This window comes from Leiobunum rupestre, chromosome 11, assembly GCF_980474605.1.
Source record: "Leiobunum rupestre chromosome 11, qqLeiRupe1.1.hap1, whole genome shotgun sequence".
NCBI lineage: Eukaryota > Metazoa > Arthropoda > Arachnida > Opiliones > Sclerosomatidae > Leiobunum > Leiobunum rupestre.
Window position 1 is genome coordinate 14,729,012 of NC_143394.1, and position 143,089 is coordinate 14,872,100.

Here is a 143,089-nt window from a genome sequence, read left to right on the forward strand (position 1 = left end):
TATTTAATACACCTAAGCTAGGTATAATTGAGACGAAATCGGTACACAAGAACCAACATATGAGGTAAGTTAGGCTACGCTAAAATAAACAAATTGCTTTAGACAATGCTCGCAGCCTTACATCATAAGACCTTTTTTAATATTGCTTAAACAGTTTTTAAGGGGAATTTAACCCTTAAGGGGGAAGACTACAACGGCCATTGCTTACTTTCGCGCTATTTCAAGCTGAACTCTTTTAATCCTGTATTTTAACTTATAAAATTAATATTTAAGTGTAGAACAGCCTCTTATTTAGTGCTTTAAATAATTTTGACCATTTTAAATTTAAAAATAATTAAGTTATTACGTTTTAATTCGGACCCCCGGAGCTAAACAAGTTGGGCAAGCGCCCAAACTACCCTTTAGTTAGGACCTTATATCTCGTTAACTATGAAAATATGATAATGATTCAAATTGTCTTAAATGTAAAATAAATATTCATTTTTTTTGGAAATTTTTAATATTTTAATTATCAAAATTATTTTAAACACTAGAGGAAGGTTCAGCCTAATAAGAAAAAAATAATTCAATTATGTAATTCGGCTGTCCCATGGCAAAACCTTTTAACCAACACGATCATAATTTTGAGATATTTGACTTTTTCAAAAGCTAAGTTAAAAGATTTTAACGTGGTTTTTAATGCGAAAATTGTAAAATCCAAAACCATTTTTTAAGTCATAAATAGTTAAAAATTTATGACTTTTACCTGAAACTTTTACAGTACTTTTGTGCATGCCTTAGTAATACTGATGCATAAAAATCTAATTTTTCCAAAATTTGTTGGTTAGAAGGTTTTGCCATGGGGCAGCCGAATTGTTAAAACAGAAACATTCAGCTGTATTCTTCCCCCTTAAGAAATTAAAAGTAATTACAAATTTTTCGAATTACTCGTACTAATAGGTCTTTGAGAATTAAATAAAGACGCGAAACTCGAAACAAATAGATCTTCGAGTCAAAACGTCAGATTCATTCGCAAATTTTAATATTACTTAAAATTTGTCTATGGTTTAGCTATTTCTCTTTAGGAACCTTTCTACCTTTAAGCAGTTTTTGCATGGCCATCCATAAGTGATTCTTATTAACTATAAATAGTGTACCCTGGTTTAGCAAAATGTCTAAATTGAATTAAAATTCTATTGAAACTGTAATCGTTCTATAAAGCTGCTTAACAGATTTTAAAGAGCGTTTTTTCGTCAACGTCTAAAGTAGTCGTTCAAACTTGCTTAAACTCTCCATTAACCTAATTATAACGTCGCGGAGAAGATTAATAAAGAAATAATTCTTTCTGAGATATTCTAATTAGACGTGAACGAAAATCTATACAAAGGGAGATGGCTTCCATTCCTAAAATTCTTCGGGGCAATCATTTTTCCCGGGAAGCCACGCCAAAAGGAAGCCAAAAACCTCTATTGAAAAGAGTCAAAAACGCTTCTAAGTAGGCCTAAATGGTCACAGGCGTGACCGTGACAAAGAGGAGTCAGTTAGATTCGTTGGTTATATCGTGGGAGTGATGCGCTGCAATTCGCCTTCACAAATGGATGCGATTTTTCGAGTTGAAGCTTTATCCCTGACAAATTGGCAAAAGAGCCTATCAAAACGTACCGCTTTAACTGACGGAAATAATAAAAAAAACGTATTACTCCGGCAACAAAACGAAAGAACCTCGACTTTTACTACGTTATCGAAATTTCGATTTTAAAAATAATACTTTGATACGACTAGACAGGATGGGCCGTTGTTTTCTCTATTACAAATATACTTCTATTAATGATTATTTAATTCATATTAATATTATTTGAAAATTACTCTGGGTCGAGATGGGTACGCTTTTGGGCTTTTACGCGCTAACTACCTTACACTCTTACACTATTGCTAGTTTGACTTAGGAGAACTCTGTAATAACTTAAAGTAATGTGTCTGATTTATTTGAAAGCTAAATATTTTGGATAGATTTCAATTTCAATTTCAATTTCAATTTATTTATTTATTTACCATAATTTTAGTATACATTGGTGTTCGAGGGGCGACTTATAGCCCGCGTAAGTACGTATTTACAAAAAAAATGAAAAGATAAAATTATACATTAATATATTAATTTTAAGAATTTAAAACATAGAAAATAACAATTAAAACTAGAAAAATTAAACAAGAATTTACTTATAATAAGTAGTTTTCTAAAACTAAAGTTTTAAGAACTTTTTAGTGGATTGTAGCGATTTAATTTTTCATAAATACCGTTATAAAGATTCACGCCGTAGTAGAAAATTGAGTTAATTTTTTTTTACATTTTGCTTTGTGGCAGTTTTAATAAATTTTGGGATCTGGTGACAGTTACTCTATCATCAAAAGTAAATAAATTGTCGGATACTATATTGGTATTTTTATGCATAAATAAAAGACACGCGTAATTATAAATTTGACAAATATTCAGTACTTTACTTTTTATGTAGAGTGATTTGGTAGCAGCCTTCCAGTCTACACTAAATATATTTCTAATTGTACGTATTTGAACAAGTTGTTTCGATTGATGGCTATCTTGAGCTCTGCGTTTCTGTGACTGATTTAAGTAGGGCTCGGCGTTCGGATAAGAAATATTCCGTTCATTTCTTTTATATCCATATCCGAAAATTATCCGAAAAAAAAACTTATATGTTGCATATTTAATTGTATAATAGTCGCGTATAATATCCATAAATCGAATTTTTTATGATTAATTGAAATTTTGGAGGTTAATTTATCCGTTTCCCCGAACTCTAGATTTAAGATAAACAGCGAGTATGCTGTAGAGATGTGAGCCGGTAAATTTACCGGTAATGGTAAAATTACGGTAAATTTACCAATTACTTTCATAAAGCAAAAAAAATATTTTGTTAAACTTCAAATAAAAGAAGAAACAATTACATTTTACACTGGACCAGAAAACCAAATAATTTTCCTGTTAAAGACTCCGAATTCCCGGCACTGTGATTTTACGTTCCATACATTTAAATGTATTTCTAAGGGGTTATCTAGGAGGTTTCTGTAAGTTTAATTAAGTAAAATTAAAATATTATTTTAATAATTATTGTGACATCAAACCATTATTTTGATTAAATAAAAAGTTAATGGTAAATTTACCGGTAATTTTACAGGTAAATTTACCGTTTTTATTTTTCCCGGTAAATTCACATCACTAGTATGCTGTAAAGTGTTAAAGTAATAACTTTTATGGTAAAATGTCTACCAAAATGTTATTTGTATGAGTTATCGACAAATTTGGTTGACTAAACTATTCTTTATACAACAGAAACACCTACCCCGCTAAGGTATACTCCCTTTAACTATAAAAATGTTCCCCATTTGGGAAGATTTAAATACATTTCCCAAAAATTACGTCATAAAAACCTTTTTTTAAATCGCGCAGAATAGCAACAAATTTGGACTTCAAAGTTTAACATCGCTTGTCAATCTTGTTTCTCCTCGAGTGGATCCCGCAAAATCCACTCGAGAAAAAGAAGCCTCGGGATTACGTAAAAAGTGGCGTATAAAAATATTCTCTCCACCCCGCAATAAAAGTTTTTGATTCAACCCTTTTTACCCTTACCGTCGGAGATTCGGGTAGCTATGTATACGGTTTTGTACACATCAAATAAGCTTTCTTTTCTTCAAGTGTTATATCCAGCCATCGTACAAGAAGAAGAAGACGATATAGAAAATTCCTCGTTCTTAAGTCTATTTATAAGAAACTACGGAGTAAAAAAAGTGAAGCAGGACCCGCGATGGTGGATAAAGGAAGCGCGTAGAAGAGAAAAAAATGTTTGCTTTGGTGAAGAATACAAAAACCTTGGGCGGAAAAACAAGTTATGGTTACTCGTTTCTGTCCGAAAAAAAGTCGAAGATCCATACAGGCACACAAACTACGTATAAAGGACTGGGGGGGGAGGAAAGAATTGGCTAAGAAATAATATATATGACTACCGGTGCGACCCCCCGCCCGCACTTCGCGACATTTTGGCGTCTATTCCACTTTTGATGGGCCCATATTCAGAAAGTTGAGAGAATTTTTGCCGTTTGGTGTTGCGTCCCACCAGATCGATACCAATAGGTCTTCGTTCTCGGAAAAGATACCCACCCTCTGCCCATCTCCCTTTATACCCAGTTTTCTCTCTGTCGTGGGTTATAATGTTATTGGTGTCATAAGTTAGTAAATGTGACAAAAAATATGTTTGGCCAGCGAACCGTGCGTCGTTATATCGATATGTATTTTTGGTCGTTGTGTTCACCCTTTTTCGGTGGATTTTCGCCGACAACTTGTTTATATTTCTTTAAAGAAACGTCAATATAATTCAATTAGGGCGCTACCGCATTTTTTCTCTCTCTCTCGCTAGAAGGCGCTGTCTAATTTATATTTATTTGGAAAGTATGAAGTATTTTTTGGGGTCCCGAGTGGTTCTGCTCTGCCCCTTTTTCGCCGTGTTATGAAGATTTATACTCCTTCTCGTTGTAGTTTCGCTTCCCCTTTTTGTGTTGGGATCAGTCTCAGGGTTGCCTCTACGGAGGTAGAGTAATGTTGGTCTACTTCCACGTTGTTTTTCTTAAGTCTGCCCAAAGGCTTTCCGGGGAAAATAATGAGGAATGAGCTCGTTTGACCACTTCACTGACCCGAGTTCATTATGGTCAACCAGCGTTTGGACAGTGCGCTTTTTATTTCGATATTTTTTTGTTTCGAGATCCGTAATAGAAACATTATTTTTTTAAAGGCTATCAACTGTTTGCTCTTATTTGCAATTATACAATCTTAGCTTAGGCTGGTAAAAATACACTATAGATTGAGCATCGGTTGGTAAAAATATACTATAGATTCAGCATCGGTTGGTAAAAATATTCTAAAGATTCAGCATCGGTTGCTAAAGGTATACTATGGATTCAGCATCGGTTGGTGAAAATATACAAGAGCTTCATAATCGATTGGTAAAAATATGCTATAGATTCAGCATCGGTTGGTAAAAATATACTATAGATTCAGCATCGGTTTCTTAAGTATATACTATAGATTCAGCATTGGTTGGAAAAATGTACCATAGATTCACAATCGGTTAATTAAAATATATTAAAGATTCAGCATCGGTTGGTAAAAATATTCTAAAAATTCAACGCTGTTTGGTAAAAATATACAAGAGATTCAGCATCGGTTGGTAAAAATATACTATAGATTCAGCATTGGTTGGTAAAAATATTGTATAGATTCCGCATCGGTCGGTAAAAATATACAAGAGATTCAGCATCGGTTGGTAAAAATATACTATAGATTCAGCATCGGTTGGTAAAAATATACAAGAGATTCAACATCGGTTGGTAACAATATACTATATATTCAACACCGTTTGGTAAGAATAAACAAGATATTCAACATCGGTTGGGAAAAATATACTAGAGATTCAACATCGGTTGGTAACCATATACAATAGATTCAACATCGGTTGGTAAAAATATTCAATAAATTCAACACCGTTTGGTAAGAATAAACAAGATATTCAACATCGGTTGGGAAAAATATACTAGAGATTGAGCATCGGATGGTAAAAATTTACTATAGATTCAGCATTAGTTGGTAAAAATATACTATAGATTCAGAATCGGTTGATATTCTTGAGATTCAGTCTTGGTTGTTAAAAATATTCTTGAGATTCAGTCTTGGTTGTTAAAAATATTCTTGAGATTCAGTAAAGATTGTGAAAAATATTCTTGAGATTCAGTCTAGATTGTTAAAAATATTCTTGAGATTCAGCCTAGATTGTGAAAAATATTCTTGAGATTCAGTCTAGGTTGTGAAAAATATTCTTGAGATTCAGTCTGGGTTGTTAAAAATATTCTTGAGATTCAGTCTAGATTGTTAAAAATATTCTTGAGATTCAGCCTAGGTTGTGAAAAATATTCTTGAGATTCAGTCTAGGTTGTGAAAAATATTCTTGAGATTCAGTCTGGGTTGTTAAAAATATTCTTGAGATTCAGTCTAGATTGTTAAAAATATTCTTGAGATTCAGTCTAGATTGTTAAAAATATTCTTGAGATTCAGTCTAGATTGTTAAAAATATTCTTGAGATTCAGTCTAGGTTGTTAAAAATATACTAGATACTCAAGCTATTGAAAGTTCCTGTCATTGCAGACTATATTTAGACACCTCACCTAATTAACATTCTAGCTGACAAAAGTTTCTGGAATCGCTCGAGCTTTGCTAATTATTAGTTCAGAAACGAATCTAAAGATGGCGCCACGTATTCGGCTGTCGTGAGATACATACGATTACAATGTGAGATGAGCTATTAGCGGCCCCACTATAGGTCTTAGGAACTTTCCTGTTATACGCAAAACTAAAACAAAATCAATTTCTATTTTTATTTTTTAATATTTAAATATTTTATCTGAATATTTAACCAAAATATGTGTCTACATTGATAACCCTTTAAGCTAACGTAACCCTGTCAGAATGCAGTGTAATATTGGTAACGGCATAAGTAAGTTAATAACAATAAGTATGTCAATTAGAGAAAATGATCACCAAACTGATTTTCAGAGAAATTGCTCAATCAAGGTTTAATTATTAGCCCCGCACCCCCTAGTGTCTAAATATGCCAGAAGATGTATAAATTATTACCAAGGACGGTGATATTCTACTCATTTTGCCTTTAAGTTCAAGGTTCGGTCAGCATTAAAACAATACGAATTGTCATACTTATCAGTATTACATTACTTATGGTACCAGTCCGATATGGTTAAATTTACCTTAAGACTGACCTATTTAGGCAAATAATTGTGACATTAAAGGAAGTGGTGACTTGGGTGTAGTACCTCGATGACTCGAGAGATGTCGCTGAGGAGAGCCAGATCGAGCTAGAACTCAGTCGTTGAAATTTTTTGGAATTAAAACGTAACTAACGATAGCTCGTTGAAAATATTTTATTTCAGCATTTTCCACATTGTTTCAATATCATTCGACATGATCATCAGTTAAAATATAATATTAATTTCACTTTTTAAAGGATGAAAAATTGGTGAATAAGTAGATAAGTCCATAATGAAAAGGGATAATAAAGCTAAACCCTAAACAAATTTGAAGAAATTTAAAAACTTACTAATAGCTCGTACCGATAGGTCTTCGAGCGGATGAAAACGCGAAACTCGGACCAAATAGATCTTCGAGTGAATAATAAAATAAAATAAAATAAAATAAAATAAAATAAAATAAAATAAAATAAAATAAAATAAAATAAAATAAAATAAAATAAAATAAAATAAAATAAAATAAAATAAAATAAAATAAAATAAAATAAAATAAAATAAAATAAAATAAAATAAAATAAAATAAAATAAAATAAAATAAAATAAAATAAAATAAAATAAAATAAAATAAAATAAAATAAAATAAATAGTTATTAACTTAATTAATTAACTTAATTAATTAAAGGGAATATAACCTACAATATTATGGATTACATCCGCAACAAACCGCTGAGCAGCGCAAAAAATGTCAAAAGTCACAATAGGGAGCGGCAAATATTGGAAGCTTTTAGGGGCGACAGAAATACTAGATATTATATTCCCTTTAATGGATAGGGTTAGCCCATATGTATTAATATTAATTCTTTTATCTTTTAAATTTGACATCCGCGTCTCAGAATTATATCGTACGAATAGATTTTTTTGACTTCAGACCATCTCAGACGATAACGGATACGTTTTGTAGGTTTGTTTGACACAACGCGCGAGAATAAAAAAGGGAACATTTTCAAACATGGAATTTCTCAGAAGGCTCTTGACGTGTCGCAGTTGGCGCGATACAGCTGTCTACTGTAGCTAGTGGTTTCTCGGATCCGCGTGTCATTATTTAATTATTTTCTAGCGTTTTCGTTTGGCTTACAATGTACGAATATATTATATTATCCGATTGTCAAGGCTCGGTGCAAAGCATGATTAAATTCGGTGAATCCGTTGGGCCTTTGTGATTTCATACGTAGCGATCTCCCTGCAGCGACAATTATTTTAAAGAAGGCTTTTTCAGCGTTAACGATTTGGATCATCTGGTATTGTATTGGCTTCGTCATAAGTTAATGATACCTCTAAGTAGACAAATGGCTATGCTGCCTATTGCGGATATGCTTGTCCAAATTGACCTATGTCTCTCCGTACTGCGTATCAAAGTAGCCTTAACATAGACTTGGAACTGCCGAAGCTGACGTTTCTTTAATCCCGTTTGGTGCAAGGCTAGCTTGAACTTCCCCAAAAGAGATAAATTTCGGTATTCCCTTAGAAAATTCGTTCCCCCCGCAGAGGACAAAGAACATTTTTTTGCTACACTCTTTTTAGAAACGTTTACTGGGCGCCGCCATCATCGTACAGACAACCATCGAGCAAGCCCTCTACCACAGAAATTCCTTCCCCCCAAAACCGGTTTTTTCATCACCCTCCCCGTAGACTGTAAGGTAATGGCGGTCGATTGGGGAGGCGGGTTTAAGAGTCTATAGTTTCATTCTCGACCGCACAGCGGCGCTGGGTCCGAGATATTTTTAAAAACTTTCATTTTCGCGGGAATCGGAGAGACAAGATTTGACATCACATTTTCTGGACAAAGATTCCACCTTGAAAGGGCTTATTTGTCTACTTAGAGGTATCATTAACTTATGGCTTCGTTTATGCTCTCCGTTTTTCGCTACTACGACAAAAAATTCGGAAAAAGGACCGGAATTTTTCATGGTCGTCATAGAAATTAATCCTAAATTTAATTGAAGAGAAGCTTTCTTATCAACGGACTCAAATGTCGAAATATTTGTCATCGTCTTAGGCATTGTAAATAATAAAACATCATTATTTTTAGTGCAGTCCTTTGTTGGTTCTTTTTCACTTAACTTAAAGTAAATGTTAACCAATTTGAACAAAATTTTCAACGTAAATAAATCTACCAAAGAACTACGAGCTAACGGAGCGCAAATTTTAAATTATCATGAAACAAAATCAAGTTGATGAGATTTTGCGCGTTAACCGGCGAAGAAAATTAATAGACATTCTTAAAAAACGCGTCTTCTACTACGAAATACTTCAGTATAATGATATTTAATAATAGGGTGTAGTTGAGTCTATGAAACAACTAAAAGGCAAAGCAAGGTCGGGGGGTATCGTTAAGATGAAAACTACGGTAATTATTGTTACGGTAACCATTAATTAGCGTTTACACCAAGATTCCAAATCTAAAGCATCTCGTCTACGCCTTGTTCGTAGACTCTCTCATTGTGAGCTATTCTTAAATTTGGCATGTGTAATAAGATTATTATATTCCGAATTTTTTCCAATACCTGCCCAACAAAAGCGTTTGTACGGCCAACATGTTACGGACCAAGCTTTTCCAAATATGGCCTTATTTCCGTATCCAAAGATTAACAAGACGTTCAATATACTAACACGTACCTTTTTTGTCTTGAAAAAATAGCTTTTGGCCCAAAATGTTGAAACGAAAACAGGGCCCCCAGAGGTCCTATAATACCTATAAAATCCTATATTTTCAAAAATGTCCTATAACATCCTATGATTTTAACAAAATCCCAAAAAAGTCCTATAAAATCCTATAATTTTGATATCTTGCCCATTTCAAATCCCGCCACTCAGTTAAATTGCTAGATTTAGCTGTAAGACAAATTCCTATACCAAGTCATTCTAGTCTATACTTTTCTTATTGTTAACATTGTTAGCTACTAGTATATTTTTGTGATAAAATTTATTTATTTCTTCAAATATAGATTTTGTTTTTAAATACTTAAAGTTAGTAAATTAAATAGCATATATAGTATATATTAAACTTATTATTTACCATGGTGAATATTAGTAGAAATTATGTTTAATTCAGAGAAAACGGCATGGTATTAGAAGATAAAACTTATTTTATACAAGACGTTTCGAGCCGAGGCTCTTCTTCAGTCGTTCGTTAGTTTTAAAACTAACGAACGACTGAAGAAGAGCCTCGGCTCGAAACGTCTTGTATAAAATAAGTTTTATCTTCTAATACCATGCCGTTTTCTCTGAATTAAGCATATATAGTCCTATAAAATCCTATAATTTTGTAAAAATAGTCCTGTAAAGTCCTATATTTTTAGAAATATAATCCTATTTTTCCTATAAAAAATTTGAAGATTTGAGTGGGGGGGCCCTGTGAAAAATAACACCAGGTGTTTGGGTTTGAATTTTCGCCGCCATCTTAGGGGCTGCCGCCAGCGCCCCTAACCCCGTATGAGCGATTTGCGAACTCTCCTAACTTTTAAAATCGCGCAATTTAGGCTTAGGCCTTGTATAACTGAAACGCGCCACGCGTGCAAAACATATTTTTTCCGTCTTCAGCAGCGCGCGCTTTTACGTTGTTTTTCTGTCTCACCGACTTTTCACCAGGTGTCGCGGCGGACGCGCGCTTTTCAATTTCCCGAAATTTCTTTATTTTATTAAAAATTAACCACTCAATATTTTTTGATGCGGTTTTCGCCATAATTTTAGTTTTTAATGGGCTATAGGGCTATCTAACTGGTTAAAGCTTGACCGTTCCCCTTTAAAGGCTCTGTTTGCGAGCTGACTGAGTGAAACATGTTTTGCTGCGAATAAGACTTTAAACGATTAACTTTTAAGCACACTTTCGACTAGATATATTCTAAAGCATTTCGTATCATAAAAAAACACCATTTATTATATACATTTAAACTTCAGCAATTCGTGGCTGTACTTGGTAGAGGTTCGCCGACGTAAATTACAGCCCATAAAATGTAATGACAAGCGAGCCAACGAGATTAAAGGTCGAGGTATCGTTGTCGACGAAAGCTTCAAAATGCTCAAACAAAGTAATGGATTCCTTCTGCAAGTGTCCTCCCATTTAGCTCTAATGAGAATAATATGAGAGAGTCGCGTTTTACTGGAACGAGCGCCCTCTATAACTTTTTCGTTTTACTCTTTTGTCGCCGGTGGAAATCAATGTCTAATTATCCTTTAGCCGGAGTCGCTCTTCGGGTGCCGACGGACCGCTGACGGGGCTTCGAACACGCGATTGTCGTTTCAACGCCGCCAATCAAGGCGGAAAATGCGAAAAAGTGTGTATCATAAACTCGGGAGCGAATCAACCTTTTTCCGCCGTAAAAATATCAGCTCAAAAAAAGAACCGAAAATTCCGAGAATGAAAAATTTAGCTTTCGGTGTTGATTCAAAGCAATAAGGTTCTAACTCCAAAAAAATGGCTTTTGTAAAGAAGTCGTGATTGAAGTTCTAAATTGATTAAACAATACTTCTTGGTTTAGAAATTAATCTTTACATAAAGGTAGATAAAAAAAACTAATTTTGGTAAAACACGAAAATTAGGTGGAAAATTCAAAAAATTTATATTTCCGGCTATTTTCCCACTTAATAAGATGTCAGACACTGTTAAACTAGTGGCGATCATTTCCTTATGTTATAAAACAATGTATACTGATTGTGTTATACTTAAGAATATCGTTGGTTCGGTGGAAAAAACTAGAGGTCGGCGGAACAAATAAATTAACCGCCAAAATTTCAATTAATCATTAAAATTAGTATTATTTGATTTATACGAATAAATTATACGATTAAACAACTATTTAACATGCAAAATTAATCATTTTTTTCGAATATTTCTCAATAATTCTCGGTTATGGATACATATAAACAATCGTATAATTTCATATTCAAACGCCGACCTCTAGAAAAAACACAACTTGGGAAACTGACAAGTTGCTCAAGCTAAAATAAACTTTCAGTTTTTGTCGATTGCACATTTTTACCTAAGAGCAACAAACACAAGGAGAACGCAACTAGCCTTCAACCACGCTAAGGCAGTGTTGTGTACAAATTTCGTTGGACGAGCCTTTAAGCTGTTTTTACGGAAAGTGGGAAGACAATTTCCAAATTTTCCCCTTCCAACGGCAGCAGGCGCTAAAACGTCTAGCCAAAGAAAATTGTACACAAGAAAATGCACGACTTTTGACGGGTTGGGTTCTGCTTGTGTGGGGTGTTGTGTTTTTTGCTACTATATTTTTAATTGTTTTAATTTAACCATTTTGATCTTTTGACAAAAGAAAGATTTTAAAATAAAATTCTTAATAATTTTTCAAAATGTGAAAATTTAGACATAGTACATTTTCACAATGAGGCTCCTACGTACAAATACAAGAAACCGCAAACGGGTAGAAAAGGGGGGATACCCCGGCTGCAGTTAGTCGTACGTGAGTTCGAATCATTAATAAAAAATCCCTTAAAACGCTCAATTATTCGAGAAGCCGGCGGCGTTCTCGGTGCAGCGGAGCACGCGATGTGATCGGAGCTGAAGTTTGAACACGCCTCCTTCTTCAGCCAGTGGGTGCCGAAATGGTCGTGGCTTGACCCCGCTGTAATCGAACCGACCTACAGGAACCCCGGCTCACTTGTCATTAGGATACACAGAATTGTTCCTTTCGTCTAACAAGGTTGTACCGCGGACGAAATACCTTTCCACGATACATCGAAAATTAGGCCTATTTACCAATTATTCCGAGTACGATTTCAGTTCCTATCACAATTTTATCGATTAAAAACCGATAATTATATTTTAAACAATATCACGATAACTGAATACGATATTTCAATCGATATCACGTTAATTAACTGAATACGATATTTCAACTGATATCACGATAATAAACTGAATACGATATTTCAACTGATATCACGATAATAAACTGAATACGATATTTCAACTAATATCATGATAATAAACTGATTACGATATTTCAACCGATATCACGATAATAAACTGAATACGATATTTCAACCGATATCACGATAATGAACTGAATACGATATTTCAACTGATATCACGATAATAAACTGAATACGATATTTCAACTGATATCACGATAATGAACTGAATACGATATTTCAACTGATATCACGATAATAAACTGAATACGATATTTCAACTGATATCACGATAATAAACTGAATACGATATTTCAACTGATATCACGATAATAAACGGAATACGATATTTCAACTGATATCACGATAATGAACTGAATACGATATTTCAACTGATATCACGATAATAAACTGAATACGATATTTCAACTGATATCACGATAATAAACTGAATACGATATTTCAACTGATATCACGATAATAAACTGAATACGATATTTCAACTAATATCATGATAATAAACTGATTACGATATTTCAACCGATATCACGATAATAAACTGAATACGATATTTCAACCGATATCACGATAATGAACTGAATACGATATTTCAACTGATATCACGATAATAAACTGAATACGATATTTCAACCGATATCACGATAATGAACTGAATACGATATTTCAACTGATATCACGATAATAAACTGAATACGATATTTCAACTGATATCACGAAAATAAACGGAATACGATATTCCAACCGATATCACGATAATTAACTGAATACGATATTTCAACCGATATTACGATAATAAACTGAATACGATATTTCAACCGATATTACGATTATAATCCGAATATGATATTTTAACCGATATCACGATTATAATCCGAATATGATATTCCAACCGATATCACGGTAATAAACTGAATATGATATTTCAACTGATATCTATTGGATAGCTTTTAAAGAATATCACGGTAATAAACTAATAACGTTATTTCAAGCCACAAAACGATAGCGATTTTTCAAACAATGATCATGATTTTACCGATATTTAAGAGAAAACGATAGTTGAGCCGAAAGTACGGTTTTATCTATTATAAAACGGTATTATGGTTTTTTCTTTAATAAACTAAAAGAAATTTAAACAAAAACGTCGTTATATTTCACAATTTAAATAATTTTTAAGAAAATTTTAGTTTTTGTTTTATTGTCTTTTAAACACGAACTTAAAACTACAATAACTTTCTATTAAATCTATGATTAATTAACTGTTAACGACAATACCAGCGATCTCCCCATTTTACCGATTAGAAAGCAATAACGATAGTTTCATCTATAGTACGAATTTATCGATATTTAAAATCGTACCACCACCACCAGATTGCGTTCGAGAAACAGGTCGACCAACAACTACATCAAATTTCCAGTCTATGGCTCTTATGTAGTGTTTTTACGACAAAGTTCAATCATAAATGAAAATTAGGAAGGTATTTTATGAGGCAACGCTATTTCGGTTAAAATGACCTCGACGTGAATTATACGCTTAAAGGAATTTAACGATGCTTCAAAATCGTTAAAGTATATTGTGAAATCACGTATTTTTTTAAATAGAAGAATTCAGAGATGCCTTTATTTATGCTAGATGGCGCTAGTTTAAACCTTATGGCGGGAAGCTAATAAATACTTACAGATTTATTACGAAAACCGCTCATTACACTTTTCAAGCGATTTTGTAAGTGAAAATTATAAAAAAATAACAAACAGTTATATTTATTATTTTTCCGGTTTTTAGGTAATACTAAGCTTATCAGGTTCTTACTGTTGGCGCCATCTAGTTAGACTTCGTGTATCTAAAAATTCCGTTACCATTGTGAAAGTAGCTTCTCCCTTGTCAAATGTTCCGAATAATTCTGAAGAAAAAACTCGATATTTAATTAATGGCTTTAAAAGTCCCTTGATGACTTAGGCCTAAGGTGGTGCCTTATATTAATCAAACGTTGCATACTAGTTGTTGGCGTCATCTATGAACATCTCGGATATTTAAAAATCGGCTTCTAATGGCTTTACTAATTTGAAAGTACTTTTTGTCTTATCAAATGTGCTTCTATACTGAGATAATTCAGATTTTAAGGAATGAACATTTAGAAAATATTTGTTGCTTAGATAGAAAACGACGACCACAGCCCACGATGGTTTCGATTTCATAACATTTACACCGCGTTAAAATAGTAAAACGGCTCGTGTCAAAGCCGAAAAAGTTATAAGTCGTCCTGGCTGTCATTTGCAACTCGGAAACAGAGAGACGGCCGGTGTTACGTGTTTCCCTTTTCGCTTCCGTGGGACTGTTCCCAGAAGAATCGAACTGGCAAATGGGCTCATTACTACTCCAGCCACGGTACAAGTACCACGCGCTACTTTGAAGAGTAATTTCTATCGCCTTTGGATAAATGTTTTGTTCGAAGCAAATTTTTGTGGATAACGAGATCACTTAATCGGTGACCTCTAGCGGCTGCTGTTTGAGGGGGGGGGGTGGTAAGAGGAAATAGGGGGTAAAGGAAAAAGGGGGAAAGGGGGAAGTAAGAGGGTCCTTTTGTTTAGCCTCTATTCCATGGCCTGTAGATGCTACGAGTTCGAAGCTATAGTCCAACCGGGCGTTTAGCCCGTTAGCGTTCCAACTGCACCGCGTTCTTCCTCTGTTGCTTTCGAATTGATTCGCTAGGCTCCCGCGGTCTCTATCTCTCTCTCAATGGGCTTGAGTTATTGACCTTCGGAACGCGTAACAGATTTGCAGGTTCGGCGAGTGGATCTGCCTTTGTTTAAGAGAATGTGGGCTAACGATTCTATCGGCTTTAAGTAATGGCAATTACATGGTGAACTAGTGGGAAAACAATCGCGATTGATCGTATCTTCTGATCCTCTTTCTCCGCTCGTTCCGAATTTAATCCGGGTATTCTCTTTTGTGTCGCGGGTACAATTAGTCGACTCGAATAAGCGTTTAAAAGTTTTCCCCAAATTGTTGTTTTGATTGTTAAAATAGGCTAATTTAGGTCGGGCTAGATTCAACGCGAAAAAGACCCAGCTAGTTTAATTGGAGCTGGCCTTTGTAAATCCATTAAAGTTTATTAACGAGACGAAATAGAGTTGAAACGCGTACAAAAAATTATCCTTCAAAGATCACGTATTTAATACGTGAAGAACAGATACGTTTCAGACCACTCAATGATTTTATTAAGATTATTTATTTGTATTACAAACACCACGACCTAATTAAAGTTATTTAAAAATAATCAGTTTCTTTTAATTATTAGCCATTGTTTAATACGCAAGTTAATAGAGTGGTTCAGCAAAGCAAGTTTGAACGGCAACGTCTAAAATACCTAGACATTCGTAAATAAAAATTCTAAACGTGACTACAATTCCAAATTTTCCAATTGAATTAAGATACATCTTTTTAACATTTTGGTAAGTCAGGGTACACGACGAAAGGAAAAACGTATTTGAACAATACTAAAACGCACCTTATGTTTAGCGGTGAGCATTGTCTAAAACCTAATTATATTTTCGTATACCATGGTCTATCGAAAATATCTCACCTTGTAAACTCGTACCGATTTCGACTTTAATAAACAAGGCTTAGTAACATTTCAATTTAGATCATTTTGACGCTTTTCAACAGACGTGCAGCTGCTTTCTCGATTTGTAGAGTTGGAGATTTCATAAAGTTCTTTTAATTTGTCAGTTATGGAGAAAGTTGATGATGATACACTGACATGGTTACAAGAATCATACTTATGGTTATTACTTAACTTAAGGCCTACCAATCCGTGCTATCTTCCCAGAGACCCCAAAAGAGTCGAAGGCCGGGAGGCTTATGTTGTTAAACGTCTGCGAACGTGATAAATCGATTACAGACATTGGTAAGAACAGTCTGAATTATTTTTAATATTTCACTCTATTCAAATTTATTTGATAATGCATTATACATGTTATAAAACGAATTATTTATTACTATAACTTTAAACACATTATCTCTCATATAAAATAAAATTATAGTAATTAAGAAAATTCGGCTAATACTATAAGCTTCGTGCGTAGTTGAAACTTTGGCCAGAAGTATCGCCGCCTACCGACTGAGTTTTAAATCGAATGTGTGAAAGCTGTCTGCTCATTCAAAATGATATCGATATAAAAACTGAACGTTTCAATTTTTTTTGCGATTGTGACGGGTGGGACAATACAGTCCGCTCGTCCATTTGATTAATCAGGTGCGAGATATGTGTTACGGCCACGCCAACGGGAACGGGGGATACTTAGGGATAGGGTTGGGACACCCGTGGCGGAAGTATGACAACCACCCGTTGGGGGATTAGTGGTCGTCCTCACACGGCCTTCCACAAACTCTGCCTCCCGGACGCCTGGGATTACAGGAGTGAGCCACTACTCCCGGCGAACGTTTCAATTAAAGAACATACATATTCAAAAGTAGTCTGCTATTTCTTCACACATTTAGTTGACATGTATTAAAGTAGATGGCGCTATCTTTTCTAATCTCGAAGCCTATGTATGAATCTTAAATAGAACATTCCCACACAAATAATCGACCAAATACGCCGAGTGTCAGGTCGGAATTCGACCTAGAAACGTATCATTGGCAAAGTAAAAGGTGTCGTCTTTGGTTTGTCCAACTAGAATCACCGCGCATCAATCCGATCGCGACGGCATCAGCCAAATGATTTCGCGTCGCGCTTGACAAAAGGCGCTTTGAAAGGTCAAATGAACGACCTCCCGGCTCTCCGCGATCACTCTCCATAACCCGTCAACTTTGTCGTTCCTCTGGATTTGCTCATCGATTGTCTCCTGACGTTTCTATCCGTCACCAATCCTCCAGGACAATGAGAGGACACGGTCTGCCAGTGAACCGTATAGACGCTCTAAAAGATATTTTAATTACCGTCGCTCGGCGCTCCGTCCAGAATTGGCCCGGAAGGACTGAGCGAAACGCGAAAGAGGGATACTTTCCGTTCCGGACGAATAGCGCCAGGGGTAAAATTACCTCCGAAAAATTGACGCGGGAACAGAGGGGGGTTCGCTTTTAGCCGGGGGAAAATGTCGCGCGAAGCAGATTTGCCGCGGAATCGAACACCTTTTGTGGCGTCCCGAACAAAGACTGCTCCCAGGGGCAGTATGCCGCCTTCTTTAGAATCTCCTAAGAACAAGCTTGCTTTTCCTCTTTCCGCTTTAAAAAGAGGAAGTTGAAAACTGAGATGGGGCCGCTGATGCTGCCTTTTTCACAAAGCCGCTCAAAGACGTCGAGCTATTTCTAAGAATTAAACTAATTTCATATCATGGAAACCGACAATTTTTTATATTATACCTTATATAAAAATTTATTCATTTATAAAATAAACTACATTAGTTAGTCTGTCCTCGGTCGCGGGGGTGGGATGGGCTTCCTTATTAGGACGTTGGTCACGCGCTGTCGCTCAAATAGATGTTTCTATAAAATAAAATGAATAAAAAGTATAAATCTAGAATATGTTGTTCCTACGTCACAAAACACGGCTTTATTAGTATATTCTTCGCACGCGCGCTAGAAAACCCTATATTCCTCTGGCGACTTGTAAAAGTAAGAGGCAACAAACAAAAGGAGAACATAGATAGCCTTTAAACACGCTAACACGGAGTTGTGTACAAATTTCATTGGATAAATATTTACGCTGATACGCTGAACGTTTTTTTTTACAATTTCCGAATTTTCCCCTTCCGACGGCAGCAGGCGCTAAAGCGTCTAGCCAATTAAAAATGTACACAAGAAAATCCACGACTTTTGACGGGTTGCGTTCTCCTTGTGTGGGGTGTTGTGTTTGTTGCTCCTAGCTAACAGTAACTCATAAAACTGCCTAAACGCCCTATTTTATGTCTCGCCTCGGCGTGTGGTTGCAAATTGTGTTAAGAAAAAAACATTTTCATTTTTTAACGGCAGGCGAAGTTAAATACGGCGCCGTCTGTGTTTCTTCTATTATATACGGAAGAACAATAAAATTTAATCCAAATTGTTAAAAATTAAATTCATAATTATTAGTTTATCTGTTTTAAAATATGTTATTTGACATATTTTCACTTACCATTTTCATATAATATTTTTCTATAAAATAAAATAATAAGGGAGTTTTAATAACCGCACCGCCATCTATCGGCTGGTCATAACAAATGGAAGCTTAAGCTGACGTCATAGGTCACCGAGGCCACACTGAGATATGAGGTCAAAGTACCATCCTCGTCTGCTTTTTCGTGTAACTGCGCCTATGTCATATATTATTAAAACTCGCTTATTTCTTAAGCCTATGCCTTTCATCGTCTGCAGCCCGAGTTTTCAAACTAAACTAAACTAAACTAAACTGTTTATAAACCATTATACCATATAGGAAATAAAGAGATTCAACTCAGCCTTTAAGATATAGAAATAAGTTTTTGAAAAGATATGATATAGACCTGCTTTACTATTTTATTTTATTTCCTATCAACTAGTTGGCGGGAAATTGGAAGAGCAGATAACAAAAATACTAGCGCAAATATTCATAATACATTTTAGTTGTTTCAACAATAAATAAATCATAACACAGTTTTTAAAATATGGTTTGTAAATACGTTAATATCCCTGCAGTGCGGTTTTAAATTTCACATCACAAGGCTAAGTAGGTCACCGTGGTCACGAGGTCTTGATTACGGGTCCCGCAATTTGGCGATAAATTATCGCCCAATGGAATCTGTGACGAGTTTGCAAAAGGTACATTTGTTTAATTTTATTGACATCACTTTGATCAACTTTTTTCACCATTGTGTACCGAAATGAGGACCAACAAATTAAGACTGATTCTGCATGCGGTGTTCAATTTTTAAAAATAAAGTTTATTTCCAATAATAATATCAATAATTATAAAATCAATATTAGATTTACTGATATCAGGAGTTTCCTAGTTAAGCCAGAGTTCCTACACAATACTGACGAGCCTAAAACGGGCGAACGGGTCTACTGTTGGAATCTCTATCAGAAATTGGGACTTTTGATATAACTATCTTAACTTTGGATTTCAACGGAAGCCCTAGCGTATAGCGACCGCGATGCAATAATTGATGAAATATTCCACTAAACATTGCAATGAACTACTCACAAATAGGGTACCCTGGATGTATCTATTATACAAAGATGAGTATTTGTTTATATATATACTAGTTTGTATATGTAAATATATATATATGGCCGCTGTAGGAATACTACAGTTTTCAACCTAGGTCGACCACATTTGGTATACTATCTCATGGTACCCTAACTGTGGTTTTCGATGGTTACGGTAGGAAAAACAACTTTATTTAATTGATTTAATTTAATAATTAGGTAAATCCGTAATATACAAGATACTACACTTTGGTCATAGCCAAAAGACCAAGTTTTCATAATTCTTTAATTGAATTAATTTAATAATTAGGTATATCCGCTATATAAGCAAAATTTGTTATTATCCATGGTTAAAATTGTAATTATGGTAATTTAAAATAGAAGAATTACACATGGTGGCATTTAAAAAAATTAAAAAACTATATTAAGGTTGTTTTCAAATCAAATGAGCCTCAAGCTCAAAAGCTCCTATGATTTTAAAACAACCTTAATAAAGGTTTTTATTTTTTTAAATTCTTCAATTATAAATTACCATAATATCCGCTATATGCAAGATACTTTACTTTGATGTTATCCAAAAGACCGAGTATCTCAATTCGGAGTTTCGTTACTGGCGGTTTTCCTTGGTTATACAAATAGGCATATTTCCCCGGGAAATACCGGATACCCCAGCTAGTATTTAATAAACCGTTTGTCGGCGTTTGCCTAGTTTATAGAATATAAAGAATGTAATTGTTTATACCAAGGAAAAATGACTTTGTTGAAACATGTCTTAGCGTTTAAAATCACTTTCAGTTCTCCGGTTAACGCCATCAAGAACGTTTGCATTCGAATTTTAACAAATTGCATACTTTTCCCTAACTCCGGGTACACGACGAATTAAAAACGTCATTTGAATAATGCTAAAACCGGCGTTATTCTTTTAAATAAATTTTAATTAAACTTTACTCAAATAATGAAAGTGTTATATTTCTAAATGTTATTAAAAAACATAAGTTGTCACATGAATGAATTCATTTCAACCATGAATATCGAACTGCATTAGGTAGTCTGACCTCAGTCGCTAGGATGGGAGGGGCTTAGCTATCATGACGTCGGTCACGCACCACCGCTCAAAAATTGCATTGAAAAGCAACGTTTTGAAACTTGACTAAATTTCAGTGCCAAGGCTTAGCGTTAAATTTTTTTCTAAAATTTTAATACACATCTTTTTGATAGAACGAAAATAGGGAAGAATATGAATAACAAATTCCTTTATTTATGAATATCAATTGATTTTGTAGCAGTAGAGGTATTTTTCTAAGAATCAATAGTCATTTTCTTCACCGGTTAAATCGCGCAATCCCGGAAACGTTTTATGGATCGAGTAAATGACAAATGTCTGTCTCCTGATTGGCTCAAGTGATTACGTAAAACGCAGAAAGGTACCGCCCATGCTAGCCCCAGAAGGTATAGAAAGGGTAATGTTATAGTTCGATATTCATGGTTGTCATAACTCGGTCTCGATTTGTTAAGTTGGTAAATTTTAATTATCAGTATTTTAATACAGATAATATGACGTCGTCTTGAAGTTGCTAAATATAAGACTCAGGGAAAGTAAAACGTCGAAAATGCTCAAGCGACTCCCGACGTTGTTGTTCAAACTTCTGGTGTGCTCTGCTTAACCTCTCTATGGATAGGAAACTTCTAAACGCCAAATTGCACGTATTCAATTTTACTATGAAACAAGTTTGAGCCAACACATTTTTTTTAGATTCCCACGCTTCTAGCTCAGCGTTTCATCTGACCAGCGAATTTAAAGGAGAGGTAAAACACGGATATAATCTTTAGTTGAAAGGCCCGCTTTCACGCTCCCTTTCTCCAATTTACTCCGGCGCCTAAAAGAGAGAAAAATGTCTTGTAAAAGGTTGAATTCGCGCCCCTCCCCTTTAATCCCTCCCCTGAAATATTTTGCGTCGGCTTTCTGGCTGGCTAATGCTTTCGCGATTGGGTCTGACAAACAGGGCTTCTCAATCCGCGGACGGCGAGTTTTAAGGGAAATAAATGTATTACGAATGAAAGCGTTCTCTCTCCGCGCCGCTTCCAAAAGAGACGAATGCCGAAAGCTTCCCGAATATTTGTATCTCTAGCTATCGCGCGCATTTAAATATAAGAGAGTTTTAGCTGGTATTGCGCGGAACGGGGGTGTTTGCCAAAAGAGGGACAATCGCCCCACAGAGTGTTCGGAGAGAACGCTCAAAGCTCCCCTCGAAAGAGAGAGACGGAGGTGGGGAGGGCTTGAATATGCTTGTAAAAATCGATCCGATTATTAAGGCGAGGTCTGCTCGGGGGAGATTTGTACCCCCTCTCTTTGGAAACAGCCCCCGGCCCCCCCTCGGTTCACCCCCTTGGGCAGAATCCTTTTCAGCTCCGAGTTTCGGTCGTCAGTTTCTTCCGAACCATTCGCGAAGAGACAGACGCGCCGAAGTCCGGGTATCCCGGGTCAATTTCTAGTTTGGACACCGTGACAGTTCCCTTCTCTCTCTCTGTTGGGTATCGTCGCGACCCTCGCCGCACTGCTTAAGTCCTTCTCTATACGTCTCTCTTCCAAATAGTAATTGGAAGGTAAACTCTCGCTTTCTCGCTTTCGCAAGAACGGGATCCGCTCCGTCGGATTAGTCAGAGATGATTAAAGGGATTCCCCCGGCTATTCTGCTATCTTTGGCGACTTTCATCACATGCCCCGTTGAATGCCAAGATTCTCTCTACAGAGAAGGTAAGTCCGTTTTACCTATTACTTTTTCCCGCTCTTTCACCGTACCTTGTTTACTGAAATATAAACGCGGGACGTTTTATGAAAAGTTACTCGGTGAACAGGGTACTCGCTTGAGTTTTCCATTCGCCCCTCTCGGCTACTTTCTCGGCAAATTCGACTTGTAAGAATTCCGCACTAATTAGAGAAATTCGCGCTCGGAGCCCACTCGTCTTCCGCGCTCACTCTTAGAAGTTTCTAACGCGTTTCTTTGAGTCGCTCTCTTGAAGTAGGAAATTTCCGCCGGGTTACTTTCCCTACTTCGCCTCGATTTTCTCATTTATCTCGCGACGGCGAGCGCACTTTTTTGCATTTAAATTAACGCGCAGAAATTTCGGCTTCTACTTCTTTTTTGAAAAGAAACTAATTAAAGTTTACCTAATGATGTTCGAACCGATTCGGGCCCCAAATAAGAAGTCTTTTTGTTCTTTTCAAACTTTCAATTTGCCGTTTGAAGAAAAAGTCAATCTTATTAAGTAAATTTGCTACGATCATGTGTTACGTAATTTGACTTATTTCAGTTTAAATAGATTGTTTCGTATTTTTTCTTGGTTAGTGGTTTGAATCTATGACGATCTAATTTACCCAATTTAGAGACCTTTTGTGGTGGTTTAGCTCAAACTCTCTTGGTTTTACTTCAAAGAATTTATTTTTGTTTGTTCTAGTGTTGTAAGTCGGAAACTTTTCCGGAAAACGACCGAGGCCTTTATTCCGGAAACTTTTCCGTATTTTTCCGAAAAAAAATAAAAAAAGTTTTCATTCCATGATTAGTCTAATATATTGTTTGCAAATTTAAATAAAGCGGCATTTTCGCCTAATTTGTTCGAATCTGAAAGTAAAACTAAACCTCTAGACTAGTTTAAACTTATTAACAATGTAACACTATTAATGTTTTGTAGTATGTTTACTAATATAAGACATTTTATATCGATAAAAAGTTAAAAACATTAAAACCCTTAAAAATAATTTATGTTTCAATTTTTTATTTTTCCGCATTTTATTTTTTCCGAAAATTAACAACAATAGTTTGTTCTATTTTTATCGTTGTAGAGATTAATTTTTAAATTCTTGGTTTCTTAATCGAGTAATAAAATAAAAAAATTCCAGTATTCATAATTTCTGAAATTTAACTTTGTCTTATGTAAAAATATTTTGGTTTCAATCGTTGGTGAAATTTGAGTAAAGATAAAGTAAATAACCTAATTTGGATATGACCTATATTTGGTCTACTAACGCCTGTAGAAGTGTTCTAACCGCAATACACCGTTGTCCAGAGTGAAGCAAACATTTGGTCTCTCGCCTTTTCACGGTCACCTTGCCCCGCTACGATAGTAATTTCGTTCGCTTCGTTCTTAACGATAATGTTCAGGGCTATTTTGGCCTACTAACAAAATTTAATCCATTAACTCTTATCATTTAAATAATTTAAATTGAACATTATTATATTTATGGGTAATCCGAGAGCAAATGACTGTAAAAGGCACTACTCTAACCCGTAATAATCCACCCCACATCGGAATAAAGAAGAAACATATCTTTATAATGAAAATCATTTTTATCCTTTAAAACAAGGGAGACGACTTTCCCGGGTTCTAAATCGGTCTCCTTACATATTCCATATTGTTTTCGATTTTTTCTACTACGACATTAATATTACTTTGTACAGCCTTTTTCTATTCCAAAAAAAAACCTAAAATCGTCAGGAAGAGAAATAGGGGGTCACGAAAGATTTTTTTATCTCTTTCTGTCGGGTTGCGCCGAGGGTCGCCGATTAGACTATCTCATTTCGCTTTTTCAAAAATCACTAGGTTTGCCAAATCAATAAAGTCCATTGCGTATCGCTCCATGTATATTCGCCCTTTGTAAAAATCAGTCGAACGGAATATTAAAAATTGAGCCCCGTTCACACTGGAACTTTGAAGACAACAAGATAAAGTTCGGTAAAGCTTGGACTTTTTATGACATTTTCTAAGACAAATTACTACCTTTTTATTCGCTTGACTTGAAAATAGGGTCGGTATTATCGACCAATTCATTACAGATAATTTGAAACGAAAAACCTTGGAATTCTGTTACATAGGACCTAAACTTTAAAATATTCCAGACAGTGATATTAAAAACTCCACGAATATAAATATATTTAATAGAAAATTTGTACTTCGGATATAATCAACTTTATGAATTCTTAAATTAAAATTTTTTTTTAATTTTGTACAACTTATGTTCATTGCGTTTCATTATACATAACCGTACGTTTCTAGGGAAAAATTATAAATAAATTAATATTAACCCCTTCCCGGCACGAGCAATCTACTCATGTGGATTGAAAGGCATGTACTAAATAAATTATTTTTCATTTGTATGTAACAAAAGACATCACTAAACTAATAATAATAATAATAATAATAATAATAATAATAATAATAATTATAATAATAATAATAATAATAACAATATTAATATAACACAGATGAATTTTTCTACTTCGAGACTATAGCCAGCCTATTTTTAGCGTTTTCCCAATTCATCTCATGCTCGAAGAGTAAGCTTAGACGCGAATGAAGTACACACCAGTGGCGTTTTCATCCCTCTCGTGCAGGGAGTAAATTTGATTAGGATGCACTTGGATAGTTCTTCTCCCTAACTATAAATAAAGCATTCTTGATATAACTTATAAATTATAAATTATTCTTTTATTGATCATTATTTTACCGAACATTTTTTCAACGTTATCACTCTCGACAGCTTCGACGTGATTGCAGTATATTTTGGTTTGGGCATAGTTTGACAGGTTTCACTAATAGGATTGCTTATCGTTATTAAGTTACTAATGATAAATTGCGCTGTTGTCAGAAACCATTTCACTAATAAAAATTAAAATATATAAAAGTATTATTTATTTTAATAATTAGTAATGGTAAATAAATAATTGTAAAATATTTTGGGATCATTAGAAGATAGTGCAATCTATTGCCATGACACTCAAAAATTTAATAAAAAAAAAGATAATTTATTTTTATAATTACTAAGGTTTAATAAATAATTGTAAATTATTTTGGTAGCATTAGAAGATAGTAAAATTATTTTTGACGGGAAATGGTAAATCAAAAACTTGGATGGGAGGAAGAATAGTAAATTTGGGCAAAAATCAGTTCTGGAGTCTCGAAATCCGTGTAAAAACCATACGAAAATCGTACTTTATAATCTCACTTTGAAATTAAAAATCCCTTACACAAAATTAGCAAATGTCCAATACCTCGGGTGTATCATATAATTTAACATTTCTATCACCAGTATTAACAGAGGTTTGGGCTAAGGGCGTTAGTTACGTTTATCACAAGCTAAAGAAGATTTTTAGAATATACTGGCTCCAAATTTCTTTGAAAAAAATCGTTAGTTCGAACAGGGCTAAAAAGTGAGAAATAAAATCTGATCTTTAAAAGAAATCTTAAGAAACGGCGTAAACGTCGGGGCATCGATCTGCTTAATTCGGATTCATCAGCTATTCGGCCTCGTTTTCTTTCTCCTTCGCGTTCCCCGCCGAATTCATCAATCAACAGAACAAATTCGCTCGCCCGTCGCCGGGTGGTGCAGCCGGGCCCGCGACGCGCAAATTTTGGCCGCCGGAATGAAAGAACGTTGCGAATGAAAAAAAAAATTTTAACATGGAAAAAAATCGGCTGGGCACTAATAGCGGTGCGATTCGTATATCGTCAGAGTGACCCAAATACCTGTTTCAAAGTTTGATCGAAAGTGTGTCGGTGTCTAATATCCACTGTGAGAAGTTAAAATTTATAGTGGTCATTTGCTTTTTCATTAAGGCTACAAAAATACTTCTGGGATAGTTAATTTTTTTCTTGATATTGTCGTGTTAAAATACCTGATGGTCTAAAAGTTGGGGCTATTAACCAAGTGAGATACAAGACAAAAATGCTCTCATGTGCAGCATTTCGTCTGCACTATAGTATTTTCGCTGGAAATTGCAGACGAAATTTGAGCTGTAGTTTTGTCCAAACAGCGAAGGTCATCATTGTGTACTTTGCTTCATTCAAAAATGAAAAAATAAAAAGATTTAAAGTGCTGCCGATGCCCGTGTTATAAAGATACACCAGGAAGAGATAAAATAATATCCTTTAATCTTAGCAAGTTGTTCAAAATAATTTAACACATTTCGTAGTTTGATCCTTAATTTTGTATTTAGAGGCCCCTTATTAGATAATAATCAGCTAATAAGGCACCACCTTACGAGGGGCAGGTCACTTCCTTGATTAACGACGCACCCCTCAAAAGATTAAATTATATCGCGATTAGTATGATTAAATCGTACCTTAGTTTTGATTTTAATGATAAATTCTCTATTCGACCGATTATATTGATTAAATCGTGATTAAAATGATTAAATCTAATTAAAAAGATTAGATCATGATTAGAATAATTAAATCTCGTTTAAATGATTAAATCCTGATTAAAAAGATTAGATCATGATTAGAATGATTAAATCTCGTTTAAATCGTGATTAGATTTTCTAATCTTGATTAGATTTTTTAATCTTGATTACCCTGATTTAATCACGATTACCCTGATTTAATCATTTTACTATGATTAAGACGCACCCAAAATGGAAGTGACCTGCCCCTCGTCCTCTTAGGCGAAAATCCTCGAGCGACTTATTATGCCTTAAACAGGTGGCCGGGATCTTTTGGGAGCCCCTTACTTTTAGTTTTGTGGCCACTTCTGTAACTCAAGTAGGCAGATACTGTATAAACCGATATAACCAGGGGCGTGCCCACGTTTTAAGGAGAGCGGGCGCAAAAACTCTATTATAAGCGCATACCTTGTTAAAAAGGCTACGTCCGAAAAAATGCCTAACAGGTTGACTAAACATGCGACACCCTTGTGTTTTGTAAGAGTCCGTCCGTGGTAAATACGTATACTGTGTGAAATATAACTCTAAGGAAACCCTGCCCTGGGAAAACGTAGCCCCCGTGATTGGCACGCCCCTGGATCATCATATTACCTTAGCTTGTAAGACCCTACATTAGATCCCTGTCAATACACCAACGCCATTTTTACATTTCTAACCGAATAACTATTATGCAGACGACTGTTTCTAGTGTTCCGGAGATTTTTAAATTGAATGGCTTAGCGATGAAACTAGGGATGGCACCACATTCGCGTCTTCCACGCGTTAGTCGCCTTGACAGTGTGGGATCGGTTAAAGTGGACTTCTACCAAAACGTATCGCACTATCTCTAAAGCTTGTTTTCCACTGGCGCGCGCATCGATGCGTTTCTCAGCTTTGAACCGTTCAAACGTTTTTACGCGCGTAAAGAAAATAACATTATGACGCGCGCTAGTGGAAAACAAGCTTAAGACACATTTAAATACTTTTATCGCACCTTATATAATTATCGCGAAAGCTCACGTATCACCGTAGTCCTAGATGGCGCCACATATGGACCCGCGGGTAATTAGGCCTCGGTGCGAATGAAGAAGCCGTCAAAAGAATTTGATGTTATTAAAAAGAGCAGCGCCATTGGAGAGGAACGGAGAACGCGAGAACTAGATTTTAGTAGGATATTTCCTCTCCGCAAACTGTCAAATAAACGATGCTCTTTTGCATATTCATGACTTTTAAAGTCGCTTCCAGCCATCTTCTAATTTATTCATTCTTAATACAATGAATCGCGTTCTCGCGAGTCTAGATGGCGCTGTATGCCGGGACTAACTCATTACAGCTGCCGGTTGCGCTTCGCGTGTTCGGTTCGAATTCGAAACCGATTTATTAGTTTCGCTGCCGTTGCACCAGATATTTATTATTAATTAAAGAGCACCCTATAGCTCCTGGGTTTAATTACACAAAGCTATCGTTATCTCTCTCTCTCTTTCTATTTGCTTTTGGGGAACTCGCGACTATCTAGTGTATCGTTTGAGCCACAACCGAACGGAACTAAATAAGTAATTGCGACCGAAATAATTGAGCTTTGGTTTTTTTGTCTCTGTAGAAAAGTTATCAAACAATGTTCATTTTCAGCGTACTTTTACGTCTTTGAAGGGAGCAGATTGCGATAAAGTAGAGCACCAATTATATTACTAATTAATCTGAACGTTTTCAAGAAATATCCATGCGATGCTAAAGCGGCAGTTAGAATTTGTAGCAACTTCAACTTAAATAAAGGGCTTAATTTGAAGTTGAATATTATACTACTCAAATAGCGAGCGATCAAAGTAAATATTTACGGAATTAAAGTTTCAATGGTAGAGATGTTTGAGTTCGACCAAACGTGTTTTGTATGTTAACAATAGTGGTAGTCTCTGAAGTTATTTAATGACGTAAGTAGTTATTCTGAAAAAAATGGTGTTTGCCGGAATGTCCATCCAAACGTTCGAGTGTATAATCGTATCGTACGCAACGCGACAGCAACGGACGATATCAAATTCAACGATTTATAATGGAACTGCTATCCAGTGGCGTAACTAAGGACCCGCAGAAACCGCAACCGTGGGGGGACATGACATTTTCACCGAATAGTGGGCCCTTTCGTTTTAAGTATTGATTTTTAATTTACTTAAATTTTTAAATAATTTAAAAAAATTTGCTTTAACTATTGGTAAAAATGTAGAAATCTGGCACATAACTCCAATATTTTCCGTGAACTTGTAAAAATGGGGTAATTAAAAAAATGATTTTTTATAAAGGGCCCTTTTGATATCCTGCGGGGGAGTCCAAAATTCGTCGTTACGCCACTGCCGCTATCCATCACTTCCACTACTTTACTTTCAGTTAAATGAAGCGAGAAACCCTACTCTTTAATTTAAACCTCGAACGAGATTGACTTTAATTACATTGACAAACGAACTTCGGCTGTCAGTGAAAGGCGCCCGTTCAATTAATTTCGGCCAGGTATGTTATATAATAGATCCGAGCGCAAAATTCATTTAAATTCTTGAAAAGTAATTAATTAAATTGCCAAGTCCCCATTTTATAGGAAGTGGGGTGGGGAACTTTAAATCCCCGAGGCAAAATACTGTTAACTGTTATATATCAAACCTGAGATTGCAGGCGCGGTGTATAGGTGGCTGAGAATGGAGAGCCCAAAGTTTTGCCAAAGGTTTTCCGTCGTTTTTTATTTTTGGCTTCCTTTGGGGGCATCTTGGAAAAAGAATAATTGAAAGGGAAAAGTTTAGTAATGGAAAACGGATCCGTCGGGTCACTAATTTGCCCTATTTCCAGCCAGGCAAAGTGTTGTAAATGAGCCTCTTCTCGCGCCTCGAATAGCGGGGAAGAAGCGACGAGCCCGGAGCTCACCCGCTCTGGCCCGATCTTGCCCGCTCCGGCCCGATTTGGCCTTTTATCTTTTTTTTTCGTAACTCGCTATACTCTTAGTGGATGTCGCCCTGAGGGAATCCGTGGAGGCTATGCTATCTGCGGAACTAGATATCCCAGAGCCCTAATCCATGGCTCGCTTTTTTTGGCTTATACGAGAGCTACTTCCCCATTATAACGAATAGGCCTAATAATATTAATTCTTCTTGCCGGCTTTCCGGACATGAAATTCCGGTTTTTTACGTTCGCGCTGCTACACCTCAATTCCGTTACCTAGTCTAAGAGAGCTGGTTCCATTTGACTTTAGTTTCGACCTTATTACGCGCTTTTGTACGGCTATTCGTCTCTTTTTTGTATACCCCAAAGTCGCCTCTTTTCGCTTTTTGTTAATAAGACTTGAATCCTTCCACGATATAAATGCGAGAGCACGTACACCCTTTTCTAACTAACGAGCTAAAAATTTCCTCCGTGTAGTTAAAACGATGCTACACTTATTCTACAAAAGCTTTTTCTTTATTTGAGGATGATCGTTTCAATAGAGACTTCTCCGAAATGAAATATTTTTGAAAAAAATTGGATTAGCTTTGTTGATGGTTTAGGTTTCTAGAGCTATTATTTTACCTATGCGTGACCTAAGGATACATCAGGCTTAAGAAGGTAGCATTTGAAATAACTTAAGTACAGAAATTTAATCAAGGCATTCTTTATAAGATTTCGGAGGGTTTTCTGGAATTATAAAAACAATTTTAAGTTTAGATGAGCGTGACATTTGGGTGCGCGTCTTTCCGGCGAACGCGATATTTGGGTGCGCGTCTTTCCAGCGAACGCGACATTTGGGTGCGCGTCTTTCCGGGGAACGCGACATTTGGGTTCACGTCTTTCCGGTGAACGTGACATTTGGGTGCGCGTCTTTCCGGCGAACGCGATATTTGGGTGCGCGTCTTTCCAGCGAACGCGACATTTGGGGTGCGCGTCTTTCCGGCGAACGCAGTATTTGGGTGCGCGTCTTTCCAGCGAACGCGACATTTGGGGTGCACGTCTTTCCGGCGAACGCAGTATTTGGGTGCGCGTCTTTCCAGCGAACGCGACATTTGGGGTGCGCGTCTTTCCGGCGAACGCAGTATTTGGGTGCGCGTCTTTCCAGCGAACGCACTATTTGGGTTCGCGTCTCTCCGGCGAACGCGATATTTGGGTGCGCGTCTTTCCGGCGAACGCGATATTTGGGTGCGAGTCTTTCCGGCGAACGCGACAATTGGGTTCGCGTCTCTCTGGCAAACGTGACATTTGGGTTCGCGTCTCTCCGGGGAACGCGACATTTGGGTGCGCGTTTTTCCGGTGAACGCGACATTTGGGTTCGGGTCTTTCCGGCTAACGCGACATTTTGGGTTCACGTCTTTCCGGCGAACGCGACATTTGGGTTCGCGTCTTTCCGGTGAACGTGACATTTGGGTTGCGTCTCTCCGGCGAACGCGACATTTGGGTTCACGTCTTTCCAGCGAACGCGACATTTGGGTGCGCGTCTTTCCGGCGAACGCGACATTTGTTTGCGAGTCTTTCCGGTGAACGCGACATTTGGGTACGAGTCTTTCCGGCGAACGCGACATTTGGGTGCGAGTCTTTCCGGTGAACGCGCGGCATTTGGGTGCGCGTCTCTCCGGTGAACGCGACATTTGGGTTCACGTCTTTCCGGCGAACACGACATTTGGATTCACGTCTTTCCGGTGAACGCGACATTTGAGTGCGCGTCTCTCCGGCGAACGCGACATTTGGGTTCACGTCTTTCCGGCGAACGCGACATTTGGATTCACGTCTTTCCGGCGAACGCGACATTTGGGTGCGCGTCTTTCCGGTGAACGTGACATTTGGGTTCGCGTCTCTCCGGCGAACGCGACATTTGGGTGCGCATCTTTCCGGCGAACGAGACATTTGGGTGCTCGTCTTTCCAGCGAACGCGACATTTGGGTGCGCGTCTTTCCGGCGAACGCGATATTTGGGTGCGAGTCTTTCCGGCGAACGCGACATTTGGGTGCACGTCATTCCGGCGAACGAGACATTTGGGTGCTCGTCTTTCCAGCGAACGCGACATTTGGGTGCGAGTCTTTCCGGCGAACGCGACATTTGGGTGCGAGTCTTTCCGGTGAACGCGACATTTGGGTTCACGTCTTTCCAGCGAACGCGACATTTGGGTGCGCGTCTCTCCGGCGAACGCGACATTTGGGTGCGCGTCATTCCGGCGAACGAGACATTTGGGTGCTCGTCTTTCCAGCGAACGCGACATTTGGGTGCGCGTCTCTCCGGCGAACGCGACATTTGGGTGCGAGTCTTTCCGGTGAACGCGACATTTGGGTTCACGTCTCTCCGGCGAACGCGACATTTGGGTGCGCGTCTTTCCGGCGAACGAGACATTTGGGTGCTCGTCTTTCCAGCGAACGCGACATTTGGGTGCGCGTCTTTCCGGTGAACGTGACATTTGGGTTCGCGTCTCTCCGGCGAACGCGACATTTGGGTGCGCGTCTTTCCGGCGAACGAGACATTTGGGTGCTCGTCTTTCCAGCGAACGCGACATTTGGGTGCGAGTCTTTCCGGCGAACGCGACATTTGGGTGCGAGTCTTTCCGGTGAACGCGACATTTGGGTTCACGTCTGTCCAGCGAACGCGACATTTGGGTGCGCGTCTCTCCGGCGAACGCGACATTTGGGTGCGCGTCATTCCGGCGAACGAGACATTTGGGTGCTCGTCTTTCCAGCGAACGCGACATTTGGGTGCGAGTCTTTCCGGCGAACGCGACATTTGGGTGCGAGTCTTTCCGGTGAACGCGACATTTGGGTTCACGTCTTTCCAGCGAACGCGACATTTGGGTGCGCGTCTCTCCGGCGAACGCGACATTTGGGTGCGAGTCTTTCCGGTGAACGCGACATTTGGGTTCACGTCTCTCCGGCGAACGCGACATTTGGGTGCGCGTCTTTCCGGCGAACGAGACATTTGGGTGCTCGTCTTTCCAGCGAACGCGACATTTGGGTGCGCGTCTTTCCGGTGAACGTGACATTTGGGTTCGCGTCTCTCCGGCGAACGCAGTATTTGGGTGCGCGTCTTTCCAGCGAACGCAGTATTTGGGTTCGCGTCTCTCCGGCGAACGCGATATTTGGGTGCGCGTCTTTCCGGCGAACGCGACATTTGGGTACGCGTCTTTCCGGCGAACGCGACAATTGGGTTCGCGTCTCTCTGGCAAACGTGACATTTGGGTTCGCGTCTCTCCGGGGAACGCGACATTTGGGTGCGCGTTTTTCCGGTGAACGCGACATTTGGGTTCGGGTCTTTCCGGCTAACGCGACATTTTGGGTTCACGTCTTTCCGGCGAACGCGACATTTGGGTTCGCGTCTTTCCGGTGAACGTGACATTTGGGTTGCGTCTCTCCGGCGAACGCGACATTTGGGTTCACGTCTTTCCAGCGAACGCGACATTTGGGTGCGCGTCTTTCCGGCGAACGCGACATTTGTTTGCGAGTCTTTCCGGTGAACGCGACATTTGGGTACGAGTCTTTCCGGCGAACGCGACATTTGGGTGCGAGTCTTTCCGGTGAACGCGCGGCATTTGGGTGCGCGTCTCTCCGGTGAACGCGACATTTGGGTTCACGTCTTTCCGGCGAACACGACATTTGGATTCACGTCTTTCCGGTGAACGCGACATTTGAGTGCGCGTCTCTCCGGCGAACGCGACATTTGGGTTCACGTCTTTCCGGCGAACGCGACATTTGGATTCACGTCTTTCCGGCGAACGCGACATTTGGGTGCGCGTCTTTCCGGTGAACGTGACATTTGGGTTCGCGTCTCTCCGGCGAACGCGACATTTGGGTGCGCATCTTTCCGGCGAACGAGACATTTGGGTGCTCGTCTTTCCAGCGAACGCGACATTTGGGTGCGCGTCTTTCCGGCGAATGCGATATTTGGGTGCGAGTCTTTCCGGCGAACGCGACATTTGGGTGCACGTCATTCCGGCGAACGAGACATTTGGGTGCTCGTCTTTCCAGCGAACGCGACATTTGGGTGCGAGTCTTTCCGGCGAACGCGACATTTGGGTGCGAGTCTTTCCGGTGAACGCGACATTTGGGTTCACGTCTTTCCAGCGAACGCGACATTTGGGTGCGCGTCTCTCCGGCGAACGCGACATTTGGGTGCGCGTCATTCCGGCGAACGAGACATTTGGGTGCTCGTCTTTCCAGCGAACGCGACATTTGGGTGCGCGTCTCTCCGGCGAACGCGACATTTGGGTGCGAGTCTTTCCGGTGAACGCGACATTTGGGTTCACGTCTCTCCGGCGAACGCGACATTTGGGTGCGCGTCTTTCCGGCGAACGAGACATTTGGGTGCTCGTCTTTCCAGCGAACGCGACATTTGGGTGCGCGTCTTTCCGGTGAACGTGACATTTGGGTTCGCGTCTCTCCGGCGAACGCGACATTTGGGTGCGCGTCTTTCCGGCGAACGAGACATTTGGGTGCTCGTCTTTCCAGCGAACGCGACATTTGGGTGCGAGTCTTTCCGGCGAACGCGACATTTGGGTGCGAGTCTTTCCGGTGAACGCGACATTTGGGTTCACGTCTGTCCAGCGAACGCGACATTTGGGTGCGCGTCTCTCCGGCGAACGCGACATTTGGGTGCGCGTCATTCCGGCGAACGAGACATTTGGGTGCTCGTCTTTCCAGCGAACGCGACATTTGGGTGCGAGTCTTTCCGGCGAACGCGACATTTGGGTGCGAGTCTTTCCGGTGAACGCGACATTTGGGTTCACGTCTTTCCAGCGAACGCGACATTTGGGTGCGCGTCTCTCCGGCGAACGCGACATTTGGGTGCGAGTCTTTCCGGTGAACGCGACATTTGGGTTCACGTCTCTCCGGCGAACGCGACATTTGGGTGCGCGTCTTTCCGGCGAACGAGACATTTGGGTGCTCGTCTTTCCAGCGAACGCGACATTTGGGTGCGCGTCTTTCCGGTGAACGTGACATTTGGGTTCGCGTCTCTCCGGCGAACGCGACATTTGGGTGCGCGTCTTTCCGGCGAACGAGACATTTGGGTGCTCGTCTTTCCAGCGAACGCGACATTTGGGTGCGAGTCTTTCCGGCGAACGCGACATTTGGGTGCGAGTCTTTCCGGTGAACGCGACATTTGGGTGCGCGTCTCTCCGGCGAACGCGACATTTGGGTGCGCGTCATTCCGGCGAACGAGACATTTGGGTGCTCGTCTTTCCAGCGAACGCGACATTTGGGTGCGCGTCTCTCCGGCGAACGCGACATTTGGGTGCGAGTCTTTTCGGTGAACGCGACATTTGGGTTCACGTCTTTCCGGTGAACGCGACATTTGGGTGCGAGTCTTTCCGGCGAACGCGACAATTGGGTTCGCGTCTCTCTGGCAAACGTGACATTTGGGTTCGCGTCTCTCCGGCGAACGCGACATTTGGGTTCACGTCTTTCCAGCGAACGTGACATTTGGGTTCGCGTCTCTCCGGCGAACGCGACATTTGGGTGCGCGTCATTCCGGCGAACGAGACATTTGGGTGCGCGTCTCTCCGGCGAACGCGACATTTGGGTTCGAGTCTTTCCGGTGAACGCGACATTTGGGTTCACGTCTTTTCGGTGAACGCGACATTTGGGTGCGCGTCATTCCGGCGAACGAGACATTTGGGTGCTCGTCTTTCCAGCGAACGCGACATTTGGGTGCGCGTCTCTCCGGCGAACGCGACATTTGGGTGCGAGTCTTTCCGGTGAACGCGACATTTGGGTTCACGTCTTTCCGGTGAACGCGACATTTGGGTGCGAGTCTTTCCGGCGAACGCGACAATTGGGTGCGCGTCTCTCCGGCGAACGCGACATTTGGGTGCGAGTCTTTCCGGTGAACGCGACATTTGGGTGCGCGTCTCTCCGGCGAACGCGACATTTGGGTGCGCGTCATTCCGGCGAACGAGACATTTGGGTGCTCGTCTTTCCAGCGAACGCGACATTTGGGTGCGCGTCTCTCCGGCGAACGCGACATTTGGGTGCGAGTCTTTCCGGTGAACGCGACATTTGGGTTCACGTCTTTCCGGTGAACGCGACATTTGGGTGCGAGTCTTTCCGGCGAACGCGACAATTGGGTTCGCGTCTCTCTGGCAAACGTGACATTTGGGTTCGCGTCTCTCCGGCGAACGCGACATTTGGGTTCACGTCTTTCCAGCGAACGTGACATTTGGGTTCGCGTCTCTCCGGCGAACGCGACATTTGGGTGCGCGTCATTCCGGCGAACGAGACATTTGGGTGCGCGTCTCTCCGGCGAACGCGACATTTGGGTGCGAGTCTTTCCGGTGAACGCGACATTTGGGTTCACGTCTTTTCGGTGAACGCGACATTTGGGTGCGCGTCATTCCGGCGAACGAGACATTTGGGTGCTCGTCTTTCCAGCGAACGCGACATTTGGGTGCGCGTCTCTCCGGCGAACGCGACATTTGGGTGCGAGTCTTTCCGGTGAACGCGACATTTGGGTTCACGTCTTTCCGGTGAACGCGACATTTGGGTGCGAGTCTTTCCGGCGAACGCGACAATTGTGTGCGCGTCTCTCCAGCGAACGCGACATTTGGGTTCGTGTCTTTCAATGTATTTCAATGTAGCCCGAAAAGTTTTTAACCTATAAATCATGATCTCCAATTAGATTCTCACCCAATTGTCGCATACACCATTCTGCCTACACAGAATCATCAACCACCGTGGACCCAAAATTTAGTTCGACAAATCAGACAATACCGGGTTTTTAAAAATAAAGAGCGGTTACCAGATTTAATGTTTAAAGAGATATCATTGCTTTATAATTCGATAGAGATTAGATTCGGTACCTGATAGAAATATGTTGACTTAACAAGTTTCGATTGTACAATACAGAATGTATAATACATCTGCTTGTACATACCTTTAATAGTATTAATATTTCAAGGTTTGTATACACAGAGCCGTACCTAGACCAAATGGCGCCCTGGGCAAAACATGAAAATGGCACCCTCAGAGCCTTAGGTAGAAATATTTTACGGAAAACTAATACTCAGTGAAAAATATTTAATTTAAAATAACATTTATTTTTACATATGATATTTATTTTTACAATTTTAAATTTTAATTTTTCTGGCTTTTGCCGCAAACTTGTCGATAACCATACGTCACCGTTAAAACAAAACCACGTATCTTTTCGGTGGCATTTTTGAGAAAAATGGATTTTTAATTTTGCAGGGACTTGTGAAATCGCGTGTTAGGTTTTTACACGCGAGTTAATTTTATTGTTAAATAATTTCATTTCAATATTGAATTTATGAGGATTTTAATTTAAAAATATTTTGCTAAAGGGGAATTTTTAGAGATACGTGGTCTCGCGTCATGTAGTGAGATAGAAGCTGACAATAAGCAAGATACGTGCTTTTGCGCGAAATGCGTTGTGAATATCAAAGATACGTTTAAATGTTTTCTCGATTGAAAAAAAGAAATTCAATTGCAACCTATTAATGTTTTTAATGTTATAGATGTAAATTGGGGTGTAGAATCTGAATATGTCAATTTTTACAAAACCAAGTATCTCAAGTTACGTGGTTTTGTTTTAACGATGACGCATATCGAAATTAGTTTTTTTTTGACATTTCGTATTCTATCGCTAAAATTGAGAGATTTGTAAAAAAATCGAATATATATTTGTCAGCGAGTGTTCCAATATGGTATTTAATCAATCTAAAGAATTTGCGCTTTCAAGATTGTCCATTAAAGAACTAAATTGATATTTCAAACTTTCAATTTCTGCTGATATTTCTATTAGATCTTTGTCACCTGGATATTTTTCGCCTAATTTGACTGCTCGTTTATTTAAATCTTCAACTGGAAAGGTACAGCCCCGATCAAACGTTTCTTGCCGTATTCTCTCGGCAGAAATTTTGTTTCTATTTTTGGTAGACAGCCGAATGAGGGCTTTTATGAACGAAAACCCTCACGAAAATAATATAGGTGACAATTGATGCCCTACCACAATTAGGGCGCGAGCAAAGCCGGAAATAGCCAAACCCCTCCAAAATGACGTCATGGAAAAATAAATAAAATATCTCGTTAGAATATTCGGAAACCAAATCTGGTTTCTTTTTTTAAATCGGATTCGTGGTTGTAAAGAAATAGTAATGACGGAAAACATTAAAATTAACCCTAATTTAATTTTTAAGTGAAACAAAGCAAGCGTGAAAGTAGTATTTAAAATAATATCGCTTGAGATATTTTTTGCTTCACGATATTTTATGAAAACTATAGGAGTTACCAGTCCAGTTTTTCTTTTAATCAAAAGGTTTAATAGCGTAGAGTAGCATATATTAATATGAAAGAGCTCTACTTGGTCGTTATGGAGATATGACGCGAAATTACGTAACCAACTTGTTGGTTTTATCGGTTTTTCCCTGATGAATAATTAACAAATAATAATTACCTAATTATTAATTAATTTATGAATAAATAATAAGTTAGTTTCACAATATTTGCATTATTCAAGTTTCAATTTGATCAATTTTCGTCAGATTTAGTAATACTTAAATATTTTTACAGTTATATTATTATTATGTAGTTAATTTCACATTTTTTCGTTATTCAAGCTTTGATTTTATCATTTTCTTTGTTTTATTAAGCTAGTTTAGGTATAAAACCATTTTAAATGTTGAATCTGGCACCATCTATGAAAGCTATACGAGTCTTAGTATAGTCTAACATTTCAATAAGCCTTTTTTTGAGTTTCGTGAGTTCTACTGTATCCCAAAAATTACTTTTGTAAAACCTTTTTCGGTGAATTGACGGCAGTGTAGCCGCCGGACGAAGGAAAGCAAAATTCATATTTGGACAATTCTAATACAGATAAATTTATGTTTAATTATTTTCGAGTTTTAGTGAAATATTTTCAATTTATTTTTAATAAAATTTAAAAAATTTCAAAATGTAATAAAAATAAAAATCTTCAATTTTGCACCCCTACAATTTTTTTGCACCCTGGGCCGCTGCCCCGCTCCCCCTACCCAATCGACGGTGCTGTGTATACATACACTTTTATAAATCTCAATTTATCGAGATTTAGTTCTATAAAACTCTTTAGTTTTGGTTATTTTTTAGGATAACCTTTTTTGGAATTTTTTATAGAAAATTAAATTTTTGAGATTTTGGTTTTACAAAATCTCATTTAAGATTTTTTTTTTAAATTGGAGCTATTAATTTACGTAATTTTTCAAAAATTATAAATCATTTTCTGAAATATCTCAGGCAACAAAGTTATAAATAAAACCATAAGATAAATGTTAGAATCGAGAGATTAAAGCCGTTCTGGAAAAATGTAGAAATGGTGAATCTCGTACGCACCAAAACGACTTCTCCGAGCTAAACAGTGGTTAACAGCAACTCGCATTTTACGTTCAATGATCTGTCTCCGGGAACACGCGAATGGAATCGAACCAAAAGTAATTAAGTAATCGTAATTGATACGCCTTAATCGAAATTCGTCGAAACGAGGTTCGAGTAAACGGCGACCACGCTCAAAAATTATTAGCGAAATTATCCGTATAAATCTCTTATTCGACGGGACTTTAACGCGAGTCGGGGATTGCAAATGGTCAACGTATCCTTTCTTCAGGTCATTACCCGGATATTCAGATTGGCCTCGCAGATTTCCTAATTCCAGCGGAATTAGTCCTAAGCGCGAACCCCTCTTTCCCTCCGTATTTTGTCCTCCAAGGTATCAATTATAGGCCATTGGAAACGGCATATTTTATCGAGCCAGGAAGTAAGGTGGCGAAACCCGGCCCTTCCCCATCGGAGAGCCGCTGGATTTAAGCGTCCACCTTTATACTTCGTGGCCCGCGTGCCGATTTCAAAAATGGTTTTCACGATCTCGCGAACAGGAAAGAGCCGTCATTAGCCCCCCGTTTCCGATTTCATAGTAGAAAACTTGGAACCGATTACGCGGAATTTGACGCGCGCTCGCCGCTTCGTTTACGTTCGAGAACGAAATTAGATTAACCCATCGAGGCGACCGAACCGCGGCTAGAGTGAGAGTGTCCGCGCGAACCTGGATAATTACATTTTTCTGACGACGCGAATTTGACGCGCGAGGCCCGAAAAAAGAGAGACCTAGCATCTTCTAACGCGGCATCATTATAAACGACTTGATGCTATACAATCTAATCTCGCTTCTTCTAGGGCCCTCTATGACTACACTACCGCCCTCTGTTATCTTTCTTCCGTACCTACGTGAAAATGTATTTAATAAAATAGGAGTTCTTTATTTTTCCCTACTTTGTTGGGACCTCCAAATCGTTCCTTTTGGGCGTACTAAGCTTTGGTCTAGACGAAAGTTGGCGTCTTTTCCGCGTGTCCCGCCTTACTACTTTTAGTCTTTTTCTGGATTATCGTGATTATCGAGCAGTTACAGAAGTATCAAAGGTTAAAAAAATTGTTAAATGGGTGAAGCAAACGATTTAATGATGCTTATTGGATAAAATCTACGTAGATGATGGCCAAACGATAGACGTCATTTGTGTAAATGACATCCATTGGTTGATTGTTGTAATAGCTGATTTATTTTATTTTGGCGCCTTTTTTTTACGTTTTTGATTCAATTAAAATATTTCTAGATTTCCTTCTTTAGATTGATTTTTCTGAAAATAACGGAGTAAGTTTTTAAAGTGTTGGTTGCACGAAAAATCGATAGTAATAAAAACGAATGAATGCGGGCTTGTTATGAAGCCTAGGACGTTCTCTTTCCAAAAATGTCATTGTCAAAACAAATTTCCAAGCCTAAGTGTATTAAATTTGAGTCCGATTTCCACCATTTCGACTTCTTTTTATAATAATTCAAAGACCACTTAACTGGTTTTGATGAAATTTTCTGTACTTGCTATAAAGTGTTTGCTCTTTCTAATGATTCATTAATTAGCCATAGCTAAAATTTCGTGCAACCAACACTTTAATTATAGTTTTGGGCAAAATTATATTATTACATTTTATAATTCAAATTTTTTTATTATGAAAAATTCCTTACGCTCCATTACAAGGAATGTAGATTTTCTTATACATTTCGAAATATTAAATTGAAACATCATATTAAATTATACTTTTTATGCGGAAATTGCGACCGTTTTTATTTTAAGATTAAAATTGCGTTATTTAAATCGCGTTGAATTGCCGTTTCAGCCAAAACGACTTTAAAACGTTAGGAAATTCACGTAAATATTCCGGCAAATATTCCCCAAACGTGGGACGAAATTTGATTTTTGTCGTTCGAGATTTTCGAGTTTAATCGCGAATATATTCGGTCTCTCTATTTTAATAAACCTTCGCGAGTCCCACGGTATTCGGTTGATACACTAAAACGCGATATTGCGTTGGCAGGTTTAACATACGCGAGCGTGGGCGCTCGGAATATTTAAAAATGTACTTGAAAGACCGTTTTGCGTTTTTTTCTTGCTCTTTCGAACGGCCGACGTTTCATTGTTTCTTTTTTTCGGGCCTGGCTTCTTTGACTCTATTAAAGAGATCCGTATGAGAATGGACTCCATTCGGAGCGCCACCGGAAGCTTCGAAATTGAAGCGAATTTGCATGAAATGAGAGAATGAAAGCTGTCGGTCATAGTGGTGGCCGCGGGGACCGACGCTCATGCATTATGGAAAAGCCCCTATTTTGAAACGCGAGAAACTCTTACATTGAAAACATTAACCGCGTCTCAATCTCCAGTTTTGCCGGATGAAATGATTCCACGCGGCGATTCAATCGTACCTTCTTATAGATTCAACTGAGACTCGTTTAGAGACGAAAATTGCATAAACTGTAGATTAACGTATAAAGAAGGTTTTTAAAGGTTACCTTTATTGCTTCTATTTACGTAAAGCTTTAGTTTAGGCGGTATTTCTTCCGAGTTGGCTATTAAAGGCGCCTAACCTTATGGATCTAATGGTATACGTTAAAATATGATTTTGTAATTCAACTCTTCATGTCTAAAGGAGCCAATATTTTCAGCTAAACTTTTTTTGTGAGCACATTTTTCGACTTGAGGACGCGAAAAAAATATAATTTTCGTTAACACGCTCCAAATATTTATTTATTATTCAGAATTTTATTCCGGTGGTGTTTCAACTGTGCACCCCCTTTTAAAACAATAAGCTAATTTAAATTTCCACAGGCCATCCTCGAGACGTAAATTTAATGTAACATTACCCCGATCTATTTTGGGGAGTACTTGAGCCCCCAAATCCCCCTCAAATAGACCTAAGAAACTGTCATTATACCAACTGAAATTTGTTCAATAAATTTATTTGTTAAAAATTAAAGGCGAAATATTATCGTTAGTTCAATGGAAATTAGTTAAGTTAACTAAATTTGATTGTCAAAAATTAAAATAGTAAAATTATCGTTGGCCCTATTATCGCTAAAAATGATTGTTAGCCTAATTTAAATTATATAAAGCCACTATATTGCGTTTAAAACTAGCTATTTAAATATTTTTTGTACAAAGTAGTTCACACGAGCCTTATAAAACATTGTTTATTAGTCAGAATGGCATGCTTGTATTTGCTATAAACGACAACGAAGTGGTACTAAGGTTGTAGTATTGTCCAATCACTTTTGTCCTCTTCGTGTACCCTGGTTTATCCAAAATATAGCAAGAAAATACTTTATCCGTCAGAGCTACTAGCTGGACATAAGGATATTTTTTTTAGTAGTCAGCCTGACTAGTGAGCCTCCTATATTAATTTATTTTAGTATTCACTGACTAGGGGTGGGGGTAAAAATTGGGATATAAAAACAAGAAGTACAGCCAACATCTTGCTTTACCCGTCAGAATTAAAATAGGAATTTATTAACACAATTTAAAACAAAAATGGGATTGATGAATGATGAATTTATGATAACGAGGTATTCGCCATTTTTTATGAATATTTAGTCAAATTAACTAGTGAGCCCCAGATTTCGATTAATTTTAGTAATCAAGAGCATTTAATTTATTAGACAAATGTCGTAACTAGTGCCTTATGTCCAACCATGCTTACTTCCCTAACCAGCGTCGTCGAACCGGGTTTACAACGAGTGTATTCTCAACTCATTTTGATCACACGATGGCTGAAGTTCGTAAATAACAAGTAAACTATTGGGTTTAGTTAATTAAAAATTGCTTTAGTTAGTTAGCGATCAGTGTAGATTCTCTAAATTTTAATTTCCCTAGTTCAGCTCGCCTGTTTGGCATGTCTCTGCCATACTGTTATTATTGAATTGTCTATTTCCAACTGACAATTAACTTAAGACGTACGAAACACCAATGGGCAGAGTCTCAGCGTACGTTTAAAGAAAAACGGCAAAAAAATGCCTATATACACGTAATCAAGGTTAATCTAATAGAGCGAGTGAATTTATCGGTTCGTTGCACCTTAGACGAGAGTTTCTCTCGCGCGCCATCTATCGACAAGCGGGCGAGTAGAAATCCCAGGGCGCGCGACTGAGCCGGACGCTTAGAAGGCACCACGTCTGTTTCGGGGTCCAGGGGGAGACAGACCCTACTCGCGCTCTTCATTTACGCGATAGTGAACCTATAGCCCTCCTCGGAGATGCTACCAAGTACAGGGTGCTGCGCTGTATCTGGCGTCAACCCATACGTTACCGTAACGATCTAGGTACTTCACTCAAGGGTCGGGCCTGACAGGCACGCCGTAAAGCAACCATATTCAATTTTCATGTTAATAATTATTTCAAATTTACACAACAATAATTTTTGAAAATTTTAATTTTAATAATTTTTCGAATTTTCTGATCGTATAATTTTAACTCCGACTTTTTTGCTAAAAATACGAATATTATCAATTTTCAAAAATTAACCCCTGGAATTTTTCAAAAAAGTTTAGTCAGATATATTTTATACAAAAAAAGGACATTGGTATTTTTGCTCACAATTTTTTTTCAATTGCACTGATATATTTTTACAAAACATTCATACCAATAACATTTTCCAAATTTACAGTTTGATAAATTTAGGAATCATGCACTAATTTTTTGTTAAAATTTTCAATCCGATCATGTTTGAAAAATTTCCAATCTGATCATTTTTCTAAAAATTTCAGTTAGATATATTTTTTTAATTTTCAGTCAGATATTTTTTTTAATTTTCAGTCAGATATTTTTTTTAATTTTCAGTCAGATATTTTTTTTAATTTTCAGTCAGATATTTTTTTTAATTTTCAGTCAGATATTTTTTTTAATTTTCAGTCAGATATTTTTTTTAATTTTCAGTCAGATATTTTTTTTAATTTTCAGTCAGATATTTTTTTAATTTTCAGTCAGATTTTTTTTTAATTTTCAGTCAGATATTTTTTTTAATTTTCAGTCAGATATTTTTTTTAATTTTCAGTCAGATATTTTTTTAATTTTCAGTCAGATATTTTTTTTAATTTTCAGTCAGATATTTTTTTAAATTTTCAGTCAGATATTTTTTTTAATTTTCAGTCAGATATTTTTTTAATTTTCAGTCAGATATTTTTTTAATTTTCAGTCAGATATTTTTTTTAATTTTCAGTCAGATATTTTTTTTAATTTTCAGTCAGATATTTTTTTTAATTTTCAGTCAGATATTTTTTTTAATTTTCAGTCAGATATTTTTTTAATTTTCAGTCAGATATTTTTTTTAATTTTCAGTCAGATATTTTTTTTAATTTTCAGTCAGATATTTTTTTTAATTTTCAGTCAGATATTTTTTTTAATTTTCAGTCAGATATTTTTTTCATTTTCAGTCAGATATTTTTTTCATTTTCAGTCAGATATTTTTTTAAATTTTCAGTCAGATATTTTTTTTAATTTTCAGTCAGATATTTTTTTTAATTTTCAGTCAGATATTTTTTTAATTTTCAGTCAGATATTTTTTTTAATTTTCAGTCAGATATTTTTTTTAATTTTCAGTCAGATATTTTTTTTAATTTTCAGTCAGATATTTTTTTTAATTTTCAGTCAGATATTTTTTTAATTTTCAGTCAGATATTTTTTTTAATTTTCAGTTAGATATTTTTTTTAATTTTCAGTCAGATATTTTTTTTAATTTTCAGTCAGATATTTTTTATAATTTTCAGTCAGATATTTTTTTAATTTTCAGTCAGTTAATTTTTTCCAAAAATTTTAATTTTAATAATAAGAAAAGTGAGCGATAAGAAAGTTGGAAATTCTTGGGATTTTTTTTTGAAATTTCGGCGTCTGATAATTTTCAATTTACAACCCCCAGAAACGTTATAGTAAATACGGACTGATCCAAGAGATGGCAGCACCCTGTGTAGGAAGGCGGGATAAAAACTTTTGTGGGTTTGCGCGATAACTCTTAGAAGAGGAAGAGCTGGCAATCGTTGTTTTGTTTTGGGCCCTTTGATAAAGGGTTCGCCTTCGCGGTTATTGTTTTGATAGTTTCTGGCTTACTCTCCATCCCATCGGAACTCTTACGGATTATAGCGACAATGGCGGGGGCTGGATTGCCCCCGCCCTCACCCCCTTTCCTCAATTGAAGGCTGTGGAAACGCGCTTCGTTAGTCATTGTGTAATTTTCCGCTTTTGGAAGAAGTTTCCCGCCCCCTTTTATTGACGATCAACTGGTTCGGCCAAATCGAGTTATACGAAGCGAGCCTTTTTTCTTTTGTCCCGTACGCCGCGCCGCTAAACAAACTTATCATGTTTACTCTTTTACGGCGCTAGGTACCCTATTTTGCGGGAAACCCTCCAAAGAGAATTCACGGCTCCTTCAAAAGAGAGGAAATAATCGAATAGCTTTTTGAAATGGAACGGCTTATTTTTTAGCAGGTTTGAGGTGCTGCATTATGAGATTTTTCTTAGTCTTTCTTCCTATAACTCACTCAATAACGTTGTTTAATAAGGTTCTTTTCAAAATAATAAACTGTCGTGGTTTATAAAGTTATTTTATCAGTATCAATTTAAGACTGATAATAATAATAATAATAATAATAATAATCAGCTAGGCACCACCTTAGGCCTAAGTCGATCATCTAGCGGCTTTTAAAGCCATTAATTCAGGTGGCCGGGTTACGATGCGTAGGAGGGTGGTGGCAAGCCCTTCAAGCCACGCGAGCCAACAGCTCCCTACACTAACTATTAACGTTAACGTCAACCAGTTTTTATGTAAGGGGAAAACCCCTTAAACCAGTGGGGAGAGAACTTGCAAACTCAACGCGGAAGGAGTTGTTCCACAACCTGGGATCGAACCCGGCTCCTCTTAAATAATTAACTGATTGTGTTTTGTAATGACGCGATAAATAATCATAGAAATCTGCAACATGGTTTTAATTTTATAAATTTATCATTCGGTATCGTTTTTGGTGTGATTATGTAATATGCTTTTCTAAAAATTATTATAATAAAGTTTCAAAACGTTGCCCATCAAACAGTTTTTGGTGTGATTATGTAATATGCTTTTCTAAAAATTATTATAATAAAGTTTCAAAACGTTGCCCATCAAACAGTTTTTGAACTATGGCAGATGCTATTTACCAAAAGTTTATCTTTTCCGAAATTAGACAATATAATTTAATTCAAATTATATTGTATTTTGTTTATTTGGTTGACGAACGTAATCGGTTTCTAAATTTCCAATTTTAACAATTAAATTTACAAATTACTCTAAACAAACGTAACTCTTCGGGGGATTGAAATTAGCCATTCTTTTAAGCCTTTAATTAGTGTAACATTGGTCCTAATTCCGAACGCCAGTTTCCATTTTAAGGCTCGCGTTATGAATGCGAAACTCTCCAGGGACGAGGCAGCGCCAATCTGCAGAAGTTAAGGTAATTAGCAGCGAAGAGATTCGCTACCGTCTCAAGAGTCAGTTTTGAGCCTGGCCGTTTTTTCATTTCTCTCTAGATGGCGCTGGCGTTTCTTCTCGGTTGATCCATTAAGATTTTGATTTGAAGGGCTTTTCGAATACTCGTCCTAAAAATCTATCCTATCTCGACGATAAAAAAACGAAGAGACAGCGACGGAGAAGCGAAAACCGAGCCACTCACTCGGGCGACTTAGGCCTTTGCTTAGGACTTGGACTAGGTATGACACCGACCGGAGTAGCTCGGATGGAAAAGTGGACGATGAGACGGGCAAAAAAAATATTCTTTTGAAGGCGGCGCTTCCAAGAGTTCTATAGCGTCGCAAATGGTTATTTTGTGTTGATCTGTCAAAACGTCAAAACGCGAAAGCCGCCGAATGACACGCGGAGCCATCTAGTTTGAGTGTAAATAAATGGACGCTTCGAGTTCTTAAAGCGCCCCCTTCTGGTGCTTCTTAATCGCTTGCGCCTTTCGCTGTTTGCGAACCCAATGACGGTACGAGTGCGTGTTCACCGCGCTATTGCGAATATTTCTGACTGCGGAGTTTGGTTAATAATATATCTCAAATACAATTATGGAAACCAATATACTTAGAATATAACAGTGAGGTCATATCATAAGTAACATAATAGCCTTAGTATGACACTGATCAAAATCGGTTAATGATAGTCTGTCGAAAATAGATTTTGCGATAATACGTCTCAGAAGAAATTCGAGCCAGAACGAGTTTAGATATAAAATTTACAAAATTTATAATAGTTAATTTTATTTTCCGATTCGATAATGGGAAGTTTTTTTTATTGGGATTAGTAGGCGACACGAATTTGCAATTTTTGTCGGCGAAATGTAAGTGATAATACACTACTCTATCAAAATCAGCTTAAAATTGGAATATAGTGTGGTCCAGACCAAATTTTCGTCGTCGTGTATTTAGCTATACATAGTACTAAACATAAAAATCAAAGTGGAGAAACTCTCATGTTATAGTTGAACGATTTCAAAATTACGTTTTTGCGCGTGACAATACCTTTACATTGTGAGGTATAGCAGGCTTATTTACCTGTTTTTACACTCTAATATGGCGGCGTATTTTCACGCGCAAAATAAATTTTTAGATTCACCGATTAGTAGTTTTAAAATAATGTATTGATAAACGTCTCCAATAAATAAATTAAAATTGTTCATACCATGTAAGTTTCTCCAGTTGGTTTTTTATATTTATTTTATGCTATGGTAATTAATAAGTTTAATATTGATACACAATAATATTATAGGGGCCAGAGTAGAGAACTTTTCGATAATTCATCATTATTTTTCAAAAAAAAACTTTTACTTTCAAAAGAGTTTAAATTGGTTAGAGAGATATTTGCAAAGACTAGTAACAGCTGGCAGAGAGGTGTCAGTTTATGCGGTCATTGACGAAACAGATTATCATTAAAAACCCTAAAAGTGTGATACTTATGTCTAGTATGTTTCTTATGGTTTCATCTCTAATAGAATTATTCAACTTACTTTAAACTCAGCAAACTCCCGAAGACTAACAATACAAGTATTCCTTTCAGACATACTCTCTAAAAACTACCCGGGAAAAAAAGCTTTAAAATAGGTTAAGAATGCTTTCAGAATTTTAACACATTTTAGACGTTTTGATAAACTAGGGTACACGACGAAAATAAAATAAAAACGTGTTTGAACTATACTAACATGCGTATTATGTATGGATGTGGGCTTTGTCGGAACACAAAGGTTAATTTCCAAGTACATTTGCTTCTGCCTCGCGCTACCTGCCATTAAGATCTGCTAACAAAAAGTAGGTTAAAAGGAACCACCTATGGACTGTAATGCAAAGGAAGATAAAATTGGCGAATAAGTAGATTAGTCTATTAAGAAAAGGGATCAAAAAGCTAAACCCTAAACAAATGTGAAGAAAATTAAATACTTACAAAACCTCGTACTGATAGGTCTTCGAGCAAACAAAAAAAGCGCGAAACTCGGACCAAATAGATCTTCGAGTGATAAAATTAATTAAATTAAATTAAATAGCCAGAATTTCCAACGGCAGACCAGTTTCATCCTATTTGGGACTCGTCAGCACCGTTCGGGAAATCTGGCTCGCGACTATTACACCGAAAAGAGAAACTAAGCCTAAACATTAAAAATTTCAAAACGCGTTGCGTAGCAACGGAAAGCCGAATAGGGGGAAAGTGGTGGAGAATAGTGTATACAAAATGTTAAGTTAAAGGGAACCACCTATGGACTGTAATGCAAAAAGTAATATATTTGTAGATTTAGTAAAAAATAGAACGTACACTATTTCTTTAAAAAACGCAATAACTAATCGTATTTCTTCAGCAAATAATATATATTCAAAGATTTCAATAAATTTGAAGGAAATCAATTAATTTTTAGGTTTATCACAATTTAAATAAAAGACCCTCTATTTACTTCCAACCAAAGTTAAGAAACGGGTATAGCCCAAATAAATATTTCCAGTTGGTCGGTTACCAGACTCGCCTGGCTAGCCAAAGAAGACAATTACAAAAAATACTAAAACCAAACCCAAATGCAAAAACGGCTCGAAACTTTTTGTTAGGCATACACTATATTTGGTCCTAGAAGCAAAAAATTTCGGTTAGGCTCTACACACGTTTTTCGCGTCATTGCTTGCCGCATCGCAGCGTTTTTACCATTTTGAAAACCAGCCATTACAATGACCATATATTAAGAATAGCTTGCCCGTCCAAGCTCTATCTATTAATACTTCCTAGTGAATCACTGAATGGGTTTTATTGAAGTGTCTATTGAATATGAATTGTTTTGAAATTTGGAGTAAGTAATTGCTAGGCCAGTAATTTCGTTTCAAATCCCCATTTCACTCTTACAAAGGAGGCTACCCGAGGTGTTACAAACCGATTTTGTTCAAACTCGGGGGATTGGTCGAGGGGCTAACCACTCTTAGAAAGTCTGTACACCGGATTACGCTTAGATTACCACTGCCAAAGGCAGGGACTTCAAAGATTACGCGTAATCCTATTAGTACACTCAAAGGTACGGCTCTGTACACCGATTACGCGGAGTGATCAGCCCCTCGGGATTGGTAGACCTTCATGTAACTTGAAAAATCCTAAAGGTATTTTATTCAATGGGCAACGGTTTTGTCATGGCAACGAAAAATGTTTTTGACAACATAAAATGGAAATTTTCCCATTGATAATTACATGGGATTATGACCCATTCCAATGGTCCCCCCTGTGAAACATTTTACAAAATTGAAAAGAAAATTAAAATACCAAAATTATAAAAATTTACGAAACAAATTAAAATTGATCACATTTTGATCAATGTTTTAATTTTTTTTCATAGGGAAATTGGTCAAAATCCCATGTTATTTTCAATGGGAAAATTTCAATTTCATGTTGTCAAAAACATTTTTCGTTGCCATGGTAAACCCGTTGCCCATTGAACAAAATCCCTTTAGGATTTCTCAAGTTACATGAAGGTCTACCAATCCCCCGAGTTTGAACAAAATCGGTGCGTAACACCTCGGGTAGTCTCCCTGTTAGTAAAATCTACATTATTATATATTACGATAGGAATTTCCCGCCAAATTTAAGCGGAATCTTCTTCTGAATCATCTTCTATTAAACTAGAAAGAAATCTATTGAGAAAAACAGTAGACATAGAGGCACTACCGAGTTTTCACTCTAAAAATCAACTAGTAGCACACCTAGCGGCAAAAAGATGAAATTCATTGGCCCTTCTTTAAGAGATTTTTCTTGAAACAACCTTATTTTCCTCCCGCCTCTTCGCGCCGAAGATGACTGTATGGAAATTCGGATCTCCTTGGATGCTAAATCCTATTACATTCCATCTGGAAACGTTCTGGACGCAAATCTCGCGCATTATTGGATTACGTTACTCCGTTAGCCTCTTAGCATCAGGGCAGAGCAATTTTGAGCCTTGTTAGACTGATAATCGACCCCGATGTGGAAAAAAGGGAGGGAATACTCGATGACCGTAGATTTGCAAAGAACAAGAGAGAGAGACAGAAGATCCGGATCAAATCCTAAGCCACCACGGAGACCATTTCTCGCCTGCCTCTCCCGGTTGGTTTCTTTTCCACAAGTCAAGCGTACCCGGGGTATAGAATCTTCCTACAGCTTTTCTAAGTGATCATCAGCATCTCTCGCTATAATTTATTTCTTCCTCTTACTTCCAAAATCGATATTCGTGAGACGGTCTCGCTCAGTCGCTCTGGCCGTTTTGTACTTGCAGCGACATTGTGTGGAATAGCCAGCGCTATAGTCCGGGTATTTAACGGGTTACTTTCATCATGGACCCAGTAAAGGTATTCTACCTTGAACAAGCGACGTAGCCTTCTACTGTAGAAAGGCAGATTTGGAAAATTGTTCAGAAGATAATGGTGCGCTACAGTGGTGCCACTAGCGGCCGTTATGGGCATTACCGAAAATGCGCAGGTGCGTGATAGTTATTTTAACTCCACTCCATTTCAATTCCTCCTTATATTTCCGGTCATACAATAGCGTTCTCAAAAGTAAATAATTTCAAGCCGCTTCCTCTCTGTGTTGCTTTTCAGTATATATTTTGTAAACACTATTGGATTATTTTTATATTTTCGCCAATTTAAAACATTGTTAAGTATATAATTACAGGTATACATTTTTTAAATTTTAGATACTTTTATAGGTTAATTTTCAAATGTGCATACAATGCCTACAATGCTTAACACCTCAACCCATGTGCGACCCACGTGAACGGAAATTGCAGGTATAAATATCCGGATGAGAGGGGTGTGAGTGCACCACAAAAACGAACAAAGCGCCTCTACCGGAGAGAACAATTTTTTAGTGCTTGTCCATGTCTACATCCTTACTTTTGTTTTATTAGGATCATACTAGAAATAATCATAAATTTACAATTAGGTTCTTTAAGTGTGACGGAATAATTAATGATAGCTATATGTGGAGTGACGGAAAATTGAAGACCTACCAAAAACTCTGAGCACCTCTACCAAAAAAATACGAAACTTAAAATCAAATTATCATTCTCACTATGGCCATGAGGCAAAGAGCGCTTGTTATACCTATTGATTTTGACTAAAGGGACAGTGAGGTATACCAAAAACGTGTGGTTATTCTAAAAATTATTATCAGTAAGAATGTAACATGTGGAAGATGTAGAACTACCACACTTAAGTTAAAAATAATTATAAACGTATGCTTTTACCCAAAGACTACCAGACTTTCTTTTTTACTCGTTTTATTTCAGATATTTTTTGTATATTCTTAAGTCAAAAGACGCAACGCTATATGCTAGTTATAAGTTGAATGATTAAACAACTTTATTATATTTCAATTTTGTCAATTATATTCTTTTGAAGCGTCACACGGATATACCACCATTGGCCAGCTTATTTAGTCTTTTTTTCATCTCCTGGGGGAAGTAATGTTTTACCTTTCTTTGTCGTTGCCCTGAAGTATAATAATGTCATTTAGCATGGCGCGCTTAGCTATAAAGCCAAATGTCCAATCGACGCTGACATCGGGCGGATGAAATGAGAGGGAAATAGAAAAAATCGGAGCGCACACAGATTCCGCTAAGGACTCGCGACGGAAGGAACGACAAGCGAGATGACTGGTCGATATCAGAGACATAAAGACATATAACTAATTCCGTGAGCGCTTACCCTTGAAGTGGGCTTGCCAAAGGGGTCTATGCTGGGCATTAGAAGCCTCCCTCTTTCCTCTATGTCACGTTCGACCAATTTCGGGGTTTTCAACTAATTTTCTTCAAATTTAATTCGTAATTATTTGTAAAGAGCGCAGTTTGATCTTTCATTGGAACATCTAAAAAGTATTTTTAAGTGGTGGTGTACTTCAGCAACCGAATAAAGCAAAGTCTGAGTTTTCTAAAATGTGATAAATGTATCTTGCCACCAATCAAATGTACCTCAGATAAACTTTATAAATAACTTAATTCCGAAGTAATTATTTTCTGTACAGTATATAATTTCAAAATACGTATGCACCGTTTTTCTTATATCATAGCTCCAATTTACCAATTACTTTAAGTTCCATTTTCAAAATATCTTGGTTCCCCGTTGTAAAGTCTTTCGGTTCCACTTTGCAAAGGATCTCGGTTCCCCGTTATAAAGTCTTTCGGTTCCCCGTTGTAAAGTTTCTCGGTTCTCCGTTGTAAAGTCTTTCGGTTCCTCGTTGTAAAGTCTTTCGGTTCCACTTTGTAAAGTTTCTCGGTTCTCCGTTGTAAAGTCTTTCGGTTCCCCGTTGTAAAGTCTTTCGGTTCCACTTTGTAAAGTATCTCGGTTCTCCGTTGTAAAGTCTTTCGGTTTCCCGTTGTAAAGTCTTTCGGTTCCACTTTGTAAACTTTCTCGGTTCTCCGTTGTAAAGTCTTTCGGTTCCACTTTGTAAAGTTTCTCGGTTCTCCGTTGTAAAGTCTTTCGGTTCCACTTTGTAAAGTATCTCGGTTCCACTTTGTAAAGTTTCTCGGTTCTCCGTTGTAAAGTTTTCGGTTCCCCGTTGTACAGTCTTTCGGTTCCACTTTGTAAAGTCTTTCGGTTCCACTTTGTAAAGTATCTCGGTTCCACTTTGTAAAGTTTCTCGGTTCCCCGTTGTAAAGTCTTTCGGTTCTCCGTTGTAAAGTCTTTCGGTTCCCCGTTGTAAAGTCTTTCGGTTCCACGTTGTAAAGTATCTCGGTTCCACGTTGTAAAGTATCTCGGTTCCACGTTGTAAAGTATCTCGGTTCCTCGTTATAAAGTATCTCGGTTCCAAATTATAAAGTACCTCGGTTTCATGTTGTAAAGTATCTCGGTTAGCAAGCGGACGCAAAACGGCGACGAAGCCCGTAATGCAGCCGGTCTTGTTAATAAGCTCTCAGTAAAACTTTTGCATGTGAAGAATATGAAGTGTCACACTTATGTAACAATATTATACACTTATGTTGATACTTAATGTTTTCGGCGAAAACGGAGGTTTCCAAATTTGTACGTGCACTAAATCGCTTCGCTCACTAACGCTCGATTCGCTTCAGCTAGCTCCAATTCCAATTTATAGTATATATTCGCAACGCTTCTCGTAATTTCATATAATAAAAAATAAATACAACGGAATAAATAATACAAGGAACAAAAACTACGTAAATATCGTATCTCCGATTTGAAAGGGATCTTGAATAATAGACGCCTTTATTCTCTTCCGAATAATTACACGCAAAATAAACACTTTCATGATAAATAAATTACAAAATAATTGAACGAACGGAACGAGGCAAAAAAACCTTTAATAATCTAGGCTATTCTGTAGTCATTTTGGGAAGTTAGGGATCGGGATAACGGAACGCTCGGAATAGGAAAATCATCCGGGTTTTTCTTCCATATAAAAAACATTGTTGAGCTATTTTTTGTATGCCCCCTGGCGTCTGACGCTCGAACCAAAAATAAAAAACAGGCCTTCCAACAAAAACTGTTTGTTCGAATCCACCCGCGAAAAATATGTCTGGCATCGGGGATATTTTTCATCCAGCGCCTTAGCGAAAAAATATTTATTTACTTAAGGCGAATATAGAGGGGGCGGCGGAGGTTTCGGCATTACCATCCATCTAGAATAATATCCGCCAAAAAATGAACCAGAAACTAGTAATATATTATAGACTTAAGAGTGTAAAGCAAGTCAGCATCGGGAAACATAAAGAAAAAAACATTGCGGCCGTAGAATAGAAATAAAATTCAGTGGTCTTTAAAAAAAGAACTATCCAGAGAAAGAAATATTTTGACTTATTTAGGTAGTTTCGAAGTTTTATTCGACTTTGGCCGAAAATTCCCATTTTATTTCATCCTGTAGAAGGATGTTTGGTTCTTTCAGCGTGCTCTTCCGTATATTTCCGTATAGCGAAAGGTTAAATGACAGCTAGATTAAGGTTAGCGAAAGTCATGGCTATACGTGGAGCCAGCCAACCAGCCGGCCAATAAGGGTGGGAATATAACTTTATCGTTCAAGAGACAGAGGAAGAAAAAAAACCTAGATCGTTTCGAAATAGACGACCATGCAGAAACTTTTATTATAGACGGGACTGCGTCGCTATAAAGTTTATTTCCCATCGCCATCTATCGAGAGCTGGTAAAGGCCGTGATTCGTTGCCTCGCAATTTAGTATCAAGCTTGCTAAATTTGTTGTTTTTCTTTATAACTTTTATTTTTTTGTACTACGTCCCTTACTAGACTATTGAGTGTGATGTTGGTGGCTTAGAATCGCCACTTCAGTCGCTTCGAATCTTTTGTATAGAGGTTTTTCACGTGTGACTAAACGAAGCAGGGATTCCTAATTTTCATTGGTAAATCATTATCTCCGTAGACAAAAACAATTTCTCAAGTAAAACACGATAATATTTATCTAAATTTACCTTATCATGACTTCAAATAACTTAGGCTTAACCTAACTTGACGTTAACCTACCCTAACCTAATCTGAACCTAGCTTCACCATTGACCGACACTAACCTAATCTCTACCTAATTTAACCTTAACCTACCCTAACCTAATATAAACTTAACTCAACCTTAACCTACCTTAATCTGATCTGCACCTAACTCAACTGCAACTTAAATTAACATTCACTTAAACTAATTTTAACTTAAAATTATCCTAACCTAACTTAACCCTAATTTTAATTAGCCCTAACCTAGCCTAACCTTACTTAACCTTAGCCTAGCATAACTTAAACTTATTTAACCAAAACACTGCGAAAAAGTGGTTCTAGCCATCGATTCACGAAATTCATTGATACCAGAAAAGGAAAACGAAATTGGGAACCGTTGCTAAGTCTAGCCCCTTCTGGTTACTCTCGAAGCTACAATCGGTACTGAAATCGGTTGTCCTTGAAGTTGATGGACTCTTCTAAATATCGTGATAAAATAAATTATAGTAACTTTCAGCATATTGTTATAAAATAAAGACCACTTTCCAATGAAGAGTTTGTCTAATTACTACTATCTAACAAGATTTTCTGGCGTTTTGATTATTTTAGATATTTTCATTTTTAATGTGTATTGCCGCCAATAGATGCCGGACGAGTGGTTTATTAATTAATAATTGTGACTAAGCTATGATGCTACTTCAGGAGATACGTTCAGGATACTTTGAGGGTCATACAATTTAGAAAAGAATAGGTCCTTGACTTTTAAACCAGTATTTGAAAAATTGACAGTCCAAGGGAACTAGATTCCAAAAAAATAAGATTTAAAAGACTAGGTCAAAGATTTTTCCAAATATTGTAGACTAGAAATTTTTCCAAATTTGTTGGCTAGGGATTTTTCAAAAAGTTTGATGAGAGATTTGAGAAAAATTTTTATAAAATATTTAAGAAAATGTTAACCAGAAATCTTAGAAAAATTTTGCTCAGACGTCTAAAAAAATGTTGCTCAGCCAATTTAAAAAAATGTTTCTCGGAGATTTAAAAAAAATGTTGCTCAGAGATTTTTAAAAAAAATGTTGATCAGAGGATTTTAGGAAAATTTTGTTTACAGATTTTAGAAAAATGTTGAACAGATAATTTAGAAAAGTTTTGATCAGAGGCTATTCATAAAGTGTTTGATTAGAGATTTAAGAAAAATTATTGATAAGAGATTTCAAAGAAATGTTGATCAGAGATTTAAAAAAAATGTTGATCAGAGATTTCAAAAAATGTTGATCAGAGATTTCAAAAAAAATGTTGATCAGAGATTTCAAAAAATGTTGATCAGAGATTTCAAAACAATTTTGATCAGAGATTTCAAAAAAATGTTGATCAGAGATTTAAAAAAAATTGTTTTACATATCTTTATAAACTTGAGAATCTTTTTTTTTTAAAGTTGACAAATCTAAGTTTTGCAGATTCTAGAAAAACGTACTAAGAACCAAAAAAATGCATTAATTAAACCATGATAAAATACGTTTTTCTCTTATACTCAATTACCTTCTTACGTGTTATCTTATAATTTCGTCTCATCAGCCTCACCTTCTCTAAGGGCCCGTTCGGAGGTTTTTTAGAGGACGCTTTTTTAAGACGGCTCGCTGGACTTGTTTATGAATGTCGGTTGGGGCGCCCCCTGTTGGCCGCGCGTGTGTGTCGTGTACGGAGAACAGATTCCATTAAACGCTTTTATTCGACCAGGCGCGCGCGTTTAGTTGACCTTTTTTTGGCTAATCAATAAAAACAAAAGCGACGGCGGCTGTTTCGGCGAGCAACAGCTGTTGGTCCGGACCCTTTTTGGACGAGCCTGCTTTCTCTTCGCTTTCTTAGTTGTTGTTCGAGCTTCAGGCGCCTTCATAACTGCCCCTCAAAAGATCGAACCTCATTTGGAAATTCGATCAATATGCCGAAGATTACAATGTAACGGCTCTATAATTTAGCGAAACGGTAGTGGGTGCCACTAGACTGTTGTCCGAAAGACGAAATGCGGTCGCTAAGAAATTTGCTTGATATTCCTTCGTAGGAATGCCCAATTAATCGATCGATCGATACCGAATACGATTAATCCAAATGATATCGATTACTGAGGGTGTCGCTTAGCGAAACGTAATCGATAACCGATAAGACAATCTTAATTTACCGATTATTTATGGATAATCGATATATCGATTTAGTTAATTACTGATTAATTAATGCGTTACAGTTAAAATAAATTTTAGGGACGATTTTTTCAGTTAATTTACAAAAGGTGATCTATTTGTTAATTACCAATCAATTGTTTCGAATACAGTGAAAATAAATGATTTATCTCAGATTTCGCGATAAATTTCACGGCTGTAATTAGATTTATTATTGATATACATTTAAAATAATTTTTACGGAAGATTTTTAAATTCAAGTTACAAATATCGATTTATTTGTTAATTACCGAATAATTGGTTCAAATAGATGGAAAATAATTCATTGATGTCAGATTTCACGTTAATTAAGCCGTTGTAACAAATAGATTGTACACCTGTAATAAAATGGCAGCTCTCACAAATAAGGATATAAAAGAGTGTATAGCTCTTTATATAAAATACGAGAGGTCACGTGATTACGTGAGATTCATCGTGCAGTTAAAGTTAGAGAGAGCGCACGCATATTTTTGTTTTTGTTGAGCTCGCGCGAAAACGCACGAGACCCTCAACCCGGAAATATTAGGAAGCGCGCGCTCCAAAAAATAACACTTTTTATACATGTATTATTATTACTTTATATTATTATTATTTTATAGAAAGAGCTATTGACAAATATTTTATTTATAGAAATATATTAATTGTTAAGATAAATAACTGATCGGATTACGATAAAATTAAATATAAACTGTAACCAAACCGATTAGCGATAAGTCACTTGACTATTATCTTATTATCTGATTAGATTAGGATGCAATTAAATATAGACAATAACCTATAAAAAGCTTAATTATTATTCGATATCAGAAGAAACATTATTTTATCCCTAAAGTGGCTGCGTATATATCCTTAAGTAAGTCTTCATTATTTTAAAGGGGTTTCATTGCACGGCTTCTAATTGATGTTGTCTTTACTCTGAGCTTTATCGCTTCAGGTGAGCTCAAGAGCTAGTTAGTGGGGATTGTCCTCAGACTCGTGAGAGCTTAAAATACTTCTAATTGCGTTAATATGTCTCGACCGGGGAACAGGTTGGAATTTAAAGACTGAAGATATAACGCTTAGGCTCGTTAGAGACTTAAAATCATCCTTGGAGACCCTTAGTTTGAAATGGATCCAGATTTTTAAAATAAAAAACAACACAGAAAACGTTTCAAGGGGTTTAATTCAACCAAACTTTTTATTTTGATGCATATAAAATTTATGCATTTACATTTTTATAATTGACTCAAAATTGTCAAAGCACGGCCATTAACGCAAATAGCTAACATTTAATACATTAATGACCCAATTGCCGGAAAACAGATCACAAATACGACTGTTTTTTAAATAAAAAAAATAAAAAAAAATCACAAAACTATAACATTACAAAATTACAAAAGCATAAAATCACAAAACTATAAAATCACAAAATTACAAAACTATAAAATCACAAAATTACAAAACTATAAAATCACAAAACTATAAAATCACAAAATTACAAAACTATAAAATCACAAAATTACAAAACTATAAAATCACAAAATTACAAAACTATAAAATCACAAAATTGCAAAACTATAAAATCACAAAATTACAAAACTATAAAATTACAAAACTATAAAATCACAAAATTACAAAACTATAAAATCACAAAATTACAAAAATATAAAATCACAAAATTATAAAACTATAAAATTACAAAACTATAAAATCACAAAATTACAAAACTATAAAATCACAAAATTACAAAAATATAAAATCACAAAATTATAAAAGCATAAAATCACAAAATTACAAAACTATAAAATTACAAAATTACAAAACTATAAAATCACAAAATTACAAAACTATAAAATCACAAAATTACAAAACTATAAAATTACAAAACTATAAAATCACAAAATTACAAAACTATAAAATTACAGAACTATAAAATCACAAAATTACAAAAGCATAAAATCACAAAATCACAAAACTATAAAATCACAAAATTACAAAACTATAAAATCACAAAATTACAAAAATATAAAATTACAAATTTCCAAGATTATGAAATTTCAAAACTACATTGTTACAAAATATTATGGAATTGTAAAACTACATGATAACAAAATAAAAAAATATAAAATTAAAGATGATAATAATCAGCTAGGCTAATACCCAAAGCACCAGCTTAGGTTAAGTCATCAAGCGACTTTTTAAAGCCATTAATTCAGGTGGCCGGGTTACAATGCCACGCGAGCCAACAGCTCCTTACACTAAGTATTACCGTTAACCTCAACAAATTTATTTGGAAGGGAAAATCGAGGAGCTCGGGGGAAACCCCTTACACCGGTGGGGAGAGAACTTACAAACTCATCGCAGAAGCAGTGTCAAAAGTTGGGACCGAACCTGGTTACTCTTGCTGCTTGGCGAAAGCTCTAACCACACCGCCACCCCACCTTATTTAAGCGGATAAATGATTAAGCGAATAAATGATTAAACGAATAAATGACTAAATGAACAAAATATTAAATTATAAATTGATTAAAAGATTACAAGATTGTAAAATTTTTAAATTGCAATTTAAGCGTTTTTAAAATTATTTTCCGATAAGAGCAGAAGAAGCCTAAAATAGGTCTGTCACATCCGTGTGGCTGAATTTCGCGCGAATAAATGGTATTTTTATAATATACGTCGTACATCAAATTAAAAATGAAACAAACGACACGACCTAATTTAATTTATTTAGATACGTTATCGGCCGTAATAAACGCGGGGTTTCGGTCTGGGGAGGGAGCTAAAACGTTTTTGTTGTCTCATTTTTGGCGGATAAATGATGGGCCGTTTCCGCCCGGGGAGGAAAAACCCACTTGAAAGAGTTCGTTTTTGATTGCAAAAACGCTTAAGGCAATAAATGACGTGGAACGGAATTTACGGAAAGATCCTCCACTGTCTGCAGACAGCGGGCCGCCCAGGGCGAAACGCGAAACCCGAGACGGGGTTAAGAACAAATAAACGACCATAAATTAAAGATGTACTTAATTATTGCTTATCATTTTAAACCGAAGCGACGCGGAACGCGAAACTACGCTTTTAAAACTGCGAGAAATTTCTGAATGTAAATTTTAGGCTTTTGTCTTTAATTTACTAAGCCTCGGCCGCTTTTTTCGCGTCTTTAATATTGTCTTTCAATGGCGACGGAGTTAAACCTCGTTTTGAAAATTTCCCCTCTGTTTACGAGGTTTGAACTGCTCTCTACTTCGCGAATAGCTAGGCTTTGGGAAGTTGGAAAACTGAGAAAACTACCGAAAAGAATAGACCTTAGAGAGGCGTCGAGTGAGAAGAAAAAAAGCCGAGGCCTAAAGAAGAAAGGGAGCTAAGAGGTTCCGGCGCGTTGGTAATAAGACAAGCGTATGGTGGCCGCTTATCTCCGTAATGCAGGAACCGAATGGTAGAGAACACCTCCACGGACGATATATTTTCTTTATGGAGAGACGAAGCCGAGAATAATCATGCGAGAAAACGGGTGGAGGAGAAAAGTTTTAAAAGAGGCGATGAATGGAGTTTTAAAACAAAAATGGAGGTGTTAAACCATCCGGCTTTGTTGCTTTAGGACGGCCTACGCCGCGCCGCTAAGGATAAGAGGAGCGCGGGCTCCCTCAAAACGGTTCTAGCCTAGTTTCTACCGCTTGTTTCTTTGGTTTTTAATGTCGTTTTCCGAGACGCAGTTCTCCTTGGTCTGTTTTTATGTCAGTTGTAGTGGACGAAGCGGCTGTTTCTTGCTTTACGATTTTTGTATAAAACTAAAACGGGCCTGACATTAAATACAGTCGCGCGACCCAAGGCCCCTCCTATTCCGTCTGTACCGCGGAGCAGATTAAATCAACCCCGAATATATGTTGTTCTTTAAAGACGCAAGAACGGAGAGTACTTTTTGGTTTTACCGTTTTTTTATTGAGCTTCTACATGACAAAACGAAAGTATATATATATAAATATATAAATATTTTCAAGAAGTTAGAATTGCATCTTATAAAGATTTTCAAGAAAAGATATTTTAAAAGAGATTATTGTGAATTTTTCGAGGTATGAAAGGAAATCCTTCTGAATTTTTCGACATATGATATGAAATCCTTCTGAATTATCGAGATTCTGAAATGAAAATAACAAATTCTATTAAAAATTAAAATAGGAACATATAAATTATATTAAAAATGAAAAAAACACTTTTTGAACATATTCTATTAAAATTTTTTAAACTAATCCAACTGAACAAATTTTATTAAAAAATTTAAAACAAATCCCAATTAAAATTCTAAAATAAATCCTAATTAAAATTTTTAAACCAATCCTAATTAAAATTCTAAAACAAATCCTACTGAACAAATTTTATTAAAAAATTAAAACATATTTGTTTAAAATTCTTAAACAAATCCTAATTAAAATTCTTAAACAAATCCTACTGAACAAATTTTATTAAAAAAATTAAAACAAATCCTAATTAAAATTTTAAAACAAATCCTAATTAAAATTCTAATACAAATCCTAATTAAAATTCTTAAACAAATCCTAATTAAAATTCTAAAACAAATCCTATTTAAAATTCTTAATCAAATCCTAATTAAAATTATAAAACAAATCCTAATTAAAATTATAAAACAAATCCTAATTACAATTCTAAAACAAATCCTAATTAAAATTGTAAAACAAATACAAATAAAATTTTAAACCAAATCTTCATTTGAAAGTAAATCTTAAGCGAAGTTTAAAAATACAGTAGAAATTATGTTTAATTCAGAGAAAACGGCATGGTATTAGAAGATAAAACTTATTTTATACAAGACGTTTCGAGCCGAGGCTCTTCTTCAGTCGTTCGTTAGTTTTAATTTGATTTAAAATTTTACCACGCGCCATATTCAAGTTCTAATATCCATCAAATCTAACCAAAATTGAAAGAACAGCTCTCAAATTCTTTAAAGAAAATAAGGACATTATTGTTTTAGAAGCGGATAAGGGTAAAAAAGTAGTTGTTATGGATAGACTTGATTATGTTCACAAGATGGCTGAGTCTTTAGATAAGAACAATTACTTAAAGCTAAAAAATGACTGTACTCAGGACATTGATAGGAAACTTAGGATTATTATAAATCAAGCGGTGAAATCAAAAGAAATTACGGAAAAGGAGAGATTTAGATTCTATAATGACAATGTTCAGACCCCTCATATTTATGGGAAACCCAAAATTCATAAGCCGAATAACCCACTACGAACTATAGTAGCTTCATATGGAAACCCAACGTACAACACGGGAAAAATTTTATGTAATATAATTTCCCCTTTAATTGGAAACAATATTTCTTGTTTAAAAAACTCTGAAGATTGTATTAAAAAACTAAAATCCCATTGCCCTGTCTTATCCCAGAATGACGTCTTAGGGAGTTTTGATATAACCGATATGTATGGTAGTATCCCTATAAATGAAGCCCTTAAATTATTGGAATCTAAATTGAGAAATGACCCTAATTTATTACAAAGATCTCCTCTTAAAATCAATACAATTCTTAAGCTTTCGGAATTATGTTTAAATAGTACTTATTTTGACTTTAATTCCCAAATTTATAAACAAAAAGACGGCCTAGCAATGGGGAATCCATTATCACCGGTTATAGCAAATCTCTTCGTGGAAAATCTAGAGGATACCATTTTTGGGTCGGACATGGACAAAAATCATTTGGCTTGCTGGCTTCGTTTTATGGATGATATATTTTTTGTATGGAAGGGAGACTTGGATTCATTAACGACTTTTCACAATGATTTAAATAATTTACATAACTCTATTCACTTCACTCTTGAACTAGAAGTTAACCACGAAATTCCTTTTTTAGACCTATTTATTAAAAATGTTAATGGTAAACTAACCTTTTCATTATTCCAAAAGCCTACTCATTCAAAAACCTTTTTAAACTTTAATTCAAACCACCCCAACCATGTAAAAACATCAGTCGTAAAAGGTTTAAAACACCATATTGAATCCATATCTGATAACCCAATTGCGGATAAATTAAAAATTAAAAATCAGTTAATTGAATCAGATTATCCAAAAACACTTATAGAAACCATATTTGACAGAAACTTAATCAGCATGCCTTCTGATATGAAAAGTAAACCTAAAGAGGAGGTTTTAGTTTTACCCTATATACCTAAAACCACAGAGAAACTTAAACGTATTTTGAAAAATTATAAAATAAACTTAGTATCAAAAACCACTAATATACTAAAAAATCAAATTTCTCATTTAAAACCTAAAATAGAAGATTCCGCCATTCGAGGCGTTATTTATGAAATCCCTTGCTCATGTGGAAAAACGTATATTGGTGAAACAAAACGTTCCATTTTAGACAGGATACGTGAACATAAATCCTGCGTGGCTAAGGGCGATATGAATAACGGAATTTCAAAACATATTTGGTCTACGTTAAACCACTCTATTAAATGGGATGATTACAAAATTTTAAAACGGGAAACCAATTGGTACAAAAGAAAATTCTATGAAGGATTGTATATTCGTAAACTAGGTAATTTAAATTTAGATAAAGGATGTCAAGAAGTAACTAATTGGGGTAATATTGTGATTTAAAATTTTATTTTATTTTATATTTATATTTTAATAATTCACACTGACTTACATATACTTTGGATTTATCGGTTACATTGATTCTATTACACACGTAAATTGTTAAAATCAGTAAAACTTTTGTTTATTTTTTAACACGCTGACCTTCTGCTCGCGTGATATTAGAACTTGAATATGGCGCGTGGTAAAATTTTAAATCAAATTAAAACTAACGAACGACTGAAGAAGAGCCTCGGCTCGAAACGTCTTGTATAAAATAAGTTTTATCTTCTAATACCATGCCGTTTTCTCTGAATTAAACATAATTTCTACTAATATTCACCATGGTAAATAATAAGTTTAATATATATTTAAAAATACACCTTAAATATCATTACATGCTTAGAAAAATCTAACAACCAAAATTTAGCATTAAATCATAATTACCCGATAGTCTTACTACGAAATTTAGCATTAAATTATAATTACCCGATAACCTTACAACGAAATTTAGCTCTGAAACCTTAATTGAATTGAAGATTTCTTAAAGAACGCAATCTAGAAATGCAATCGATAGGCCAATTGTCAACTAATATTTATTCGGAACTCGTTATCTTAACTCGGCAATATTATCCCTCCTCGCGTTTACTACCGACAATTTTCCATCCAGTTTCCAAATCTATGAAACGAGTTAAAAGTTTGAAACGCGTCGCTGACAAGACAATCCACTTTCAGTCCGATTTTAATTAAGTTCCACTCTTCGTTCAAATTGATTGCTTTTCGGATATAATGGTCGGTTGCTATTCCGCAAACAACACAAGCATTAAAACAACACGTTGTCGCGTCTACTTGAAATGATTTCACCCTATACCTACTTGTATATTTATAGCCTCAAATTTGGCGAAAGCTACGTGTACTCTTCTGCGTAGTCGAGATTCGTTATCTTTGGGGATTTGAGGACAATCTAGGGTTCCAATTTGGGAGATGAGAAAAATACCTCGTCCGAAAGTATCCCCGTCCAATCATTTTGGTTCGCTTTGAAAGTTGTTGATGCAGTACCATGGACGAAAATGATCGAGAAGAAAATTCAACTAACAGTTCTCTATTCGTAAGTCAACAAGATCGCGATACTTTGTGAACTATATGACAGTACCATTTCCTGGCTTTCCTTATTTGTACTAGGGGATGTACGCATCTCCAAAATGCACTTACTCTCTGGCAGTATAACCACTGATTAACGGTGATCAAATATATTTCCAATCATTTAATGACGGTTTTCTTATCTTTCTTAAAGGAACCTATATAAACTGATTCGCCAAATGTTTGTGAGGAGACAAACAATTAGAGGGAAGCCCTTGGAGGTTTAATTTTAATGCTTTTATTTATAGCTAGATGGCGCCAATTTAAACTTGTTGATGGGTAAAGAATAAATACTGGTTTATTAGTATTTTTTTGTTAAAATGATAGGGAAAATCGGTGTAAAAAGAAACACAAATAAGTATTTTCTCGGTTTTTAAATAATTTAAAGACAAAATAAGCACACAACTTAGCGAATGGTAACACATTTTCGCGTCTTATAAAGGTTTTAAATTTTGGTCAGTCGAATAAATTTAGCAAATTTTCGAGTCGAATAATTAAAAAAAATTCTGACAGAGAATAAATTTTTAATATTCCAGTTGAATGATTGTTTAGTATTTTCCAGTCGAATAATTGTTTAGTATTTTCCAGTCGAATGATTGTTTAGAATTTTCCAGTCGAATAATTTTTAGAATTTTCTAGTCGAATAATTGTTTTAAATTTTGTAGTCGAATGATTGTTTAGAATTTTCTAGTCGAATAATTTTTAGAATTTTGTAGTCGAATAATTTTTAGAATTTTGTAGTCGAATAATTTTTAGAATTTTCCAGTCGAATAGTTGATTAAAATTTTCCAGTCGAATGATTGTTTAGAATTTTCCAGTCGAATAAATTTTAGAATTTTGTAGTCGAATAATTTTTAGAATTTTCCAGTCGACTATTTTCGAGTCGGATAAATTTCTAAATTTTCCTGACAGAGAATTTCAGTCAAATATTTTTGAGTTGGATAATTTTTCGAAATTTTCCTAACAGATAATTCCAGTTTTAATCTTTCAGTTGTTTAGAAATTTCCAGTCGAATAATTTTTTAGAATTTTCCAGTTGAATAATTTTTTAAATTTTATAATATTTGTAATATGGATTTCATATTTATGGGTCGAATAATATTTCCAAAATTTCGACTTGGATAAATTTATAAAATTTTGAAGTCTTTGAATTTTTAATACCAAGACCCTATTGCTAAAGTTATAATTGATCAAAGGAGTAGCGCAGCACCCTGTATATCTCGGTCGATTGTAAATGTTATTGGTTTTTGCATTGGGGAAGCAGGCTATAACTTATCACGAAAATATCTTGTAAGTATTTATTATACTTGAATAATAAATGCATTAGCTTAGCATTTAGTTGTTATCTCGCTACTGACATTTCCGAGTCGTTGGTTTCGCCGCACTTAGAAATTATGTTTTGGTGAAATTCGCTTATCTATTTATACTTTAGTCCAATCTGATACCGAGTTATTTATATCTGAAAGGAATTTTGTAAATGTAGTTACTTAGTTAGAAATTATGGCAACTGTTTAATGACCATTATAATGGTTGGTATAAACATTGCTGTAACTAAATCGAACCTTATTTTTGATTAAGTAAAAAACAGTACGAAGACTTTATGAGACGTTGTAGTCTTTAATATATTCTTTAAGGATATTTTAAAAAAAGGTAATTTTGAAGTTATTCTAGAGATTATAAATGCTTCAAATTTCTTAAAATTTATTTTGAAGAATGTACCAAGTACAGTCTGTTACAAAAGTCTTCGACAAAGGGAGTTTTTGCATTTATCTTAAATTTTCTCGAAACGTGTAAACGATAGAAAAATGAAACCACAAGCAATTTTTAATACTTTTTTATATCCTTTCACGTGGAGTTGTCGTATTTTGAAAAAGTGATAATAGTTATAAATAATGGAGTTACGCCCCTGAAACCGGCATTTGCGGATTCAGGGTGGTCGATTCATATTTAGAAAGTGTCACTGTCATTGCTCTACCACCTACAGTTGAGGAGCTATAGCCGGTTGCAATTTTCGATTCCATTTGGGAAAAACTAAAAGACGTCAAATACCAAAATTTACGATAAATTCAAAAAATCCCTTAGTCGAAGACTTTTGTAACAGACTGTACGTATTTATTTATACTTAGGCAGAATGGCTCTGTCGAAACCAATGGTATACTAACAATGTTTGGGAAAGTAGCTTACTTTTGTAGCACGAAGGGTATTATGAGAAACGCTAAAAGTCGTCTCGCTCTAGTAACTTTATACAGTTTATTTTAAAGAAATATATTTAAAATATTCTTAGATTTATCATAATATTGCCTTAATTTCAACAGGTTTTTTAACAAATTTTTATTGTGCATAGCTAAACTTTGTGCTAAATTTCCGACCCGACCAGTGATAGCTGAAGTTGATAATATGATTTGGGTATATTTGTTCGAATTTCATTCGTCCGAACGGTGTTACAAATGTCCGAATGTCGGAAAACAGGATCGTATGTCCGAAAACGTATTTCATTTCCGCGAAAAAATTATCACAACTTTTGTTGGTAATTTAGTCGTTCAATTTATGTTAACTTTACTGGCGAATTTCATTTGTTCGAATAATCGTTTGTCGGTTTTTTCGAACATTAGGAATTGGTTGGTTTTTTTTTAAATATTGTTAATATAAGAAAATAGTAACATTAACGTGAACCTAACCTAACCTAACCCAACCTAAAATATTCACAACATTCAACGCAATTCCCACTTACTAACAAACAACGATATTTACAATGTAGTTTTTGATTTTTATTTCTTGCACTAAAAAAAATCAGGACCAAATAAAACAGAAATAAGAAATACTAATTTAGCGACAGAATTCGGACAAGTGATGCTACCGATTCGGACGAATGAAACAAACAAGATGTCCAATTCGAACAATTGAAACATTTGTTATTTCGGCGGTTCGGACGAATGAAATTCGAACATTTGTTCCACCGCTTGGACGATTGAAATTCGAACAAATGTACCTACGTCGATAATATATACCTCTTACGAGAGAGAAGTGGACCGGATGATTGAAGTCAGGGTTGCCAGTCTATAAAAGCGACTAACCGCGTAATTATCAACATACTATAGTTTGAAAATAACGCAAAATTTTAATTACTTCGCTATACCTATTAATAAATATATTTTATCTATGTAAGATAATTAAAAAATCAACAACACAAATTTTTCTTCCCAAACGTGTTTTGAAAAATCAACGGAAGCGAATAACATGAGCAATATACTTACACGAATACTTTTATCGTAAGAAAGATATTATATACTTCTGGTGATAGTGATTTTGCTAATAGTGAATTTGGATGTTCGTTACTAAATCAAAAGCCCTTCGTTTCTTCAAAATTGAAAATAATTGACGTCCTAGAACATGCTATGAAATGGTAAAATAATTTATGACTGCAAGCAATCGAGGTTAAGTCCAAGGTATCCGTATATGAAAATTGTTTAACGGGTAAAACCAGTCTCGAAAACACTAGACGAACAGAGTTGTAAACAATTAAAACCTGCGGATGAAATTAAGCACGATTAATATTCCATGGGAGTTAGTTGACCCAAGAGTATTTTAATCAACATCAGAGAAGCTTCTTGGCCTACTACTAAATTGCTTTTCGTTCAATAATAATAAAGATTAATTTTATTTGTTTGATTTTTAATCTTAGGTCATTTGTTTGATTTGCGCAACCAGTTTATTTGTTTGGGTACTTTAGTAGTGCGTTATTTGTCGTTTAGAAAAGTAATTTGTTACTTTGGGCGGAATAATACTAAGACATAATTATTATCCTTACGGTGTCAATCTGAGTCGCTGTAGAATCAGCGCCATTTTTATTTTAAATAAATACCCTACCCGCAGAGTCACTCGGCGGAAAACGCAACACTAAGCACTACCACGTGCTGGTGTCACGAGCTTCGAATCACGCGGCATTTGAATCATCATGGTTACAAACGAAGTAAAAACTTAAAAACAACCGCGTAATATTTATTTATGCAGATTTCGGTGTAAAATTACTTTTTTCATTGTCAATACGATATTTCTTTAACTAAAATTGACGTTTATATAATTAAATTTAAATTTGAAAGATTCATCTTAATATATATTATCATGCTATCACTATGGAAATGAAAACCATAATCATTTTCGTTCGAGTCAAGGTTGAGAGGAGTCTAAGGTATTTTTATTTATTTTCGAATACAAACTTGGGAGGAGTTGAAAAAGAAACAATCCAGTGAAAAGACGATACGGGGTAAGGGTATATATTTAAGGGTATATATATATATATATACATCTGAATTATATACAACTCCATAAATCTTTTTATATACTGTTCATTTTCTATTTAATGCACTGCTTGGCTTTCTCTGAATAGCGGACGTTTTTTAGGGCAGTCAAACCCGAATCGTGTGGCATTGCAAAGAAGTGGGAGAGAGATAAGTCTTATCTTTGGGAGAAATCACTCCCTTATCAGTCGCTCCTTCTCCTTGCTATACGCCACGACAAAACAGGATGGCCAAAACCCTAATATAAACTTCGGTCTTTTTTATAGAAAAATCCTTACACAAATATACTATAGAAAGTCTATTGAAATTCCATAGAAGTTATAAACGATGTTGAAATAGTATAGAAAAGTAGTAAATTATATTGGAATTCTATAGAAATGTTAGGAACTCTATTTCAAATTCTATAGAAATGTTAGGAATTCTATTTGAAATATATGAGAAGTATTATATTCTATTTGAAATCTATGGACAAGTATTAAATGATATTTTAAATATAGGAAAAAATATTAAATTCTATAGAAATGTATTCGAAATCTATAGAAATGTATTCGAAATCCTATAGAAATGTAAGCGAAATTCTATAGAAATGTTAGAAATTCTATGGAAATGGATTAGGAATTCTATAGAAATGTTATAAATTATATATAAATGTTATAAATTATATATAAATGTTATAAATTATATAGAAATGCTATAAATTATATATAAATGTTATAAATTATATAGAAATGTTATAAATTCTATAGAAACGGATTCGGAATTCTATAGAAATGTTATCAATTGTATAGAAACGGATTCGGAATTCTAAAGAAATGTTACCAATTCTATATAAACGGATTCGGAATTCTATAGAAATGTTAGAAATTATTATTTATTTTAGTCCTATAAAAATGTATTGGGAATTCTAAATAAGTCCGATGTTTCTTACTTATTTTTAGTTTAGTGTCGTTGTAAATATTGCAAATGGTAACTAGTATAAATGCTACTTTTTTGTAGATTTCGGAATAAGAGAAACGTTTATTCTTTTAGTTTAATCCATTTGAAATGTCACTAATGGATTCATCCCTGATTTAAAAGAAACTTCTTTAAAATTACACACCGGGAATAAAATAATCATTCAGTCGATATGTATTTATATTTAACCACGACAGCTACGTCAGGCATCAATGCAACGCCATCAACCGCATTTGAACGTGAGGACATTGAACCAAAAAAAAATAAATAAACCACTTCCGAGTTGAAAAAAAAAGCACAACTAAACTTTATATATAAGAAAGATATCGAAAAATTGGTTTTAGTTTTCGATATAGATTTGGGGCTGCTTCGAAAGAAAAAGCGCTGAATATATAAGGGCTCGTGTAGCTTCGAAACTGGTTTTCAGCGCTGGCGAAAAACTAAAACTGATGAGCCATATTAGCGGCGAAGACAGCTTTCACTATCCTCTGACAACGAGAGCGCCCGGCAAAAAGCCCTTTCGTCCCAGGCTTAAAATGTGCACCAGCGCAGATATGCCAAAGGGAAGGGAAAACATCTCCGGCAACCTGTCTTCCAACCCGCGCCAAAGAAGAGCAAATCTTCCAGTAATAAAAAATTGAAACGGAATTTATGGCGGCGAGAAGTTGAGCGTAGAACGGACTGGATTAAAAACCATTTTTATGCTAAAGACTTTTTTCTTCTTGGTTGCCAGGAGAAGATTGGGGAAGATCCGCTCGTTCGTCGTTGGACGCTACTTCTTTTCACGATAACGTTCTAAGGCCAAAAAGCGTTAAGTTCATCAGTTCACAAGAGTGTATTCTTAAAATTGATAAATATTATTGTGAAAAACCTTTTTTTAATATTTGAATTTGGCTGAAATGAGCTTTGTCTTGACTCGATTACTAACGCTAGGTCTCTTCAACCTGTTTGCATTTTTAGCGATACATAAATTGAGATACATTTTCTTGCTTTATAGGTTTTTGGTGTCATTCTTTATAGCATTTTGTTTAAATAAAACCTTTTTCATATATGTAGGCATCTCCAAAATAATATGTTTTGTACAAAATACCAAATATAAAATAATGAATTAACCGATAATTATTTTCATTCATTAATTTATTTATTTATTTATTTAATAAAATTTATTAATAAGCTTATTTATTGTTCGACTAAGGTCGAAGTGTAGTATATCTTTAACCACCAACAAAATGTCATAAATAATTTATTTTATTTATTTTATAAACATTTTGTTCTTTATAAAATATATGACCTCACATACAATAATTGTTTTGAAACTTCAAAATATTCTTCATTGTTTGGCTAATATCAAAGATCTTCAGCCATCAGCTACGTATACTATAAAAATTCAACCAATAGCGGTATCGTAAATTCCGCTAAATCCTAGTCTTAAAACCAAAGACCCACTTCAGACAAGGTATTAATAACAGGGATTGCAAACTTTAACTATATAATTTCTTGGCTTAATGTAAACTCAGTTTATCTTCACTTATAATCATCTGAAATGGTTATAAGCATTGAATTTTTAAAAACATTTTCGTTTTGATCTACATTGTGTTCAATTCTATAGGTGCAATTGGTTTTAATAAGCTATCTTTAATTTCAACGCAAATGTTTTTGAAATTAATTAATTTTTTTTGGAAATATATATTAAAAATTTCACTAATCGAAAATAATAATAATAAGAATAATCAGCTAGGCAAATACCCAAGGCACCACCTTAGGTCCAAGAAATCTAGCGACTTATAAAGCCTTTAAACAGGTGGCCGGGTTACAATGCGTAGGAAGGTTGTGGAAAGCCAAACACGCCCTACACTAACTATTAAATTTAACCTAAGCAAGTATTTGTGGAAAGGGGAAACCGAAGAACTCTGGGGAAAACCCCTGTAACCAGGCGAAAGTGCTAACCACTCCGCCACCCCACTCTTGTTTTCTTCGTTCAAGTTTTCTAAAGGTGAACTATTAATAAATGGGCTTAATTTGACTATAATTTAATAAATTTAAGGTTTATTATGCAGTTATATTTGAGGAAGCATAGAGTATTTGATGCGTAATTAAGGCTATGGGGGTCTAATTTCATTTTTTAACGAAAGGGTTTTTCGCTTTACCTTAGTTCTGGTTTACCCCTCATTTTAAACTAAAGAAATAGCTTTCGTATGAAATTTATATTCTTTCCTCTACGAAAGGTTTGTAATCGTCATTGGCAGATAAAAAATTAAAGATTTAACGGAAATTTTAAACGTAAGATCTACTGAATTTTTTCGATTCACTGCAAATTTATTTAAAGAGCAGCCCTAAGAGGTTCAGTTTTAATGCTTTCATTTATACTAGATGGCGCCAATTAATATGTTTAAAAGTTTTTGAGTAAATGACTCTGTTGAAAGGAGTTTTAGAGTTGCTGCCAATCCACTTCTCCCTAAGTACAAATATATACTTTCAACAAACACAAGGAGAACCTTAAAGCACGCTAACGCAGTGTTGTGTACAAATTTCATTGGACGAGCCTTTTCACTGAACGTTTTACGCGCAGGGGGAAGACAATTTCTTAAGCGTCTAACCAATGAAAAATGTACGCAAGAAAATCCACGACTTTTGGCGGGTTGCGTTCTCCTTGTGTGGGGTGCTGTGTTTGTGGCTCCTAGCTATAATGCTGTGATAGTGGCTAAAATCGTTCAGCGAGATAGAAGATTTACAGTTTTTCAAGAGATATAACATGATAAACACTAAATCCACGACTTTTGACGGGTTGTGTTCTCCTTTTCTGGCGTGATGTGTTTGTTGCTCCTATAGATAACACGCGTGTCTATTTGAACCTACTAATATGTAAAAAAAACGTTAGTATACGTCAATTTTCGAGTGTTAAATATATAAATATAAATTTCGTGCGAAAAAGTATGTTTCTTAAATCATGCAATTGATATTCTTTGGGTTCAGTGTCGATAGAGACAGCCTAGCTTCTGTCACATTTATAATGTTTTTAATTTTCATAATTTATGTAAGTATGACACTGAATTCTTTCGTCACAACCTACTTTTTATCAATTTGCAATAAGCCTTGACTGATTCTTGGTACCCGTTACTTGGCATATGCAAAAACAGCTCGCGAAAAGATGTCAGTCCTTAGCCAGTTAAGTATTTATATGGTCATTGGCAACACAGACTTATTATTGAAGACAGAATAGGATTATTTACTGTCGGGGTTTTACATAGAAAGCGTTGTAATTTTTGACGTAATTTATGAACAAGACGAGACGCTAGAAGTTTGGTACCAATCTAATTTGGTTTTAATCTAAACGACTCCTACTGACCTCTCTCTTGGCCTGATAGTTGCATCCTAATAATGTTACTAACGCTTCCATTCAAAGATCACCTGGATACGCATCTCGCTCGCGTAAAAAGATCCAAAATGGAGTTAAAAGGATTTCGCCTTAAGGCAGAGAGGGAAAGTACGAGTTTATTCCTGTGGTACGTACCACGTCGGATACGTTCAGGATTATCAATAACCGCTTGGAATAAAAAAATACTTTGGCTCTAGCAAAGAAATCTTCTGAGAGGAGGCGCTGGATTGCCAGATCTGGCAAAGAGAAAAAAAAGTCATTTTTTACCATCTTCTTTATATACCCTAGTGATGGTTTAAGAAATGGGGAATCATTGCTAAAGAAGGAAAAGTAAATGGAAAAATGATTAAAGAAAATGTGCTTTTTTCTTCTTAGCTTGAGCTAGTAAAAAAGCTGAGCGTTTTTCTTTCGATCTAGATGGGTTTTCTTTTAATTCACTATTTTCATCGCTCCTTTTCGTCAACGCGTCAACCGCGTATTCTATTTTGAAGTCCTAATAGAAAGTAAAAATTCCAAAACGGATTTTCTCGTGTTTTCGAACATTTGCATAAAGTAATCAGCTGTTTTTATAATATAGCTCTTATTTTGGCTTTAATGTTACTAGTTCAATTTTTATTTTGACTTTAAGGCTGCTATTTCGGTATTCAAATTTTGGAATGTGGTTTATGTATTTTTTGTTTAGTGAAATGCGAATACGTAACGCGGGGATTTTGATTTAACTTAGCGAGGATTTTTGTTGAGAGTTTAGAGATATTGTAAATTTTTCTATGAAAACAATTTAGAGTATTGTTTTTTCCTAGTCAAAACCTAGCCGGTGTGATTTTGGATAATTCCTCAGGTGTTCCTTTCGTTATCGTATTGGTTTCTTCCACAGCTATTAAAGAAACCCCTTATTCATAAAACGGTGAATTTTTTAAACAAACCATTGTTTGCGATGCAATAACGATATCGTATTGATTGAGTAGATATCCCATTCATAATATTGCTATATTTCGAAAACGCCTTCACTCACGAAGGTTACCTTAGTTATATACAGAAAAGCTAACTTGCTAACGATTAAGGAATTAACAATGTAGAGGAGGAAATGGCATTTCAACGTTAAAATTAGTTGCAAAGGAGATATGCGACTTACTAACCAAAATCCTAAATGGCACGAAATAATGTCTAAAGACTTAGTTCTCGCCTTTTTGTGTTGCAAAAGACGCTTAAATAAAAATCGTTTCAGTGATTTGCCTAGAAGTAGTAATACAGAAAGGCAATACATACTTGTAAAAGCGTTATATTTTTAAGCGTGCACTGCTCAATATTTCAATTTAGAAAGGCTTGTTCAATTTCGCACGCGCCTCCTGAAAAAATAAGCGCACGCTATCAACTTTAACTTTACAAAATAAACCAGTGATGGGCATTCTAGAAAATTTTGTCATAACTCTCACTCCATCTCATTCCCGTTTCTAAAATCTTATACTCAAACTCATCTCCTCTCACCACCGTAAACTAACTTTTAAACTGATCTCCTCTCATCTCATTTCGCTAATAAAACTATACTCACTCACACTCCAAATACCTTCTTTGAAAAATCTTATTTCTTCTCACTCTCCTCTCACTTAAACGCATAGCTTGGAAGCTGACAAGTGAGTGTTGGAAACTCATCTCACGCTCCTCTACATTGGAAGCTTAGAGCATATCACCTAATCAATTGCTCTCACTGATCTCACGGTGAGAGGAGAGTGCCCATCACTGAAATAAACTAAGATAAACATGTGACTATTTTATTCAGTGACTCTCGCATGCTCATATAGAAGTCAAAAAAGAGACTCATTTATTGAAGCGTATATTGTTGAGAATATGAAGATATAATAAAAAATACCTAGTAGGTTTGAAGTTATTACAAAATCTTAGAATTAAAAAAATGCTGGATTATACATTGAAATTTATTAAATTTTTTGGGGAATATATATAAAAAATTAACTCATCGAAAACAATCGTAAATAAACTGACGTTGAATATCATTCAAATAATAGTACGATCCTACCAATTAGTTTTAAAGCAACTATTACCTAAAAGTATGAATATACTAAACATACTAACAAGTAGAGTACCCGAGGTACATGTTTATTGCCGATTTTGTTCTAAGTCGGGCGTAATGTAGACCTATATGAGATATGAAATTACCCAAAAGGAGACCTAGCACTACCCATTCGATTTGCCCTGGCAACCGAAAATGTTTTTGACCACTTAAAACTAAAAATCTCCATTTAAAAAAGCATGGGATTTTCTCGATTTCACAGGGTACTACTTACCTACGAATATTTTAAAAAAATTTAAAATAACGAAATGGGTAATTTGGACCACATTTAGGTAAATTTCATAAAGTTTGGGAAATTGGAACATTTTTTGGGTAAAATAAGGAAAAAATATTATTTTTGTTTTAAGTGGTCAAAAACATTTTCGGTTGCCATGGCAAATTGAATGGGTAGCGCAACGTCTCCTTTTGGGAAATTTCATATGTCATATAGGTCTACATTACGACCGATGTTGAACAAAATCGGCAATAAACACCTCGGTTACTCTCCTTGTAAGTACAACATGCAAAGTCAGTCTGTAGTGTTTGGCTCTTTGTCTGTAAAGACACTATGTAATAGAAAAATAATTCTATCAAAATGGTTGAATAGAATACCTTTAGAATCATTAATTTTTCTAAACGTATTTTCTTTAAAATACCAATTTAGCAATTATATATTTTAGAATAACTTATGTGTTGTCTATATAGGTCTTTCACAACCTCTAAAAGTTTTTCTTTAAAGAATAACCAAGAATGTATTTATTTATACTCAGGGAGAATGAATATGTCGATATTATTTTTAGCGTTTCTCCAATTCCACCCGTTGGGGCCCCCGCTACGCTCCTCCGCTTTAATGAAATCAAATAATACTGCAATCTCATTGGTACTTAAAAATTACGTTTTTCGACGCGATTAACGCTGCTGTGAGGACGCAAAAAATAAGACCGCCTCCTTTTTTCCTCCACCCCCCCCCCCCTTAGCGTGACGGGGTTAGGGCCTCAACGTGTCCGTCGATAGTCTCGGCATATTCATTCTCCCTGAGTAGAAATAAATACATTCTTGGAATAACCCAAAGACTTAAAAGCCTTATAAACTTTATATAGAACTTGAAATATTTCTATAGAAAGATCTTCACATAAATGTTATAATATTTGTAGCTTGTACATTTTATAGCAATGCTAAATTTAACAAGATAGACCATAATAGTAATTTTATAGCAATGCTAAATTTAACAAGATAGACCATAAGAGTAATTTTATAGCAGTGCTAAATTTAACAAGATAGACCATAAGAGTAATTTTATAGCAATGCTAAATTTAACAAGATAGACCATAATAGTAATTTTATAGCAATGCTAAATTTAACAAGATAGACCATAATAGTAATTTTATAGCAATGCTATATTTAACAAGATAGACCATAATAGTAATTTTATAGCAATGCTATATTTAACAAGATAGACCATAATAGTAATTTTATAGCAATGCTATATTTAACAAGATAGACCATAATAGTAATTTTATAGCAATGCTAAATTTAACAAGATAGACCATAATAGTAATTTTATAGCAATGCTAAATTTAACAAGATAGACCATAATAGTAATTTTTAGCAATGCTAAATTTAACAAGATAGACCATAATAGTAATTTTTAGCAATGCTAAATTTAACAAGATAGACCATAATAGTAATTTTTAGCAATGCTAAATTTAACAAGATAGACCATAATAGTAATTTTATAGAAATGCTAAATTTAACAAGATAGACCATAATAGTAATTTTTAGCAATGCTAAATTTAACAAGATAGACCATAATAGTAATTTTTAGCAATGCTAAATTTAACAAGATAGACCATAATAGTAATTTTATAGCAATGCTATATTTAACAAGATAGACCATAATAGTAATTTTATAGCAATGCTAAATTTACCAAGATAGACCATAATAGTAATTTTATAGCAATGCTAAATTTAACAAGATAGACCATAATAGTAATTTTATAGCAATGCTAAATTTAACAAGATAGACCATAATAGTAATTTTATAGCAATGCTAAATTTAACAAGATAGACCATAAAAGTAATTTTATAGCAATGCTAAATATAACAAGATAGACCATAATAGTAATTTTTAGCAATGCTAAATTTAATAAGATAGACCATAATAGTAATTTTATAGCAATGCTAAATTTAACAAGATAGACCATAATAGTAATTTTTAGCAATGCTAAATTTAACAAGATAGACCATAATAGTAATTTTATAGTAATGCTAAATTTAACAAGATAGACCATAAGAGTAATTTTATAGCAATGCTAAATTTAACAAGATAGACCATAATAGTAATTTTATAGCAATGCTAAATTTAATAAGATAGACCATAATAGTAATTTTATAGCAATGCTAAATTTAACAAGATAGACCATAATAGTAATTTTATAGCAATGCTAAATTTAACAAGATAGACCATAATAGTAATTTTATAGCAATGCTAAATTTAACAAGATAGACCATAATAGTAATTTTATAGCAATGCTAAATTTAACAAGATAGACCATAATAGTAATTTTTAGCAATGCTAAATTTAACAAGATAGACCATAATAGTAATTTTATAGCAATGCTATATTTAACAAGATAGACCATAATAGTAATTTTATAGCAATGCTAAATTTAACAAGATAGACCATAATAGTAATTTTATAGCAATGCTAAATTTAACAAGATAGACCATAATAGTAATTTTATAGCAATGCTAAATTTAACAAGATAGACCATAATAGTAATTTTATAGCAATGCTAAATTTAACAAGATAGACCATAATAGTAATTTTATAGTATTGCTAAATTTAACAAGATAGACCATAAAAGTAATTTTTAGCAATGCTAAATTTAACAAGATAGACCATAATAGTAATTTTATAGCAATGCTAAATTTAACAAGATAGACCATAATAGTAATTTTATAGCAATGCTAAATTTAACAAGATAGACCATAATAGTAATTTTATAGCAATGCTATATTTAACAAGATAGACCATAATAGTGATTTTATAGCAATGCTAAATTTAATAAGATAGACCATAATAGTAATTTTATAGCAATGCTAAATTTAACAAGATAGACCATAATAGTAATTTTATAGCAATGCTAAATTTAACAAGATAGACCATAATAGTAATTTTATAGCAATGCTAAATTTAACAAGATAGACCATAATAGTAATTTTATAGCAATGCTAAATTTAACAAGATAGACCATAATAGTAATTTTATAGCAATGCTAAATTTAACAAGATAGACCATAATAGTAATAATAGTCATAATAATCAGCTAGGCTAAAACCCAAGGCAGCGCAATAGGCCCAAGTCATCTAGCGATTCTATTGCCTTTTGATTCGGGTGGCCGGGTTACAATGCGTAGGAGGGTGGTGGAAAGCCCTTCGTGAAAGGTGAGACAACAGCATTGGAATTTTTTGGGTTTTATTGTGTTTTTTGGGATTTTACCTAAAATGATACCCTAAATCGATGATTTACTTAATTTTTATTTTTATTTTCAATTTACCACTACTTATTTCTCGCCCTTATTCTTATCTTTCGTAGACGTAAAGTATCGTCTACTCCATTTTCTGCTAAATATCGATTGAAAGTTGCAGAAGTTTAAAACTTACTGTTTAGTTAACACTGTTAACTTGCTACTGTTAGATTAGTGTTTACCAAAACACTGGTAATGTATTTTGTGTAACTAAGTTTTATAACAAAGCAATATTTTTGTAATATTATAGAATTTAAAGAATTAAAGTTTAATTCTTTAAATTCATTAATATAGTTTAATATAGTTTAATTATTGAACTATAAATTTAAACTTTTTTCGTCATTTTTGAAACTTTTTAAGGTGGATTTTTTTAAGTGGGCTTTTAGTTCCACATCGAGATATATATATCGAAGTGGGACTATTGCTATGGACGGATTGTCGTTAAGTGTTGTTGTTTGTGTGTTTGTTGTGGAAAAGCGACGACACGGTAGATGGAGCTGCGAAAAATAATTTATTAATATAATTTATATTGCTGGCCTGGCCGGGGCTCGAACACAGATAGCCGCTCGCTGCGTAATCTCCTACACCCGACGCCTCTAACAACTGCGCCACACCGCTCTGTCCAAAAATTTACTCGGGAAATCTAGTCTTTCCTTGCAACGCGGGGGGGATTTGTCAAGTTAAGTTGTCGCAATTCTTGTTCCTTTTTCCGGGTTTATTTACGTATATTTACGGCGTTTTAGGGTCAAGCTAACCTCAAACTTCGCCTCCCCCCGCCCTAATTTCGACCCCCGGCGGGTCGGACTGGGGATTTGCGGACAACCATATTCCGTTCTCTTTTCGTATCACATAGGCTTTTTCGCCCGACAATTTTCTCCCTCGCCCCTGAATCGCGAGGCCCCGCTGACAGTGCGGTCTGCGGGTCGGACTGGGAATTTGCGGACAACCATATTCCGTTCTCTTTTCGTAACACATAGGCTTTTTCGCCCGACCATTTTCTCCCTCGCCCCTGAATCGCGAGCCCCCGCTGACGGTGCGGTCTGCGGGTCGGACTGGGGATTTGCGGACAACCATATTCCGTTCTCTTTTCGTAACACATAGGCTTTTTCGCCCGACCATTTTCTCCCTCACCCCTGAATCGCGAGCCCCCGCTGACGGTGCGGTCTGCGGGTCGGACTGGGGATTTGCGGACAACCATATTCCGTTCTCTTTTCGTAAAACATAGGCTTTTTCGCCCGACCATTTTCTCCCTCACCCCTGAATCGCGAGCCCCCGCTGACGGTGCGGTCTGCGGGTCGGACTGGGGATTTGCGGACAACCATATTCCGTTCTCTTTTCGTAACACATAGGCTTTTTCGCCCGACCATTTTCTCCCTCACCCCTGAATCGCGAGCCCCCGCTGACGGTGCGGTCTGCGGGTCGGACTGGGGATTTGCGGACAACCATATTCCGTTCTCTTTTCGTATCACATAGGCTTTTTCGCCCGACAATTTTCTCCCTCGCCCCTGAATCGCGAGGCCCCGCTGACAGTGCGGTCTGCGGGTCGGACTGGGAATTTGCGGACAACCATATTCCGTTCTCTTTTCGTAACACATAGGCTTTTTCGCCCGACCATTTTCTCCCTCGCCCCTGAATCGCGAGCCCCCGCTGACGGTGCGGTCTGCGGGTCGGACTGGGGATTTGCGGACAACCATATTCCGTTCTCTTTTCGTAACACATAGGCTTTTTCGCCCGACCATTTTCTCCCTCACCCCTGAATCGCGAGCCCCCGCTGACGGTGCGGTCTGCGGGTCGGACTGGGGATTTGCGGACAACCATATTCCGTTCTCTTTTCGTAACACATAGGCTTTTTCGCCCGACCATTTTCTCCCTCACCCCTGAATCGCGAGCCCCCGCTGACGGTGCGGTCTGCGGGTCGGACTGGGGATTTGCGGACAACCATATTCCGTTCTCTTTTCGTAACACATAGGCTTTTTCGCCCGACCATTTTCTCCCTCACCCCTGAATCGCGAGCCCCCGCTGACGGTGCGGTCTGCGGGTCGGACTGGGGATTTGCGGACAACCATATTCCGTTCTCTTTTCGTAACACATAGGCTTTTTCGCCCGACCATTTTCTCCCTCACCCCTGAATCGCGAGCCCCCGCTGACGGTGCGGTCTGCGGGTCGGACTGGGGATTTGCGGACAACCATATTCCGTTCTCTTTTCGTAACACATAGGCTTTTTCGCCCGACCATTTTCTCCCTCACCCCTGAATCGCGAGCCCCCGCTGACGGTGCGGTCTGCGGGTCGGACTGGGGATTTGCGGACAACCATATTCCGTTCTCTTTTCGTATCACATAGGCTTTTTCGCCCGACAATTTTCTCCCTCGCCCCTGAATCGCGAGGCCCCGCTGACAGTGCGGTCTGCGGGTCGGACTGGGAATTTGCGGACAACCATATTCCGTTCTCTTTTCGTAACACATAGGCTTTTTCGCCCGACCATTTTCTCCCTCGCCCCTGAATCGCGAGCCCCCGCTGACGGTGCGGTCTGCGGGTCGGACTGGGGATTTGTGGACAACCATATTCCGTTCTCTTTTCGTAACACATAGGCTTTTTCGCCCGACCATTTTCTCCCTCACCCCTGAATCGCGAGCCCCCGCTGACGGTGCGGTCTGCGGGTCGGACTGGGGATTTGCGGACAACCATATTCCGTTCTCTTTTCGTAACACATAGGCTTTTTCGCCCGACCATTTTCTCCCTCGCCCCTGAATCGCGAGCCCCCGCTGACGGTGCGGTCTGCGGGTCGGACTGGGGATTTGCGGACAACCATATTCCGTTCTCTTTTCGTAACACATAGGCTTTTTCGCCCGACCATTTTCTCCCTCACCCCTGAATCGCGAGCCCCCGCTGACGGTGCGGTCTGCGGGTCGGACTGGGGATTTGCGGACAACCATATTCCGTTCTCTTTTCGTAACACATAGGCTTTTTCGCCCGACCATTTTCTCCCTCACCCCTGAATCGCGAGCCCCCGCTGACGGTGCGGTCTGCGGGTCGGACTGGGGATAATAAGTGTGGCACTTTCTTATCGAAACCGTGTTTGGTCAAAAGTAAGAAGTGTGGCACTTTCTTATCGAAACCGTTTATGGTCAGAAGTAATAAATAAGTGTGGCACTTTCTATAGCGGTACAAGTAGATTGTTTACTAGTAGTGCCCGTAAAGGCAGGAGAGATAGATCCGTTAGACATTGCAGCAGAGAGCATATAATATTATATAATAATAATAAGTGTGGCACTTTCTTATCGAAACCGTGTTTGGTCAGAAGTAATAAGTGTGGCACTTTCTTATCGAAACCGTGTTTGGTCAGAAGTAATAAATGTGGCACTTTCTTATCGAAACCGTGTATGGTCAGAAGTAATAAATAAGTGTGGCACTTTCTTATGGAAACCGTGTATGGTCAGAAGTAATAAATAAGTGTGGCACTTTCTTATCGAAACCGTGTATGGTCAGAAGAAATAAATAAGTGTGGCACTTTCTTAGCGAAACCGTGTATGGTCAGAAGTAATAAATAAGTGTGGCACTTTCTTATGGAAACCGTGTATGGTCAGAAGTAATAAATAAGTGTGGCACTTTCTTATCGAAACCGTGTATGGTCAGAAGTAATAAATAAGTGTGGCACTTTCTTATCGAAACCGTGTATGGTCAGAAGTAATAAATAAGTGTGGCACTTTCTTATTAAAGGGATAGTGACCGAAATAAAAACAGTTGGTCTCATTCGATAGAACTCTTTAACGCGCACGCAGTGCCGTTAATTTCCGCCCCCTCCGACCAGCCCCCTTAAAGGGAGAGTTACCGGAAAAAAAGTTGATTTCATGAGGGTGGGCGGTGGCCACTCTTTAACATAGGATGGTGAATTTTATTTCAAACAATAGGAAATCACATGGGCCCAACAGATTTTTTATTAGTTTGCCCACCCGGGTCAGCTGATGGTGGGCGGCATCCACTCTTTAACTTAGGGTGGCAATTTATTTATAAAAAGATAATAAATCACGTAGCCTCATTAGCTTTTGTATTAGTTTGCCTACCTGTGTCTACTAAGGGTGTATATATTTGTCCACTCTAATACACTGATGTGGTACTAATATTACGGCCTGGGCCGACTTGTTTAAGGTGGGTCCAACCAAAAAAACCCGTGGTTTTTTTTTGGGTGGGTTTTTTAAATTCGAACCCTGCTTTAAAGGGGTCATAGCGTCAGAAAGATATTTCGTGGCGTTGATAGACTCCTCCCCATACCCCATTTAATTCACCGTGATTTTAGTTTGGACATACTTTAACGAAATATAGAATCAATCAATGCATTTTGGGATATGAAAGGACTGACCGGTACAACAAAAGGGGTGTCATATCTCCACGAAGACAAGCGTGAGCTACATACGTCTTACATCAAACAACGCTCAGTCTTGTTTTTGACAAGTAGCTGAAAAGACTTCGCGGTCCTAAAAAAGGTCCCCATAGAAAACGCCGTTAAGAAAATGTTAATTTCCTTCTCCAATGAAACAATTTCAGTCTAGGCGGGCGAAAAGTATTTTAGCCGTTACCCGCAACTCCGTAACTAAACGAGAACAACGCCTTTCTAAAAGGGTTTAGGTACGAGTTTTAGAATCGATTCTGTCTTTTGTAATTCCTTTTTTTTGGACGCTCTATAATGGTCTTTGAAAGGGCAGTGCTAATGACAGGATAATTGAGCAAAAAGAGCTTAGCGCCGACAGCGATGGTGTTGAAAGCCAGTAGCCTAATGGGGAACTGCGAATTTCATTTGTTGCCTAATATCCCGCGAACCAAGGGTTCCGTATAAATTCCGTATATACTCGGCGAAAGGCGGTTTAGTATATAGAAAGTTATAATGTCCAAATTATGTTATGGAAAGAGCTCTTTGAAGTTTCGTTCCCTTCAAAATATAACCGGGCCAACTTCTAAATTGTGTTATTGCTTTTATCGCTGTTACGAGAGATAATTAACATCTCCAATTAAGGCGGGGGGGGAGTTTAAAAGATATCGATCCACAATTAAACAACTCTTGTTGCGTTTAATGCGAAGTATCATCAATATATACTCCAATTCCAGTGAAAACTAATATTATCCCATTATTCTTTGGGGGAAATGAATTAAAATTTTCTCAGCGGTAATTTGAAATTAAGCAGAATCTCACCACTTAATCCAGATGAAGTAAACTTAATGGTTAAAAAGCAGATATTTCACTTTAATCTATAACGGCAGAACTAGAGGTCGGGGATGGTTAACTTTTATTCAATAGATAAAGCTCTCAAAATTATTCGTAAAATGTTTTGATCAAGTAATTTATATTTCTGTATTATCCGATTAATTTTTTGATAAATTTGTAAAATTATTCGGAAAAACGACGTTTTTTACGATAAAAAGCTCAAATTTTACGAATAATACATGTTTTTTAATAATTTTCCGAAATATTAACGGGTAAATTTCTTTGTTTACATTATTTCCCCGAAAAAAATCAATTTAAACATGGATAATGATTAACCGTCCCCGACCTCTAGGCAGGACAAAAACAAATTCACCTTCTCTAATTGAAGTATGATGTACGCAGGGATATGTCAATGTTAGACGAGCCCCGGAATTTGAAATATTGATCTTTGACCTAATTTATTTTATGTTGAATGTTATACAAGTACTTGGGCCAATGATTTGTAACAACGTAGTTTTCTTTTGAATATTTTTACATTGTGATTTATGTACGCTGCCGAATTCCGATTCCGTTTAGGAAACCGAGATTCAAGCATTTTATAATTTATAAACTGAATGAAGATATTTTTTCTCGTTAGAGCAGAATCGTTACCAAAACCAAATGTCCTAGAAAAACCCTGCTTTCGAAGGATATTCGATCAAAAGATATGCAACAATTTTAAAGATTGCGCACAGCTTTACATGTAAACATATAAAAGACATTTCTATATTTCGTTATGTATATATATATATATATTTAGAAATATATATTGTATTTATCAAACGTAACCTATTTTAGTTTGGTAAATTACTTAAAACTTTTTCCACTATTCTACTAAATGTAAATACTGAAATACTTTGGTCTCACACATCACTTGTGGCTGTATGTGTTTGGTTTATATATATATATATATATAAATAATATATATATAATAATAATATATATGTATATGTATTGAAAGCAAAATACCCATATATATATATATATATATATATATATATGGGTATTCTACTTTCAATTCACGGAAGTGTCGGGACGAAGTTAACATTCAGGACAAATGCTTCAATTTTGCAAACAAAGTGAATTTTTACTTTTCTCGAAAACGGAACTTTGAAGTTTAAAGGAAAACGGGCAAACCATTGTTTTCAATAAAATAGTCCTGGCGGTATTTCATTCCTCGAAAACATCATCGTGTATGAGAAAAAAAAATGCGGGATGCAATCTTCGAAATAGGGATAGAAGGAACAACAGAGACATCTTCCGGGCATCAAATCGCCCGCCATTATTGTCTCGGGGTAAAATAAGCTTTCCGCCACTTTTTTTGGGAGGAAAGGGGATCGGAAAGGGGGGGGGTGCTATTTCAAATAACGCCGATTATTGGCGGCGAAATAGATGAAAATGGCCGAAATCGAAAATGACGATACAGTCAGGGGCAATTTGGGAAAACAGGCCTGCCCGGACTCGCCCAGACTCGCCCGAAGATGTTTTACGATAACTGCCGAAAGGGGGAGCGAACGAAGAGCGCGTTTTGAAACGTGTAAGCGGCGTCGCGTGGGTTATGTGGAAATGGTTGTCTAAGAGCGACTCTTTCCGCGGCCAACTGAGAAAATACTATCACCGGCTCTGATGGAAAAAGCCTCCGAGATAGACCCAGCCTACGCCACTTTTAAAATAAGTGCGGCCGTATATATAGCGGGGGCGACCTGGCCTGTCCCGGGCCTGTCTGGGCTGTCGAGGGGGTCGAGGGGGTAGAAATCGTTAACGAGAAAGAGCGTCTCGTTTTGCGGCCCTAACAAATTGCCTTCGGTGCTCGCTAGCCATTACGCCATTGAAGCGGAGATGCCGCTCGACAATAGAGTTTCCGCGTGAGAGATGGCGCTGGCGACGTAGCCGATGGGTGACCGAACGCGCCGCCCTCTATCGGCGTGGCGAAGGATCTCCGACGGAGGGTGGCCTCTCGGTTAAGCGTTGTCTTTCCCTTTTAAGATGCCCGCCGCGCTTTAGAAAACTATTATGATAGAGACCGTTTTGTTTCGGCTGGCCAACGCTACGCGGCGCTAATTAACGGCAGGGTGACGCAACAGTCTTATTCCTTCGATTCGCGTTGGATAGTAGCCGCGATAAATAAATACAATGAAACCCGAGCCGGTTTGTCTTCGGCATTAATCACGGGCGATGTTTCGTTTGGTACACAATGGAGATTCTTCTAGTCGCTGCGAGCAACGTTTTTATCCCGACTTTCTCTCGCATCTAGTTCTCTATCTTATGAAGCGACGTCGAGGGTGTAAGAGCTTTGGCTGGAAATTGTAGTCGCTCGCAATGAATTACAAAAACTGATTAATTTCGTCCCTTTGTATTCAGCGTCGCTGTCTCGTCTCTGATTCGTTCGCGAAAGATGTCCACGGATGCTCTTTTATATATTCCAGTGTGGTCTTCACGTTTGACTCGTCGAAGGTCTCGTGGGACCAGCTAAAAAGGCATTAACTTCTACATTGATTGTCCCCGAGAACTGGCCAGCGCCCCATAAAAACAATGAATCCGGGTTCCGAAAGAGCCACTATTACTCGGGATATCCAGTAATTGTGGCTCTTACGGAAATGGGGGATCAAAATGGGATCGAAAATTGGATAGATCAAACGGGGATCAAATTATTACTTGATCCAAATTGGATCAAAAATTGGACAGATCAAACTATTACTTGATCCAAATTGGGTAAAAAATTGGATCGTTCAATCGGGAACCAAACTATGACTTGATCCAAATTGGATCAAAAAATTGGAGAGATCGAACAAGGATCAAACTATCAATTGATCCAAATTGGATCTAATGTGATATAAATTATTTGATCCACATTGGATCAAACGGGGATCAAATTAGTATTTGATCCAAATTGGACCAAGTGGGTATCAAATTATTATTTTATAAACATTGGATGAAACGGGGAGCAAATTTTTATTTGATCCACATTGGATCAAACGGGGAGCAAATTATTATTTGATCCACATTGGATCAAACGGGAAGCAAATTATTATTTGATCCACATTGGATCAAGTGGGGATCATATTATTATTTGATCCACATTGGATCAAGTGGGGGTCAAATTATTATTTTATAAACATTGGATCAAACGGCTTGCAAATTATTATTTTATAAACATTGGATCAAACTTCGAGCAAATTATTATTTTATAAACATTGGATCAAACTTCGAGCAAATTATTACTTCATAGAAATTAGATCCCATGTTGATACAAATTATTTGATCCACATTGGATCAAACGGGGATAAAATAATCGCTTGGACAAGCTTTGATCCAATTTTGATGCAGTGTCTATGCACATTGGAATACAATAATAAAATAAGGTAAGATGATCTGAAATAGAATGTTCGTTACGGGAAGAGGGGGAAGGAAAACTGTTTTTGCAATGATTATTTAAATTTTTGATCAGGTTTTTATGCGACAAGGACTAAATATGAAAACTGTAATAACAATTAAGTAGAAAAACAGTACATTTATTAAGGCCTAGGATTATAATAGTTTTTTTTATAAAATAACCTTGGCCATCTTGTTGAAATGTTGCCTCCCCGCTTCAGCTGGGGATCCGCTTTCTCTCCCACTAAAGAGTTTATGAACCCATTCTTAGGCATTGGCTGAACTATTCCAGGGCAACATTTCAACAAGTTGGGCAAGCGTAAAGACATTTTATAAAATCAACTATTGCTTTATTTGATAAATAAATTTAATATTAAGCAATGATAGGTGGATTAAAAAAGCATTTAAATTTGAGTGTTAATTAAGATTTAATTGAAATAAAATGATTTGTATCGAAAGTTCGCAAACTCTTAATTAGTAATAATAATTAATAATTATGAATAATATAAGAAAAATAATAATAATTATAAACAATATTAATAATAATGATTTTAAACAACAAGTATAATTATTATAAACAATAGTAATGAAATGAAATGAAATGAAAAAGGTGGTTTAATGTGTAGCAAAACAATACAATATCAGCAAGTTGTTACACAGGTTTATTTTTAGATGCTCATGGCATGGTACATTTTTGGTTTTATAATTTTTATACATTGTTAAAAAGTTTTACTTACAGTGAATTTACCACAAATTACATAGTTTTAAATATTTTTCTATACAAGAAATGAGACGGAAATTACATTGACAAGGAGTGTAGATGATTAAATAATAATAATAATAATTTAAATAATATTATTAATAATAAAATTATTATAAATAATATTGAAATGAAATGAAATGAAATTAAAAAGTGGCTTATTGTGCATTAAAACAATACAAGGGCGTATCAGCAAGTTAATACACAGGTTTGTTTTTAGATGCTCATGGCATGGTACATCTTTGGTTTTATAATTTTTATACATTGTTAAAAAGTTTTACTTACAGTGAATTTACCACAAATTACATAGTTTTAAATATTTTTCTATACAAGAAATGAGACGGAAATTACATTGACAAGGGGTGTAGATGATTAAATAATAATAATAATAATTATAAATAATATTATTAATAATAAAATTATTATAAATAATATTGAAATGAAATGAAATTAAAAAGTGGCTTATTGTGCATTAAAACAATACAAGGGCGTATCAGCAAGTTGTTACACAGGTTTGTTTTACTTACAGTGAATTTACCACAAATTACATAGTTTTAAATATTTTTCTATACAAGAAATGAGACGGAAATTACATTGACAAGGAGTGTAGATGATTAAATAATAATAATAATAATTATAAATAATATTATTAATAATAAAATTATTATAAATAATATTGAAATGAAATGAAATTAAATTAAAAAGTGGCTTATTGTGCATTAAAACAATACAAGGGCGTATCAGCAAGTTAATACATAAAGTTTACATCACATACATAATATTTAAAAGGTTGAACAATTTTTACAAAAAGGTATAGTATTTAAGGTGGTGCATATTGGGGAAAATAAAACACATTGATAAAGAAATAATTTTTACAATTAAAACAATTCCAGGGAATTATAAATATAAATAACAGTTTTTAAAACGGAAATTGAGCAATTGTATTTTCAGAGTTTAAGGCCCTGTTAATAGGAATTAATTGATTCTTTTCGGTTTTATACAGATTAAAATTTCTTGTTTGATAATTAAGCACACATAAAGTGATATTGGGTAAAAGATTTGGACCGGAACATTCGATAAAGTGTTTAATTTTAAGTCTTTTAGAATGGTTAGATAGTTATATCTGTAATGATTTTTTTTAAAGTATTGATACAGATGATTTACAAATTTTCGTTGAATAGTTTCTATTTTTGATTGTAAATAATTACCGCAGCCGCCCCAGGCTAATGAACCCGAACCGTACATTGCTTTGGATCTAATTAAGGCAGTAAAAAGTAAAACAAAATAGTGGCTGGAATTAATATTTCTGCTAACTTTTAAAGTTACGCCTAATAACCTATTACATGAAATAAAGGTGCTCTGAAGTATAGTTTTTTGTCAAAAAATACTCCTTAGTCTTTAGTGCTAGTTTTCCTACTGATTTCGCCATTTTTAATTTTGTAATTATATTGAATGAAATTAGTTTTTCTAGTAAATGAAATAACAACTGATTTTGCGGGGTTTATAGGTAAATTATTAGTACTACACCATGAGCTAATTTTAAGTAAATCATTTTGACTAATCTCGTTCACTACTCGACATAACTTATTGTAAATTAATAATAATAATAATACTAAATGATATTATAAATAATATTATTAATAATAATAATTATAAATAATATTAATAATAATAATTATTATAAATGATATTATTAATAATAATACTTTTTAATAATAATTAATAATTGAAAATAATGTAATAAAAATTGTAAAATGTTTTCTTAGATTTGTATTTTTGATCAAATTTGAACAGGATGTATAGGACTTGATCTAATCTTGATCCAGATTATTTGATCCTTTCTGGATATGACTTGATCCAATCTTGATCCAGATTATTTGATCCTTTCTGGATATGACTTGATCCAATCTTGATCCAGATTCTTTGATCCTTTCTGGATATGATTTGATCCAATCTTGATCCAATGCCCAAAATTTGACCAAGTTATTTTCGTAAGGGGCTCTCGCTTGTCCAAAATCCAGGCCCCGAATAAAAAATAAATTCATTGTTGTATAAGTAATTACCGCACCAAAGAACCAATAGTTTATGATTAATTTCCAATAAGTTTTCAATTATATACCCAACTAATTGCAGTAATGTATGAGTAATTACATCACCAAAAAAAAACAATGGTAATCTCATAGTTTTGTCACCGTTAAAATCCATACTTTTAACCATTGAGAGCTCCAAAAATTTCGTTGACGTATGTTCTGAGACACTCACGCTAATATAATTTGTTTTGCGTGTTTTACGGAGTTAGAAATTCCCAAAACACGAGGGCACTAGCGCCATAAGGTATAAGTTATTTATGTACCGGCTTCGGTTTTCACTAATATCGAAGATTTTGACGTGCAAAACAACTCGGGTTCTTAACGACAAACCAACATAATTGACATTTTACCTGCCTAAAATTTCGGAAAACCGAATTTTAAAATATTACTTTGGAATTCGCGAGATATTCCAACTGGTTGGTTGCCCTAATGAGGGTAAACAAAAATTACTTTTATTTAATTATAAAATAATCAGCGGATAGTGGCGAGCCATTTGGTATTTGCGCCATTTTGGCCTATCTCAAAATAATATTGATGATCGAGTTCCTCTTTTTGCCGAGGAAGGCGCCACCGTCAAAGTCCGGAAGAGTGATAACCAACACGGAGTCGCCATCAGTTAGAGTAAAGTGTACTTGTAGTTCGAGTGCCTAAATAACCAAGCGTACTTTATCCGGTCTTGGAAACCCACCAATTTAAAGAGCATAGTGAAAGAGATAGGGGAGAATAGAGATTGGGTGTCGTAGAGCCCCCGACGACGGTGAAAAGTGTCGCGACAAAATGGAGTGAAGTTAATTTAATCAGTCCGTGTTTTCAGTTTCAGACGATGAAGTTCTTCCAGACTTTGCGTCTGTCATTCAGAACGTAACCGTTCCCCTGGGAAGGGATGTCCAGCTCAACTGCGTCGTCGAAAACCTGGGATCCTACAGGGTAAAGGGCCAATATACTCACTCTCTCTATCCAATTTTCTCGTTCCCTTTTTACTGGCTTTTTATTGGCTCCCTCCCCTCTACTTCCATTCGTGTTAAAATGCATGCCTGCGCCGAAAGAGAATGCTTTATCACGCTCACCCCATCTTCCGGAAAACTATCTTTCTTATTTTATGGTCACTGCCATCTTGTGACTGAAGAACCTACACGTAATGATCAATATGATATTCCTTCTCTCGTTGGCGTGTAAGAATTAAAGGTGTTCAAATACCACTTTTTGGGGAACACATCAAATATCAAAAATTTATTTCTAACCATGTCAATTATCAAATCGAATATTCAAGTATGATCGGATATTCAAGTATGATCGAATATTCAAGTATGATCGAATATTCAAGTATGATCGAATATTCAAGTATGATCGAATATTCAAGTATGATCGAATATTCAAGTATGATCGAATATTCAAGTATGATCGAATATTCAAGTATGATCGAATATTCAAGTATGATCGAATATTCAAGTATGATCGAATATTCAAGTATGATCGAATATTCAAGTATGATCGAATATTCAAGTATGATCGAATATTCAAGTATGATCGAATATTCAAGTATGATCGAATATTCAAGTATGATCGAATATTCAAGTATGATCGAATATTCAAGTATGATCGAATATTCAAGTATGATCGAATATTCAAGTATGATCGAATATTCAAGTCGGAAACACAATTCTTGTTTCCAGCCATGACGATTACCGCGCTACAACACTCGTCGCTAAGTAGATTTGGTTCAGAAAAAAATATTTGGGAAATTTCATCGAGTTCTTCCTCGAAGGCCTGAAAATAAAAAAATAAAAACGGTTTTTAGACCAGTTTTGAAACTATTTGAAATACCAAATAAGGTCTATTCGATTTGGTAATCGATCGAATTATTTGATATAACCTAATATGTGGCACACCCCTCTAAAAATGGTAAATTTACAAGATCCAACGAGGTTTAAGTATTTTAATATTCATTTATTTATAAAATTATTTATAAAGCAATGGTTTGTAGTTTACCACAAATGTCAAAAATGTATCAATAACTTGTTGAATGCATGCACGAGGAGACTAAAACTCGTATATGGGTTGAGCGTCTGACACGTGTACAAACTGAATTTAATTTTTAAATATTTGTATAATCTCTTTCACATTATAATTTATAATATAATAGCAGAAGTAAATGAAACATCTAAGCAATAGCAATGAAACATGCGCCTTCGCAGGCTCGATAGAGTTTCCAATGATAATTTTTTTGCTCTAAACCGCGGATGTACACTTACTTCAACCTAGGAGCAACAGACACAAAGAGAACGCAGCTAGCCTTTGGCTGAACGTTTTTCGGAAAGGGGGGAAGACAATTTCCGTATTTTCCCCTTCTGACGGCAGCAGGCGCTAAAGCATTTAACCAATGAAAACCGTACGCAAGAAAATGCACGACTTTTGACGGGTTGCGTTCTCCTTGTGTGGGGTGCTGTGTTTGTTGCTCCTAGCTTCAACTAACGATGTAAAATGTAGAAATTAAATTAAATAATATTTATTCACTTTAAAATTAAAAAGTGTTATCAAAAATGCATTTGTTTATACTAATGACTATTTTGAGACAACCCACGTGCATTGTGGTCCCGGCACGAAAGGGGTAGGTTAACGTCGGTAGACGTTAGTTTTAGGAAATTAATGAGATACTGATTTCAAATTTTGTGGTTGGCAGGAGCTTATTCTTCGAGGGTGAGCCGGATTACGAAAAGCTCTAAAAATATCTTATAATTCTCCCATAAGTATAAATAAATAAATTTTTCTTTTATGCCGTAATTCACCGTATACATTGGTTTTTCTTCCGAAACATATTATTAAAAATCAGCGGTCGCCTGCGAAGGAACATGGTTCAAGCTAATAACATAATAAATAAATTTCTGAAAATCGCTTTTTTTTTAGCTTCTTTTATGTTTTACTGGCACCATACGTTTTAATTTGGTCTTTGCCACCTTGTTTAACTATCGCTTTAACCCGGAAACTATATAGGTATACACTTGGAATGTCTAAGGAAGATTTTTACGGCCGTGATGAAGCTCGTAGAAACGGGCGTGTCTTAAAGCGGGAAAACTCACGAGAAAAACGCTCGCGCCTCGCTACCCTAATTCGACGAAAACTCGTCATTAAGCCTAGTCACGGTTATTATATTATTAGCTTACCTGATTATCTCTTTTATAACCATAAAAATACCTGAAATTAGATATCACTACACTTCTTTCGCGAAGAACATTATAATTACTTCAAAATATTAAGTACGATAACAAATTGAGGTTTTTAAATCCATTGTTTTAAAAGCCTATTTTGCGCGGGAATATCACCTATTTGTTACCATGACGACGCATTCTTTTCGCGTCAAACCTGGAGCCAATGAATTTGATATGTCGCGTTACGTCTTACACTTGACGTAGTTAAGCCCCGCCTTTTTCTCGACGCGTTTTCGTATCATCGTCCCAATGGAACCTTAGACATTCTTAGTGTATACCTCTATAGTTTCCCGCTTTAACTTAATATTTATTCATAGGTTGCCTGGATAAAGGTTGAATCGAAGGCCATCCTGACCATACACAACCGAGTCATCAGCCGAAACTACCGGATCAGTTTGAGTCAAAGCGACGACCGTCATTTTGTATTGCAAATTCGTAACGTCCAAGAATCGGACAAGGGGGCTTACATGTGCCAAATCAACACGGCTCCCATGAAAAGTCAAATTGGATACTTGGACGTATTAGGTATACATAAAGAAATCGAGAGCCGCACGTCGCTTTTTTGCCTTATCGGTAGAAAATTTATCGCTTCAGCCTTCCTCCGGTTATAAATACACGTCAACGAGTGAGCGCCCTCTATGAACGGTTGCGAATAAATGTGGGGAAAATACGTCGTATTGGGAAAACATTTTTTTATAAAGTACTTTGTAGGGTACTCAGGGAAAAAAGGGTCCGGAATTCCAAATCATGGAAATCTCGGCAAAGAAGATAGACGAAAATGTTCGCGTGTCAAGCCAACGGTGGATAAATAGGTTTTTGAGCCCGATTTCAAAATACATCCGTTTGTTGCAATCTTGGCGAATAAATTCGTGATTGTGTCACCACGAGGCGCGGGTGTAGTCTCTGGTTCGTTCACATCCCCCCCCCCCCCCCCTGGTTGTCCCATCGATTTATCTGTTTTTCTCTACTTATAATGCGAAGGTTTTGGTCTACTTGTAAAGAGGAAGGGACCTAGGGGTTTTCGGGGGTCTCTGACGGGGTGGCCATAGACTAGTCGCGACTGGAGTGGGGTACCCACCATGCCTCTTTCGAAACGACCAGGTATTGATTTTATCTAACACGTGTTGCTATATACAAGACGGTTTTTTCCACGTTTTCACCCTTTACTGCGTCCTCGAGAATCTTGGTCGTAGTTATAAGCTTGCTGTATTAGTGACCAACTACTATAAAAGTCACTAGATGACTGGGGCCTTGGGTATTAGCTGATTATTATTATTATTAGTACAGTTTGCAAATATATTTCACTTTATTTTGAGTCAACTCTAAATTACCCTAGTTACGAATAGTTTGCCTTCAGGCTACTACGAATACATGTAGTTGTATATTCAGGTACCCAAGTCACGAGTATTTCCAGTTACCGACGTCAAGAGTAGTTGGTCTTACAGCTCATTTTGAAAGTTATCGAATCAAGAAGAATTGGCCAACCCTACAGTTACCAGCTGACCTTGTAGAATACAGTTTGTTTTTCATGGAATTTCATTTACCCAAGTTACGAGTAGTTGGCCATGCAGTCAACACTGCAATTACTCCAAGTCACGAGTAGTTGGCCATGAATTCAACACGGCAGCTACCCCAAGTCGCGAGTAGTTGGCCATGCAGTCAACACTGCAGTTACCCCAAGAGTCAAGTAATTATAGTTTAGCTTAAAGGATAGCAGAATCATTTCAAAAATTATTTCAAAGGGTTCAGTTGCCTTTAAGATAGTCTCAAGTTTGGACTATTTCAACAAACATAAAGTCTTTATTCTACATAGTTAGTGGTCAGTAACAGCGCCACAGACGCCGTACGTGCCCTACTACATTTCCCCATTAGCAAAAAAAAGTTAAAAGGTACACCATCACTCTTATAGTTGGCTCACCGACTACTGACCAACTTTTGACTGTTTGCGCTGGTAGGACTCATTTGGTAACGTTATCGGTTATCTAGGTTTAACAAAACGTATTTCAAATTTCGGACATCATCCAACTTGTTTTCTAACACTGTCTGCGCCTCTTTTTCTCTTCACGCGCGTGTTAGTACCACCGGATATAATCGTCGAGGAGAGTAGTTCCGACGTAGTCACGCGGGAGGGATCCAACGTTTCCATGACGTGCAAAGCCAGGGGATATCCGAGTCCAAACATTACTTGGAGAAGAGAAGACAACGAACCCATTCCACTTGGTACTTTGCAAGGAAAAAAACTTTTAGGTAAAAAAAACCAGCAGCCGAGAAAAAACTTTCTTCTTAGTTTGTAACTTTTTTCTCGACCGGTTTTACTTTTTGTTTGCGTCGAAAATGGTCGTTCCGTTCGACCCCTTCCCGTCCTCTCTAAATGTCCCATTCAATAATCCCCCAGAAAGGCGGGATTGCGAACGATTTTCTTGTCTCCTTCGTGGTCCCCTTCGATTCGAAGGAAAACTTTTTGATAAATTTAAAGAGGAGGGTAAGGTCTAAACCTATTTCTTCGAAATATACGATAAAACCCCCTCCGAGACCCGTCCCTTTCCTGGGTATCGGCGCCATCTAGGGGCGCGAAAAGGGACACCTTCATTTGGTATTCCGCGGCGGTTTACCTTCTAGAGCCGCCGCTGCGAAAGAATTTCGCGAATATGTTAATGCCTCGCTTCGCTTAGTTCTCTAACTGCGGTTAAAAATATTTATTTATCGCACGCCCACTTTCCAATGCCATCAAAAGTTGAATTTCAACTATTGAAAAAGAATTTATATTTTTAACTTGTTTACCACCTCAACCGTACGCGTCGCTTCGATTGGAACGTGCAATCGGTATTTTGGTCGAAATCGTTGGTGGAAACTATCTCTGTAAGTAAATAATCGTATTTACTCCAGTCAGTTTTACTTAATAGTCACACTCACTAGGGTCAGACTTAATAAATAATCAAAGTTACCCTAATCAGTTTTAATAAATAGCCACAATAGCTATGGTCAGATTTAATAAATAATGAAAGTTACCCTATAGTCATTTTAAATAAATAGTCACAATTACTCTAGTAAGGTTTAAAAAATATTAATAATTACTCTCATAGCTAACAATCACAAGGTGGTTTCTTTTCGCCTGTTCTCGGACTAAAAGTGTACTCTTGTTACCCTAAAATGTTTTATTAGCCTGTTCCGGGGATGAGAATTACTCCGCCCCGTAAACTATTCGCTTGTTTTACTCCTTCTGAAAAGGAGGTGTAAAGAGAATAAATCGGATTTTGTCGTCTGCTAGCCAGAATTTATGTGCTTACAAGGTCACATACCGCCATTTTGGAAAACGTTTTTACTCCGACTCGAACTATTCGCCACCACAGAATCGGAGTGAAATGACGTTACAGCGTTACTCTTCTTATCCTACTCCGAAATCCCGGAACAAACGAAAAGAAACCACATACAACAACCCTTTTCAGTTTTACTAAATAGTCATATTGTAGTTACTCTAGTCAGATTTCTTAAATGTATATACTCATAGTAGCTCTACTCAAATTTATTAAATATTCATAGTAGCTCTAGTCAAATTTATTAAATATTCATAATAGCTCTACTCAAATTTATTAAATATTCATAGTAGCTCTAGTCAAATTTATTAAATATTCATAGTAGCTCTACTCAAATTTATTAAATATTCATAGTAGCTCTAGTCAAATTTATTAAATATTCATAGTAGCTCTACTCAAATTTATTAAATATTCATAGTAGCTCTACTCAAATTTATTAAATATTCATAGTAGCTCTACTCAAATTTATTAAATATTCATAGTAGCTCTACTCAAATTTATTAAATATTCATAGTAGCTCTAGTTAAATTTATTAAATATTCATAGTAGCTCTAGTAAATTGTATTAAATATTCATAGTAGCTCTAGTCAAGTTTATTAAATATTCATAGTAGCTCTACTCAAATTTATTAAATATTCATAGTAGCTCTAGTCAAATTTATTAAATATTCATAGTAGCTCTACTCAAATTTATTAAATATTCATAGTAGCTCTACTCAAATTTATTAAATATTCATAGTAGCTCTACTCAAATTTATTAAATATTCATAGTAGCTCTACTCAAATTTATTAAATATTCATAGTAGCTCTACTCAAATTTATTAAATATTCATAGTAGCTCTAGTCAAATTTATTAAATATTCATAGTAGCTCTAGTCAAATTTATTAAATATTCATAGTAGCTCTAGTCAAATTTATAAAATATTCATAGTACCTCTAGTCAAATTTATTAAATATTCATAGTAGCTCTAGTCAAATTTATTAAATATTCATAGTAGCTCTAGTCAAATTTATTAAATATTCATAGTAGCTCTAGTCAAATGTATTAAATATTCATAGTAGCTCTAGTCAAATTTAAAAAATACTCACTTTTCTATGGTCTTATTTAATAAATAGTCATAATCATGCAGCCTAAATATGTAACACAGATACAGCTACTCTAGTTGTATATAGAATAGAGTTAGAGCTATAATTGCTGCCGTAGATAGTAGACAGTTTTAGATCCTTATCCCTACCGTATATAATAGACAGTCATAGGATTATAATTATTGCTTTCGTAGAAAGTAGACAGTTTTAGATCCAAAGTTATTCCTTTCGTATATAATAGACAGTCATAGGATTATAATTATTGCTGCCGTAGGAAGCTGACAGTTTTAGACCCATAGTTATCAGTGTCGTCATAGAATAGAATAATAATTATTCCTTTTGCAGAATATGTAACCTGCTTACTTATTTTCTTGTAGAACCTCATATCATAACTTGATTTTATTAAAGTGTAACATTGTAAATATCTAATTTAATTTACAGCTTCGATATTCGAAGGCGAGAACATGTCAATTTCTCGCGTGAGCAGACTCCACATGGGTGCCTATTTGTGCATAGCCAAGAACGGAGTCCTGCCTTCAGTCAGCCGAAGAATAATTCTTCACGTTCAATGTAAGTAAGTCGCGGACTTTTCGTCATTTCCAAAAATATACAACAACGACCTTTTTCCTTTTTATATTTTGTCTAAAACATCGTTCGGAGCACTTTAGGGCCCCGCCAAAAAGGAAAAACACCACGCTTTTATCGCGCATTTGATAGAATATAAGTCAATAACCCCTGTCACCCCTTATATATAGATATCTTTTCTCTCGTTCTCGGGAGAAAATTTGTTTATGCCGATATCTAAGCTCGCGTCGCGGGTCCGACGTTAGGCAACCTTTCACGTTCTTTTCTAAAACAGATTTGCTCCGCCTATTCCGCCTTTTTCTTTATACAATTCAGCGTTTTCTTCAAACAGCGGGTCGATATTGAAGCGCAGGTGTCCCAATGTTCTAAGATAGAGTAGGGAACGAGAAACGACAAAAAAACTAAAAAGATACCTCTCGTATTTTAAAACGGAAAGATAGGAGAATAATATGGAAGAGAGAGGAAAAAAACTGCTGAAACCCGAGATAAATCTTTTATATAAGGTTGAACACGGAGAACCCTTTAGGTTTTCCATGTACTTCTCTTCTCTACTTCGTCCTAGAAAATATTTTTGTTTATAGCCCTGGCGATTCCTAGTGTAGTGTTATATAAATTCCCATTCTAGCGTATCACGTTGTAGCGCGCTTAAAAATGGGGGACTTCTGGGAGAAATAAATTCACTTTATAACGCGGATATTACGACGGACGAAATTTCAAACAATTCCTGTTGTTATTAGGGTTCCGTACGAGTTAAGGCTCGTCGATATATTTTCCTTTTACGTAAAATATTCAATGGGTAATTTGCGTCATTCGCTCATTTTTTAAAGGAGCAGCGACATCTTTTACAAGCGTGCCCAATTCGGCGTGATTGATTATGAAGAATTAGGTGTTTTTGTTGCTTTTACGAAGCGTTCCCGATTTAGCCGAGGCTTAGTGACCTTCTAGTTGATACGAGAATTTTGACGCTAGAATCTGATTTTATGTTGTCAAACATTGATTCGCGTGACTTGACGAAAGCTATTTTCAACAGTGTTGCGGTTGAGTCTTATATCCGTTAGTCATTTGCTTAAATATTTCAATAATTTCGTCGGCTTTGTAGAAATTTGTTCGTTCGACGAATATTCGTTTTGGCACGCTATTTTCCAATTGAAATAAGCAATCTTGCGAATGCTCTTGCAAGATTTTGTTAAGGCCAATAGACCCTTTGAGTTCCTCAGGGTCTCCAAATTTGAAAACAAGACAATTTGTTTCTATGGCCAAAGCCACTTCCTTTACGTCACTGAAAACCTTTACATACGGTTCTACTAATTCTGTATTTCGTATATCATTAGATCGGTGCGTGTTCTTGATAAAACCAGAATCGTCACAGCCTCTTAACTCTATTAGAAGGGTCACGAGCCTGTTGCCATTCAGGTTATAAAAATAACTTATAAAGATTGTATTTATTTATACTTAGGGAGAATGAGACCGCAGTGTAGTGCGCGATGGATAGAAACCTTTAGGCCTAAATGATGTTACGCAAATTACAAAGACTATATATACGCTTCGCTTACTAGACAGGCGTGTTCCTAGGAAAAACCTGTTAACACCTCTCTAGCACTATGTAAAAGCTGGGGTAATATTTTGACCCGCGGTTAGAGGCGCCACTAGTAACACAGCTCAAGCTAGGGAAAATTTTGACCAACGTCGAGATGGAGCCACAATCGGTATGCAAGTTGAGCCATAGAACACGCCTGTCTAGTAAGCGAAGCGTATATATAGTCTTTGGTAAATTAATAGGTTAACTTTTCTTTGAAAATTTGAGTGCTCTGTCCGTAAGTTGCGAAATCGTTGCTGCTCTGCTCACTTTCATTTTGAGTATCATGGATAAGAATTCGAAATTTTTTAAAATATTCAACAAGAAAGTTTCATTGTTAAAAAAAAGGCTCTCTTTAAGAAGCGACTAAACGTAGCAACGGTTCTCAAATTCATTGGCCTTACGTGGTCTATGAAATTCGCGAATTGCTATGGTTTTTCACAGTTTTTTATTTAAGTTCGACGATTAGATGAAAGTTATGTTTGAGTAGGTTACGTTAGGTTTTAATTACCGTTATGACGATGTTAGCTTAGTTTGGGTTAAGTAAAATTAGACGAAATCTGGTTAGCTTAAAGTAAGGTTAGGTTAGGTTAGGTTAAGGTTAGGTTAGGTTAGGTTAAGGTTAGGTTAGGTTAGGTTAAGGTTAGCTTGGGTAAAAGTTAGGTTAGGTTAAGGTTAGGTTAGGTTAGGTTAAGGTTAGCTTGGGTAAAAGTTAAGTTAGGTTAAAAATAGATTAGGTTAAAGTTATATTAGGTTAAGGTAAGTTAAAAATATTTTCTTTTTTGACCATGGTTGACTAAATTAATAATTATTAAACAAAAGATCTGCTACTTCATGGTTTATTTTAATTTAAAATCACTCGGGAGCTTTCGGACCGAGGTCCTTCTTCAGCCGCGTCTTACAATTGACAAGGTTATGTTAAAAGTAGATTAAGTTAAATAATATTAGCTTAAAGATATTTTTGGTTTAAGTTAGGTTAGGCTTATGCTATTTTATGTGAAAATTAGCTTAAGCTTTATTAGGTGAAAGTTAGCTTAAGCAATTTTAGATGAAAGTTAGGTTAAACTAAAGTAAGGCTAGGTTAGGTTGGAAATATTAAGTTATCTTGATTGAGGTAGGGTGGGAGCGCTGGTGGTTAGCAAAGTGGGGTGGCGGAGTGGTTAGCACTTTCGCTTCGCAGCAACAGGAGCCTGGTTTGATCCCAGCTAGTGGAACTGGGTGAAAATACGGAACAACTCCTTCTGCATAAAGTTTTCAAGTTAGCTACCCACTGGCTAAAGGGGTTCTCAGTTTCCACTTTTGATAGAAACTTGCAGAGTTAAACGGTAATAGAAAGTGTAGGGAGCTGTTGGTTCACCACCCTACTACGCAATAGGCCAATAAAAATATTTCGCCTAAGTTGTTCTCTTTCCCTCACTACTAGAGGATTTCGGAAAGGGGGTAGGAAGGGGAAGTAAGTCTGTGACGTATGTTCAACAGCAGCGCCATCTATGTACAGATATCAAAACTATAAAAAACGGTAAAACAAATTTCGTCTGCTGCAGTATTTTTGTGGGAAACACAAGCCTTAGCAAGAATCGTGGCCTTACGCGAACGTTTCTTATGATTAACACGTAAATTATAAGTTAAAAATATAAAATGAATCGTCTAATTTGAATTGGAGGATCTGTTTGCTGTTTTATTTAAATGTTATATAATTTATATTTATCAAAAACATTAACAAACCTTTTCTTTGGAGAATCCATCGCTTCAAACTTGCCAATTCGCGAATTGTGAATTCGTTAGACTGCAAAAACAAAACGGTGAAGTTAGCCGTAAATTCCGACCAATCAGAGAAATCCTCTTTTTCTTCGGTTTACGCGGAGGAAGTATTGATGGGAAGTCTCCTCGTAGGATAATATTTTTATCGGCCTATTTAACCGACAACTTAAATTAAAGGCAATAAAGGTCGCTAGTTGACTTTGGCCTAGGGTGTTGCCTTTCGTATTAGCCTAGCTGATTATTATTAAAAACATACTTCGGGTTACGAGAGGAGTTTCGAGCTATGAAAATTGGGAGTCTTTATTACGATTAGTCCCACGTTTATCGCACTGCTTCGCGATTCAACACACTAGCTGCTGATTTCAATTGGCGCGCGTGCAAACAGCGCACTTTATATCGGCACGTTAAGATTCCTTTTAAATATGAAATGGATTCGCCTCCATTGAAAAACGTAACGTCAAATATAAATCAGACGAAGTGGAAAGAGAATTTCACGTTTGGAAAAATTCGAACACTAGGGGGCCCTCTTTCGCCCTCGAAACCTATCTCGCTTCCAACGCCCCCTCCCGGCTCCCTCCCTTAATATTCTTTCACTCTTCGCGCCATTTTTCTCCACCTATACCCCTCCTTTTTTCACTTTAGCCTCTATGGCGCATTGACTGGCGTCATCCATCAGCCAGCTAATATTGCGCGTATTAGTACCTATAACTCCAACGAGAGGGCGCTCTAAAGCGAAGTTAGCTTTATGGAAAAATGGAGCGACTCTCCGTTTTCCTTTACTTCGGAGACTTTATATTTTAAAATTAGGCGTGTATGGATATGAGTGGGGGGAAATCTTTCGCTCCCCCTTTAAAGTAATGAAAAAATGCCTAGTCAAATTCGGAAACTTTCACTCAGTCTTAGACTCGAGAAACGGAAGCTTTCTATTGGCTTTATTACTCGTCGCGAGTCCGGTATCACTGACTTTTGAGCAAAGATGGGGAAAATGGAACAGTGTAGATATATAATATATGACAAAAATTTACGCTTCGAAGAAATATGGCATAAATTTCGCTCGCATTACTCACGGATTCGAAATGTTCTTTTTCTGGCGTTTTCCCTGGGGAATGCCTTATCGTTTTTCAACCTATATTTTCTGCCATAACAGCTTCGCGTCATAAGTTGTTTTTATCTCCTTCCCGTCTACGACGACGCCAGCGCCCCCTTTTAGCGTACAGTATCTTTGTAAACCGGATTTGTTTTGTTTTAATGGTCGGCGATGTTTGAAACTTAATAGAGTTTTATTTTCTATATACGGAACGAGAAAACATCCCGAGGCAGACAGCCAGTCATACATTGCTAGAGTAGTACTTTTGGTTTTACATTACGATCTATGAAGTAGAAAAACTGAGCGGTAATTTTAATATATGACTTTTTCTGGGGGAATTTCTTGAAACTTTAATATTTGGTCCTCCCTTTAAATCCAAAGATAACCAAATCTCAAAGAAGTCAGTTAGAAGCTATTTTGATTTTCTTTTTTTTTTGTAACATCAGTCTGTTACAATTTCATCTCAATCACGATATCAATAGAGATGCTCGCGTTTCCAATTTTGATTTAATTTAATTAAATTTTATTCAATTTAAGGCGAGCTAGGCTACTACCAGACTCGAAATTTTGCCACTGAATCTGCGTAATACGATAGTAGTTGTGCGGGGGCACTCAAATTTTTTGGGGAGCGCCATTGCCTTGAATTTTTAACTCCCACTCCTGAAATTAGTAAATATACCGGAATTGGCTTTATTTTGTTATTTTTTAAATTATGAATTTCTACTTCGTTGAAAACCGAATATTTTATTAAAAATACACTTATAACCGATGTTATATGTAATTAGTTGGTAGTTGCGAAATCGTTTTTTTTTTGGATGGGTCGAGTTGGGGATGCTCAAGTATTTATTTGGGGGCGCTGAGCATCCCTTGGCACCCCCTATATACGGGCCTGGTTGTGCTATTCAATTTTAAACATATTTAATAATTATATTCCAATAATGGACTCCCAAAGGAGCAAATTTCCCATTTTTGCGAAATAGGCGTTTCAATAAAAGCCGCTCTCTTTTTCACTGAATAAATAATCACGTGTTTATGTTAGTTTTATTTGTAAGGCTAAAGTAGACAGCGCACGAGCTTTTTTTTTCTTTTGCGAATTTGAACAAGCCCTTTTTTCTATACGTGGTGTCCACTAAAAAAATGCTCCACTGCTAATAATTCAAAATCAAATTTTGCTCTAGGAATTTAATATTTTCAGATCGCAGAACGTCATTTCAGAAGAATTAAGCGACGCGCTTAAATATATAACGCCTTTTCAATTATTACTACTTCTAGGTAATCACTGAACAGGTTTTATTTAAGGGTCTATTTTTCGTATTTAACATGTTCCAATTACGTGTTTTAATGCACAACGTAAGTAATCATTTAGAACCAAACTACATCAGTTATTAAGTCAATTTGTTTTACCAATTACTAAACCAGTTAAATTTAAAAACAAAACTGTTGCCCATTTAAATAGATATTTTCCTGTTATTTCAATAGAAATTGTGCTATAATTTTCGTTATTTTCCGAAAAAAACCTCCTAAATATTTTTATAGAAATTCCAGTAAATCGACTACAAATTTACTCTTTTTTTCTATGAATGTATTTGAGCTATTGTGTCAACCTAATCATTTAATAGTTATTAAACTATAAGTTGTTCAACTTTAGCAGGTTGCATTACGGAAACCAAAATTGATTAAAAATAACCGTAATTTTATTTAGCTATTTACTGAAAATATTTATTTTCAAATTTATAAAAATAAATACGGTCCGAGTACTCGAACATCATCGATTACTCAGCATTTTTTGAGGTCCAGTACTCGAACTTGACCTCGAATAATTAATTGGAAAATACTAGTCGATTATCGAGTACCAAAAAAACTGCATAGTCGGGGACTCGATTACTCGAATAAGCTGCACTAAGTTCAAAGAAGGATTTTGGCAACTTTTTTGGGTGGCAATAATAAACGGTACCTACCAGACGTACAAACAACAAACGCTTCGAATGACCTTGGGGATGGATCACGGTTTTTAAAACGTAGTGCGCCTGCGCGGTTTTTCCCCAAACAATATTATTCAGTTTTGGTTTTAGTTTGGTGTGATGTCTCTTCACGAGTTCGTTGTCGGCCGGCGTTAGGACTCCATTTAAAAAAAAATATACAGGGTGGAAGCTTCAGCAGTGGTCCAGCCTCGGTACTTCTCCTAGTACACCAGAGTGCTGCGGGTCAAACACTTCTACAGGCGCTGGTATTCCAAAAATAGACCAATGGCATAATTAGAAGCGCATCTTTATCTAATCGCCCGATAAAGCATTTGGAAGATGCGCTTCTAATTATCCCATTGGTCTATTTTTGGCCTACCAGCACCTGTAGAAGTGTTCCACCCGCAGTACTCTGGTGTACTAGGAGAAGTACCAGAGCTGGACCACGGCTGAGGCTTCCACCCTGTATGGTATTGTTATTTTACTATTAATTACTAAAATTAGGCTAGTAGCCTAGTATTCTAGTCTTTTATAACCCAATATAAAGTTATTAAAGTTGTGGAAACTGTGTTAGTTCATACTCATTTTAGGATTAATAATTTTTTTTTAGTTACTCAACTCGAATAAGAGTAAATTTCCCCTTTAATCAAGTACTCAATTACTCTACTCGACTTCAATATAAAAATTTCGTATTCGATACTCGACTCGATTGCCTAAAACCACTATTAGTATTATTTTATCAAATTTTTTTACAAATAAATAATTTTTAATTGTTTTGCAAGCTTATATTTACCTGTGATAACCCAATCTGATAAAGTAGGAAAACGATGCTTTAAGTGTAAATTAATTTGTTCTTGTTATCTCATTTTATATCTAATAGTTTTCTTATTCTCCAAAATCAACTTTAAAATTTTTAGATTACACAGACACCGACAACCAAATTTGCAGATCTGTAGTTTCAAATTATAGGTTGCGGGATATGTCTATATTTTGCTAACAATTTCGGAGAAAACAATTTTAACGACCCTGATATTATTCTTTTAACTATCAATTAGCGGCGAAAAAAGGCTCATTTTTCGACTTTAACATAACGTCGAACAAGGCTTAGAATGGGCTAAACGGCAATCCGGCCGTAAATTTGATCTCGTATCTTGTTAGAAATTTGTAACCGCCTCTTTGGAGTTTGACCATCGGATAATAGAGGGCGCAATTAGTTATGGGCGTAATAAATGATCGCACACGGCCCTAGAAAAAGGGGCAATCCCGGACAGGCCCCCATTCACCCACCCTTTTCTAATCCTCGGACCGAAAGTTTTAAAAGATCCCTCCCTCACTCCCATTTGGCCTTACAAAAAGGGGGTCGCGTTTGGATAAACCGGGACTCGCGATGGTCAGGGAAGCGTGAAATATCTGGACATAGTTTTAACAATTACGAGAGAGCGTCAACAGGGCTTTTATTAGGTACCAACGATAAAAACACGCCTTCTCTTTAGATGTTGTTATTAAGTCTAAAAAGTTCAACGGACAGTTTTTGTTATCAAGAACGTCCTATGACGGTGATAAAATTTTAATTGCAAAATAAGAATCGTTATCGTTAGACAGTACTTGTTTTAATGTAATTAAAAATAATGTTTATTGAAAAGTGTGCGTATTAAGTTGATAGGGTGAAATGTTTGTTGGTTTAGTTATTTAATTAGTTGAAAATTAGTATAAATATAGACATTTAACAAGAGAGAAGTTTGTTTCGTGGGGCTTAACACCTTTAGAGGAAAATTTTTAAACACGCGAAGCCTACCAGATGGCGCCCAAATTTTAAAATGTTTTAATTTTTAAATTGTATTAAAACCGCTAAATATATAATTATATCTTTGGATAGGGTTGGAAGTGGTTTTGTATTAAATCGTGAAGAAATTAGACAAAACGTTTTAATTGGCGCCATCTGGCTGAAATAAAACTATGAAAACCAAACCTCTAACGGCTTCGCTCTTAATGTTTGTTTCTTTGTTACAAATTTGTTCGGTTCTTTATTTAGATGTAAATTAATTTGATTGGTAGTTTGCTTAAATGCTCTTTTTATGTAATGGCCATTGGTTCAAATATCAGATTTTAAAATCCATTCAAATGTAATACTATTACTTAAGTTTGACCAGACGTTTATAATATATATCTTACGAGATAAGTATCTATGCATGCGTGGAAGTATCAATGAAAATAAACCGATTGTATTACTTCTCATGATGATATAAAATTGACCCCATGGAAAAGATTTATAAAATCCCTAAATAACGTATTTGATCTGCTCAATTTTTTAGACCATGCAGTTTAAAACCCAATACAATCTCAAAATTTTTAATCGCAATATCAATTAAGCCCTGTAGATAATTTTAGTTAGATCCTGTCTTTTACAAAAAGACACAAAAATTTACGAATTTTTTTGGAAAATTGAGTAAAATATTTGTCAAAGTTATTATTTTGATCAATGTTTTGGTAAACCTTTTCGTTACAGTCGCGCCGGTGATGTGGGTGCCCAATCAAATCGTCGGGGCTATTTTGGGCAGCGACGGCCAATTGGATTGCCACTCGGAAGCCTACCCGCGGTCGCTGAACCACTGGGCCAAAGACGGCGTCGAAGACCCCATCATCAACAACGGATCCAAATACGAGACTATAGTCCGGGAGAAAACCTACAAGACGGATATGCGCTTAACCATCAAGAAGATTAACAAATCGGATTTCGGGATGTACAAGTGCTACGCCAAGAATTCTCTGGGAACAGCCGAACACACGGTTCAACTATACGGTAATATGGATTCTTACTCATAAGTATATTCATAAGTAACGTAATATTTCACTATGAAGGAAACGACCCTAGGTGATTTTCACTGATTTTGTTTAAATTTGGAGGATAAGTAGACCTTTATGTGACTTGAAATTTCCCAAAAGGAAAAGATTCGACGGGTTTTAGATTTGCCATGGCAACCAAAAATACTACTTTTCCCTATGAAAATTAACATGGAGAAATCGTTTATTTTAATGGTCGACCTAAAAAAAATTGAAAACATTAAAAAAATTGTACATTGAAAAATTTCCGGTTAATTTGGGTAAATGCGTGTACATTTGGGGGAAAATAAGCAAATTGGATAAATACAAGTACATTTGGGTTATATTATTTAAAATTTAATGGCATTTACCTAAATTTAGCCACTTTACTTGAGTTTACCCAAATTTATCCAATTTAATAGCATTTACCAAATTTACTGCCATAACCAAAATTAAGTCAATTTTACTTGCATTTACTTAATTTACACATTTTACTAATATTAACCGAAATGTTCACGCGATTTATCCATGTTAATTTCCGTAGGGTAAAGAAGACTTCAAGTAATCAAAATAATTTTTGGTTGTCTTGGCAAACCTTTTCATTTATACAAAATCAGTGAAAATCACATCGGGTCGTCTCCTTGTAGTATGACACTGAAGAATTAGCTTATATTCTAACAGTTTCCAAATTCTAATGCACAAATCTTCTCAGTCCTTAGCCAAGTAAATTTTTATACGGTCGTTGGCGAAACAGATTATCGTAATAAAATCAGCGTCATTAGAATACGAAGTGTTATCCTTATGGTTGTAATATTACTTACGGTACATTTCATAAATTTACCCTCGGGGTTCGTCACAGTAGTACAGTGCAGACGGCGAGAGTTTTGAAGTCACGAGATCTACTTTATCTGGGGAATAGAAGTTGATCCAGGTCGAGAGATTAATGGTCGGTAGCTACGGCCGGGGACAAACATTGGACGAGTAGTAACTCGGGACACTTAAAGTAGCTCCCTTCTTGGCGCTTCAGATGGCTTCTTTAATAGATAGGTTTCCTCCTTCCGTCTCTTCTTTCTTTGGCGGCGGCATCGATTGTCTTCCAGAGCCGTAGTGGAACACACGCGGTTGTCGCCACTAATGGTTTTCCCATCGTTTGGAGGGCTGACTACTTTCTCGCGTTGCGAGATCTCTTCTTTGGAGAGATACTAACCGATAAAGAATGTTTTCCTTACTACTCCACCTAGTTTTATTTTAGAAGTTTTCTAGGGTTATACCAAATTTAACTGTCGGTATCTTGTTCATGGATAAATGTCGTACTGTTTGAGTTTTTGATATTGAAAACGCTGATCCCAACTTTAGAAATTTTGATTTTTAAAAATTGAATAGTTGGACACTGATTGAACCTAGATTAAGATCTAATCTGACCATAGTTCTTAGGTTAAGATAGGTTAGTGTAGGTTAGGCTGGGTTTTCTTCATCGACCCAGCCTGTTTTTGTGTTTTGTCCCGCTACGATAACTAACGCTGGATTTCTTCAGATATGGTTAAAATTTTATCAATTCGTTAATTGATATTCCTCTCTATGATGTATAGTTTTTGGTGTTATTCTGTAACAAAGTTTTAGTAAAACAAATAAATTAAATAAATAGATAGGCACCTCTAAAATATTTAGTTTTGTACACAATTGATGACCTATTATAAACCATTTTGTATTGTATAATAAGCTTCTTCGTCGTTTAACTATAACATCAAAGTGTAGAATCATTTGACTGTGCACCACATCAACAGCTAAAATTGGATCAATACAAAAACGTGTAGATAATTGTGATATCAAACATTATGCTTATAAATCAATTATTTTTCCATCGAACGCCAAGATTTCATTTCAAATACAATTTATTCGATGCATTGAATAAAAATATTAATTTTTACAAACTTGAAATCCAGATTTCAAAAGGACGTATTTAAATTTATTTATTTCAAAACCCAACTAAACGAATTGAAAATGATGTTAATTAGTTGAAAACCAAGCAAGATTTTATAATTACCGTGACTATTTTATTTAGTACTTTCAACCGCCAACTGTTGTTGTTGTTTATGTCACAATTTTCAGATACCTGAAGATAAACATTTTGTTTATATATATTCCCTCAATTCGGCAATCTGATCTCAAATTGTATCTGATTCATTAACCGATCTGAACTTATCTGCTCAAATTTATCTCACCAGATTCAGTTAGCTGAATAGCTAGCTGACATACGTTTAGTAAAAATTTAGTCTTGTTGAAGATATTCAAAATAAACGCTGATTAAAATTTTGAAATGAATCAAATCGAGAAATCTGCTCTCCTTCTGTACAATTAATTTAGATTAATTTAGGGTTTAAATTATATGTTTGCCTTTTGAACCATATCCATGCACTGATCTGATAATATCTGAACGTAAATTCCGATAATCTAATATCTGATTTATTAGAAATAGTTTATAGGTTAAGATAACACTACTGCTATGTGTTATCTGTTTGCATTTTGAGCCATGTCCACTGGACTGATAACATCTCAAGGTGATTGCAGATGAGCGGATATCTGATTTATCAATATTATTTTATAAGTTATCGCAATTTTTATTTGTTTACATTTTGATGCATATCCACTGATCTGATAATATCAAAACGTAATTGCAGATAATGTGATATCTGATTTATCGCAGCTATTTCCTCAGTTCAAATATACGCAACTGTTATCTAAGGATCGGTTGGAAGCACTTATTTTATTGAATCGATTCTCGAGGCTTTGAATTATCGGTTGTTTTAAAAGGATATTGGAGCGTAATATACGTTAAGAATTCATAGATAGGTTTTTCGAGAAGGTCATTGTACCGGTCGTAGAAAAGGATGGCTTTTGGCGTTATATATTGTTCTTTAATAATTTCTTTCAAAATTTTTTGTTTCCACGTTCAATTTTTTATTAAATTTTTTAGAGATCGTTCCGCCGACTCAGCCGACAACCAGCACGACAACCGCAATTCCCGTTCCGATCACAAAATCAAAAGCCGGCAAAGGTAAGCGCACCCCTTCGCGCCCCCCGCTTCCAAAAAGAAATCCAACACAAAAATCGGGAAATATATAACATATATATAAAATACATTCATTGATATAATATCTATAAAACATTTCCTTCCCATCCAAAAACAAAATGAAATAAAATATATATATTTCTACAGTTTCGAAATCGGATCTGTTCGCAGTGTCCTTTTTCATTTGCGAGAATCCATTTTCGTTCGGCGGATCTTAGAGGGTGCCGGAATTATACTCTATTAACGTGACAAATTTGGATAAATTTCGTTTCGTTTGACACCATTAAGAAATGTAGAATGACCGTTGGATATGTGCAAACTGAATCTCAAGTTAAAGAGGGAGAGTTTAATGTATAAAAGGCTTTTTGCTTCGCCGTTGTTTGTTCTAGGAAAATTGGAACCTCTATCTGAAACTAAAAAGTTTCATTTTATAATTACATTAATACTAAATTAAAATTAAGAATAAAATTAATTCTAAATTAAAATTAAGAATAAATTTAATTCTAAATTAAAATTAAGAATAAAATTAATTCTAAATTAAAATTAAGAATAAATTTAATTCTAAATTAAAATTAAGAACAAAATTAATATTAAATTAAATTTAAGAAATAAATTATTATTAAATTAAATTTAAGAAATGAATTAAAATTAAGAAATAAATTAAAATTAAGAAAGAAATTAAAATTAAAAAATAAATTAAAATTAAGAAAGAAATTAAAATTAAGAAAGAAATTAAAATTAAAAATAAATTAAAATTAAGAAAGAATTTAAAATTAAGAAAGAAATTAAAACTAAGAAATAAGTTAAAATTAAGAAAGAAGTTAAAATTAAGAAATAATATAAAATTAAGAAATAAATTAATGCTTAAAAACATTTAAGAACAAATTAATATTATATTAAAATAAAAATGCAATAATCATTAAATTAGTGTTAAATTGACATAAAAATGCAATAATCATTAAATTAGTGTTAAATTGACATAAATAATGAAATTAATGTTAAATGGACATAAATAATGAAATTAATGTTAAATGGACATAAATAATGAAATTAATGTTAAATTGACATAAATAATAAAATTAATGTTAAATTGACATAAATAATAAAATTAATGTTAAATTAACAAAGAATCAAATTATTGTTAAATTAACAAAGAATTAAAGTAATGTTAAGTTAAGAAAGAATTAAATTAATGTTAAATCAACAAATAATTAAATTAATGTTAAATTAACATAAATAATGAAATAAATGTTAAATTAACAAATAATTAAGTTATTGCTAAATTAACAAATAATGAAATTAATAACTTAATTCACAAATAATTAAATTAATAACTTAATTCACAAATAATTAAATTAATAACTTAATTCACAAATAATTAAATTAATAACTTAATTCACACATAATTAAATTAATAACTTAATTAACAAATAATTAAAATAATGTAAACTTACAAAGAATTAAATTAATTTTAAATTAACAAATAATTAAATTAATAACTTAATTCACACATAATTAAATTAATAACTTAATTCACACATAATTAAATTAATAACTTAATTCACACATAATTAAATTAATAACTTAATCACACATAATTAAATTAATAACTTAATTAACAAATAAATAAAATAATGTAAACTTACAAATAATTAAATTAATTTTAAATTAACAAATAATCAAATTAATGTTAAATAATGATTAAATAAATATAAATATTAAGAATTAAATTAATGTAAAGTTTGATAACTAAATTAATGTAAAGTTTGATAATTAAATTAATATAAAGTTTGATAATTAAATTAATATAACGTTTGATAATTAAATTAATATAAAGTTTGATAATCAAATTAGTATAGTTTGATAATTAAATTAATATTCAGTTTGATAATTAAATTAATATAAAGATTGATAATTAAATTAATTTAAAGTTTGATAATTAAATTAATATAAAGTTTGATAATTAAATTAATATAAAGTTTGATAATTAAATTAATATAAAGTCTGATAATTAAATTAATATAACGTTTGATAATTAAATTAATATAAAGTTTGATAATTAAATTAATATAAAGTTTGATAATTAAATCAATTAACAAATAATTAAATTAATAACTTAATTCACAAATAATTAAATTAATAACTTAATTCACAAATAATTAAATTAATAACTTAATTCACAAATAATTAAATTAATAACTTAATTCACAAATAATTAAATTAATAACTTAATTCACACATAATTAAATTAATAACTTAATTAACAAATAATTAAAATAATGTAAACTTACAAATAATTAAATTAATTTTAAATTAACAAATAATCAAATTAATGTTAAATAATGATTAAATAAATATAAATATTAAGAATTAAATTAATGTAAAGTTTGATAACTAAATTAATGTAAAGTTTTATAATTAAATTAATATAAAGTTTGATAATTAAATTAATATAACGTTTGATAATTAAATTAATATAACGTTTGATAATCAAATTAGTATAGTTTGATAATTAAATTAATATTCAGTTTGATAATTAAATTAATATAACATTTGATAATTAAATTAATATTCAGTTTGATAATTAAATTAATATAACATTTGATAATTAAATTAATATAAAGTTTGATAATCAAATTAGTATAGTTTGATAATTAAATTAATATAAAGTTTGATAATTAAATTAATTTAAAGTTTGATAATTAAATTAATATAAAGTTTGATAATTAAATTAATATAAAGTTTGATAATTAAATCAATATAAAGTTTAAGAACTAAATTAACAAAGTTTATAAGAATTAAATTAATATAAAATTGGAATCAAATTAAAATGACATAAAATTAGAATGAAATTAACATAATATAAAATAAAAATTAAAATTAAATTAATATAATATAATATAATATAATATAAAAATAGAATGAAGTTAATATATAGTATTATAATTAAATGAATATGATATAAAATTAGAATGAAATTAATATAAAATTAGAATGAAATTAATATAAAATTAGAATGAAATTAATATAAAATTAGAATGAAATTAATATAAAATTAGAATGAAATTAATATAAAATTAGAATGAAATTAATATAAAATTAGAATGAAATTAATATAAAATTAGAATGAAATTAATATAAAATTAGAATGAAATTAATATAAAATTAGAATGAAATTAATATAAAATTAGAATGAAATTAATATAAAATTAGAATGAAATTAATATAAAATTAGAATGAAATTAATATAAATTAGAATGAAATTAATATAAAATTAGAATGAAATTAATATAAAATTAGAATGAAATTAATATAAAATTAGAATGAAATTAATATAAAATTAGAATGAAATTAATATAAAATTAGAATGAAATTAATATAAAATTAGAATGAAATTAATATAAAATTAGAATGAAATTAATATAAAATTAGAATGAAATTATTTAAAATAGAATGAAATTAATATAAAATTAGAATGAAATTAATATAAAATTAGAATGAAATTATTTAAAATAGAATGAAATTAATATATAATTAGAATGAAATTAATATAAAATTAGAATGAAATTAATTTAAAATTAGAATGAAATTAATATAAAATTAGAATGAAATTAATATAAAATTAGAATGAATTTAATATAAAATTAGAATGAAATTAATATAAAATTAGAATGAATTTAATTTAAAATTAGTATTAAATTTATATGAAACTAAGATTGAAATTAGTATGAAATTTTCTCGAATGTAGATGGCGTTATAACGCCGATTTATATTTAGCCTTTTGTTATGTTGTATTTTTTTATGGTTTTATCTTTTTTATGTTTAGAAGAATCACCATCCTACCAAAGGATTCAGAGCTACGAATCCATCATACCCGATTCTTTGAAACCGTTGGAAGGAGGAGGCACCAAAGTTAAACGTTGGTTTTCCTTTTATTAAACCGAGCAGATAGTTGCTTTTCTGTTTTCGCTGTCTGACGCTATGTGTGTCCTTTCCGCGATTTAGATAAAGAAGAAGTGTTGCCAGCCAAAGCCGAAGTCGTGCGAGGCAGCAAGACGACGGGCACCCCGATTCAAAAACAACAAACTAGTAAGGAACTTTTCCTGCCATTCCTTTTCTTTCCCTTTTCACAGGTGTTGCCAGTTACATTTCCGAAATACCGCTTGGGTACTTTAAAAATAGCCAAAATTGATCGATTCCCCATTTCTTGTGAAAATTGACTTCCTATACGTCATAACGTCGTCTTCTCTTTAGCCTGCGAGAGTAAAAGAGAAGACGACGGAGCAGACGCCGTTATGACGTTGAGGAAGTGAGTCTTCACACTGTAAAAATTAAGGGTTTAAAAAGATGTTAAAATAAAACCTTATTCCCTTAAGTGTGTAACCGAAGCACGTAAATGGTTTAAAAATTTTCAAAGACTTGGAAGGGTTATTACTGTTTTCTTGATATACCTCTCATGGCTTAAAAGGAACTAATATAAAGGTTTATAGAAAATCTATACCCCATAGTGTTTGGATATGGTATTAGCAAAATTGACATAATTACCAAAAGTGTGACAATTCCTGTACTTTCGTATGCTAAAGGTTTAATGAATGCTCTACTCGATAACGACCACATAAAAGACTATTTATAGTCGCCTATCTTTTTAGTCTATGGTATTTTATCGTAGGTAGATGGCGATAGCATCTCCACAGAACGAAGAAAAATAAAAAAAAATACACTAACTTTGACCAGTGCTACTTAGTTCCTCCGTTCCTCACTACGAGGCGTTATTTGTTGGTTTTAACTTACTTCCCTCCCCATGGCATACTTTACCTTCTCCCCTCCCAACTTGCATTTCAAACGTAACATTCATTCAGAAATAGGTCCGATTGACATACTTTAGGTAATTATGTCACTTTTGGTATTAAACCATTAAGAATTAAGATTTCAATTAATTTATAGAAATTGTTTTAACTTATTATTTAATATTATTTCAAACTATAATAATATAAGAAAAATATTTAATAAAATTAAAATATTTCCTAAAGTTTGTTCCGATCGGTAGATGGCACGTACCCCTTCCCTCGGAATTTAGTACCATAGTCCTCACAAGATGGCAGAAAAAGTATATTCGTTTACACAAGCATGTTATGATAATGTACAATATTACACGGAGTGCTTGTTAGCTCACGAAACTGAGCGACATACTATTAAATCTTTCATGAAAATTAAATTCATGTTTTATTTTATTTAGTGCACTAAAATGTGGGAAAAACTGGTAAAAACCGGAAAAAATTTAAAAAAAACACTCTTTCCATGCTAAATTAATCATTGATATATCTATTAAGTTAATAGATATAGATAGATTAAAAGAGTGAATAGAATAGAAGAATATACTGCTTTTATTATTTATTTTTTATTAAATTTTGCCACTAGATGTGGAAAAAACCATGGAAGTACGATTTTCCACACGGTTTTCAACAGGAAAACAATAGGTGGGAAAAACCGCGGAAACATCTAGTTTTTTCCACCCTTGGCAAAATTGTGCCAACCCTGAAATAGAGCGAGGTGAACGTTTGCTTATGGACTTACGGAATCGGCCTATTGAAAATTTTGGAAATCTGACAAAATTTTAATTCCTTTCCCCCATAACTGGTCGAGGGGTCGGACATTTGGCCTAATCCCGTACATAATTTGAAAAAATCCCCAAATCCAAAATCCAATAATTTCGCTCCCATAGACTTTGTATGACAAATTCACAATAGAAAATACTGGATTTAAAAAAAATCCAAAATCCCGTACGCAAAAGAGGCAAATGTCCGCCCCTTCGTAACTGGTACCCTCCAATGTACCACGGATATGGCATCCACCATGAAAACTTGCCTAAAACAGTCTATTTATTGATATTGAGTCTGTATTTATATTGTTTCGAAATCACCTAAAAGTTGGCAACTAGGATTAAAAAGTAGCCAAATTGGGCTGTAAACGGCTAAACTGGCAACCCTGTATTCTTTTCTTTCGAATACTTTTAAGTCGTTCCCTTTGAGCGCAATCTAAAAAGATAAGGGTTTTAAGTCCAACGACATAGCGGGTATAAATGGCTATTTGTCACAATGACACTCTTAGGTCCCTCAGTCTGTCTCCGGAACTTTCGCGGAATTCGGGACGATTCTGGACGCTTTAATTCCAGGAATGAGCTTCGGTATTGGTTCAGAGAACGAATCAATAATTAAAGGTTAATTACGATGTATAGAACTGCAGTTTCGGACGTCTAATTAAAACGTGGTTGCCCCGTCGGGTATTTCGACGATAACTTATTGCCGCCTATCTTACCTCTTACTAAAGGTAAATGTGCGGAATTAAAGGTATACAAGAATCGAGAAAAGGTATATGATTTATTATCCTATTAAAATCGTATCCGTTTCGGGTAATTATACCGAGACGATAACCAACTTATTAAACCGACATGTCACGCTTGAAATCTATTAGTGAAATTCACTTATGTATATATCTTGATTAATCTTTTGATTAAAATTTATATTTTTATTAACATTTTTTTTAGATATGTATCTTGATTAATCTTAATTTTTTGGGTATTTTCTTATCTTGAATAATCTTAATTTTTGGATATTTTCTTGTCTTGAATAATGTTTATTTTGGAGTATTTTGTATATCTTGAATAATGTTTATTTTGGAGTATTTTGTATATCTTGAATAATGTTTATTTTGGAGTATTTTGTATATCTTGAATAATGTTTATTTTGGAGTATTTAGTATATCTTGATTAATTTTGATTTTTCGAGATAATCGCTCTTATTATTCGGTATATGTATGTTTGTATCTTGATTAATCTTAATTTTTTGAGACACTATAGCAGTCTTTTGAGATATATACGCATGAATCTTGATTAATCTATATTTTTGGAGATATTTCCCTTTATTTTAAGCGATATCTCGATACATCTTAACTTATTTGGAGGCTTTAACCAGTTATTTTTAATAATAAAGATATTATATGAATATACCTGAATTAATCTTGAGTTTAGAGACAATAACAAATATTTTTCGAGACATTATTATTAATTTATATACCTTAATTAATTTTGATTTTTTGAGATATTAACATTTATTTTTCAAAATATGTATCTATATAGCTTGATTAATCTTATTTTTCAAGACACACTTATTCAGATTTCCATTAATATTGGTTTTGCTTGATATATACATAAAATGTATAAATTTTGATTAATCTGGAGGTTCTTAGATCTTAATTTTCCCGCTTCTCTCGAGATGTATACATTTTGATTTATCTTTGATTTTTGACCTATTTCTGTTAAGTTCCAAGCTAACGCTACGCACATACCATCCGATAAGTACTATGAAAGTCGTATTATTTTGGAATTTTAATCCTATTTTTGTTGGGAGACAACGGAATTTTTTAGATTCGATAACAAAAGCTCCAGTTAAATATTTTATAAAAAGTGACACCTTTCTAAAATTGTAATATTTTAATAATAATTTAAAATACATTAAGTAGCCCTATGTAGTCGATACTTCCTTCGCAGAGAAACGGTAGCTGGAGGTTTCCATGGAATTCCTTAACGTAATTTGGCTGATGGCTCAGGCTTTGGTTATTTATACATTGGAATTAGCAAGCTGGATGATCAGGCGCTGAATAACATTTGTCCATGTGAACTTCGTTTGTCCATGTGGACAACTTTTGCCCAGGTTGATGTTATTTGTCCATGTGACGCTGTTTGTCCATGTGACGTCGTTTTTCCATGTGGACGATCTTTGTCCATGTGACGTTGTTTGTCCATGTGACGATGTTTGTCGATATGAACGATCTTTGTCCATGTGGACGTCATTTGTTCATGTGGACGATTTTTGTCCATGTGGACGTTGTTTGACCATGTGACGCTGTTTGTCCATGTGACGTCGTTTTTCCATGTGGACGATCTTTGTCCATGTGACGTTGTTTGTCCATGTCACGATGTTTGTCGACATGAACGATCTTTGTCCATGTGGACGTCATTTGTTCATGTGGACGATTTTTGTCCATGTGGACGTTGTTTGACCATGTGACGTTGTTTGTCCATGTACCAAGCTCAAATTTAACGGATATATTTTGCTTTTTCTTTCCATCTCTCTTCTCATTGCTGTTCCCTCACAACGCAGACAGCTATTCTAACGGCTGCAGGGACTCTCACACGACAAATGCAATATCGCTGATCGTTTGGACAATGGCCAGCTATTTACTGAGTATTATAACGTAAACATTTCTAAAACACAGAGTCAAAAATAAAAAAGAGCGCGTATAAATATAATAATAATTTTGCTCAAACATTAAAAAACGCTGCGGATAAAAAATATATAAACCCAAAGGAAGAACACATTATATGAAAAAATGGTAAAAGGCTACGCGTAAAAAAACCAAAGATAAAGCCTAATACCACTCACAGTGAATTAGACTCGACGTCAAATACGAATATAAAAGGACAAGCGGTATAAATGACGACCAAGCAATAATTGATTATAATTGTGACATCTTAGCCTCTCCGTCCCATAGAAGACACCGAGGTCTGCTGGAAAGAACGTTCGCAAATAATTGCGAAATGGTGGCTTGAAAAACAGAATATTATTTTATACATACAATGAAACGGAGGACTGATGTAAACATTTAGAATTATAATTTCACCAAGCGCTTCCAACAAAAATATCTACCCGTATTTCTTTTAGCGCCCCGTCCAGGTGTTTAAATCAGGAACAACGGCGCCATCTGTAGACAAGAGTTGTAGATATCTTCCTTAAGAAAAATCCATAAATTCTATGTGAAGCATTTAACCATTTTATTTAATTATTAAACCTGTATAGTTTAATGTAATAGTTACTATTGTAAAAATATGTACAAAGACGTATTATTATCACTGTGGATAAAAAAATAGTGAATCACGAACGCAAATATTACGTTGAAAACTCGTATAATATAAAATATAAAAAGTATTTGTATAGTTTATCAAATATCGTAGGCCCAACAATATAAGACTCTGCAGTGAACAGAATTGTAGAATATATTATATTTCATTTAAATGTAGGGTACGCTTGTATATTTTAAATGAAAAAACCTGAAAAATTAAATGTACTTACCCCCGTGAAAGAACTATAGCGTTAAACATTAATTATTTATTGTAAATAAATTAAATTGTGAGCGGAATTATTAGGCTACGGGTAATAACTAAACGCGAAGGAAATCATTTTCTTTCAGCTGGAGTAATAATATCTAAACATTGTAAAGACATTTTGTAAAAAAAGTGGAGATTTTCGTTGAAAAGTATTGATTTGTATTTACGCGAATTGTCTAAATATGATTTAATGTAAGGAAAATAAAATGCCTTTATAGTTTAATATTTCTATTTTTTCTTAGAAATAAAATTGGGAGATTTTTAATAATTGTTTTCATATTTGTTTTTCACAAGGTGCGGAAAACGTGAAGTAGATGGCTCTCAAGTCGTGGGGTATTGATCCTTACCATTCCGAGTAGGAAAAGTGGAGTTTCCGTTTTGGGCACGTAGGTGGCAACAAGTAACTTATGATCATATTTTTAATCTATCACAGAAGTTCTCTGTTAAAGAAAGATATGAAGTAACTGATTATCGAAATATAAGACCAATGGTGAATGAATTTTTTAGTTTAAAGTAGTGGTGTTAACTTTCCGGAAAAATTAAATGCGGAAACATTTCCAGAAAATTTTTCGAATCAGTAAACATACTAAAAAACATTACTTAGCCTATGTTACATTGTTAATCAGTTTAAACTAGTCCAGTGGTTTAGTTTTACTTTCAGATTCGTAAAAATTAGGCGAAAAAGCCGGTTTATTTAAATTTGCAAACAATATAATAGGCTAATCATAGAATGAAATACTTTTTTTTTCGGAAAAATACGGAAAATTTTCCGGAAAAAAGGTCTCGGTCATTTTCCGGAAAGTTTTCCGAGCGGGAAATTTTCCGACTTACAACACTAGTTTAAAGTAATATTAAAATAACCCAAGCTATTCAAAGCAATATTGTTTTTTCTAGGTAACCAATTAAATGTTTTGAGATACACACAAACATTGGCAATTTGAAATTAGTGACTGAAAACAAAATGGACTAAGCAAGCTGTAGACGGATACGTTAAAGCAAATAACGCCTCCAAATAAAACCCTTTGAATACTTTTTTGTACTACACCATAATTTTCTTGCATATTTTACGGATTACACCAGAATGATTACACCAAATTGATGCCGTAAACCACGCTCCCTATTCTGAAATTCTTAAATATTATCAAACATTAATTTCAGGTTTAAATTAACCAGTGAATAAAATTAATGGAACCCCTTTAATCGAGAGGTTATGCAAAAAATTTAAGGAGTTGTAGGGGTTGAGTTGAGAAGTATGCCTGTTTTTTGCCCATTTTCCTACGATGGGTTAAAAGAGCGCCAGAGAGCTTCAAAGTGTGGCCTACTAGCTCCTGGAAGTAGGTTGCAACAAGCGCAAATTAATCTAGTACGCCATGTAGGAATTTATTACAAGATTAATTAATTAATCTATTACACCATGTAGGCATATATTACAAGATAAATTAATTAAATTATTAATTAATCTGGTGCGCCATGAACGCTAATATCACAAGATTAATTAATTTATTAAATAATTAATCTGGTTTGCTACGAAGGCATATATTACAAGATAAATTAATTATTTATCATTAAGGCATATATTACCAGATTAATAAAACAATTAATTAATCTGGTACGTCATGAAGGCATATATTACAAGATAAATTAATTAACTATACTGAGTTGCAGGTTAAGAATGCTATAATTAAGCTAAAAAACAATAAACTACACTAAATATTTACTTAAAAATGTACGCAATAGATATTTCTTAAATGGATTAATATAACACACCTTTAGAAATTCAACATAAAATAGGCTAAATTCGAAATTCCAACCGGCGATTTACCGGAAATTCGTGCTAGTATCTTTCCGCCAAATGCACTAGTTTTTTTGCTTTTCTCAACCTGCAACTGAGTATAACTAATTAATCTTTAAATATAATTAATGAATTAATTAATTAATCATTTAATTAATATTGTACAGCGTGTACATAGATTGCCGAATTTCTACGAATTTAGTTCTATTAAAAATACGGTCTTTTGTACCTTGTTATCTTATATTACTTATGTCTCGACCGTTGGTGGTTTCATTACTTTAGAAAATAGCGGTGGTTATCAGTGTTAGCAGAAATAAACTCCAGTTAAGTAACTCCATACCAAAATACACCTTAATGAACGGAATTATCTAATTTAGTGATAGGTTCAAGATCTAGGTCAAACAGGCCAACCCCCTGGCGTATATTACTAACCTTGAAATTGGTAATTTGCATAAACCATCTGATCGAATTGAATCTTGATAAAACAACTGGTATGATTAACCCAGTTCAGTCCAGATCAATAGTCCCATATAATTATTATTAATGAATTTGTGATCGGACGTATGTGTAAATATTGCGTTCGCCATGGTGATATAAATATTTAAAAAAAGGTTTTTATAACGAAAATTAAGGTCAAATGAATTTGAAAAACAGTTTCTAACTATGTGGATACGACTTTTGGCGTTGTCTAGGGCTGTGCGAGTACTCGAAAATCATCGATTACTCGGAATTTTTTGAGGTCGAGTACTAAAACTCGACCCCGAATACGTAATTGGAAAATACTTGTCGATTATCGACTACCAAAAAATTGCATAGTCGGGTACTCGATTACTCGAATAAGTTCAAAGAGGGGTTTTGGCAACGTTTAGGGATGGCAATAGTAAACGGTACCTACAAGTGGTACAAAAAACAAATGCTCCGAATGACCTTGGGGATGGAACACGGTTTTTAATCCATAGTGCACCTGCGCGGTTTTTCTTCAAACAATATTATTAAGTTTTGGTTTGGGTTTGGAGTGTCACTTTGATGTCTCTTCACGAGTTCGGATGTCGGCGTTAGGACTCAGGAGTCTTAAATTCCTATTTCCTAAGCAATATACTGACAGACGGTACATTAATTATTTTAAAAAAATTATATTTTATTGTTAATTTTCTATTATTTACTATATTTAGCGTAGTAGCTTAGTGTACAAGGTCTTTTATATCCCACTAGTCACTATAAGGTTACTAAAGTTGTGGAAACTGTGGTTCATTTAAATTTAAAGAAATATTTTTCACCATTGAAAATTAGTTTATACTCATTTTAAATTTTTTTTTCATAATTACTTGAATAAAACCAGCCCCTTATCAAGTACTCGATAACACGAATCGTTAAAAAAGTTACTCTAGGTATTTTCTGAATTATTTGACTCGAATAAGTGAAAATCTCCTGTTAATAAAGTACTCGATTAGACTTCAATATTACTCAACTCGAATACCCGACTCGCACACACATATATATATATATATATATTCAATGTGCGTAAATATCTTAGTGTTGTAAGGCGTAATTAATGACCTCGAGTCGGATTTTGAAGCGGTCTGGATTGAGTTACTCATCGAAAACATATATTTGTCAACAAGTCTTGATGTAAATAAATATGAAGATCTAGGGTGCCATTTTTAAGACTCTCTATCAACATATCGTGGATAAATTCTACTTTTGGGCGATTTTAATCTGCCCAGGGTAGATTGGGAAACAACGGCAGGTTTTACACTAAAGCCAAGTCCGACATCACCTTCGATTTTTCTCAAATTTTAAACTTTACACAAACTAACACCACACGTAATTTCTAAGGGAATATGTTGGATTTTTGTTTCGTTAATCGGAATAGAGCCACTTACCAGTTCTGAAGGAAGATAAATACCACCCAGCTCTCTGTATAAATTAACATCACACACTTGATAGTCGTTCAACCTTACTCGTACGACATATTGATATAAAACAGATATAAATTATCTCTATTTAACTTAGTGAATGAAATAGATTGTATTCCGCTGTATAGCCATTACTGATGTAAACGAAGCAGTCAGAATGTTATCGACACATATGATGGTCAGCAAGTGAAGAATCAAGCAGTCATTCCCTGATTGGTTCTCACATAACGTAATAAAAGCCCTACAACGGAAGAAACTAGTGTAAAATCATAACATAATATGGAATCATTTACACTAATTTTTAAAAATAAAAAGTTTATAAGAATTGAACTCAAAAAACTTAACAAAGTACGGTCAATGGAGGTAATTTTGACCAGGGGGTAAGTGTGATCACCCCCTATTATTTCATCATATATTATTAAAATAAAATATTTGATGGATGGATATTGAAATATTCTTTATTATACACATTTTGTTTATTTTCAATATTAATTTAAATTAAATTTAGTTTTTAAAAATTTTAGTTGAAAGAACGTTATACTCTTCTACTTGTGATTAGAGATTCTATGCCCAAAAGAAAAGTTATGTAACTGTTTTCCTAACTGGCCAACCGGTTTCATATTTTGGTATTTTGTATTCTACATATCTTTTTACCTACTGGAAAAATTGTGTGTTTTTGCTAATAATTTGAGGTTTTCAAAATTTTATCTGGAAAAACTAAATTTGCAGTGTGGAGTAAGTGTGATCAATTAATCAATGTTAAATTTTGGTTTATAAGACAACTTTTTATAATTTTCTTGATGTAAACTTACTAAAATATGAAAGGCTAAGCTTCAGCTAGCTATATAAGCATCTGGGTACTTTAGTTTAAAAATATATTATCTTAGAGCTACGAATTTTTTTAACATCATGTATCATCCAATCACCCTAATTTTTGCATTAATTTTAACAACAATTAGCCTTGCTTTCAAAGCATTTTTTAACCCAAATAAGTCTACTCAGATACATCATTATCTTAATTTTGTTAGGGGGACACATTATTTTATTTATATATATAGTCTCTCTTTCGCCCAACAAGCCATTCTCAACTATTAAAAATAAATTCATTATTTTAATTACATTACTTCTAACCTCTCTTATGAGACTATCAAACAAACTTCTCCCCCAAAACACAATCAGAACTATTAAGATTAACTCTTTACTAATTAATAATTATAACTTATCTTCTAATTATCCTTATTACGATTGTTTAAATTACAGAACATTCGCAGTATGTCAATTGTGGCCTATAACCAAGTCAACAAATAAATTAAATTGTCTAGAGAAGTACCTTGAAATTTAGGAGTTGCTTTGATAAAGCAAACATAATCTAAGATTCTTCACTAAATATACTACCCATTAGAAAAACTCACCCCATCTTAAAAAATTTAAATTCTGCCCCCTCCATCATTTCTTATTGATTAAATTTTGGTTCCCTTCTAATCCTGTGTTTAATTATTCAACTTTCCACAGGTATTTTTCTGGCCATACATTATACTCCTGATACTAACTAGGCCTTTGCTTCTATTTGAACAAACTCGGTGGGTTACACTTCGGGATGTCTCCTTGTAAGTAAAAGAAAATTTCAAGGGCTTCAATTCTACCCTCTAAGTCAAATTCTATTTTGAGCTTATTTAGTTCTAGTAATTCTTTTAACATGAATTAGAGCTTCCCCAATTGAAGAACCTTACCTAAATTTAAGATAAAGTTTCACAATTTCATACTTATCTTACTTCTTTTTTAACCCTCTCATTATAAAGATTCAAGATAAAAGACTAAGCTAATCATTTAGCTAAATAAAGCAATTGACTTTGAAAGCCAAACCTAATGATTTATCAAATCTAGAATCTCCCTAATCAAAAGAGACAACAAATAGAGATAAATTATCACTTATTAACTTTCTGTCATAAAATATTAACTGGCCTAAACCCTATTTAAATTATAAATTTAATTCAAACCTCTAACTAAATTATAACCCCATATAAAAACCCAAAACAACCCAAAACTAAAGGTAAAATAAAGCTAACATCATTAATTTATCATAACGATAACGAGGAAAAGAGCCCCGCACTCATAGAAAAATAATAATAAATAAAACTAATAAAGCCTGTACTAAAAACAAATAACAGCTTAATAAACTTATAAAAACAATATTACCATATTCTGCAATAAAAATGACTACGTCTCACTAGATATTTTATTAGGCGCGAATGTACAGCTGACACACTTTTTGGTCTTATGCTACTTTTGTTATTAATATCTTAAAATTTTAAATTTTAAATTTTCCTTAAACTATATAACCCTATATCCATTAATAAATTTACAATTTACCTCTTTATATTCTGACATTTTACAGCGATGACTATGTTCAACTAACCATAAGGATAGCGGGACACTATATATAATTTTTGGGGTATGGGCAGCCATTGTAGACTCAGCGCTGAGAATCCTAATTCGTGTGGAATTAAGACAACCGGGCTCAATAATAGAATAATCCAATTTTATACCAGCATCTCTTTTGATTCTTCGGGCATCCAGAAGTTTATATTTAAAAGGGGGAACAGCCAAGCATTTAAAAATATCGCCTTATTTGCATATCAAAAGATCAACAAGACGTACCTTTTTTGTCTTCGAAAAAATAGTTTTAGGCCTAAAAAGTTTAAATGCAAAATAACGCCAAGTATTTCGGTTTGAATTTTCGCCGCCATCTTAAGGTGTATCGCCAGCACCAGCAGCACCTTAGTGAGCGATTTGCGAACTATCCTAATTTTTAAAATCGCGCAATTTAGGCTTAGGTCTCGTATAACTGGAACACGCCGAGCGTGCAAAACAAATTTTTTACGTCTTCAGGAGCGCGCGCTTTTATGTTGTTTTTCTGTCTCACCGATTTCTCAGCGCGCTTTTCAATTTCCTGAAATTTCTTTATTTTATTAAAAATTAGCATCTTAATATTTTTTTTGCGGTTTTCGCCATAAATTTTAGTTTTTAACGGGCTATCTAACTGGTTAAAACTTGACCGTTCCCCTTTAAGCTTACCCTGATTTGGCTTAGTATCACATATCATTAGACATCAAACAGGTAAAAAAGAACCATTTGCCACTCTAGGTATTGAAGTTTTAGTCTTTGTGGTATGGCCCCATCATATGTTTACAGTAGGGGTAGATGTTGATAATCCTGCCGTCTTCACCGCAACTACAATAATTAATTAACATTTTTAGCTATAGCTAGCACGAATTCATGGATCAAAGTTAAATTTAGATCCTTCCCTCTATAGGGGTAAGTAATTTTAGCAAATTCATCGTTGGATATTATCCTCCATGATACCTATTACCATAAGTCTATAATATTGTTCCATACGTTTATCACTTTGGGAATATTTTACTGTGAGCTAGTAGCGGAGTGACGTCATCACAAGAAAAAAATCTCCCCCTAGCGAGGCGCTGTCAAAAGCTACGTGTGACGCGTTATCGAGCGAACGCGAAATGGCGACGAAGCCCGTAATGCAGTCTCTTTTGTGAATAGCTCTCAGTAAAACCTTTGCGTATGAAGACACTTATGTAACAATATTATACACAATATTAGAAATAGTGGCGGCATTTATACATAAAAATACGTAGAAAACCACATAATTTTTTATAAACTACTTTTATGGCGAAACTAGTCGTCTCCTGGTATATAAATAATATATATATATATATGTGTATTTTTCTTTGTCTCCTTCTTCTGGGCTTTTTTACACAGAAGTGTAATCCCCTAACATTGAAGTGGGGATAGTATGCCCCCCCCCTCCCAAAAAAAGAATCCAACCTTTTAGTCCACTCCATATCCCGCTTCTAAATACAACAATTCTCCGATCATCAGGTATTTTAATCACATGAGCCCACCACAGTTTGTTACATAATTTTTCACAAGCCAAAAATTACCTTAATATTAAAAGTCTACTTCACAATACTTCCAGCTTGAGAGTACATTGAAGCCCCCTTTGCAATCGCAGATTCATGTAATCATTGGTTCCTTGTATCACTCTTACGCCATAACTACCTCCACTTTTCAAGCGTTCATCATTTTGGATTGGAAGCAGGGTTGGCTGATTTAAATTAACTTGATTTTAATTACGATTTAAATCCATTTTCATAAAGTATTTTTGAAAAAGAAAAAACCTCGCCAATTGCTATAATTTAGGTTTAAATTTAATCTTTCTCGTACTTCCCCCTAATATTGCATTGGATTCTACCTGTGGGTGGAGATTCCGCCGAATTATTTTTGTAAAGTACCAAATTAGGTTTTAAAAAATAAAAACTTCTATATGATTATTAGCTTAATTTTATTAACTTCATTATGAATATTAGTCTTTAAAATTAAAACATATTTGTTTTAGGTAATTTATACTAAATTATATAAAACTTTGAAATTTTAATTAAAATCAAATAAATAAATAAAAAAATCAATAAAAATCCGATTTAAATAAAAAAAATTATTAATTTGATTTAAAAAAAATTGCCAAACCTGATTGGAAGCATCATCTTGATATTGATATTTCGTAGATGTAGTAAGGCTCTTTGCTAATTACTTATATCCCTCACTTATCATTTAGCCTTCACTACTCATAACACTTTAGAAAAAATTGCAACATTTGAATGCGGATTTAACCTTTTCTATAAAAATCGAATACCATTCTCCTTACAATTTTTCTTAATTGCGTCAATTTTCATCGTTTTCGATATCGAAATCGTAATTATAGTCCCTATTACCATTACATTAGAGACTTATCATCAATGACGATAGTAATCTTTATAATTATCACTCTAATAACCATTTTAATATTGGGGCTTCTCCACTAATGAAATCAAGGGGTACTTAATAAGACTTAATAGGTATTAAAAAATAAAATTGAATTTGCAATTAAAAATTGTAGAGTTACAAAGCCTTTCCACTTTATTAATCATAGCATCTAATTACATTTAGTTCCGGCTTGAAAAAAGGGATAACCTTATTAATTTAATGGAAACCTAATAGAGGTATCTTATTGTTAATGAGAAATTGAAATATTTCCTATTAAAAGACTAAATTAAATTAAAAATGGTACTTAATAACATAGTCTTTATTTTTCTAGTGTAAATAACACGGGGGATTTTCAGGCCCAAACTACCCTTAGGTTAAAAATACTCATAAAATTCTAACCTTAGTTGCTTCAAAACTCTGATCTAATTAAACTATATAAGTAACAAAAAAGGCGATATATTATCATTAATAAAATTAAGCCTAGCTGGGCCCCCAAAATATTATGCTGATAATTTTGCAAGTTTATTCTTACTACCCCAAAATCTTAAAGGCACCAATACCCCTAAAAGCTCATTTCAACCTAAATCTCCTGTGACTCTTATTTTACCAATTTTATCCCCTAACAAGATTACTAAGTAAGAACTAATCCAACTTAAGAATCATATATCTAAGACAAAATTTAATAATCAGCTAACCTTTTTACTCAAAAGATTTTTTAAAAATAAATTAAGCGCTCCCAAACCTAAAATAAAAAAAAACACAAGAAAGAGTGAAAAATTTTATCCCAAAAGACAAATAAATACTAGAAGTATAATCCATCATTAGCCATTGAACTGTGTCCCAAAAATTGCACCTATTAATCTTATCGCGTCAATAGAAAAAAAATTTAAAAAAATCCTCCTTATAATATCTTAAACATAAATAATACACCAGTCGCAAGCTATATAGTATCGTCATAAAGACACCAAGAAACCAGAAACAATCAAAAAGTTTTAGAAACTATCAAATACCACTCAATAATCAAATCTTTTGAATAGAACCCACACGAGAAAGGAATACCACATAATCTTAAACAACTTGCTAATTACCCTAAACCTACAACATGATAACTTTGTAACAACAATAATAATAATAAGAATAATAATCAGCTAGGCTAATACCCAAGGCAAGCGACTTTTAAAGCCATTAATTCAGGTGGCCGGGTTACAATGCGTAGGAGGGTGGTGGCAAACCCTTCATGCCGCAAGAGCCAACAGCTCCCTACACTCACTATTACCGTTAACTTCAACAAGTTTTTATAGTAGGGGAAACCGAAGAGCTCGGGGGAAAACCCCTTAAACCAGCGGGGAGAGAACTTGCAAACTCAACGCAGGAGTTGTTCTGAGTTTTCACACATAGCCACAAGCTGGGATCGAACACGGCTCCTCTTGCTGCGAGGCGAAAGTGCTAACCACTCCGCCTAATACCCGGATATCTTGGTAGCCTAGCATTCTATGAATTACAAAACCAGCGCATACAAATAATAAAGCCTAAAAAATAGCATGTGTTAATAAATGAAAATAAGCCACCTCCCAAATACCAGGAGAGAGAGAGAGAGTGGACATCATCAACCCCGATTGACTTAAAGTGGATAAAGCTATTACTTTCCTAAAGTCTATTTCCACACAAACACTAACGCCCCCTAAAAACAAAATTATCAAAGAGACCATTATTAAGAAACTTTTTAGCTCTAAACTAAGTAAAACTTCTGAACGAACTGAAATAAATACCCCAGCCGTCTCTAAAGTTGAAGAATGCGCTACAGTTGAAACAGGAGTAGGAGTGACTATAGCGGCAGGCAACCAACAAGAGAAAGGTAACCGATTCCTTAAAACAATCAAAGCACCAATAAGCCTTTCTATAAAGTCATTACGCTTACCGATCTTGTTTTAATGTATCGCTTTCGTCACGAGATACGTAGGAGTTCAGTTCAGGTTTGATGGTTAGATCTTTATAAACAGGGCAACTCGTCGAATTCATGTCTCCTTCAACTTTTTAACATGTTCCACGCGCTCTTTAATATTTTAGCGTAAAAGGCTCGCACTTTTTTTATTTCAGGGAGCACGCGCGAAATCGCTCGAGCCCGTTTACGCTAAAATATCAAGACGCGCGTGGAACTTTTTAACAAGTTGAATAAGACATAAATGGAGTTTATGCTAGCTAGGAGCAACTAACAAAACACCCCACACAAGGAGAACGCAACCCGTGAAAAGTCGTGGATTTTCTTGCGTACATTTTTCATTGGTTAGACGCTTTAGCGCCTGTTGCCGTCGGAAGGGGAAAATTCGGAAATTGTCTTGCCCCCACCCGTAAAACTTTCAGCGTAAAGGCTCGTGACGCTCGTCCAATGAAATTCGTACACAACCCTTCGTTAGCATGTTTAAAGGCTAGCTGCGTTCTCCTTGGGTACGTTCAGCAGAGCTCATCGGACTCACCGATTACTAATCGGTGACATCGGTTTCCTACTGTACGCTTTGTCGCGTTTCCGGTTTTGACGTCATGATAGTCATCGGTTACTCACCGAAGTCATCGGCTGGAAGAGTCGGTTATTTCGATGACTGACGTCATTTCTGACGTAAAACTACTATAAAAGCTACGGCATTTTAAAAAACACCGATGACTGAATAAAAGCGTTCAGCAACTTACGACGTCATTATACAAAAAGCTCATCGGTGGAAAATATCAAATCCATCGGGTTTTTTTCCGTTGACTGCTGCTGAAAGTAGCCTTTGTGTTTGTTGCTCCTAGATTGGCTATCATAGTGAAACGTCACTTCTACGTCACGAGTGACGCGCCCGATACATCTAAACAAGATGGTCATTGTTACTTTAAAGAAAGCCCTATTAAAATCAAATTACTACCCAAATCTACAGGAAATAGTCAATTAAAATTCCAACTCTCACTAGAGGCTATAAAAGAAATCCCTAAAAAATTATACCAGAATTATACGATTTCACATTTGGATAAAAAATAACCAAACAATAGGAAATTAAACCTAAACCATCCCATCCTAGTAATAAAGATATTAAATTAGGACTTAACACAAACAACCCTATTATCAGATAAAACGAAATAACAAGAAAAAAATTCGTTTCGCATTCGGATCAGACCCTTTGTAACTACTATACTGTAAAGAAGAACAAGTCTTCTAATGAACAAGTCCACAGAAAAACAACTACGCCTAATCAATTAAAAAGAAGAATAAAGCTGATTCTTGCCAAACCCTCATTAAGAGTATATTCCAACACAAAACTCTTTCCCCTTCTCAATAAATTTATCCCTTGGGATAAAGCTCTTACATAACTTACACCCTAAAATCCAAATCAAAATATAAAAATATTCACTTAATGTTATCTTCAATTTCACAAATTTACCATCAACATACCACGGACTAGCAGTAGGCTACGTGAATGAGTTCACTCATAAACTATATTAATCAAACTGAACAAACCTGATGATGTAAAACCATCGGCAAGCGTCCCAATAAGACCTCCCTTATAACCATAAATTCTTAAACTAAAAACCCCGCCTAAAAATATCATTATATGCGCCACAGAAGAATAATCAACAAGAGACTTTAAAGCCCTCAAAGTTGCGAGGCCCAAACGGGTATCGCAACTCTGATAATTTTTCATGCTCCATTAATGGTCGTTGAGAAATCAAGGGCCCAAAGTTACGGGCCCCTGAGGGCCCCATTGTGTATCGTGATAGAATCGTTTTTAAAATTAAATGATCATTAATCAATCTGAATTTTACATTCCTGGTTTCAGAAATGAGATAGCGAAACACGAACCGTTAATTGTCATTATTTTTTACTCAAACCTAATTTTTTGAGATACCTCGTTTTGAAAATAAGGTATAGCAACTAACTCGCTAGCCATCACCAGCGCCTCCGATAGAGTCGCAGAATATTTTGAAATTAATTTCCAAAACATTGTAGGGTGAGTGAGGGTAAGAATGGACACTTTTTGTAAAATTCCATTTAAAAACACAAATTTAGAGTAGACCATTTTAAAACGATTTGAAATACAAAATAATGAATGTTCATTTTTAATTTACTCTGGTTTTTGGCATTTAAATTTGTGAATTTTTAAAACAATAATTATTTTAAGATATGAAGTGAGTAAGTCAAACATTGGACAAAATAGTTTTGAATTGGACTGGGGGGGTGCTAACTAAAGACAATAAGGTTTAAAATTAGACACCAATTCGCTAACTTTGGACACTATTAGGAAAACTATGGACAAGAAGGTATATTTTTGGACAATTTCGTCTATCATTGGACATTTTAAAAAAACATATAACTTAGTGGAAAATTTTGAAAAAAGATTTTTTTAAGATAAAGCCTAATTATACGGTAAATTTGTTTTAAGAAGTAATTTAAGGCAAATAAATAATATCTTTATATATTAATATTGTAATATTACAATATTAATATATAAAGATATTAATATATTACATATTATACTTCTGGTGTGCAGTTATCACAGAAATAGTTTACAGTATGTTTGGAAATTTCTCCTTCGGGGTTTTTTGTAAATTTGTAAATTTTTAAGATTTCTTAAACTTCCCGTAGACATTTATTAATTTTCTCAAGATTTGCTAAAATTTCAATTCAAATTTACAAATTTTTGCAAGATTTCATAAAAATTTGCGGAAAACCATCAAATTTCATAAGATTTATTAAATTTGAGAAATTTGTCCGAATCGATAAAAAATTTAAAATTTACCAAAACATTTGAGAAATTTGAAAAGATTTTCTAAAATTTAATAAGTAATTTAAAATTTTGGAAATTTTCAAATTACTGGCGTGTACGAAATTTGAAAGAGTGTCGGACCCCTCGACTCTCCTTCACTAACAATGTAAGCGAGGCAGCCTCATAGAGGGAACTAGCTACGTGTTTCGTTGAGCTCCAAACTAACAGCCGTACGCAGTCAGCCGTCTGCTTTCCTGGGAAATTTGAATATGAAAACTTGTTTTTAAAGTTTCCTTTCAAGCAAAGACCTTAAACTAAATCCTACCTCGTTTAAAATTGAATACAATCGACATGTGATTGATCACAAGGTAGGCTGTCCAATCTTAAACTTTGCACTAGTTAATTTAAATGCTTATAAAAAAGGCAAAACCTTCATTAAATTATAAATTTCGGGTACTAGAAAAACGCGAAATTGCTTAAAATAATACTTAAGCAATTTATTTTAATCTCACCATTTCATGTTTGCATGCTATATCTTATTTCCTAAGCCACAAAACGAAATTTCCAATGAAATTTCAAGACATTTTTTTCGATAATTTTAGTTGTTTTATTTCAAGACTTGCTGTATAAATTGTCGCGGTGTAAATATTTAGTAATAAATTGCATGTTTTAGGGTATGTTTAAGACTTCAAAATGAGACCAATTGTGCGCTTTGGCATCAAAGAATAAATTTTCAAATAAATATTTTTCAAAAGTGTCCAAACTTCGCCATGTACATTCTTACCCTCACTCACCATACGGCCAAAAAATCGGTTCAATATTATCGACAGGAACGATAGTATTTGCACGTCTGGCAACGGTGCCCTCTATAGCGATTTCACGCAAGAGCATTGAGAAACCAGCGGATATAAGGGGAAAACGAGCCCAGACAGAGGGAGTTCCAAAACAAATTTAAACACTCGCTTGGCCAGGGATCGAAACCAGCTTTGTCCAGTTTAAAAAAAATGCATTCGGCGCTAGCGCCATCTCTAATTCTGTCACGGCATTAGACTACTACTACATTTCGGTCAGGGGAGTAGTGCCACTCGATATATATATATATATTATATATCGTTGTGGAACTAAAAGGGGATTTTCGGGTGACTCGTCGAACTATAGACCTATCACGGTATTGAACTCTTTGGCCATGGTATTTGACTACATCATGAACAAATACCTTTATGAATGGCTAAAAAAATTTCTTCCGGATACGCAACACGGTATCGTCAACTGGCGGTCTGTCGAAACCAACTCTGCTTGTTTTTCAAACTTCGTAGAACCCCAAGGGATTAGTCGCGGACAGTTCGACGCAGTTTATATCGATTTATAGAAAGCCTTCGACCGCGTGTCCCACCCTAGACTTCTATCTAAATTATCACACTTTGGCCTTGCTGGTAGTAACTGGTGTGAGTCAACGACTATTTGGTTAACCACAGCAGCCTGGTCAAAATTAATGGTGAAATAAGCAAACGTGTCCTATGATGTCATAAGGGGGTTCCCCAAGGGTCTTCGCTAGGTCCTCTTCTTTTCAATTTTTATACTTCAGACATTCCAACCCTATTTAAAAACTCTAGGCTTTTTCAACTGGCCGATGATCACAAAGTGTAAAATTATAAAATCTCCGACTGATTGCCATTATCTACAGAGTTAATTTTTTAAATTAAGTACTTGATATGAGAAAAATAAAATTCCCATCAACCTAGATAAAACCAAAACAAAACAAAAAATTACTTTTAGCTATAAAAATTACGATAACATTTTTAACCCTAAAGAAAATGTTTAAGATTTAGGAGTATTCTTTGATTCGAAACTTTTATTTACTAATCATGTTAACCAAATTACAATTAAAGCGTCACTTTTAAAATCTCCAAACCAATTAAATCTGTCCCGTGCCTTGTAACATTATACAAATCTTTAATCATGTCTTCAATGTTTTACTGTTCGATAATACATTATTTAGTAGTACCTAGGAAAACTCGAAACTATGTAAAGAAAAGTTTATCACCTACGCAACGCTATTCCAATCTAAGCGGTAACGATAAGACAACTCTAAACCATTCACAATTTCTCAAAAAATATGAAATTGATTTAACTTTGCAGACCGCAATTAAACGAGGCATTGAATTTCTAAACAACTAGATGGTTTCACTGTAAAAATGTTCCAAACTACTGCAGTGCCTGTTAGTAAACTGTAGCACACGAACTCACAGCACATTTCTAATACGACCAATACTTTCGAAAGTATAACTAAATTTTTATTTTAATGATTCTTTAAATGTACAGAAATTTTTATCTTATTTCAATGTACCTTAAACTCATTTATAAGCACTTAAAGCAAAATACAGTTTGTATGTCTCTTGACTAATTTCCAATAATGAATATTTCAAATGTTGTACGGATATTTACATTTCTTAATAATAAATTTAAATTTAAAAATGTATGATATTTTCTAAAACAATTCGATTATTTCTAAGTACGGTTTCATTATACAAATCGTTTTTATATCCAAATACATTAAAATTTCTCATTATTCTATTAATTGCGCGACAGTTTTTCTCTTGAATTTAAAATAAATTACGTTTCGCCGAGCGGTGGTTGTAACAATTAAAATTAAAAGATTGTAAAAGTAATGGGAAAGTAATTTTTCGATTCAATATGCGGTGCAGAAATTTTACATCAACTTTGACTAGTGATTGTTTAACATGGTCCAATTTTAAGTTATTATAAAATCGTGGTTATTAAAGTAAAGAAAATATTTTAAAGATAGTTTCATCTTTCTCAAACTTAGAGTCACTGGTAAAGTATGCAAGAAAGCATGATTGTGTATTCCGTAAATTCGATACGTTGCACCATAAGTTTATAATATACTAGCTCCCTATATGTTAGAATCCACCGTTATAACGTTAACAGCGATTTATCCCATACAAAATCCTGCGGCGAGTTTTCCCCCTATCTTTTTAGCTTTTTCAACTTCCGTCGATAGTGGAAACCTTTTCCCCCCTAGAGACTTTATCATTTCAGGGAAAAACCAATTTGGGAAAGTATGAGTTGCTTTCATATTATTATTTTACTCTTTCTATATCTTTTAGGAATATCGTAATCGAGATAGATATTGAAGTATTGATAAGTATTTCAACGGCCTCGTTGACGTCAGTACTGGAATACTAACAAGGTTAGTAGACCAATCGACGGTGGTGAGGTAGCTCCCCTCTCTACATTTATGGATGGAGCCAGAGAAAACGGAAGTGTGTTCTAAGTTAATATTTAATTTCACGACGGGTCTGCAGCTCTTGACGGTAGTATTATTGTTGCTTAAGAGACATAAGTGTTATAAGTTGCCTTAACTATTTTTAATATGGTTAATTTGAGATATATTGTAATAGTTAGTAAAATCAATAAGAATCTTGGCCTTTTGCTTTACCTAGGCCGCTATATAGTATAAACTGAAAATGAAAACAGTAATACATAAGGTCAATTTTGAACATTGGTCTTGTACACTTGGTTAAAATTCGATATATTTTGTTAATAAAAAACGCGATTTACGGGTGGCAATAATTTGGGGTTGCCAATGAGGTTAGGTAGTTTTTTAGTATGCTCGGATATTATAATAATAATAAAGATAATAATCAGCTAGGCAAATACCCAAAGCACCACCTTAGGCCAAAGTCATCAAGCGACTTTTAAAGCTATTAATTAAGGTGGCAGGGTTACATTGCGTAGGAGGGTAACAAGCTCTGCATGCCACACGAGCCAACAGCTCCCTACACTAACTATTACCGTTAACCTCAACAAGTGTTTATGGAAGGGGAGACCGAAGAGCTCGAGGGAAAACCCCTTAAACCAGTGGGGAGAGAACTTGCAAACTCAACTCAGAAGAAGTGGTTCCGAGTTCTTATCCTCTGGCTGCGAGGCGAAAGTGCTAACCACTACTCTACCTCATATATACAAACAGCGTCGGTCACCAGATGGCCACAGTCAAAAAGTATGGCCGAACCAAGTAAATTGCGTATGAGTGTAAAAGAAAACATAAAATATATCCGAATTAATTTCATCTTAAAACTAATTATCATCCTCTCAAATATCTGCCCTTCTTGGCCTCAGTGAACGACACATGGTAACCTATATATCCCCTTTTTCCTTAGCGTGGCTGAGCATTTTCCTATAATATATGGCCCTCCCTCTTAACTGCAGTGTTACGTATTACAATGTGTATTATCACTTAAAAAACAAAAGCTGAAGTCGTAAACGTAATTATCCGTGAACGTCTAGGTTTTCCCAACATTGAGCGCGTTTTTTCAGCGCTTTAGTTTCAGACGAATGTAAATTGTAAGGTAAATGACTAAAAATTAAAATTGTCTCTTGATTTCAGGCATGATTATTATTATATAATACTAAGAAATTAAACAAATGATGATTGATTTCAGTAAAGAAAAATACGAAACCATTATTGTATGGTAGATTTTATTGGCATTTTTATTCTATTTTGTACTACGGTTCTCATGTAAATCAAATTTTATAAACATAATAATTTTAAGTGAAATTTCTCCACTAAAAAGGAAATATGTCAATTCAATTATAAATTGATAACTATATAATTTGTTTTGTTAATAACATAATTATTATACAATATTTATAAATAAAATTGCAAACACATTTTTATGGTAATATTTTAAATAGTTTTTAAAATTAGAGGTTTTTTAACCAAACACTATCTTGAAGAGTGGTGTTCCTAACAAGTGACTGTCCTCACAAGTGACTGTCCTCACAAGTGACGGTCCTAACAAGTGATGGTCTTTCCAAGTGACGGTCCTAACAAGTGATGGTCTTTCCAAGTGACGTTCCTCACAACAAGTGACGGTCCTTCCAACTGACGTTCCTCACAAGTGACGGTCCTCACAAGTGACGGTCCTCACAAGTGACGGTCCTAACAAGTGATGGTCTTTCCAAGTGACGTTCCTCACAACAAGTGATGGTCCTTCCAACTGACGTTCCTCACAAGTGAGGGTCCTTACAAATGACATTTCTTACAAGTGACGGTCCTTCCAAATGACGTTCCTCACATTAAGTGACGTTCCTTCCAAGTGACGTTCCTTCCAAGTGACGCTCCTTCCAAGTGACGTTCCTTCCAAGTGACGCTCCTTCCAAGTGACGTTCCTTCCAAGTGACGCTCCTTCCAAGTGACGTTCCTTCCAAGTGACGCTCCTTCCAAGTGACGTTCCTTCCAAGTGACGTTCCTTCCAAGTGACGTTCCTTTCAAGTGACGTTCCTTCCAAGTGACGTTCCTTCCAAGTGACGTTCCTTCCAAGTGACGTTCCTTCCAAGTGACGTTCCTTCCAAGTGACGTTCCTTCCAAGTGACGTTCTTTCCAAGTGACGTTCCTTCCAAGTGACGTTCCTTCCAAGTGACGTTCCTTCCAAGTGACGTTCCTTCCAAGTGACGTTCCTTCCAAGTGACGTTCCTTCCAAGTGACGTTCCTTCCAAGTGTCGTTCCTTCCAAGTGACGTTCCTTCCAAGTGACGTTCCTTCCAAGTGACGTTCCTTCCAAGTGACGTTCCTTCCAAGTGACGTTCCTTCCAAGTGACGTTCCTTCCAAGTGACGTTCCTTCCAAGTGACGTTCCTTCCAAGTGACGTTCCTTCCAAGTGACGTTCCTTCCAAGTGACGTTCCTTCCAAGTGACGTTCCTTCCAAGTGATTTTCCTTCCAAGTGACGCTCCTTCCAAGTGACGTTCCTTCCAAGTGACGTTCCTTCCAAGTGACGTTCCTTCCAAGTGACGTTCCTTCCAAGTGACGTTCCTTCCAAGTGACGTTCCTTCCAAATGACGTTCCTTCCAAGTGACGTTCCTTCCAAGTGACGTTCCTTCCAAGTGACGTTCCTTCCAAGTGACGTTCCTTCCAAGTGACGTTCCTTCCAAGTGACGTTCCTTCCAAGTGACGTTCCTTCCAAGTGACGTTCCTTCCAAGTGAAGTTCCTTCCAAGTGACGTTCCTTCCAAGTGACGTTCCTTCCAAGTTACGTTCCTTCCAAGTTACGTTCCTTACAATTGACGGTCCGTACAAGTGACATAACTCGCCCTAAAGGCCCTATTAATGTCGTTTATGGTTAAAGAAAATAAATAAAAGGTTTTATAAATATATTACTATGAACCGTTTTGAGAATTAATATCGTATTCGTAGTTCCAAAAAATACTATTCTACCATAGCTCAAACGACCAGAAAATGGTTCCCAAAATCACATAAATCATTGCATTGATAGGGTTTCCTCTGAAATTAAGCATGTATTAAGTCACTACGTATCTGTGGTCCCATTCGTATAATTAACGGCAATAAAAAATTTCAAATAGATTCGGAAGCACACTACATAGCGTGAAGCCCATGTTAAATTATCAGACATCACCCTAAAATAAGAACTCAGTCTTATGTAAAAAGTATCGTTACTTTTGTATACACAGGTAAAGACTCGCACAAGGTATATGTAACTCGAGTGTGTGAGTGTAAAAATATAAGGTAGATCTTTCGGCTTTTTAGATCATTTTGTTCCATGGTCTAAGTAAAATATTTGATCGGCAGATGTTTTGCATTATTTATTTTAATTTAATTTAAAATATATTGAATATGAAACTACGTGCACTGGGTGTCTATTTTATTGGGCTTACCTAGTTAGGTTCGTATTGGAATTTTTATTGACGGTTCGGATGCGTTTTTATTTCATATTGGTGGTGCTTTTATATACTGTTAGCATAAGTATGCTACTAGCTCTATTTCTTCACTTACGGTTTGTTTCACAGATATTGCGTCATCTGTACCCTACGTAATATTTGACGTCATATTTGACCTCATCGAATCTCAAATGCCGATTATGCCGTCGCACAATTAGCTCTACGTCTGATAAACCGACGGCCATTATTTTAGTAAACAAACCGGTTTGTACAACCAAGGCTTACGAGCTAAAACGAACTGCAATATAGTGTCAAGCTATGTTTATACAATTAATTTGCAAATTAATGAAGTTCTCGGAAACTCACGTTCTTAAATAAATTTGCATTGTCAAATAAAAGAAGCACGTTTATTGGAAAAAATAGTTGAAATTCCAGTTGAGCTTTTCTGCGCGCATCTACAAGGTTGGAGTCTTTGCAGATTCTTTTGAGTCTTGGCCTAACTCTTCTAAGCTTGATATGAGTTTTAAATTTTTAAAAACGCTGGTGGAATATCCCACTTCGACGACTTGTTCCATTTTCGGAAAACGATTCCTTACTTGTCATTTTCCCCAACCTTTTATTTTTCTAAACTACTAATAATTTAACTTCATCCGCACAAACTGAGCGAGTTTATAAATTCCATTATAAGCTACATTGGGCTGACTAAAATTCCGACACGAAAAATTCCTTCTCAATTTAGAGGTTTTTCAAATAGCCAATAGTGTGACTCCCAAAATTACTAGAATTAATAAAAAGGTTAAAATCTAACGTAGTCCACCTTTTTACTGGTTCGTGGTGAAACAAACCGTTAGTAAAGATTTTTGAATGGAATAAAGGTACAGTGGCATACTTATGATTAATTATGTTACATATGCTGTTAGTGTATACTTAATATTTTTAACAAATTTGCTTTTTTCATTAAATCAAAACCTTCAAAAGAATGAAGTCTTGGCGTTTCTTAAGAGTTTTTTCTTAAAAGTGCTTAATTGTTCGTATCATTACAAAAATAATATTAGTAACAATAGTGTAAGTAACTATCGACATGAATTAAGTATATTTTTTAACCTCATCGATTTCTGGCGGTCCGTGTTGCGTAATTTTATTCTTAAAATCCCCACACGCATTTATATTGACCGGAGTTCAATCTGCCTTTTCGCGGTAAACAATTCCATTTTAAGCGCCATCTGTTGAAATTACTATTAAGCTAAAAGATTTAATCAGAAGTTCACCCTTTAAGATGGCGCTACCTATAGTGCAATGGTGAAATTAAATTTGGTCGGGTAAAAGTAAGGCAGTCTATTAAAAGTTTCATAATTATAAAAATTTAATAAGTGTCTAAAATGTTTATCAGTGAAACCTGTTCAGCACTCGCCAAGGAGTATTAACATTCCGCGCCTGGACGAACGGATTCCTTTTTGTATAGTCTTTGTCACTTGTGGTCGCTTGGTGCCTGAAATAAGGAAATATTTTTAACGCTGTAAACGTAAGGCCTAAGTTGGAATTCGGGATCATAGATATAGATAATAAGTCGGGATTTAATTATTCTAAAATGGCTAAAAAAGCTACGTGGGTTAAAGGAAACACTTGTAGCATTCCGGATTGTGAAAGTAATACGTTGAGTTCTAATGGGATCAGTTTTTCTCGTTTTGAATTTTCCTTCAATATATTCGAAGATTTGAGCATTAACTGTACTTTTACTGGTTTTGGGGTTTTATTACCGTCTATAGTGGCTCCATATCATCTCTATTTAACTGAAAACTAGAAATTATTAAGTTATTTACATTAGATTTATTTCATTTAATTAAAATTTTAACTTACCCAACGTTAAATATCTTAACGAAGGACCACAGAGAACGGTAACGCGTGTGCCGAGGCTTACAGTTTAAAGCGAAATCTTGGATTGAAGTTGGCTGTTTCAAAGAGGGTTGGCTGTACAACTACCCGATAAAATCTGGTAGCCGTGTAACAGAAATTAAATCACCTAGTTCCGGTTTTACGCGGCGGGCGGGATGGAAGGGGGACGTAACTTTTATTGAAAGACCTATCGGAATCTTCTCGCTGCCAGGCTAGAATGCAAACCACCCTGTCACTCCTGGATTAAATTAAAACCATGTCATTATCAGAGTGGTTTTCTAATAGAAATCTGTGTAGTTTATACGTTGAACTGTAATTATCTAGATATTAAATGTTCAAATAAACAATATGTTTTAAAACTGGGTGATTATTAATCAAACATTTATTTTTCATTCTTTATCTGAAAAATTCGGTTTGTTGTGTTGTTGAAAATTTTTACATTTTCTCCACAGACATGTCGTCTCTCTTAAGTATAAAACTAATTCTTGATCAAGTTTAAACATTTCCAAATTCGAGTTACATTTTCTAAAACAAACCTTAACAATAGACCTTAACTAAAAGTAACAATACTTTTGAAATAGAGTGCCCATTTTTCAATAATGTTATAATTCGTAAAATCAGTGAAGGAAATTTAAGCCTTCGT

At 35.0% G+C, this 143,089-nt stretch overlaps 1 protein-coding gene across 1 annotated transcript; it reads left to right on the plus strand.

Annotated features, from left to right (window-relative positions):
• The first annotated feature begins 22,384 nt into the window (after positions 1–22,384).
• Positions 22,385–120,640, plus strand: LOC149921408 (lachesin-like). Its single transcript, XM_090162983.1, has 10 exons — positions 22,385–22,673; positions 91,780–91,892; positions 94,489–94,696; positions 96,248–96,418; positions 99,012–99,140; positions 108,047–108,340; positions 111,335–111,415; positions 115,257–115,349; positions 115,436–115,519; positions 119,590–120,640. Exons 1-10 carry the CDS (start codon positions 22,583–22,585, stop codon positions 119,685–119,687), a joined length of 1,362 nt encoding a protein of 453 aa, XP_090019109.1. The 5' UTR covers positions 22,385–22,582; the 3' UTR covers positions 119,688–120,640.
• The last annotated feature ends 22,449 nt before the right edge of the window (positions 120,641–143,089 follow it).

Excerpts from the sequence above, each read along its gene's own strand:
- LOC149921408 (XM_090162983.1), top strand. The coding sequence starts at position 22,583 with ATGATTAAAGGGATTCCCCCGGCTATTCTGCTATCTTTGGCGACTTTC. Across the intron at positions 99,141-108,046 it reads AATAATTCTTCACGTTCAAT|TCGCGCCGGTGATGTGGGTG; the intron begins GTAAGTAAGTCG and ends TTTTCGTTACAG. Across the intron at positions 115,520-119,589 it reads GATTCAAAAACAACAAACTA|ACAGCTATTCTAACGGCTGC; the intron begins GTAAGGAACTTT and ends CTCACAACGCAG.